Source organism: Haliotis rufescens, unplaced genomic scaffold, assembly GCF_023055435.1.
Source record: "Haliotis rufescens isolate VD_foot unplaced genomic scaffold, xgHalRufe1.0.p SCAF_45, whole genome shotgun sequence".
NCBI lineage: Eukaryota > Metazoa > Mollusca > Gastropoda > Lepetellida > Haliotidae > Haliotis > Haliotis rufescens.
The window spans coordinates 261,411-405,589 of NW_025964168.1; the positions used below are offsets into that span (position 1 = coordinate 261,411).

General features: G+C 41.5%; 3 protein-coding genes and 1 long non-coding RNA gene across 8 annotated transcripts; 1 reads left to right on the top strand and 3 right to left on the bottom strand.

The window, feature by feature from the left end:
* Positions 1 to 15,194: 15,194 nt before the first annotated feature.
* Positions 15,195 to 22,591, top strand: LOC124117051. Its single transcript, XM_046478746.2, has 2 exons — positions 15,195 to 15,427; positions 21,706 to 22,591. The coding sequence occupies exon 2, from the start codon at positions 21,707 to 21,709 to the stop codon at positions 22,445 to 22,447; it is 741 nt and encodes a 246-aa protein (XP_046334702.1). The 5' UTR covers positions 15,195 to 15,427; position 21,706; the 3' UTR covers positions 22,448 to 22,591.
* A 7,709-nt stretch (positions 22,592 to 30,300) lies between these two features.
* On the bottom strand, positions 30,301 to 63,786 carry LOC124117054. The gene is made up of 3 exons (XR_006858222.2): positions 62,486 to 63,786; positions 44,166 to 44,336; positions 30,301 to 33,240 (listed from the first exon to the last, which is right to left on the bottom strand). It is a non-coding gene; the product is annotated as an uncharacterized LOC124117054 (long non-coding RNA).
* A 21,110-nt stretch (positions 63,787 to 84,896) lies between these two features.
* On the bottom strand, positions 84,897 to 88,327 carry LOC124117053. Its single transcript, XM_048383135.1, has 3 exons — positions 88,069 to 88,327; positions 85,591 to 85,773; positions 84,897 to 85,009 (listed from the first exon to the last, which is right to left on the bottom strand). Exons 1-3 carry the CDS (start codon positions 88,304 to 88,306, stop codon positions 84,897 to 84,899), a joined length of 534 nt encoding a protein of 177 aa, XP_048239092.1. The 5' UTR covers positions 88,307 to 88,327.
* A 13,799-nt stretch (positions 88,328 to 102,126) lies between these two features.
* Positions 102,127 to 138,812, bottom strand: LOC124117038 (flocculation protein FLO11-like). 5 transcript variants are annotated; one of them, XM_046478720.2, is made up of 23 exons: positions 138,631 to 138,812; positions 136,318 to 136,377; positions 127,072 to 127,956; positions 125,562 to 125,745; positions 124,276 to 125,507; positions 122,890 to 122,983; positions 121,253 to 121,287; positions 120,117 to 120,286; positions 119,299 to 119,392; positions 118,366 to 118,439; positions 117,148 to 117,187; positions 116,000 to 116,097; positions 114,781 to 114,909; positions 113,581 to 113,726; positions 111,385 to 111,520; positions 109,932 to 110,057; positions 109,331 to 109,385; positions 108,399 to 108,430; positions 106,264 to 106,386; positions 105,977 to 106,114; positions 105,011 to 105,156; positions 103,744 to 103,879; positions 102,127 to 102,358 (listed from the first exon to the last, which is right to left on the bottom strand). In XM_046478720.2, the coding sequence occupies exons 1-23, from the start codon at positions 138,698 to 138,700 to the stop codon at positions 102,281 to 102,283; spliced, it is 4,281 nt and encodes a 1,426-aa protein (XP_046334676.2). In that variant the 5' UTR covers positions 138,701 to 138,812; the 3' UTR covers positions 102,127 to 102,280. The 5 variants fall into 5 exon arrangements, with proteins under 5 accessions (XP_046334676.2, XP_048239100.1, XP_046334674.2 ...); XM_048383143.1 differs by having other exon boundaries at positions 124,276 to 125,359; positions 125,441 to 125,745; XM_046478718.2 differs by having other exon boundaries at positions 124,276 to 125,745.
* Between the last annotated feature and the right edge of the window lie 5,367 nt (positions 138,813 to 144,179).

Consider the following 144,179-nt stretch of genomic DNA (forward strand, 5'->3'; position numbering starts at 1 on the left):
CAATGAATTTTGGGATCAAGGGGTATTGTGACAATGAACTTGGGGCGAAGGGGTATTGTGACAATGGACTTGGGGTGAAGGGGTATTGTGACAATGAACTTGGGGTGAAGGGGTAGTGTGACAATGGACTTGGGGTGAAGGGGTATTGTGACAATGGACTTGGGGTGAAGGGGTATTGTGACAATGGACTTGGGGTGAAGGGGTATTGTGACAATGGACTTGGGGTGAAGGGGTAGTGTGACAACGAACTTTGGGATCAAGGAGTATTGTAAAAATGGACTTGGGGTGAAGGGGTATAGTAACAATGGACTTGGGGTGAAGTGGTAGTGTGACAATGGACTTGGGGTGAAGGGGTATTGTGACAATGGACTTGGGGTGAAGGGGTACTTGTAGTCGGTCTTACAGACCCTGATACAAATATATCTATACATCCCATGGCAAGTCTAGATTACTGTACAAAATGAAGAGAGTCTCTGGGCTCCTTTTTATTAATTTTTTATTTAGATAATTTAACAACTGTTTTTTTTCTGTACGATATGTTCATTTCAGAGACTAGATGTTAGTCTAGGGTATTTGTGACAGAGGATCATGGGGTACTGTTAGAATAAATTTGATTAAATGTGATGAGATAACTTTTTGAATTTGTAACAGGGCATATTGTGACATTAGGCAGAGTACATGAGGGTATTTGATCAGAGAATAGTGCCATATTTGGTTATGAAACAGTGTCACATTTGGTTTGGAGATATTGCCACATTTGGTTATGAAACAGTGTCACATTTGGTTTGGAGATAGGAGATAGTGTCACATTTGGTTAGAAATAAATGTCACATTTGATCAGGGAATAATTTGGGTTTTTTTCAGGAAATAAACTTGTGGGCAAAAGAAAGTATACACCCATATTTGATAGTCAATACAATGAAAACAAACAAGTGAATGTTATTAAATATGGTGTAATCGCTCATAGGGTCACACACGATAGTCCGTGAACAATTTCAGTGGGAAACTCAAAACAGGTGACGTGTACATGACGTTCACATGAACGTGGGGGTAGGCAGTTCACAGTTCACAGGAATGATCAGAGTCAACCAGGCACTGTCTTGATAAGTTTGTGATCTTAAACATATACCTGGTACACTCAGTAACAAGTATGACCACCGTGAGCACAAATGCATGGCCAGACTCGCCGCCTCATTGATGTTGTCAGCCGCCTGATGTCGTAATCGGGAATCTGATTCCATTCATTTCTTAAAGCGTCAGCAAGCTGTTGCTGGTTTGCTGGTGGGTATGGACGTCTTCGGATCTGATGGTTCAGATGATCCATCAAGTGTTCAATCTGGGTCAAGTCAGGTGAGTGTGCGGGCCATGGAAGAACGTTGACGAGCCAGTAGGTGGTCAAGCGTTTTCATGCTGCAGGAGTGTTCCCTGTTGCTGTTGGCGAAGGCATGGAAGCATCATGGTTTGAAGAACGTCATCGCTGTATCGCTGGTCGTTGAGGTTGCCACGGATGATGTCAAGTCTCGTCCGTTGGTTGCCACAAATTCCATCCCAAACCATCACACAAAATCACCATAAGGATGAACTTCATGCATATGCAGCCTGGCACCAAACATTCCCCCTTGCGATGGTGAACTCGAGCTCGACCATCATTGTGAAACAGATGAAACCTGCTTTCGACAGAGATAAGGACTCTCTGCCAATCACGGACATGCCAAGGTCCTTCTGTCCTGGTCCATTCGACGTCAGTATGCCCGGGTCCATGCCATTCCTGCGTCACGTAGACGTCGTAGCACCGTGCATCGACTGATACGGTGTCCTAACGCCGTTGCTTCCGTTGCTGCCTTTTCGGTCGCCGTGACGAACCTGTTGCGTAGATGGTACGTGCGCAAGTAGCGATCTTCCTGTTGCGTTGTCACTCGTGGTCTGCCTGATCTTGGCCTGTCTTGTGTCCTACCAGTCTGTCTGAAGCGTTGAAGCAGTCTGGCGACTGTTGCCCCTGGACAAATTAGGTTTCTTGCAATCAGGGTGTGATTGGCTCCCATCTGCTCCATACCCATGTCTCTCTCTTTGTTCCGCAGTTAACCATGGCATATCTTGGTGTGTTTTTTATTACATGTGATGTCTTAGCAACGGTTCATCGCCTTTTTATGCAAAATCAACACGTGCAATTTTACGAATACTCGGAAAAGCTGTTGGGTGACTTTTGGCCACTGCACGTGCATCCTTACGGCGAACGCGTTGCGTTTTGGAGATTGATTAATCAGTTCTTGGGCAACTGTTTTAAGCCTTATACCATTTTGTTCACTTTGATACTTTTGGGGAAAAAATCATTTAAAAAGTGTATACTTTCTTTTGCCCATGAGTTTAGTGTCACATTTGGCCAGCAAAATAGTATGATATTTAGTCAGGGAAAGTGCTACATTTGGGCAAGGAATAATGTGATATTTGATCAGGCAGTAGTGAGATATATCGTCAGGCAATAGTGCAATTATTGGTCAGGGAAGAGTTTCACATTTTGTCAGGGAGTATGCTACCTCTGGACAGGCAATTGTGTGATAATTAGCCAGGGAGCACTGTCCCATTTGGTTAGAGTGCGATATCGAATCAGGGAATAGTGCCACATTTGGTCAGAGAATAGTTTGATATTTGGCCAGGCAATAGGGAGATATTGAGTCAGGGATTAGTGCCACGTATATTCAGGGAATAGTGCCACAAATGAAATAATGTGATATTTGGTACGGCAATAGTGCGATAGTTAGTTAGGGGAAAGTGCTTCCTTTGGTGAGGGAGTACTGTCACATTTGGTTAGTGATTAGTGCGATATCGAGTCAGGGAATATCGCTATTGTGCGTTATTTGGGTTCGGGAATAGTGCTACATTTATTCCGTGAATAGTATGATATTTGGGCAGGCAATAGTGTGTAATTTGGTCAGGTGATAGTGTCACATTTGGGAAAGGAAATAGTTGGATAGTTGATCAGGGAATAGTGTTATAGTTTGAAAAGGCAATAGTCTGACATTAGGACAGGAGCAATGTGTCACACTGAGTCAGGGAATAGTGTGATATGTTGTCAGGGACATTGTGTAACATTGAGTCAGGGAAAAGTGTGATATGTTGTCAGGGACATTGTGTCACATTGAGTCAGGGAATAGTGTGATATATTGTCAGGGATATTGTGTAACATTGAGTCAGGGAATAGTGTGATATGTTGTCAGGGACATTGTGTAACATTGAGTCAGGGAATAGTGTGATATGTTGTCAGGGATATTGTGTAACATTGAGTCAGGGAATAGTGTGATATATTGTCAGGGATATTGTGTAACATTGAGTCAGGGAAAAGTGTGATATATTGTCAGGGATATTGTGTAACATTGAGTCAGGGAATAGTGTGATATGTTGTCAGGGACATTGTGTAACATTGAGTCAGGGAAAAGTGTGATATATTGTCAGGGATATTGTGTAACATTGAGTCAGGGAAAAGTGTGATATATTGTCAGGGACATTGTGTAACATTGAGTCAGGGAATAGTGTGATATGTTGTCAGGGATATTGTGTAACATTGAGTCAGGGAAAAGTGTGATATATTGTCAGGGACATTGTGTAACATTGAGTCAGGGAATAGTGTGATATGTTGTCAGGGATATTGTGTAACATTGAGTCAGGGAATAGTGTGATATGTTGTCAGGGACATTGTGTAACATTGAGTCAGGGAAAAGTGTGATATATTGTCAGGGATATTGTGTAACATTGAGTCAGGGAAAAGTGTGATATATTGTCAGGGACATTGTGTAACATTAAGTCAGGGAATAGTGTGATATATTGTCAGGGATATTGTGTAACATTGAGTCAGGGAAAAGTGTTATATGTTGTCAGGGATATTGTGTAACATTGAGTCAGGGAATAGTGTGATATGTTGTCAGGGACATTGTGTAACATTGAGTCAGGGAAAAGTGTGATATATTGTCAGGGATATTGTGTAACATTGAGTCAGGGAAAAGTGTGATATGTTGTCAGGGATATTGTGTAACATTGAGTCAGGGAATAGTGTGATATATTGTCAGGGATATTGTGTAACATTGAGTCAGGGAATAGTGTGATATGTTGTCAGGGACATTGTGTAACATTGAGTCAGGGAAAAGTGTGATATATTGTCAGGGATATTGTGTAACATTGAGTCAGGGAAAAGTGTGATATATTGTCAGGGACATTGTGTAACATTAAGTCAGGGAATAGTGTGATATATTGTCAGGGACATTGTGTAACATTGAGTCAGGGAATAGTGTGATATATTGTCAGGGATATTGTGTAACATTGAGTCAGGGAATAGTGTGATACATTGTATGTTGTCGGGGACACAATTTTTACACTGAACTAGAGAATAGTGTTATATGTTGTCGGGGAAATTGTGTAACATAGAGTCAGGGAAAAGTGTGATATGTTATCAGGGATATTGTGTAACATTGAGTCAGGGAAAAGTGTGATATGTTGTCAGGGACATTGTGTAGCACTGAACTAGAGAATGGTGTGAGATTTGATGTGGAAACATTGTGATATTAGACCTGGGCCATTGTGACATTTGATCAGGAAATCTTTCAGCCATACATCCGAGAAGGTCAATCAGAAAGAAGAAAACTATTTTCTTTCATTGGAATATCTAATCTCATATAGTTTTCCTCGTGCCGTGAGTATGGACAGAGGAGATAGCTCGCTGTGCAAGGGCGACAGGACGGCGTGAGTTTTGAGATATTACTATTTGTCATCATTTTGCCCAGACTGGCGAAGATTGCAGCGAACGCTGAGACCTGGAGACTGAATCATATGACCATTTCTCAAAGATGTATGTGGAATCCGACAGCATGCACTGTCATCCGAGGGCGCCAGTAATAAGCAGCTCTATAGTCATGAATATCGTCAAGGCAAAAAATACCATATTATAGAAATCCGGCAGGTTTTTTTCCTTTCTGAATAAGCATGTGTCAAAGATACGTCCCCTTCTCATCAATCGACGTGAACAGATTAAATTACACGCCTGCCTTCCATCGGCTGTGAGTGACACAATGACAGGCAAATATATCTCGTTATAGTGATGGGGCGTCCTTCTCTCGAGATTTTACAAGACGTAATCAGTTAAAACCTGTCTGTATTTCTTCAAGGAAAGTTGAATATTTTACAGAGATGGACCCACCATCACTTCTTTCTCTCACGCTGATGCACCATCGCTCTTAATAACATGTACTACTTCCCTACGTGACTATTAACTGAAGTGAATTTTTTGTTTGATTGATAATCCTTTCAGCACCATTTTTGCTTTTGCGTTTAGGAGTGAGTGGGTGACTAAAAATAGGCTTGCATCTTAGGCACCGTTAATGTCACGCCAATGTAACTATGGCCTGTAGGTGTTCAGGTCTGGGCCCAAGGGTTACATCTGGTGTGTGGTCATGGACTATCTATTGCCTGTTTGTCGTTAGGCAACAAACACTTACTATAATTTCAAATTGCGTGAGTGGTGGGTGCTGCCGATGGGAAGGAGCGTGCTTGCCCTTTTCTCGAGCACCTGGTGTCGACACTGATTTTAGTGATCCATTCATATGGTTTCTGTTCTTGTTTGTCTTTTGCGCCAAATAGAATCTTTTTCGGCGGATGATCGATACTGGTTATTCTCTGGCGTTACCGTTGAATGTATAGTTTTAATTACTAATAGTTGTTTAACGCATCCGCCGACCCATATTCTCACAGATGAATCTGTTAACTAATTTCAGAAATGACACTACACAATACTGTTGATCAAAATCAGTTATTCCTCATATCACCTGGTTGACATTTGTGTTTAAAATATTCATTTGAGAAAGCAAGTTTTTATATCATATTTTTACTATTGTTCGACGAGCTGACACGATGGTTTTGGGAAGAAAATTGTTTTAAAAGGCAGGCATAATAATTTTCATCCAATGTGCTCACTTACAGCTTTTGACAGTCTCCCGTGCTTTTGCCTCAGTATCTTGGAGAAGATGGAGAATAAAGGGCTCAGGGAATATTTTCCGTGATATGGTCTAGCGGGTTATTGATAACTGTATCAGCTAAGTCTACTGACTAAAGGGTTGTTTAATTCCTTTAAATCCTTACATATTGCCCTCTGACCCAAGATGTTTGGCTAGCATTCTATTTTAATTAAAAAATACTGACCGATATCTTGATCATCTCTCGCTTTGATGTTGTGGGTGAAGGGTATCGAAGTGCCATAAAATATACTTAACCAGCACAGGGACTTCGGTAATAGTTATATTAGAGTTACTTCCCTTGCAGTAAAGCTTTGCCCATTCCATTTTATATCAAGCAAATCAAGCTTCATTTGTGTGGCTAAAGAAATGTTTGCGTTTAAAGATAGCTAAGTGTGTTTCACTAGAGACTTTCTCGGGTTCGCTTGGATTGGCTCTTTTCAATCCGATTGGACATCGGCCACCCCTGACTGGATTCCATATTGGAACAAGTTTCGTGCACGTGACTATTACATGCCATAACACAATCTGAGGGCAGTCGTAAACGCTAAATAACAGTTTAAATTGTTTCCTCTTCTTTATCTCCAAAACGAAAGTGCATACTGGCAACTTTCTCTAAATATTCAGAAATTTCCGTCCTGACAGGCAAAGACAGATTTTCTTTGGAACTTTCCAATGTATCTATTTTAATCGAAAACAATTTTCGGGTTTCCATTGCGCCTATCAAAATGGAAATATTTTTCATAAAGGAAGTTATCACCAGTATAAAATCCAGCTGTCTGATTGGCCAGTCACCTCTTGTAAATTCCTGTTCAAGTCGTTCGGTGGCTGCTCCTCGGTTCTCTGTGAGCGTCGTCGAAAAGATGGACCCAACTGTAAGTCAGTCGTCGGCATGTACGGACATATTGTTTTGTATGACGTCATGGTTGATCTTGTCGACATTTGAATTACCATAACGAACCAACTGGAGGTCGTTAGGCAGCTTGGAGACTGCCACCCACATATTTCACCGACAATACACCCATGTACTTGTGACCTGGCAATGATGTGTCAATAACTGGGTGTACCCCCACCGACCATCGATCTCGTGGTGCACAAGCCCATTCGGCTCGTAAAATCTCGTACACCCGGCGAGTGACATGGTGTTTAACTCACAGGTTAATGCTAGACAGATCTTTTGTATAGACGCATTACCAGTGTTCTAAAAAGAAAGTCTTTGTTGACATGCAGCGTAAAGAACCTGGGTAGAATAGGCCTTCAGCAACCAATGCGTGCCGTAAAAGGCGACAACACTTATCGGGTGGTCAGGCTCGCTGACTTGGTTGATGCATGTCATCGTATTCCAATTGCGTGGATCGTTGCTCATTTTGCCAATCACTGGTTTGACTTGTCGATACTCGATTATTTACAGACCGCCGTCATATAGCTGGAATATTGCTGAGTGCTGAGTTAAACAACAAACCAACATTTGAAACATAGATTATGCTTCAGGTATGACAAATGAAAATCTTGCCATGCACAAAAAATGTGGCTTAACGTGGCGTTGAAGATTCTTCCACTTATATAACGACGTGCTTGAATATATGCGTGTTACTGTCTGTACTAGTCCAGGCTTAGTAGTGCTCACTGTCCTAGCCCACCCAGATACCGATTCACGAATACCCGATTCAGACACAGTATACTGACTCCAACTTTTCATGTACTCAAACCAAAAGCGCAGAGACACATTTTGCTTCAGCCTAAACAGTTGTTGAGATTTTTTATAACCCCGGAACATGTTCACAATGTCCACACAAATAGGACGCCCTTCACCGTAATCCTACTTATACATGCTAAACGTGAGTAGGCGAGATATTCTCGTGACGGAAGCAGGAAGAGCGGTATATAATGTCTTAATATAATCAGGTCTATTTGTATATGCATCCAAGCACATATTTACTGTTCTGGAGTTTACATAATATTTAATCTCTCTGTAACCAGAGATACAAGCTCATTTCCTTTTACAAATATGTTGACATTCATGCAAAGCTTACCTGATCGCTTTGAAGCTCTCAACTGAAGTGAGTGAGTGAGTGAGTTGGGTTTAACGCCGCTTTTAACAGCATTCCAGTTATATCACGGCGTGTCAGCTTAGTCTCGGAGGAAAGCCCGAAGTGATGCAGGTGTCAGACGAGCATGGGTATGGTGCTGACAAACCTAGAAATATAATCGGCGCCAACCGGGATTCGAACAATCATGGGTTACTGGCGTGCCAAAGGGACGCAACTCTGCACAGCGAATCGCGGCGCCTTAGACGACGGGGCCACCCGTGCCCCCTCTCTACTGAAGTGATTTGAAATGGGGTTTACGTCTTGTACGCGTGTATTGCACTACATAGCGACGTGTGTGTGTGTGTGTGTGTGTGTGTGTGTGTGTGTGTGTGTGTGTGTGTGTGTATGTGTGTGTGTGTGTGTGTGCGCGTGCGTGCTTGTGTGTGCGTGCGTGGGGGTCGGGGTGACTACTTGTACTGGTCCGGACTTATGTATTACAGTGTTAGCGGTTTTTCCACTGAGATACCACAGACACAATATACTGACTGCGCCGACCAGCGCTAGGCAGGGTTAACAAGTACCACCCTTCAACGGCTTTTGGTGTGACGCGGCCAGGGAATTAAACCACCGACCTTCCGTTCTCCGGGCAGACGCTCTATCCACTACACCACGGAGTCGGTCTTCTCCGGAAGTAATTAAAATAAATACAATAGCACCACAATAAAAATTCTCTTCCAGTCATCCGAAGAAATGAAACTTTTAATCTACTTGCCAATTAGTGTGGACGGGATGGTCCCTTCCTAACCATAGACTGACACAACAAGAACCGCCCTGCAGAGTTTCTGGAGTTTCAGAATTTCTGATTCTTCATCTGGAGTGAGTGAGTGAGTATGGTTTTACGCCGCTTTTAGCAATTTTCCAGCAATGTCACGGCGGGGTACACCAGAAATGGACTTCACACACTGTACCCATGTCGGGAATCAAACCCAGGTTTTCGGCGTGACGAGCGAACGGTTTAATCAAAAGGCTACCCGACCGCCCCTTCTTCATCTGGACATTTGACAGTAAAATCATGATGCTAAGAATTCAGGGTTGCCCAGTTGAAGTTATTCGTTATCCAGAGCTCCGTCGTTTTGGTGAAACCCACGAGCACGGGTATGGTGCTGACAAACTTAGAAACATTATCGGGACGAACCGGGATTCGAAACCACAATCATAGGTTACGGGCGTGCCAAAGGGACGCAATTCTGCACAGTGAATTGCGGCGCTTCAAACGACTGGGCCCCCACCCGATACAGAGCGTATTGAAATGGGCACGGAGTTGGTGGAATTGCGCTATTTCCAAATAGCTCCTAAAGGGCCTTTCACACCTAGCCGATTTGGGTCGTCGGAGCTATACCGGAGCACAAATGTGGCGATTTTCGGGGATCGGTACTAGTACGGCAGCGCAACGGTATCACATCGCTAAGAATGGTAGTACATCGTCAGGACATCGTCAGAAGATCGGCGAAAATTTAACAACGGCAGGCGACGGTAGAAATTTTTGAACATGCTCAAAAATCTCCGCCGTTACGCTGCCGGAGCGAGCAACGGGACTACAACGGTAGTACTCCGGTATGGCTTCGTTAATATCGGTAGAGCACCGGTAGCGCCCCGTAATTGATCGGCGGCTCTCCGGTGGCCTCAAGGTGTACCGTACTGGTACCGATGTGATACCATAGTACTACCGAATTCCACCGTAGTAGTGCCGATGCGCCGCCGTTGTGATACCGGAGCTCCACCGTCGTCCTGCCGATGTACATCGGTAGCACATCGATAGTGCATCGGCAGCGCTCTGGTATCACTCCGCTATAGCTCCGGTCAACGGTGGTACATCGGTATAACATCGGCGGCGCATCGGTATCACTCCGCTATAGCTCCGGTCAGCGGTGGTACCTCGGTATAACATCGGCGGCGCATCGGTAACACTAAGGTGACAGAAACGTGTTATTCGGTAGCACATCGACTCTTACATCGGTAGGACACCGGTAGAAGAACGGGATCACAACGGGAACGCCGGTACTGCATAGGTATTGCTACGGTCATAATCAATTTTGATTTTTCAAGTGCTTTCTCGCCGGAGCTCCGCCAATTTTTTTGCTGTTGTTCTTTGTTTTTTCGCTCCGGTTTAGTCCCGGCGAGATACATCGGTAGTGTGTGACAGGCCTTTAAGGTTCTGCAGAATGCAGAAAAACTTGCAAATGGCGACCTTTAACCCCATAGTTATTCAAACAGCCTAGGAAACGAGGTCACTTTGCACCAAGTGGATAGGAAATCTGTCAAAGTTACAACCGATAGACTTGCGTCGGATAGACTGCAAATTAGCATTCCTCAACTAAGCACAGCACATTTCCGTAAAAAAACGTGGTCCCCCTGGAACAGAGACCAGGGTGGGACAACAGACAACATGGACAGATCATTCAGGGGAAAGAGGTTTGATTCTGAAGGCCTGGGACGTACTGCTTCCGGCAAAGCATAAGTATGGGGACATCATGGCCTTCATGAGGGTTTTCATATAATTGATGAGAGCAAGCCAATAACATCTTAAATATTTGTTCCAATTCAAAATGTTCAAGAACACTGGACAAACAGATAGACACAGCGTTACGAGGGCCAACACTGCAAGGAACTATGCTATGTTACAGCAAGGTAATTGCCATAAGCCATTCATATAGATAAAGACAGAGTAGGGTTGTTTTTATCGCTGCATATTAAAACATTGTTACATATGATTTTTACTTTAAAATATGTTATACAATCAAAAGCCTGATTGTATTAATTTCACTAGAACATTTGGATGTAATTGGAAAGGTACATTTATATGCATGTAAGGGGTTCTTGGTGTGCAATCTAGCACGGAACACGCCGAATGCCGAACGTTTCCCATGTACATGTGTATAGATATAATTATTTAAAGGTTTTAAAATACCTGGTACATTTATTAAATATGCCATCTACAAGTTACCCTAGAAAATGTTAAATATGATTATTCTCTTCTGCATCCATAGAAAACTAAAGTTGGCATCAAAGCTGAAAACATGTTACACGAATGTGGACATGGTTAGATTTGGTTACAGCGACATGTAGATATGCTACAGCATTTTTCAGCCGTTTGATACAGACCTTAAAATAAATGTAGTTCGCAAAATGGCTTGGTTCCTTGTCTAGTTCTAGAAATGCAAAGTACTACATTTAAGACTACTATTATACTAGAACATTATCTATTAGTTTTAAATCTACATAAGTTTAGAACGGCTTTTTCTCGATTTCGTTGTAGCTCACATGATCTAGTTATTGTAACGGGCAGATATGTAGATATTGCAAGAGAACATAGACTTTTGTAGGATTTATAAAACTGATTGCATTGAAGATAAATATCACTTTTAATGCGTATGTTCAGTGTTTAATGATTAAAGAGCAAAATATCAAACTTACTATTTCTACCACAAAGCAATTGTTAACAAATCTTGTAAATTATTGACACGTGATTGTACGATGAATTTATCTATGTTCATATATCATGCTATGAAACAGAAAATGTATTTGTAACACGCCCGTGACATACAAACTGAATGATCTACAGGCCTTTGGCCTCATCAGTGCCACGAATAAAGATTGATTGACAGGCATTTCTGTCTATGAATTAACCCACCAAGTGTACCCTAACATTGTAAGCTAAGGATTGCCAGACTAGAGAAAGCCCAGCTTGGTCAGCATCTACAAACGAGACCTATACAGTGCACATGCACAAATGCTTGGACTTTTGTGTCAATGAATGTGATACCCGTACCTTCACTAGCAAATATTCTCGAGCTCTACATTACTTATCTATCAACGGTACGTCCCATCAAATACAGCCCTATTGTGAGTTAATGTCGTTACACGTCTGTACGAGGGCATTGTTCGTGGACCCCAGTCAATAGTTCATGGGTTGTGAAGAAAGTGCTTACTGGTGTAAAAAGAGTGCTGGGTGCAGGTCATCAGTTTGTAAAACATTACTCCTTCAATCCTCATGACGATAAAAGCACTATGAGGAAAAGTACACTAGAAGACCGCGCTGTTTGGGCTGCATTTCATATTGCTTTCTTTGGCATACATAAGGAAGACAGGATTGTGCGCAGAATTCATGGTATGGGTGTTACAGATGGGCTTATTGTGAATCTCAGTCATAATAAAACAGTTAAGTTTTGAACACAAGTTGTGAAGTTCTTCTTCCGTATGTGGGGGCACGGGTAGCCCAGTCGTCTAAGGCGCCGCAATTCGCTGTGCAGAGTTGCGTCTCTTGGGCACGCCAGAAACCTATGATTGTGGGTTCGAATCCCGGTTCGCCCCGATTATGTTTCTAGGTTTGTCAGCACCATACCCGTGCTCGTGGGTTTCACCGAAGTGGTAAACGTCTGTGACCTGCATCACTTCGGGCTTTCCTCCCACATTAAGCTGACACGCCGTGATATAACTTGAATACTGTTAAAAGCGGCGTTAAACCCAACTCACTCACTCACTCTTCCGTATGTTGTAGTCCAGCAACTTCCCTTAAAGCTTACTTGGAGGTATGGAGTCATGCACAGGCCTTCCATCCTCTCTTTAAAAATCCATATTTCCAGGCAACGTTTGGTTAACCAAGCAGGTTTTCTTTTTAAATTCGGGGCCTCATAGTCTCAAGGATAACACACGATTTCATATGCAAGAATTTCTCCCTAGTCGGTTACTGTATGTTTCTGTTTTGAAGGTTTGAACTGTAAATACCCTTCCGAGTGTTGGAATTAACGGAACTAGATGGTTCATTCACGATAGAAAAATAGTTGTTGGAGTAATTCTAAATATTAGGAATAATGCAAAATGCGTGTGGATGGGAATGTTGATTTGAAATTAATTTTGCATTCTGTGTACAAAGTGTACATTCAAGTGTGTCTTTATTTCTTAAATATTATACAGTACACTCCTTTTAACATTTTCAGTTCGTGTTTTGTAGGACTTACAGAATAGATCGATTGCTAATTTATCCAAAACAAGTCAATGTACATCAGTCATACTCAGTGATCCAGTCATCTTCCCGAGGCAAGGGAGTTAACACCCTTGTCGAACTAGGCTGGAAATTCTCGGCTCAATCGTAGCGGTGGTTATGACGAGTTACGTCCCTTCTATGTCCCTTCTATAGGCCAATCAGATTCCACCTCTCATATCACTTGCATTTGCTTCAAGCAAAATGGCGGCGCCCAGTCAAGACGATCTGATCGATAATCAAAATCTAGATTTTGATAAAACGCATCTTACTTCGAGAAGTGCATCAAATCAGGTGAGCACCTTTATTAAAAACATGAAAGATCTGGAAAATATCTGTTGACGCCGACATGTTTTGCACATCCTGCAATCGACTGATATCTGCACGGCAGTTTACGAACCGGATAACGATTTCGATTTTGATTGGACTATGCATAGCTTTGTTAGTCCAGACAAAATATAACCCCCTTGCCTCGGGAATATGTGATCCATTAATCCTTCGGTATGCCTGGGGGCATGGGTAGCCCAGTTGTTTAAGGCGCCACAATTCACTGTGCAGAGTTGCGTCCCTTGGACACTCCAGAAACCTATGATTGCGTGTTTGAATCCCGGTTTGTCCCAACTATGATCCAGGTTTGACAGCACTATACCCGTGCTCGAGAGTGTCCCCAAAGTGGTAAACGTCCGAGACCTGCATCACTTCGAGATTTCTTGTCACATTAAGCTGACACGCCGTGATATAACTGGAATACTGTTTAAAGCCGCGTTAACCCAACTCACTCACTCTCTTCGATATACCTGATGATGATGATGATGATGATGATTGTTGGTGTTGTTGCTATTGTTGTGTATTTTATTGTTGTTATTGTATGTTGGACACTAATTTGCTCTGACCCTTAATCTCCGCACTCTTCACATCAAAATGTCAGCATGGCATTTACAAAAAATGTACCTGTTAAAAAAATAGGGACACAACAGTGAGAGTAACTTTAGACAGGGAAAGAGTTCACGCACACCAAATACCGACCTTGCTTGCTGAAAAGCCATGCTCGGTTGATCACGATTTCTCAGTCAACACAGAGAACCGAAACCGGTTTGGGTAGGCCACGCTGTATAATGTTTTAAGAGTCGGATTTTTCATGTTGCGTTTAAGTGAATGATTTGTCAAAGGAAAAACGTTGTTCTACCTCTTTGTGTTGCAGCTTTCTCACTGTAAAAAAAAGTAAACTTTGTAAATACTTTGATATCTTTGTAAAAAGTAATCAATTTTAACATGTCCTTATATGATTATGAAACTAAGCCAGAAAACTCACTTGGATAAACGCAATGCCAGTTCCTTCTTAACTGGGGTCATGGGTGGCCCTGTCGTCTAAGGCGCTGTAATTCGCTGTGCCGAGTTGCGTCCCTTAGGCAAGCCAGGAACCTTTGGTTGTGGGTTCGAATCCCGGTTCGCCCCGATTATGTTTCTAGGTTTGTCAGCACCATACCTGTGCTCGCGTGTTTCACCGAAATGGTAAACGTCTGAGAACTGCTTCACTTCGGGCTTTCCTTCCACATTAAGCTGACACCCCGTGATATAACGTTGTTAAAAGCGGCGTTAAACCCAACTCACTCACCTTGATAACATGTGAGTTAATGAGTGATGGTTTACGACGTTATAGCAATATTCCCGTACTATCACGACGGGGGACACCAAAAATGGATTTCACATTGTTTGATTTTGTCAGGATTCAAACCCAGAATTGCGGTTTGCCGATCAATCGATGAAAACGGTTTAACCACGAGGTTTCCCCTCCGCCATATATGATATCCGATCCTTGGTATGGTACTTTATTGGAGATTAACTGACCCATATGGCGTTCTATATATGTTTGAATGCATTTTAGGCTTAATTTGTTTTAAAGGTTTAAAAAAAGAAATTGTCTGCAATTAGAAATACCTGGTATTCTAGCTGCAGCTGAAAAGATTGCTCTGCACAACCCACCCCACCCTACCCCACCCCACTCTACCACACCACACCACACCACACCCCCGAGTATCCAATGGTCGATCCCTGAGCTTGATCAGACTTGGGAGAGTTGTCGTTTATGTTTTCGTACACATGTGAAGCAATCGCCCGCACGCAGCCTGAGTCGTTGAGCATGGCCGGCCAAGCGGGAATAAAGGCCAAGCGAGAGTCTCACTAACAACGTGTGTCACTGTCCAGGACAACCATGTCAGACTTACACACTCACATACTCAGGAAATAGACGTAACTTGTGGATTTCAATCATGTTTGACAGATTGTTTATTTCATCAACCCGCGTGGAATGTTCATCCGCCTAATCAAACACTTCAGAGTTGACGTCACCAAGCGGACAGGTAAGGAATACCATGTGACTGTTAACAATATTGCACAGTTTCTAGGTTCTTAGTTTAGGCTGTATTTACTGAGGCAGTATAGTACAGCGTGACCTGTATTAGCTGCTTTGGCGTGGATTATTGATCGCCGTGACACAGCAGCTACCTGTGATCACACAGGCGGGACCAGAGGGGGGAGCATGGACCCCCCCCCCCCCCCCCTTTTTTTATTTTTATTTTTAGGAAAACCAAATTTACTATGTTGTAGGCAGTGCAATTATCTGAGAAAGGATATCGGTATTTTTTACCCCTCCCTTTTAAACACCCTGCATCCGCCAACAGGGTATATGATACAGGTGTAAATACTACTCACCTGGTATATATTGAATATATATTAAATATCTGAAGGCGTATCCATCGACGCGGTGTTTTGAATGTCAACCTTGATCCAGTATGGCTACCTGTACACGTCAATAATATCGATTATTGATTACCAATTAGGTCAGTTGGGTATCATTGTCTGGGAAAGAGTTGATTGATTTATTGATGGTCGGTGTATTATTGGCCATGAGCGGTCGGCAGTACTGCGGTATGTCGGTCCCCACAGCTGTTGGCGCTATACCGGCGTACTCGGGACTCATAGGTATGCAAGGTGTATAATGAATTAGAGAGGTTTATGCTAATTGAGTCATTTAGATTCTTTCAGCATCGTTCGTATTCATGTTTGTTTGGCATACATGGAAACACGAGGTGAGAGAGTGAGTGCGTGAGTTATCATGGGAAAGTGAATGATCATAAGTGATAGAGAGCTAGGAGGCGCGTGTGTGTGAGCTTTGTTCTTTTGTTTGTTTGTTTGTTTGTTGTTGTTTAACGCCGCACTCGGCAATTCCATCTATATGACGTCTGTCTGTACATAATGTCTGGACCAGACAGTCAAGTGATTGACATCTGCGCAATTGGGATACGATGACATGCATCAACCAAGTCAGCGAGCCTGACCACCCGATCCCGTTAGTCGCTTCTTACAACAAGCGTAGTCGCCTTTTACGGCAAGCATGGGTTGCTGAAGACCTATTCTACCCCGGATCTTCACGGGGTACCACTTTCCTATCCAAATGCCCCCACGTTGCCCCGTTACTATTTCGTAGCATAGGTGATGGCCGTCACATCACACATGTCGACTGCAGTGGGAAACAGTGATTCTGTATGGCCAGGGTGAATGTGTCCCATCGCAAATCCACATGGCGTGGGTCGTTGAACGTCCTACCGATCACTGGTTTGTCTGGTCCAGATTTGATTTTTGTTCATGTAGATATAAATATATTGCAAGTGGTTCCAAGGCATTTCGTTGTCTTACTAAGAAACTGTTTTGGATTTCCAGAAACCGAAAAATATTAGGTCGCGCCCTTTAACTACTGTTTCCTTATTGGCTGATAAGAATGGGCGGGGCTAGTCTATATTACGCTGAATGATGTCACTAATTTCGTGCTGTTATATACAGTTGTATTTGTGTTGATGGGTATCTAAGCAGTCTGTGAAGATGTTATTGTTGACGTATTTATTTAAATGAATTGACTTCATAATGTTTTTTTGTGTTTATTGAGGTATAAACATTAAAACCGATGTGTATACTTGCCTTATGGGGCCTTTACACAGGATGGCGACCTTTGTGCCTCCCGTGTGCGACCATAGAATTTGCCAGGTCGTCGTTGGAAGCTCAAAGGAGGCAGAATGGTTGCCTAGGCCGTTCCAAGGTGGTACACAGGAGGTTGAGACATCGCCATGGACGCCATGGTCGCCGTGAAGTTTTGAACATGTTCAAAACAGTCGCACAAAGGTCGCCGAGGAGGTTGGTTGCTCAGAGGTGGCTCAAATGAGGCAGAAGCATTGCAGAATGAAGGCCCAGTGGTCGCCCAATGGTCGCCAGGTAATAGATGCGTTCTGCTGAAATCTTTTCCCGTCGATCTGTGCGATGCTTCTGCCTCCCTTCTGCCTTCTTTGGGCGACCAACAGCGTGAATTGAACGATGAGTATGGCGACCGCCGTGCCTCCATTCGGCGACCACGGGAACACTTGAGACACCATGGCAATGCTTCTGCCTCTTGTCTGCCTCCTTTGAGCTACATGTAGTGCCTCCTCAGTCTGCCTATAAATAGAGGGCTTGTACCTGCAGTGTTTCATTGTGGTTGCAGACGCTGAACAACTCGAGCAGTTACTGCTGAACAACTGCAGCATGGAGCAGTTACATAAAAACATGATTTTCTGGGTAAAGGCGACCATTGAGCGTCCTGGCCAGTTTTTGATCGCTCGAAGGTGGCACAAAGGTCGCAGCCCTGTGTAATGGGGCCTTAAAATCCGCTTACTCATTGTGCACGTTTATACCTGCATAAATGCAAACATATATTGAAGTAACTTCTAAAATGACATTTACCGAGTCTGGCGTTAACCAACATTCACTCTCTCTAGAATTCCATTACAAACATATTCCGACATGGTTGCTGGTCCTACATTTACTGTCTAGACACGTGAAGACATGTATATTCCGACAATACGAGCCGCCGTTCAATTGTAATCGGATCATCTGCCGCCACGCCTGGCTGGATTTGTGGCGATCACTGGAGCGTAGAGCCTACTGTCTCACTGTCCTATAAAATACATACACTCACGTCACTGGCGGATCCAGAGGGAGACCAGGGGTCCACCCCCACCCCCACCCCCACCCCCACCCCCTTTTGAAAAACAAATACACTCTTCTGTAGGCAGTAACATTTTCTGAGAGAGGATTTTGATATATTTGGACCCCTCCCTTTTAAAAATGTTGGATTCGTCCTTGTACGTTCACCGTTCATATGATTGTTCATATTAACACATGCATGCGACAATGAGATGAATATATCTATGAATTGAATTTCACAAGTTTATATATGATTGGATAAGATGATAGATAGTGTTGTTTAGGCCAAGGTGGTGTTAACATCACCTGGGGCCCCAGGGGTTTTGACATCTTCTGATGACCCTTGTGAATAAAACCCGAAAAACGGTTTACAAGTTCTCATTATCAGGTACAATAATTAATTGCATGTGATTGTGGACTATTATTGTGTGTTCGTTTTTGGGGGGTATGAATGCAGTTTTCATTCGGTAAAAAAATTAAGATAAAAACATGTCCCAATTCTAAATGTACCCAAGTCCATACATGTGGCAAATGCTTGCATTACACAAATCCCAACGACACATTTTGACCAAAAAATACAGTTTATACAAATTTGCAGCTTTTTAAAAAAAATTCTGGTTTGGAAATTTCAACTGGAAGATAAATAATAATATTCTGAAAAAATGGCAGGAACAAATTGAACCAAATATCAGACTAGATAACATTTCAATGAGTAATGCTTCAATTTTTCAATATGACCGTGAAGCAAACACAAGTTTTTTTTGTCATAATAAATAATCTCTTCCCCCAAATGCTGAACAAATAAGTAATCCTCAGGTTTAATCCCATGAATACTAGTACATTGTTGTGTATAAAGAAATCTTGTCTTTGTCATGTCACGGCGAAACATTGTATGTCTTGAAGTGTGACTCAACAGAATAATCTGTCTCAGACTAAAGACCCAGCCCCAGGTTATGGCCCAAATCTCCCTGTCAGCCCTGACTAAATCATCATGATGTGTAACCTTCCGAAACGTACAAGAACAACGGAACCACAATAAGAACAGAATCATCGCGTAACCACCCCGACTTGTAATCAGGATCAGCTACAGTTTAGCTAAATAACCTCATGTTTATGGTATTCTTGGATTTATCGATGCTCCATCAAGATTCGCTTGTGAGGAACTCCAGGAAAGCTCTTGAGGCATTGTAATGTTGCATAGCCTACTCACTTCCGTGCCTTATTATGCCTCAAGGTCAGATTGACCAATCAGAGGGCAGAACTACTAACCCCCATATGAGCCCGTATACCGTCAGTAAAAATCCAAGATGGTTGTTACTGACCTAATATGAAACCGTATGCCGTCAGTAACAGCCATTTTAGATTTTCCAACACCCACCTCACATATTTCACATGAAACTTCTGGTACCGACATTCGTTATTCGAAACTGTTTTGTGTTTTAATAGCATTAATTGTGATGTGCAAAGACATTATTTTTTAAAGGAACCACGTTCATGACTTTAAGAAACATAATAGGAAAAAAAGTCACAAGTAGAAACGTCATAGAACATAATGGTAAGGGTGAAATAGCGTTACCATTATTATAGCTAAAATGGATGGCATTTGTAATCAAATAAAAAGAAACAACAATATCGGTTTTGAAACATTTACTGCAAATTAACACGACCCACTTTTACAAATATGGAAACGTCATAGAACAAACCAGATGACGTCACTATTGAACGTGACGTTACCTATCCCCATCCTATGACGTCACATAACAACGGGTGGGATAATGGCCCTTCGTCAAGCAATATGAGGGCATTATCAAGTTACAGTGGCCCGCTCATTTTTATAACATGCGGGCGGTTTTATTCTATCCATTTTTAGCTATGATATGGGATGACGTCACAAACAAGAAACGTGACGCCAATGACGTCAAATAGGAATAGAATAGATAACAGCCCGTCGTTAGGGAAAAGCGGACTGCTATCAAGTTACAGTGGCCCGCAGATTTCTGATAACATGCGGTATTTTTATAATATATCCTTTGTATCATTGTTTAATCATGCACATGTAGTGCATTATATATTCCATTGTTAGCGTTTATGTTTACATTAAAGCGTTGTACCGGAAATATGTACTGGTCCTATCGTTTATACCGATTGAAAGTGTTATGGTGTCTTTAGTTGGCGTATACGGTGTCATATTAGGTTAGCAGAAACATATTGGGCGAGGCGACACCATAATTAACAATATACAGTTGGCTCTAAGTGCCTCATAGGCGACACTGTCTTTGTGAAGACGAAGCCCGACAGGCCACTCTAAACGAAGCCAATTCTGGTCCACCAGCACAGGACATTAACGTTATTGTGGCAAGCAGCAAAGAATGACATGCTTTTCACTTCCGTTTCTTATCTCTGTATGACGTGATGCATTTGCTTTTTCCTTTTGATCTGAATATTTGTTTTTTTAGAAGTTAGGATGGAACGTCACGTGTCAAGCAGTGAAGGGGAATGTTTAACGCAGTGTAGAAAACCGTCTTAATTTTGCAATTCTTTAACAAGAGCTCATCACTGGATTTTTTAAGTTATAAAAAAGTGTTGTATGTAGCTCCTCCAAGTTTGAAGATTTGTCAGCAAGGGTGATGCAAATGGCAAATAATCAATACAGTCTATCGGGTTTTTCTTAGTAAATACAATAGTTGGGCTTCGCCAGAACAGAAAACGTCTAAGACTTGCATCATTTCTGGTTTTACTCAAACGTCAAGCTGACATGCCGTGATACAACTGAAAAACTGTTCTAAGTAGCCCACACATTCACTCACTCGCGCTCGCACGGGGTTATTAAGCTCAGGTTCCGGGATATAGTTGAAATACCATACAACGCCACTCACTCACTCACTCATACCAGAATTGCATAATTAGACTTGTATACTGATATTTTTCATGAAACTGTATTTTTATGGTGTAATAGAGCTTCTGCCCAATGAGTTGAATGTCTGTGGTTCGATCCCCGGTCGCTACCCTAACCGGCGCTCGACATAAAAGGGACAAAAAGAACTCTTCAGTTCGGAGTCAGTATACTGTGTCTGAATCTGGTATTCGTGGCATGGTATCTGGGTGGGCTAGGACAGTGAGCACTAGTAAGCCTGGACTAGTACAGACAGTAACACACATATATTCACGCACGTCGCTATATAAGTGGAAGAATCTTCAACGCGACGTTAAGCCACATTTTTGTGCATGGCAACATTTTCATTTGTCATACCTGAAGCATAATCTAGGTTTCAAATGTTGTTTTGTTGTTTAACGCCGCACTCAGCAATATTCCAGCCATATGACGGCGGTCTGTAAATAATCAACCTGGACCAGAGAGTCCAGTGATTGGCAAAATGAGCAACGATCCACGCAATAGGAATACGATGACATGTATCAACCAAGTCAACGAGCATGACAACTCGATACCGTTGGTCGCCTCTTACGACAAGCAAAGTCGCCTTTTACGACAAGCATGGGCTGCTGAAGAGCTTCTCTACCCCGGATCTTCTCTGGTCATGTTTCAAATGAAGGATACCATATTCAGTTAGTAGGAATGTTTTTTTTATTCTGTGATGACTGTGTATTTAACATTTTTCTGTTTCAGAATGGCCGACCAACTGGTCTCTAGCCAGAGCGTCTGTGAGAGCGATATTCAGCCACACATCAACGGAGGTACGTTCAGACTCAACGTCGGATACGAGAATGAGGCTTTCGAAGAATCATCAACAGACCCTACACCAGAAGTTCAAAATGGACATGCGCCAAATGCCGAAAATGGGACTACTTCCGCCATACGACTTCCACCACCGCCGTCAAAAAAAGACATTTTAGCACAGAAAACTGCCTCTGCACAACCACCTACAGAGCCATCCACGACCCCAAACCAAGCCCCGACATCCGGGTACTCGTTACCAGTTGTTTACGACAACAGAAGTGGGAACAATGTTGTAATACAAGAACGGGTTGTGGTACCTCAGTCGGATGGAACACGTGAAATACAGACTCGCGCAATTCCAGAAAGATGGCGAGATTTAGATCGACCGCTACGCCAAAAACAGTTAAAATTCTTGAAGGTCTTTGGAACTATAGCAATTTTCTTCTTCTTTCCGACCGGCATCCCCGCCTGTTACTACGCCTTCAAGGCAAAGACTGAGTTTGACGAAGGAATCATGAGGGGCAACATCGACAGGGCGGCCAAGTACGCCAAAAGGGCCGAGCGGTTGATCATTATGTCGGGGATCCTCGCCCTTGTCTTCGGTATTTTGGTATTTGCAATGATTGAACGTTCAATGAATCCAGAGAGGTACACAACCTGGCACTCGGGTGGTATTGCTGGGCAGGGATGAAGGGATGACTAGGGTAGAGGATATGTACCGTATTCGACGTAATAAGCGCCCAGGGCGCTCTCAACATTAGAAATAGGGGGCACTTATTAGAATATTATTTTGGTGAAACAAACAGAGTTAAAGGATAAATTTCGTGGTTTATATGAAATGTTTATAAACGACAGTTATATTTTTCCAGAATTTAATTGCCCATAATTAAGGGTCATATAACACATGAGTGCGTATTATACGCGAATAAATAAGTCTTGTGCACATTGATCAATCGGAAGGGGTGCTACTTGGGATTGTTCACTAGCCAATATGTTAGCAAATATCGCCGTGAGCGCTTATTAGAGCTGGGCGCTTATTACGTCGAATACGGTATTTAGGCATTGTGATACGCATGAGATGAAAGGATTATGAACCGCGTGCTTGCTGTGAAATGCATCCCTATATACTGTAATTGATTTGAAATCTGAACATAATATACCTGATACGACATGTATTCTTTAAAGACATGTAATTAAACGGGGGGTTGCTGATATGCCGTCGGGCGTTGGGGTAGCCTAGTGGTTAAAGCGTTCGGTCGTCGCACTGAAGGCCATTGCCGCTGTGATACTGCTGGAATATTGTTAAAAGCGGCTTAAGACCCAACTCACTCACTCACTGTAATATGCCCTGCTAATATTCCACACCATAAAGATTAACAGGATGTGAAAATTGTATGTCATTATATACACTAGCTCATTAATTCCCTAGTCCATTATCTGTCTTTGCACATTTAAGGTTGAGCTTCTGGTTATGTTCAATCCCAATAAGCTGCAAAGGTATTTTCAGTTAATACTTTTCATTTCCCCCTAATAGTTCAAGGACGCAGGACGATCATTTTTTGTGTGCACACAAAGGGGGATTAGCTGAACTTTAAACCCCTTTTAGTCCATATAAAAATATCTGTTAATTATTCTGCACTGATCGTTAAACCGTCCATTTCGGTTGGAACGCTACCATACGGATGAACGGATTTTCACTGTGTTAAGGGTCGGGTGGGTAAATGGTAAAAGCCGTCGCTCATCACCTCGCACACCCGGGTTCGTTTCCCAAATCTATCCCAATACAGATATATTGGCATGATACTGTTAGTAACTCACTCACACTCACCCTGACCCCGGTATACTGTATGTGCTTATCATATAGCAGTTGCGTTGACGCCAGCTTCATCAGTTATTCTTGGACTCAATATATAGTGTTACTATATACTGTCTGTGGGCGTGTATAGTTGCCCCATTACTACAGCATGCATATGGCGCTGTTCACGTTTTACAAGTCTACTGATCTACTACCGAACAAGTCTGTAGTTTCCCAAATTTTAAATTTGATGATGTATGGAAATATTTCGTTGTGGTTTTTTAATCTATGCATTTATCTGACAACATAAGCTGTCACACGCCAAAATATTGTGTTTAGATGACACGGTGGTTTTAGTTTAACTGGATGTTTGTCACAGTGTATTGTTGATTTATATAATTGCATTCATTAGTCATAATGTGAATCCACCAGATGTTACCACTGCGTGTGGAGAATATAGACCATATCACTAACAACAGACATACATAGGAAATTCACTTCTAGCTTACCGAGTCTGGATGGATGGAACGGCGATCCTAAAATTTTTAGCCACGGACGCGCATGTACACTTTCTTTGCAATCAGCCACCAATTTCTCATCGTTCTCGTAGTAATGCTTTTCGAATTTTAAAGATATTGAAATGAGCTGCTCTAGCACTATGACCGTTTTTGACATCTGCCGTCACGTGCCTGATTCAGATTGGTTCCAATGTTTCTATACCATTTTTATGGGTCTCATTCTAATGTAGTATCATGTCAGAGCTCCAGATAAGCTGCGTATCTGCGTGTAATACGCATCAGAAATGCAGAAATACACAGTAAAATATAATCCAAGCGTATCAAATACGCAACGAACATTACAGATACGCTACAAAAATAAAACTTGTGCGTATCATCAAAATATTGTGAAGTAACCCTGCGTATTCGATTAGCAAATCAGCAACTTATTTTGAAATTATAAACGGGCATTCCGTCAACCTTGCCAAACTCCACGATGACATCATCGTGATCATTTGCCATCACAGTTTCTTGTGGAAGTATCGTGGTATTTTTGAGTCCCATAAAGCTCTCGAACCCACACGACACCAGTTTGCAGGGACTAGATGAATAGTGTTTTTAAATATTTAACTTAAATACCCACATGTGTAAAAACTAGTGGGTAACAGAAATTTGAATACGCAGATAGAATTACTGATACCCAATGATTTTAAAATGCATGGGTAAAATACCCACAACACCAAAAGCTTATCTGGAGCTCTGATCATGTGTAGTCCTGACCAGGACAGTCACATGAGAACGGTTGTCCAAGCGTTGGATGAGTTTAGTTTCAATTTTATCAGGGTGTGTCAGGAAAAGGGGAGAAAAGCTCAGAGAATCGCAGGTTGCAGACTTCACCCCCTTGTGAAGCACGGATATCGTTTTGCGGAACCATTTTTCATAATCAGGTCAAATATGAATTTTGATCCTACTATCAGCGGTTCCTTACACAGCTAAGGGATGCAACTCTGCACATCGGTCAATGGTGTATGAGAAGGGAAATAAGTGTCGGCTTATGGTAATGATCTCAGTTTTCAAACTGTTGTCGTCTAGATAACAATGATGTCAGCAATCGCTCTGGTTTCTTAGCTGTTCTCAAATATTTATTTTCATCCTACCCTAGCTAACTGTGAATATATAATACATTTACTAACTGAAGGTGTCAAAGTTAACGTTAGTGTCTGGATTGACGAGTGTTCGTGGTATATGTTATTGTATTCCATTGTTTTACGTTGCAAATACCCTTGTTAACAATAGAGGTATCCTAATAAGTTAGTGGGGACCTGCTGTGTCTGTGTACAATCAAGACGGCTGTTGCCGTCGACATCACGAAATTCCAGATCCCAAGTTCAGCAATTCGCTGTACAGAGTTGTGTCCCTTTGTCAGATTTTTTACAAATGTCTTCAATAGTTTATTCTACCCTGTTTTTGTTTTATTTTCCACTTCTGAATGAAGCTGAATTCGTAATATTGTTAATGTCATACTGCTGCGTCTAAAATGAAATATTACTGTATATATTTATACATTAGGAATATTTACACTATATTTGAATCTCTATGTGTTGTTATATGTTCCTAGTGGAGACTCCAATGTACAGTGTATGCTGGTGTATAACTGCAATAATGTGGGTATGATACCATTCACAGATGTCAGTATTTTAGATAAATTTATTAAACATATATATAAACAAAAACGTTTTGTGTGTGCAAATATGGATGCAGTTATGACGACCAGGGTTTCAGAACCGCCCGTAAAATACAATACGTTGTTTAGATGCATTCCACGTGAGATTGGGATGTGTTTTTGGTCTGCACTCGGCAATATTCCAGCTGTTCCAGACATCGTGGTCAGGCATTATAGAATACAGTCTGGACCAGACAAACCAACAGCCGGGGTATTTCAGCCTCTTCATCGGATTTCATTTACCCGGCTGTTACGGGCATCGGAGACTTTTGAGACCATTCCGATACGGAGTCCAAAGGGGAAACGGTGGAGGATGCGTGTTTCGTTCATGATCACATCATTGGAATTGGACGTATTAATATTTATCGAATAGCCAACACTGTGATGAGGACAATATTAATTCCGGTTTCACTTTTATTGGCACGGTTGTGTTAACCAGTTATAAGTACCAGGCTGCCGTTGTACACATCGATCTTAGCGCTAAGGTGATCGTAACTCCCATACTTTAACATAGACTTACGACAGGCGTAGCGCTAAGGTGATCGTAACTCCCATACTTTAACATAGACTTACGACAGGCGTAGCGCTAAGGTGATCGTAACTCCCATACTTTAACATAGACTTACGACAGGCGTAGCGCTAAGGTGATCGTAACTCCCATACCTTAACATAGACTTACGACAGGCGTAGCGCTAAGGTGATCGTAACTCCCATACTTTAACATAGACTTACGACAGGCGTAGCGCTAAGGTGATCGTAACTCCCATACCTTAACATAGACTTACGACAGGCGTAGCGCTAAGGTGATCGTAACTCCCATACTTTAACATAGACTTACGACAGGCGTAGCGCTAAGGTGATCGTAACTCCCATACCTTAACATAGACATACCACAGCCGTAGCGCTTAGGTTGTTTTGTACAACAGCATTCAGTTCTGCAGCTGCTTCACTACTGCTGTAGTCAATATCAGGTGTCACAGGGTTGTACGTGTAAATATCAGGTCTCGCAGGGTTGTACGTGTAAATGTCAGGTGTCACATTGAATGTACCTGTTTTACACATAATCCAGTTTGTTACACATAATGCGGACGTTTTGTTAATGATGTACATGTTGAACGGTGTTGTTGCTAGTTTGGCAGATGAATAACACATTTTGATGAAGCAAATATCATACCGACATTGTCTTATAGTTTTCGAGGTAACTATAATATCCCACTGCGCGACGTTGTGATCATATCTCACTACATGACGTTATTATAATATTCCAGTACACGACGTTTTTATAATATCCCACTACACGACGTTATTGTTATATTCCAGTACTAGACGTGATTATAATATATACTACGATTCGTTGTTATGATATCCCACGACATAAGGTTATTATGATATCCAACTACAATACGTTATTATAATATCCTTTTACGTGACGTAATTATAATATCCCACTACACGACGTTATTATAATATTCCTTTATATGACGTAATTATAATATCCCACTATACGACGTTATTGTAATATCCCACTACACGACGTTATTATAATATCCCACTACACGACGTTATTATAATATTCCTTTATATGACGTAATTATAATATCCCACTATACGACGTTATTGTAATATCCCACTACACGACGTTATTGTAATATCCCTCTACACGACGTTATTGTAATATCCCTCTACACGACGGTATAATATTCCAGTACACGACATTTTTATGATAGCCCACTACACTACGTTATTGTAATATCCCGCTACACGACAGTATTATAATATCCACTACAATACGTTAGTATAATATCCCACTGCATGAGGTCATTATAATACCCCACTTCACGACGTTATTGTAATATCCCGCTACACGACGTTATTGTAATATCCCGCTACACGACAGTATTATAATATCCACTACAATACGTTAGTATAATATCCCACTGCATGAGGTCATTATAATACCCCACTTCACGACGTTATTGTAATATCCCGCTACACGACGTTATTGTAATATCCCGCTACACGACAGTATTATAATATCCACTACAATACGTTAGTATAATATCCCACTGCATGAGGTCATTATAATACCCCACTTCACGACGTTATTGTAATATCCCGCTACACGACGTTATTGTAATATCCCGCTACACGACAGTATTATAATATCCACTACAATACGTTAGTATTATATCCCACTGCATGAGGTCATTATAATACCCCTGTACACGACGTTATTATAACATCTCAGTACACGACGTTATTATAATTAATATCCCACTACAATACGTTATCATAATATCCCACTACAGGACGGTATTATAATATCCCACCACACGACGTTATTATAATATCCATTATAACACGTTATTATAATATACGTTTCCATAATCGTCATCATATACTACGCTAAAAACGAAGTCAGTTAATTGTAGAGCCCATGATCAATATGAAGTACAATCGGGTATTACTTCGGGCTTTCTCCCCATCAAAATGATATGCCGTGATACAACATTCGCTGTTCAAAACTCACGCAAGGGCTGTGTACTCAACTGTGTATTCAACGTCACGCATGTCGAGTCGTTGGCGCCAACAATGACGTCAAAGGTTAAAAACAACAACGAATATTGAAATGTGTTGATATTTTATTCATAATAAGATTTCATGAAAATAATGGCATGATTAAATGGACTTTTGCTATTTTTTACAATAAGATATAATAATAATTTCATTTTTTGCAAATTCATTGGCATCGTTTGATTTAATATTCTCCGACGTTTAAACAGTAGAATGAACATTTGGAAAATATGATAATTGTGTGATAACCTATCACAGTGCTTAACGTTTTCACGTCAGTAACTCGACGACCTTAAGAGAGGACATCACGTGGCCAACAACAAACAATACAGAAATATATATAAGCTGCAAACGGTAAGATAACTCTCTTAAGACATATCACCTGACTTCCTATTATTTCGTTTAAAATAAAACATGACTTGTGAATACAGTTCTAATAATTAAAACATATTCTCAAACGTTTATACTTCCATAATCGCAAAAAATATATTGAAGGCAATTGTTATAAATAAATACATATAAATAATAATAACTTCACAACAACAGGCATCGTACAACGCAATAAGGCAACACAATTTCCGTCCACTCTATCAGCCAATCAGGAAACAGTTGTCTCAAAGTAAGCGAAAGAAAACTGCAAGACCAATTGTTTGGCTAGTTACATGGAATTACTTGCAATTTATTTATAACCAACTAGCTTAAATAAGGCGTAATTCTGGTCATCCAAATATATTGATAAACGATAGCTGACCATAATAATGATGGTATTTTGTTTTATTCCAACTAAGTGCCCTCAGCAGGAAAAAAATCGTTATTTTGTTGAAAATTAAGATAAGTTTTTATATAAAATTATGTAAATTAAGAATGTTCTTGGATAGCTAACCTATGTACAATGACATGTTCTGAAAGAATATAGTTTTAAAGGTTTCCTTGTCATTGTAGAATGGTTTAATCTGGAACCGAGCGCTTTATGAATATATTCATTAAGAGGTATCTAATCTGCAGGGAGACTACCTCAAATTACGGTCGGTTTTATTCTTTCCAAATTCTACCATGAATTTCGAAATTATTCGATTCCTGTTGGTCAATCAGAGTTTTCAAATTACAACCACCACCTCTGATTTACACGGCCGATGCGTATTTTACAGAAACATTTACTCGGGGATACAGTCATTGTCGGTAGGCATGTCAAATAGTTATTTGTACAACAATAAATTACTACAAAATACAAAGTATGTGTAGCAAGACATTTAGAGAAGAAAACACGATACAAATCTAAAGGAACCATGGAGAGCTTAACATTTGGCGTTTTTCTATGGCCGACTGTGACATCATAATGTCGGCGTCAGAATGATAAGTGTGACGTCATAATAGAGGCGTACTGTTTAGAAGTTAACCTTGCGGGGCTTGCTTTATTTTCTTTAGGGGTCGCGAAGTTTCTGCGCGGCAAGCTATCAACGTCGCTTCCTATTCGAATAAAATATAATGTTTGTGAAATCAATACAATGTTTGAGCATACACACCAAACTATGTTAATAAATATTAAAAAAACCTTCACATCAGAGAGTTGGCTTAGTTTTGTCATGGTAGAATGTAGATAACTAACTATGTGCTGTGTATACCTTGGTTTGAAAGCACGGCTGTTTTAAATGGGACTCCAGTCAGTTGTGAGCCCCATACGAATTAAACGGAAATTGAGCTACACTCTTGACAAGTTTGTTGTCAGCCCCCAATATCTTAGTCTCAGTCATCACAGTTACGTTTGACTTTGTTAACTATAAGGTGAAATATTTAGAAACTTTAATATTTAAGAATTGACTTTCACTTTGTGTGAGTGAGTGAGTGAGTGAGAGTGAGTGAGTATGGTTTTACGCCGCTTTTAGCAATATCACGGCGGGGGACACCAGAAATGGGCTTCACACATTGTACCCATGTCGGGAATCGAACCCGGGTCTTCGGCGTGACGAGCGAATCATTTTGTGTGAGTTCATTGGAGTATGCATCTTCATAGAGTGAGGGCCAAACTCTATGAACGTCGGAGCTTGCGATTCATATAATTTTTTATATCACTTGTTTTACCTCAAGGAGGTAGACCTTGATCTATACACAATTATATTTAGGATAGAACGTTTACACTGACAGTCATACAACAACCAGTTGTATCGCGGAATAAAATAGTTCCTCAAAACGAGAGGTGACATGAGCTTATGTATGCTCAACATGTTCAACAGGTACAGCTTTTGTAGTTTCTTTAGAACAGATGTACTCAAATAATATCCTCAAATTAAAAAAGTACATGAAAATGACTACAAGGCATGGTATACCAAACAAGAAATAAACTTACTACACTTTCTATTTGTTCCTTGCTTTCAGCCTTGAAATGAGAAAAGAAAAAAAATGTGCTGTTTTGGTCGGCAGCTTTGTCACCTAGTATAAATTTATTTTCATAAAATTATCTACCTGCGTCTTCTGCAATGATAGCAAGTATCAGAAACAAATTAAATTCAAAATTGCTTGATTCATTTTATACAAAAAACCATACATATACATTAGGAGATAGACCTGGACTGTTTTTTTTAGGTAGAGGTTCAAACGTAGAAATATTTGAAATATTTGCAGGTATCGAATCATAGTTCGAAACCTCTGAATTGAAAACGCACAAGGTTTATCTCCCCTGTACCATAACACAATGCCGAAACATACGTGTTCTTGGCTTTAACTGAAATCATTAGTCATGTGTCATTGGTTAAGCCTAGTATTTTCGGTAGGTTGAAAGGGTAAATTTTGAAGATCGGTTTTAATCTGCATAAAGTCTGCTTTGTGTACCAGAACAATAGTTTGCACCACAATAAGAGAACCACTTCAAAAAGAATGTAAAGCCACCGTTGTAAAGTACACACCACTATTATGACGTCATAAGTACTACGAGTGGGAAGTCTAAGCAGAGTAGCGCCAAAGGTCAAGCCAAGTTAATGCTACTCAATGTTACAATACAATTTCTTAGTATTTGCTCTTCAAGCTGTCCGCCTGAAATATTATTAACACGTACTGCAAATATTAACACGAACCACAACACATTATTTCGCAACGTTAAAGAAGTAAGAATTTGCCAAACAGGGAGGCTTGCAACAAGCCGTCATCAACGGGATCATGGTCTAATGTAGATTCTTTACCTCTGGCGGACCAATCAGAACGCAGGATTCCAAAGTGGCATGGTAGAATTGTACATGATGATAGTCCAGTGCACGTGATTGTCGTATATATGCCAGTGACATATTAATATTAAATCTCCACATTGATTCGATAAACAACACTGAACCAAACAACATTCGATGTAACGGTGTTATTTTATACACGGGGAAAGGGAGATGAGAGGTTGAACAGATTAGCTCTCGTTGTCACGATCCTTGCGTTATTCATCTAACGTCGACTTACCCATGTAACTTCAAGAAAACGAGAGTCGATTTCCCCTCCTACAGCGTCAAGGGAACAAGAGTGACTTCCCTCTATAACGTCAAGAGAACGAGAGTTGACCTCCCCCCTATAACGTCAAGAGAACGAGCCTCGAAATCCCTCTCAAACGTCAAGAGAACGAGACTCAAATTCCCTCTTTAACGACAAGAGAACGGGACTTGAATTCCCCCTATAACGTCAAGAGAATGAGATTCGAATTCCCCCTATAACGTCAAGGGAACGGGACTTGAATTCCCCCTATAACGTCAAGAGAACGAGCCTCGAAATCCCTCTCAAACGTCAAGAGAACGAGACTCAAATTCCCTCTTTAACGACAAGAGAATGAGACTCAAATTCTCCCTATTACGTCAAGGGTACAGGACTCGAATTCCCCCTATAACGTCAAGGGAACGAGAGTTGACGTCCCCCTATAACGTCAAGAGAACGAGTCTCGAATACCCCCTATAACGTCAAGGAAACTAGCCTCGAATACCCCCTATAACGTCAAGGGAACGAGCCTTGAATCCCCCCTCTAACGTGGAGTAAATGTGAGTCGATTTAACGTCGACTGTACCAGGCAACGGCTTACCCCGCCTGCGTAAACGCCGATGTCTTCACTCTAACGCTGAATAAACGTCGTCTTCCCCTCTAGGCCTAAGAGGGCCGCATTCTTCTCAAATGTCAAGAAACGTCAAGAAATATGAGTCGCCATCTGACGTCGAGATAATGAGATAAGATTTACATAAATGCATGTCTTCATAAGTCTAATGCAACCGTAACATGAAATAAAGAAGATATACACATGTGTACGCATCTGTATCTGACAGACGTTCACAGACCAGGTGATAATAATTGGATGCTAACATATCTCTGTAAGCATTTGTCTCGACAAGATTGAATCAACAGTCAAATGAGTGTCAGCTTCATACGACTTAAAAAAAGAAACACAATCTCCTTTGCTCTGTCCACACACTGTCTATTAAAGTTCTGTCTCTGAGACATGTGCTGTCTTATCCTCATTGTATGTACAATCTGCCTAATGTCTTCACGTCCATCGACACACCGGTACCCTGTCTGGGTCTATCGACACACCCTGTCTGGGCCTCTAATAGACAAGTGTTCAGTCTATGGCCAACTGTGTCTGGGACATCATATAGAGAGGGGTAGGGGTGACCAGGGGAACGGTGACGTCATTGATGATATGTCTTCTTGTGGGTCAAAAGGTCAAGGTCAACTGTTTGTGTACAGAACTAAAACTGATAAAATGAACACAAATATGCATGACGACACATGACGTAGTACACTAGCCTCGTTGCAAGCGTTTGCCTTACACGACATTAGGCAGCCGTGGTAGTCGTGTTCCTTGAACCGGAACATTCCACATGTGTTGAGCATCGACTCCATGCCACATGACCGGACTAACATCTCGGACTGGGTGTCAACTGTAGATAGAAGCAAATTAGTGTCAATAGCATGGCTACAGTGGTGTGTTTGTTTGTTTGTTGTTTAACGCCGCACTCAACATATTCCAGCTATATGACGGCGGTCTGTAAATAATCGAATCTGGACCATACAATCCAGTGATTGATATCACGAACATCGATCCATGTAATTGGGATACGATGACGTGCATCAACCAAGGTAGCGAGCCTGACCACCCGATCCCGTTAGTCACCTCTTACGACAAGCACGGGTTGCTGAAGACCAATTCCAACCCGCATCTTCACGGGTCGCAAGATACCATCATAAGTAGCCTATTCTATGGACATTATTATTACGTGATACAAACACTATTAATTTATCTATTTTGGCACAGTACCTGCTGCGACCAATGATTCTGCAACAGGTCGACGAGCGACACCAAACTCGTGGTTTGATATGAAATATTATTGCAGCAGGAAGTTTACTTTGAATTAAAGTTCGTAATTGATTGGTCAATCCAATGAAATTAGAGAACTGAATATTGTTAGGTTATACAAGAAATTCAGTTATTAACGTGTACCTCATGTCTATGTATTCAGCTGAAATACAACGTTTAAATAACAATGTTCATATTTCTTAAACAATGACTCCTTCTGAACAATTAAATTAAGGACAGTAAATCAACGGTGAAACAAATAAACTGCAAAATACAAAGAATAAACAAATACATTATTGGGCTCCGATCACTTTTACCGGAACTAATACGAGGGGTAGATCACCCACCCTACAGCCCAGACTTAGGCCCCAGTGACTATTTCCTGTTCCGGCAAATGAAATCTGCCCTTTGTGGAAGACGCTTCCAGGATGACGAGGACAGAAAGGCTGCCACAGAGGCGTGGTTAGAGGGCCAATCTGCGGATTTCTATAAAAGTGGTATTAAAAGCTTGAAGGACAAATGGAATAAGTGTATAGAGGTGAATGGAGATTATATTGAAAAATAAAAGTGCAAAAGATATTCTGCGACTTGGTCTTATATTGAAGTTGCAAAACTTATTGATCGCCCCTCGTACTTGCAACCTGCAATTACAAACACACGCCAGACTATGGTGATACTTCTTGATTGAACAGAGACTCCATCAAGATAACAAATATCATACTTGTGTAGCACCTTACTGTTACATGTACTTCAAACTCAGTAAAATCTCATTACGGGTCACGCCAGAATGACCTTGCATCCTACCAAATCAGAGCGTCGTTTACCAGGAAAGTGACATTAAACTATACCATGAATGCATGTTCTTAAAAGTAAAGCGCCTTAGCAAGTACACCCGGATCCCTTCTTGATCCCTTTCTTGCAAGAAAATGTCTGAATGTATTTTACGTACGCTTTGGAGACTATTGAAGACGGCAGGAGTATGTGTGGATTTACACCACTTTTAGTAACATTACAGCGACATCATGACAGGAGCACCACAAATGGGTTTCTAAACTTGTTCCCATGTGGGAATCGAAGCCGGAGCTTCAGCGTGACGGGCGAACGCTTTAGCCCTGCCGCTAGCCAACAGACTATTGAAGAAATAACAGGCAAACGAAATGGTTTTCAGTAAACTACGGTTATAACGAACTCATGGGGACTACTAATTTTAGTTCGTTATAACCGTAGTTCGTCATAAGCACATATACAGAATAACTACAGCAAATAGTCGGGACCAAATAAGTAAGTTCGTTATATCCGTCAGTTCGTTTTAAGCGTGTTCGCTATAACCGTAGTTAACTGTATAACCGCCCCAATAAACCATTTGTAGGAAGCAGTTGTACAAGATATATATATTCTTCTTTTTGTACTATTTATTTAATGTTGACATTAATTGTAAATATTTAATTGTATCCGTTTAAGCTGGACATCATTTTTCAACAGTAGGAATATATTATGTATTGTTGTCACATGTGCAACACTTTGATATATGTTTCGGTCGCTCACTCTCTTTTTACTGTAGGTTGACCCTCTATTGTCCTCCTGATGCCAATCACCGTACTTGTTTTATATATTGGCCAGTTATTTGACTCGGGTTTTATCAGAGTTAGATATTGTTTCGTAACAAATTTATTTCTAATATTTTTAAAAAAAATATGTATACACACCTGTAAAGTATTGAAGATGTCTTTTGCAATTCAATTGTTTTTTCGTTCCCATGGTAGCAATGTGAAGGCGGGTAGAAATGAAGGTTGGTTTCATTTCCGGCTTATAACGTAGACGCTGTTTTAATATTTATTGTGAAACTTTGTAAACACCCTTCGCAAGTGCTGAACTTGCGTCATTTGCTTACGTATGCGTTTCCAAGGCGACATTTTAGATGTATCTACAAATGAGAGCAGAATTTATTTCTGAAGCTGAGCTCATAAGCTGTTGAATATTATTGTGAATATTTGTATATAAATCTGTGTTGAACTGGTATCTATTTATGATATTTTATAAATTGGAATTTTGGGGTTTCCAGAACTAAAAATGGATTTTGTTACAATGTGAGATCTATTAATAACATCCAGAACCTGACGAAATTTTAAAGGTGAGTCGGTATTGTCCAAGAGTATTACTCTCAAAATTCTTAATATTTTTTTGTGTGTGAGTGAGTTGGGTTTAACGCCACTTTTAACAGTATTCCAGTTATACCACGGCGTGTCAGCTTAATGTGGGAGGAAAACCCGAAGTGATGCAGGTTTCAGACGTTTACCACTTCGGTGAAACCCACGAGCACGGGTATGGGATTCGAACCCACAACCATAGGTTTCTGGCGTGCCCAAGGAACGCAGCTCTCCACAGCGAATCGCGGCGACTTAGGCGACTGGGCCACTCGTACCCCCTCTTTATGTGAAGTGAGGTGAAATTGTGTTCAACGTCGCGTTCAAGATCCGCACTAAAAAGCGACGTGTGTGTATGGCTGCTTGCACTTGTCCGAACAGTTCTTGTTTTATCACCTTAATGCCGAGCACATGGCATGGTATCAACAAGTTCTATTTTATCACGTCTATTGGTACGACGTGGCCGGGGATCGAACCACCGACCCTCTGCTCTCAGGGCAGTCGCTCTATCCATAAGACTATGTAGGTGGTGTTTTACTTTAGGGTGATTTGCACAAACATCTCGTTTTGTGTTTTGTGTCTTTTACGTAGACATTAAACCGGCCAATGATATATTTTGCCAAATCACTTCACATTCCTTCTCCACCAGATGTGCTTGTCTGTGATTGTCCCATCTACTGCAGGACAGATGTACTTGTCTGTGATTGGCCCATTTACTACAGGACAGATGTACTTGTCTGTGATTGGCCCATCTACTACAGGACATATGTACTTGTCTGTGATTGGCCCATCTACTACAGGACAGATGTACTTGTCTGTGATTGGCCCATCTACTACAGGACAGATGTACTTGTCTGTGATTGGCCCATCTACTACAGGACAGATGTACTTGTCTGTGATTGGCCCATTTACTACAGGACAGATGTACTTGTCTGTGATTGGCCCATATACTACAGGACAGATGCACTTGTCTATGATGGCCCATCTGCTACAGAACAGATGTACTTGTCTGTAACTGACTCATCTGCTGCAGGACAGATGTACCTGTCTGTGATTGGCCCATCTACTACAGAACAGATGTACTTGTCTGTGATTGGCCCATCTACTACAGGACATATGTACTTGTCTGTGACTGGCCCATCTACTCCCGGACAGATGTACTTGTCTGTGATTGGCCCATCTACTACAGGACAGATGTACTTGTCTGTGATTGGCCCATCTACTACAGGACATATGTACTTGTCTGTGATTGGCCCATCTACTACAGGACAGATGTACTTGTCTGTGATTGGCCCATCTACTACAGGACAGATGCACTTGTCTATGATGGCCCATCTGCTACAGAACAGATGTACTTGTCTGTAACTGACTCATCTGCTGCAGGACAGATGTACTTGTCTGTGATTGGCCCATTTACTACAGGACAGATGTACTTGTCTGTGATGGCCCATCTGCTACAGAACAGATGTACTTGTCTGTAACTGACTCATCTGCTGCAGGACAGATTACTTGTCTGTGATTGGCCCATCTACTACAGGACAGATGTACTTGTATGTGACTGGCCCATCTACTACAGGACAGATTACTTGTCTGTGATTGGCCCATCTACTACAGGACAGATGTACTTGTCTGTGATTGGCCCATCTACTACAGGACATATGTACTTGTCTGAGACTGGCCCATCTACTCCCGGACAGATGTACTTGTCTGTGATTGGCCCATCTACTACAGGACATATGTACTTGTCTGTGATTGGCCCATCTACTACAGGACAGATGTACTTGTCTGTGATTGGCCCATCTACTACAGGACATATGTACTTGTATGTGACTGGCCCATCTACTACAGGACAGATTACTTGTCTGTGATTGGCCCATCTACTACAGGACAGATGTACTTGTCTGTGATTGGCCCATCTACTACAGGACATATGTACTTGTATGTGACTGGCCCATCTACTACAGGACAGATTACTTGTCTGTGATTGGCCCATCTACTACAGGACAGATGTACTTGTCTGTGATTGGCCCATCTACTACAGGACATATGTACTTGTCTGAGACTGGCCCATCTACTCCCGGACAGATGTACTTGTCTGTGATTGGCCCATCTACTACAGGACATATGTACTTGTCTGTGATTGGCCCATCTACTACAGGACAGATGTACTTGTCTGTGATTGGCCCATCTACTACAGGACATATGTACTTGTATGTGACTGGCCCATCTACTACAGGACATATGTACTTGTCTGTGATTGGCCCATCTACTACAGGACATATGTACTTGTCTGTGATTGGCCCATCTACTACAGGACAGATGTACTTGTCTGTGATTGGCCCATCTACTACAGGACATATGTACTTGTATGTGACTGGCCCATCTACTACTGGACAAATGTACTTGTCTATGATGGCCCATCTGCTACAGAACAGATGTACTTGTCTGTAACTGACTCATCTGCTGCAGGACAGATTACTTGTCTGTGATTGGCCCATCTACTACAGGACATATGTACTTGTATGTGACTGGCCCATCTACTACAGGACAGATTACTTGTCTGTGATTGGCCCATCTACTACAGGACAGATGTACTTGTCTGTGATTGGCCCATCTACTACAGGACATATGTACTTGTCTGAGACTGGCCCATCTACTCCCGGACAGATGTACTTGTCTGTGATTGGCCCATCTACTACAGGACATATGTACTTGTCTGTGATTGGCCCATCTACTACAGGACAGATGTACTTGTCTGTGATTGGCCCATCTACTACAGGACATATGTACTTGTATGTGACTGGCCCATCTACTACAGGACATATGTACTTGTCTGTGATTGGCCCATCTACTACAGGACATATGTACTTGTCTGTGATTGGCCCATCTACTACAGGACAGATGTACTTGTCTGTGATTGGCCCATCTACTACAGGACATATGTACTTGTATGTGACTGGCCCATCTACTACTGGACAAATGTACTTGTCTATGATGGCCCATCTGCTACAGAACAGATGTACTTGTCTGTAACTGACTCATCTGCTGCAGGACAGATTACTTGTCTGTGATTGGCCCATCTACTACAGGACAGATGTACTTGTCTGTGATTGGCCCATCTACTACTGGACAAATGTTCTTGTCTGTGACTGGCTCATCTACTACGGAACAGATTACTTGTCTGTGACTGGCCCATCTACTCCCGGACAGATGTACTTGTCTGTGACTGGCCCATCTACTCCCGGACAGATGTACTTGTCTGTGATTGGCCCATCTACTACTGGACAAATGTACTTGTCTGTGACTGGCCCATCTACTACTGGACAAATGTACTTGTCTGTGACTGGCCCATCTACTCCAGGACAGATGTACTTGTCTGTGACTGGCCCATCTACTACTGGACAAATGTACTTGTCTGTGATTGGCCCATCTACTACTGGACAAATGTACTTGTCTGTGACTGGCCCATCTACTACTGGACAAATGTACTTGTCTGTGATTGGCCCATCTACTACAGAACAGATGTACTTGTCTGTGATGGCCCATCTACTACAGAATAAGCCAGAACAGATGTACTTGTCTGTAACTGGCCCATCTACTACAGGACAGATTTTCTTGTCTATGATGGCCTATCTGCTACAGAACAGATGTACTTGTCTGTAACTGACCCATCTGCTGCAGGACAGATGTACTTGTCTGTGATTGGCCCATCTACTACAGGACAGATGTACTTGTCTGTGACTGGCCCATCTACTACAGGACAGATGTACTTGTCTGTAACTGGCCCATCTACTACAGGACAGATTACTTGTCTGTGATTGGCCCATATACTACAGGACAGATGTACTTGTCTATGATGGCCCATCTACTACAGAATAAGCCAGAACAGATGTACTTGTCTGTAACTGGCCCATCTACTACAGAATAAGGCAGAACAGATGTACTTGTCTGTGATTGGCCCATCCACTACAGAACAGATTACTTGTCTGTGATTGGCCCATCTACTACAGGACAGATGTACTTGTCTATGATGGCCCATCTACTACAGAATAAGGCAGAACAGATGTACTTGTCTGTGATTGGCCCATCCACTACAGAACAGATGTACTTGTCTGCGATTGGCCCATCCACTACAGAACAGATTACTTGACTGTGATTGGCCCATCCACTACAGAATAAGCCAGAACAGATGTACTTGTCTGTAACTGGCCCATCTACTACAGAATAAGGCAGAACAGATGTACTTGTCTGTGACTGGCCCATCTACTACTGGACAAATGTACTTGTCTGTGATGGCCCATCTACTACAGAACAGATGTACTTGTCTGTGATGGCCCATCTACTACAGAACAGATGTACTTGTCTGTGATGGCCCATCTACTACAGAAAAAGACAGAACAGATCGTGTACTTGTCTGTAACTGGCCCATCTACTACAGAACAGATGTACTTGTCTGTGATGGCCCATCTACTACAGAAAAAGACAGAACAGATCGTGTACTTGTCTGTAACTGGCCCATCTACTACAGAACAGATGTACTTGTCTGTAACTGGCCCATCTACTACAGAACAGATGTACTTGTCTGTGATGGCCCATCTACTACAGAAAAAGACAGAACAGATCGTGTACTTGTCTGTAACTGGCCCATCTACTACAGAACAGATGTACTTGTCTGTAACTGGCCCATCTACTACAGAACAGATGTACTTGTCTGTAACTGGCCCATCTACTACAGAACAGATGTACTTGTCTGTAACTGACTCATCTGCTGCAGGACAGATTACTTGTCTGTGATTGGCCCATCTACTACAGGACAGATGTACTTGTCTGTGATTGGCCCATCTAGTACAGAATAAGCAAGAACAGATCGTGTACTTGTCTGTAACTGGCCCATCTGCTACAGAACAGATGTACTTGTCTGTAACTGGCCCATCTGCTACTGGACAGATTACCTGTCTGTGATTGGCCCATCTACTACTGGACAGATGTACTTGTCTGTGATTGGCCCATCTACTACAGGACAGATGTACTTGTCTGTAACTGGCCCATCTACTACAGGACAGATTACTTGTCTGTGATTGGCCCATCTACTACAGGACAGATGTACTTGTCTATGATGGCCCATCTACTACAGAATAAGCCAGAACAGATGTACTTGTCTGTAACTGGCCCATCTACTACAGAATAAGGCAGAACAGATGTACTTGTCTGTGATTGGCCCATCCACTACAGAACAGATTACTTGTCTGTGATTGGCCCATCTACTACAGGACAGATGTACTTGTCTATGATGGCCCATCTACTACAGAATAAGCCAGAACAGATGTACTTGTCTGTAACTGGCCCATCTACTACAGAATAAGGCAGAACAGATGTACTTGTCTGTGATTGGCCCATCCACTACAGAACAGATGTACTTGTCTGCGATTGGCCCATCTACTACAGGACAGATGTACTTGTCTGTGACTGGCCCATCTACTACTGGACAAATGTACTTGTCTGTGATGGCCCATCTACTACAGAACAGATGTACTTGTCTGTAACTGACTCATCTGCTGCAGGACAGATTACTTGTCTGTGATTGGCCCATCTACTACAGGACAGATGTACTTGTCTGTGATTGGCCCATCTAGTACAGAATAAGCAAGAACAGATCGTGTACTTGTCTGTAACTGGCCCATCTGCTACAGAACAGATGTACTTGTCTGTAACTGGCCCATCTGCTACTGGACAGATTACCTGTCTGTGATTGGCCCATCTACTACTACACAGATGTACTTGTCTGTGATTGGCCCATCTACTACAGGACAGATGTACTTGTCTGTAACTGGCCCATCTACTACAGGACAGATTACTTGTCTGTGATTGGCCCATCTACTACAGGACAGATGTACTTGTCTATGATGGCCCATCTACTACAGAATAAGCCAGAACAGATGTACTTGTCTGTAACTGGCCCATCTACTACAGAATAAGGCAGAACAGATGTACTTGTCTGTGATTGGCCCATCCACTACAGAACAGATTACTTGTCTGTGATTGGCCCATCTACTACAGGACAGATGTACTTGTCTATGATGGCCCATCTACTACAGAATAAGCCAGAACAGATGTACTTGTCTGTAACTGGCCCATCTACTACAGAATAAGGCAGAACAGATGTACTTGTCTGTGATTGGCCCATCCACTACAGAACAGATGTACTTGTCTGCGATTGGCCCATCTACTACAGGACAGATGTACTTGTCTGTGACTGGCCCATCTACTACTGGACAAATGTACTTGTCTGTGATGGCCCATCTACTACAGAACAGATGTACTTGTCTGTGATGGCCCATCTACTACAGAACAGATGTACTTGTCTGTGATGGCCCATCTACTACAGAAAAAGACAGAACAGATCGTGTACTTGTCTGTAACTGGCCCATCTACTACAGAACAGATGTACTTGTCTGTGATGGCCCATCTACTACAGAAAAAGACAGAACAGATCGTGTACTTGTCTGTAACTGGCCCATCTACTACAGAACAGATGTACTTGTCTGTAACTGGCCCATCTACTACAGAACAGATGTACTTGTCTGTGATGGCCCATCTACTACAGAAAAAGACAGAACAGATCGTGTACTTGTCTGTAACTGGCCCATCTACTACAGAACAGATGTACTTGTCTGTAACTGGCCCATCTACTACAGAACAGATGTACTTGTCTGTGATTGGCCCATCTACTACAGGACAGATGTACTTGTCTGTGATTGGCCCATCTACTACTGGACAGATGTACTTATCTGTGATGGCCCATCTACTACTGGACAGATGTACTTATCTGTGATTGGCCCATCTACTACTGGACAGATTACTTGTCTGTGATTGGCCCATCTACTACAGGACAGATGTTCTTGTCTGTAACTGGCCCATCTACTACTGGACAGATGTACTTGTCTGTGATGGCCCATCTACTACAGGACAGATGTACTTGTCTGTGATGGCCCATCTACTACAGAACAGATGTACTTGTCTGTAACTGGCCCATCTACTACAGAACAGATGTACTTGTCTGTAACTGGCCCATCTACTACTGGACAGATGTATTTGTCTGTGATGGCCCATCTACTACAGGACAGATGTACTTGTCTGTGACTGAGATTGGCCCATCTACTACAGAAAAAGACAGAACAGATTTATTTGGCGAAGGCTGGCGCACCCACTGCATAACAACAAAAGAGATGGCTTCGATGATTGCCTATGGACATTCATAGGTCAAGTCTTATTTTCTAATTCCCTGCTAATGGTCAGGAAGAGACAAGCCAACCCGAACATACGAAAGTTCAGCTTATAGCATTGATCAAGGATGTATTGTTCTATTAAGTTTGGCACGCGAAATGACATATTGCTTGTTGATCTATAAGCCATGTCTTGTTGTGGCAAACATTGTCTTGCGGTTTCAATCTGAAAACAAAGCCTCAAATTCCAATCATTAGGGTTTTCTCGTAACATCTATCGCCGCTCATGTGCCAGACATTGCACGTCCCGCTGTTTTCATAGTAAGCAGTAATGACTGTTTGGAATCGGAGAAATCTATTACTGGTCATTGGTTATATCCGAACAGGCCAGACACAGGGCGACGGGCAGCGAACAGAGCCTCAACATTAGCCACAGTTACCCTGCGGCCTCTTAAAGGCCATATCACTGTATGAAAAAAATCCATATTCTCCTTTTGATATGATCGACCAGGCTATTACATTAGTGTCGTGCTGTATGTGTTTAATGCATGTCTTTCAACGCTGTGTCTACAGGGAAAGATAAGTATTTTTATTTGATATTTAATTTCTTTTATGAATATAAGTCGCAAAGCACATTTCTTCAGAACACTTTAGTAAGAGCCTAAGGTGTTTGAACTCTGTGGTACTTAAGGTTAAGAATAAAATCCATTGTTTTCTAAAACAAATTGCATATATAAGTGTTCGATGTGTAATTCCAACGATGGTGATGCGCCCTCATGATTTATTCTCCCTGCAATGTTTTTTGTGTGCGATAAACAACGACCACGTGTCGTTTATTTCTTAATTTAAATATGGTGATGGTGATGGTGATGGTGATGGTGATGATGATGATAATAATAATACATTTTTATTTTAATCTGTACATAATAGTCATAAAAACACTGCAGGGTGCATATATCACTCGGGGCTAAACCATAGTTAAGTTGGGTAGCCAAAAGCCAAAAGCGTCAGCTCGACCCGCGGTCGATTTCCATATATGTGACTGATATGTGAGACCTTTCAATGAAATTGCTTGAGTTATCACGTTAAAAGTGGCGTAAGCCTCACTCAACCACGCCCATCTTCCCCGAGAATCTACTTACCTCTCACTCCTTTAATCTTGGTGCAGTATTTTGCCGGAAATGTACCGACTCTACCGTCCATGCCTTGCTTGCATTTGGTCTCGTAGTTGACGTGGACGGGGTTGAAGGGGTCACGACAGTAGGGGTTACTTCCGTTCAAGGAAGTACATGTGAAACAACCGAGGCTATTCACTGAAAAAAATAAGAGTGAGTGAGTGAGTGAGTGAGTGAGCATGGTTTTACGTCGCTTTTCGCAATATTCCAGCAATCTTCACGGCGGGGACACCAGAAATGGGCTTCACACATTGTACCCATGCGGGGTGAAAAATGAGAACGACTGGGTGATGGCAAACAGGGACAACAGAAATGAGAAATGGTTCAAACAATGCATGTTGTTTTACGCCGCAATCGGCAATAGGTCAGCTCGGCGTCAAACAATAATAGAGTCTTGGCAGGATAACCAGTTGTTACAGCATGTTAAACAACCCGCGCTGTCAGGGTACGGTGACATACAAAAAACGAGGGCCCACTTGCACAAAGCGATCTTAGTGCTAAGATGATTGTAACTTCCATACTTTAACATAGGCTTACGGTAGTCTTAGCGCTAAGATCGCTTTGTGCAAGTCGGCCCTGGTGAGACAGTATAGCCATCCGATCTGTTCTTCTGGCAGGGACCCGTGAAGATAGAATATGTCTTCAGCAACCCATGCTTGTCGTAAAAAGCGACAATGTTTGTCGTAAGAGGTGACTAACGGAATCGGGTGGTCAGGCTCGCTGACCTGGTTGATGCATGTCATCGTATCCCAATTACGTTGATCGATGTTCGTGACATCAATCACTGGATTGTATTGTCCAGAATCGTTTATTTACGTACCGCCGTCATCTAGCTGGAATATTGCTAAGTGCGGCGTTAAATAACAAACAAACAAACAAACAAACAACCTTGCTGTAACGAGTCCCGACTGACGTATGAAGTCAGGAATCACGAAAATGTAACACTATTTCAAAACAGTTTATTCGATACTCATGCTATCAATCATGCGGCGTTGAACAACAAACAAACAAACAGAACTCTTCTGGCAGGTATAGGGTTCTTGGAATCTATATTGGCCCGGAATCCCCTCGGGGAACCATCCAGAGAACACACATCATGCATGATCCTGCCATAAGAGTTTTGTTTGTTTGTTTAAGACAACAATAGTCAGGGAGGAATAGTTGTAGTGAGTGAGTGAGTGAGTTGCATTTATTCCGCTTTTAGCGGTTAGACAAACATGAGGCAACAATAGTCAAGAGGTTGTAGTTACAGTTGATACATTAGCCTGTGATATCATCAGTGTTAACTTGCATGTGATATCAACAGTAAAAAGATTACCTGCCTGTGATATCAACAGTCAATGGTTTAACTGTCTTTCATCACACATCAACAGTCAGTGGTTTTCTGCCTGTAATATCAACAGTCAATGGGTTAACTGCCTGTGATATCAACAGTCAATGGGTTAACTGCCTGTGATCATATATCAACGGTCACTGGTTCTCTGCCTGTGATATCAACATTCAATGGATTAAGAGCCTGTGATATCAACAGTCAATGGGTTAAAAGCTTGTAGCATCAATGGTTAAAGTAGCTGCCTGTGATATCAACATTCAATGGGTTTAGAGCCTGTTAATTCAACAATCAATGGGTTAAGAGCCTGTGATATAAAGGTCAATGGATTAAGAGTCTGTGATATCAACATTCAATGGATTAAGAGCCTGTGATATCAACAGTCAATGGGTTAAAAGCCTGTGATATCAACAGTCAATGGGTTAACTGCCTGTGATATCAACAATCAATGGGTTAAGAGCCTGTGATATCAACAATCAATGGGTTAAGAGACTGTGATATCAAGGTCAATGGGTTAAGAGTCTGTGATATCAACATTCAATGGATTAAGAGCCTGTGATATCAACAGTCAATGGGTTAACTGCCTGTGATGTCAACAATCAATGGGTTAACTGCCTGTGATCATATATCAACGGTCACTGGTTCTCTGCCTGTGATATCAACAGTCAATGGGTTAATAGCCTGTGATATCAACAGTCAATGGGTAAAGAGCTTGTGATATCAAGGTCAATGGGTTAAGAGTCTGTGATATCAACATTCAATGGATTAAGAGCCTGTGATATCAACAGTCAATGGGTTAAAAGCTTGTAGCATCAATGGTTAAAGTAGCTGCCTGTGATATCAACATTCAATGGGTTAAGAGCCTGTGATATCAACATTCAATGGGTTAAGAGACTGGGATTTCAACAATCAATGGGTTAAGAGCCTGTGATATCAACATACAATGGATTAAGAGCCTGTGATATCAACAGTCAATGGGTTAAAAGCTTGTAGCATCAATGGTTAAAGTAGCTGCCTGTGATAGCAACATTCAAAGGGTTAAGAGCCTGTGATATCAACATTCAATGGGTTTAGAGACTGTGATTTCAACAATCAATGGGTTAAGAGCCTGTGATATCAAGGTCAATGGGTTGAGAGCCTGTGATTTCAACAATCGCTGGGTTAAGAGCCTGTGATATCAAGGTCAATGAGTATCTGCCTGTGATATCAAGGTCAATGAGTTAACTCCCTGTGATATCAACAGTCAATGGGTTAACTGCCTGTGACATCAGCAGTCAATGGGTTAAGAGCCTGTAGCATCAATGGTTCAAGTAGCTGCCAGGGACAGTGCTTATAAACATTAAGCGTTATTGCTGTGGTAGGACACGCTGTCCTAGATTTGAATTTATGTCGTTATTAGCTCTCAGCATGCACTAATGAGACAGTTTGCATTGCCCGCTACTTGAGTGAAGACTTCCACATCTTGTATGATCAGAACATATTGAAAACATGGCAGTCGCAAGATGTTAAGATCACACGAAAAAGTGTCCGTTAATCAATAGCAAGCTCCCTAGAACATGGGCGGAAACTATATTTTCGTGTTCCAAGTCAATTTATCACGCTCTGGAAACATGCTTGGGGACATATTCTATTTTGACTTCTCTACTGCTGATATGTGTGTGGAAAATTGCGAAAATGTCATCCTTTCAAAGCAACATTTAATTAGGTAAAATAAATATGTTGCAGTGAGCTTATAATGCCACAGTCCCCATCAACTTAAACACAGAATCCTCATATGGCCCTCATCACAATATAAACAAGATATATGTGAGCGTGTTCTCAACACAGTATGTTATAAACACATGCCCCTAATCACAATTTAAACAAGAAATATGTGAGACTTTTGCAGTCGCCTGCCGTGGCCAGTACTGCACACGTTACCACTGTAGTAGTCGCCTGCCGTGACAAGTACTGCACACGTTACCACTGTAGTAGTTGCTTGTCGTGACCAGTACTGCACACGTTATCATAGTTGTAGTTGCTTGTCGTGGCAAGTACTGCACACGTTACCACTATAGTAGTTGCCTGTCGTGGCAAGTACTGCACACGTTACCACTGTTGTAGTCGCCTGTCGTGACAAGTACTGCACACGTTACCACTGTAGTAGTTGCCTGTCGTGGCCAGTACTGCACACGTTACCACTGTAGTAGTCGCCTGTCGTGACCAGTACTACACACGTTACAACTGTTGTAGTCGCCTGCCGTGACAAGTACTGCACACGTTACCACTGTTGTAGTCGCCTGTCGTGACAAGTACTGCACACGTGACCACTGTTGTAGTTGCCTGCCGTGGCCAGTACTGCACACGTTACCACTGTTGTAGTCGCCTGTCGTGGCCAGTACTGCACACGTGACCACTGTTGTAGTGGCCTGTCGTGACAAGTACTGCACACGTTACCACTGTTGTAGTCGCCTGTCGTGACAAGTACTGCACACGTGACCACTGTTGTAGTTGCCTGTCGTGGCCAGTACTGCACACGTGACCACTGTTGTAGTTGCCTGTCGTGACAAGTACTGCACACGTTACCACTGTAGTAAATGCCTGCCGTGGCCAGTACTGCAATCGTTTAGTCGTTGCTTAGTAAATTCCAGACGTCTTAAACAGAGCCACCGGCTTGGCAAGCTGAATCTACCACAAGACAAGAAAAAAGTCCGCTCCTTCCCGACATGTGAAGCTTGAATCAATAACGCGGATGTAGAGTTGTTGTTCCAATCAACCGTGTTGGTCGTGCTTGCTCTCTTTCCTAAATTACTGTCGCAAATAACTATTTCCAGTGGAAGATGTTCTGACCTAACAACAAGTCGTGAGACAGATTGCTCCTTCACTTGTGGTCGAGTGGTTAGGGATTATCCGGCAGTACTACTAGGTTGAAACTCGGTCCATCTCAGATACATGCACAAATAGTCTGCAAATCATGAAATTAGTTACCAGTCACCAAAATAATAATTGATTCACCACATTGTGTAAACAGTGACCACTCTTAACTAATAATCAGAGACCATATATGGTCTCTGCTAATAATGAAGTGAGAAAGACTCATTGTTAGGCTCAATTATATTGCTTATTGTGAACATTGTAATGATTGGGGTCGGTCGCGTAGCCTAGTGGTTAAAGCGTTCGCTCGTCACGCCGAAGACCCGGGTTCGATTCCCGACATGTGTACAATGTGTGAAGCCCATTTCTGGTGTCCCCCGCCGTGATATTGCTGGAATATTGCTAAAAGCGGCGTAAAACCATACTGACTCACTCATTGTGTGATTGATGTCAGTGTTTTCGGTAACAGCAGTGAAGCAATATGTCCAGATGAATGATAGTCGCTTTATGAATGTGAGCAAACGACGCTTGAATTGTTTACATTTTAATTCCATTTTTGCATTAAATTCAGATGTACACTTTACGGCGCTTGCATGTACTGTCATGTTTCATATCTGGTATAAACTATACGGCACGTGCATGTAATGTCATGTTTCATATTTGTACACACTATACGGCACGTGCATGTAATGTCATGTTTCCTTTTTGTACACACTATACGGCACGTGCATGTAATGTCATGTTTCATATTTGTATACAACATACGGCACGTGCATGTAATATCATGCTTCATATCTATATAAACTTAACTGAACTTCCATGTAATGTCATGTTTCATATCTGATATGCACTAAACGGCACGTGCATGTAATATCATGGTTCATATCTGTATACATTATACGGCACGTGCATGTAATATCATGGTTCATATCTGTATACATTATACGGCACGTGCATGTAATATCATGGTTCATATCTATATACATTATACAGCACGTGCATGTAATATCATGGTTCATATCTGTATAAACTTAACGGAACTTCCATGTAATGTAATGTTTCATATCTGATATGCACTAAACGGCACATGCATGTATTGTCATGTTTTATATCTGTATACATTATATGGCATATAACGCCAATATGAGAAGTAACAACCTGATGTCATAATTTTAACACGAGTAAAAGCATTAGCCTCCTGATTTGTCACAGTCAGATCGTTTAGAGGTTCACGTCGCAATGTGATTAGTGATCGGTTGTCGTCAGATAATAACAGACGTTTTATAAAACTCCCGAACAACCTAAGAAGAATGGAAAGACAAGGGAAGGATACCATATCCGAGGTAACAACAAAACAGTTAGATACACAGATTATAAAAAAAGGTATTGCTATGCTCTCGCTAGACATCAAACATGGTAACGCCCCTGTATCATGAACGATAACATACAGTAAAGTACGTTTATAACGAACACGCTTATAACGAACTGACCGATATAACGAACTTATTTTTTAGTCCCAACCATTTGTTGTATACATGCTGTATATATGCCTATAACGAACTACGGTTATTACGAACTAAAATTAGTGGTCCCTTTGAGTTCGTTATAACCGTAGTTTACTGACAGGTAGTTATATGACTGTATGAGAAGTAGTATCAATACATGTACTATCTTTGCCTGACAACCTCCCCAGCCCGTGACATGTATAAAAATCACTTCCGTGTTGCCAGTATGTGCCGTTACAAAGATAAGATCGATTATACATATATCGGGAAAGAAGTCAGTGAGCGATCGTTCATGTCGGAAGTGACAACAGGGTTGAATTGCATTTGGGCTGTGGAAATCAATGAACAAATACTCGTACGATCGAGTAATGAGAGGATAAATGTCGCTTGTCGTTTTGTGCACGATGTGACCACCAATACATGTAAATCACCACAATGCAAAGATTGATTGCTTGGAATCATTAGACACATGGAACACGGACTGCGGGTGCATGCTCCATAGTGAAGGTTGTCTATAAGTTGTCTCGAACTGCGAACTGCGATTGTCTCAGGGACTTCATGTGGTGTGGTGTGGTGTGGTGTGGTGTGGTGTGGTGTGGTGTGGTGTAGTGTAGTGTTGTGTAGTGTTGCGTGGCGTGGCGTGGCGTGGCGTGGCGTGGTGTGGTGTGGTGTGGTGTGGTGTGGTGTGGTGTGGTGTAGTGTAGTGTTGTGTAGTGTTGCGTGGCGTGGCGTAGTGTAGTGTAGTGTAGTGTTGTGTAGTGTTGCGTGGCGTGGCGTGGCGTGGCGTGGCGTGGCGTGGCGTAGTGTAGTGTAGTGTTGTGTTGTGTTGTCGTGTGAAGTGTAGTGTATGTGTAGTGTAGTGTAGTGTAGTGTAGTGTAGTGTAGTGTAGTGTAGTGTAGTGTTGTCGTGTGAAGTGTAGTGTATGTGTAGTGTATGTGTAGTGTTGTGTTTTCTTGTGTAGTGTGTATGTGTTGTGTGTGGTGTATAGTGCCGTGTGTGTGTGTTGTGTAGTGTGTACTAACTTCAGGTGTATTTGTCATGTGGTAACTTTAAGTGTAGCCTTAATGTGTCGTAAAATGTACCTATAATGTGATGACTTCAAGTGTTTCTTTAATGTGGTAACTTTAAGTGTAGCCTTAATGTCGTGTCGTCAAGTGTACCTTTAATGTGATAACTTCAGGTGTATATCTAATGTGGTAACTTTAAGTGTAGCTCTAATGTCGTGTCGTAAAGTGTACCTATAATGTGATGACTTCAGGTGTATCTTTAATGTAAGGTCTTTAAGTGAAGCCTTAATGTCGTGTCGTAAAGTGTACCTTTAATGTGATGACTTCACGTGTATCTTTAATGTAAGGTCTTTAAGTGTCGCCTTAATGTCGTGTCGTCAAGTGTACCTTTAACGTGATGACTTCAGATGTATCGTTAATGTGGTAACTTTAAGTGTAGCCTTAATGTCGTGTCGTAAAGTGTACCTATAATGTGATGACTTCAGATATATCTTTAATGTAAGGTCTCTAAGTGAAGCCTTAATGTCGTGTCGTCAAGTGTACCTTTAATGTGATGACTTCAGGTGTATATTTAATGTGGTAACTTTAAGTGTAGCCTTAATGTCGTGTCGTCAAGTGTATCTTTAATGTGATGACTTCAGGTGTATTTTGAACGTGGTAACTTTAAGAGTAGCCTTAATGTCGTATCGTCAAGTGTACCATTAATGCGAAAACGCCAAGTGTATATTTAATGTGGTAACTTTAAGTGTAACCTTAATGTCGTGTCGTCAAGTGTACCTTTAATTTGAAAACGCCAAGAGTACCTGTAATTTGGAGACTTCATGTGTACCGCTTAGGTGGCGACATAAAGCCGTGCGTTTTGTTGTGTAGACTTTTTGTGGGTGCATTGTAATTACTACTAATGTTAAACATCCTGCTACAGTAGGGTGACTCAGTTCATTAACTCAACTCTCCTTGATTTACTTCCACCCGCCGAGTCATGACCTCCACTTCAACACAATTCCATCTACTCAACTGCTTGTATTTCCGTGGCCGCGCAATGAATTCACGATAAAAAACGAGTTCCGCAAGTTCTCTCTCGTGGCCTCAGGAAGTTGACGAATGAGCTTGAGCTCATAATTGTCTAAATGTTGTAGAGAAAACTCGCCCCGCGCGATCCGTCTTCCGCAGTTTCTTCAGAGGGAATCTCAGTTCTCCTCTGGACTCCTCGAATACATGTTTAATAAGTTTGACATTGATGTTACAGTTGCTAGGTAACCTTGTTCACCTAATGACGTCATAGCCCACGAAGCAGTTTGCCCCGGTATCGAGTTATGTCGTTGTGAGCAGCGCCGGTTGACATTCCGCACTTTGATGTGCATCGTAGGTTCTTGATATGCTGTCAATGACACTCATCTCGATACAAATCGAATGAACTTCAAGGGTAATATGCACGGCTGATGGAATACAAGCCTGTCGTAACATCATCTGATAGTTCTAACATCATTTGTGGATGAAATACATCGTTTTGATTACCGTAGTAATTTGTTTTCGTTTAATTGTATGTTCATAGAAGACGTGAGTGTACATATATCTGGTGTACAAATATAAAAACAATATCAAGACAGTTACGCGAATAATAAACTTAGAGGCAAAAGGAACCATACCTTTCAGTTGTTTTTTCATATGTTTGATTTTCAGTTGTAAACATCTTAAGTTAGAGATATTATACCCAAAACATGAACTTTACTGACGCTTAGACAGCACTCCAAGAATACTTTCAGACGGTGTTATTTGTGAATAATATCATTTGATTTAAAACTTTATAAAATTCAAAACATTTTTCTCGCATAATACACAACCGGTATTTGCTTTTTAAGGGACAAATTCACAACATTGTAGCTAACTTGGTGCAAATTTGGTGGCAAATACAGGTCAGTATGCAAGTCAGTGGCGGTGGCAAGCAGAGGACGAGGTGTATATCACATACCCTTTCCTATCTGGTCAGAGTATCTATTTCCTTAAGTAAGTATTTGGAGATTTAATGTGCACTTTCCGACATAAAAGCGTATTTCGCACACTTCTATAAGTCACACCAGGTGACAGTATAGTAAATATACCTCCTTATGTGGCCAGTGTATCACACATATAGCCCCGCTGATTGATAAGCATATAATGTATCTCTCCACATGTGTCCAGTAGACGACGGCTGTTTGGCATACTCCAGGCAGTACTGAGTTGGAGTACAAGAAGACAGGCGACAACCCACATCGGGCCATCTCCAGCATCAGCCTTCATCATTACACGTCTGTGGTGGTATGACTTAAACCCTGATGGACTGCCGCAGTACCACGTGGTATCAACTGGATGTGGGAGGACAAGCCCACAGTGATGCAGGTCGCAGGCATCTACCGCTTTGGTGAAACCCACCAGACCAGGCTGAAGCAAGGTGAGGTGAAATGGGGTTTAACGTCGCGTCCAAGATTATTGCACTTATATAGCAATGTGCATGCACGTGTATGTGTGTGTGTGTTTGTGTGTGTGGCTGCTTGTACTAGTCCGGACGGATGCCGATTTATAGTGCTAGCACACTGAGATACCATGCCGCAGTTTAACACGAATACCCCACTCGGCCACAGTATACTGACTCCGAGCCGACCTTGTTTTAGCCACTTAATGCCGAGCGCCAGACAGGGTAACAACAAGTACCATCTTTTAACGTCTTTTGGTATGACGCGGCTGGGGATCGAACCCCGGACCTTCCGCTCCCCGGGCGGACGCTCTACCATTAGACCACGGAGGCGGTCCAGGCTGAAGCAAGAACGACCAATTTGTTATCATGGTGTTCTGTAAAGGACCGTGACGGACCAAAACGGACTATGGTGGCCCAGGGACACCACATTGGACTATATTTGACCACCCGGTGGACGTTTTTCATTGTTCTACAATGACAACATGTATGAAGTGATATCCTTTTTCTATTAACTCAAATACTTATATCACAAACGGATTGAATACAACAAAGATGAGGCATTACGAATCTTCATTTGAGGAGTTTCACTTCTTTCCCTTGTCTTAGCTTGGGGTGAATACGGTAATAATGCTCCTTCGCCTTTTCACTAACCAGTTATATACTTAACGTCTTTAATATATAAACACTATAAGGATATCATCTCAACAAAAATGTTTGGGACATAGGCACATATGATTACTTTGTTATGACCTAAATCGAATATTTCTGCAGATAAACACTTTATCAAACGTCTTTCCAAGGAAGTGTGGATGAGCAACTCTCTTATTCCTATAGGACAGTTAACATTGGAAGTACAAATATGAGAACGCTACAAAACCAGTACTGTTAGCAGGTGGTCGTGAGATGGATGAACACATCTTGACTTGGCGGCAACAGCTGTCATGGGCCCACGTTTGGGTTGTCACATCAATATGAAATATAGGTCCAATATTTCTAGACGCGGAGGACGATATCCCTAATAAGTTGACGCTCTAAAGTCTGACTGACAATTGTGCCCTATGGCTGAAGTTGATAAAACTAGGTTTTTTAAATAGGTAACACAATTTGTGACATCTGAGGCAGTATTTGTTCTTGGAAGTATTGGAAGAAAATAATTTTGCCTCAGGTATATCATATAAATGCTTGCTCACATAAAGTACCGAAGAAAATGTATTCCTGATCCCACTTGTTTGCGCTTACTTGCAGAGTGAGTGAGTGAGTGTCAAGCGACAGTTCGAACAATTTTGAGTCTGACACGCACTAGACTCTGCATATATAAACATGTCGGATATAGCCACAATGGACCTGACAAACCTCAATCTGTTTCCACTATTAGTGGGATTGTTCGTCCAATTTTTACGTACATCGGATATATTGGTGTTTAGTTTGATATGGCTGGACCTCACTAGGCATGTTACACCTTGGTGGGTGCAGCTTGGCGTACATCGAATAGATGTGTTCCTAACAGTTTGATACAGCTGGTCTTCACTTTCAATTACCAGTTACTCTATCCCCTCGAAAACAGTAACGTATCACATGAACACACCCTAGTCTCATACAATGCATACATACAATGCATAACATGAACACAGCCTAGTCTCATACAATGCATACATACAATGCATCACATGAACACAGCCTAGTCTCATACAATGCATACATACGATGCATAACATGAACACACCCTAGTCTCATACAATGCATACATACAATGCATAACATGAACACAATCCATGCCTCCAACCTACACTGCATCACATGAACACACCCTAGTCTCATACAATGCATACATACAATGCATAACATGAACACAATCCATGCCTCCAACCTACACTGCATCACATGAACACACCCTAGTCTCATACAATGCATACATACAATGCATAACATGAACACAATCCATGCCTCCAACCTACACTGCATCACATGAACACACCCTAGTCTCATACAATGCATACATACAATGCATAACATGAACACAATCCATGCCTCCAACCTACACTGCATCACATGAACACACCCTAGTCTCATACAATGCATACATACAATGCATAACATGAACACAATCCATGCCTCCAACCTACACTGCATCACATGAACACACCCTAGTCTCATACATTGCATACATACAATGCATAACATGAACACAATCCATGCCTCCAACCTACACTGCATCACATGAACACACTCTGTCCCCAACATACAATGCATAATATGGACACACACTAGTCTCCAACATAAAGTGCATCATATGGACACACTTTAGTCTCTAACAAACGTTGCATCACGTGAACACAATCTAGTCTCCAACATACAATGCATCATATGAACACACTTTAGTCACCAACCTACATTGCATCATATGAACGCACTCTGTCTCCAACCAACATTGCATCATATGAACACACTTTAGTCTCTAACATACGTTGCATCACGTGAACGCAATCTAGTCTCCGACATACAATGCATCATATGAACACACTCTTGTCTCTAACATACGTTGCATCACGTGAACGCAATCAAGACTCCAACATACAATGCATCATATAAACACACTCTAGTCTCCAACATACAATGCATCATATGAACGCACTTTAGTCTCTAACATACGTTGCATCATATGAACACACTCTAGTCTCTAACATACGTTGCATCACGTGAACGCAATCTAGTCTCCAACATACAATGCATCATATAAACACACTCTAGTCTCCAACATACAATGCATCATATAAACACACTCTAGTCTCCAACATACAATGCATCATATGAACACACTTTAGTCTCTAACATACGTTGCATCACGTGAACGCAATCTAGTCTCCAACATACAATGCATCATATAAACACACTCTAGTCTCCAACATACAATGCATCATATAAACACACTCTAGTCTCCAACATACAATGCATCATATGAACGCACTCTGTCTCCAACCTACATTGCATCATATGAACGCACTCTGTCTCAAACCTACATTGCATCATATGAACACACTTTAGTCTCTAACATACGTTGCATCATATGAACGCACTCTGTCTCAAACCTACATTGCATCATATGAACACACTTTAGTCTCTAACATACGTTGCATCATATGAACGCACTCTGTCTCCAACCTATATTGCATCATATGAACGCACTCTGTCTCAAACCTACATTGCATCATATGAACACACTTTAGTCTCTAACATACGTTGCATCACGTGAACGCAATCAAGACTCCAACATACAATGCATCATATAAACACACTCTAGTCTCCAACATACAATGCATCATATAAACACACTCTAGTCTCCAACATACAATGCATCATATGAACGCACTCTGTCTCCAACCTACATTGCATCATATGAACGCACTCTGTCTCAAACCTACATTGCATCATATGAACACACTTTAGTCTCTAACATACGTTGCATCACATGAACACAATCTTGTCTCCGACATACAATGCATCATATGAACACACTTTAGTCTCTAACATACGTTGCATCACGTGAACGCAATCAAGACTCCAACATACAATGCATCATATGAACGCACTCTGTCTCAAACCTACATTGCATCATATGAACACACTTTAGTCTCTAACATACGTTGCATCACATGAACACAATCTTGTCTCCGACATACAATGCATCATATGAACGCACTTTAGTCTCTAACATACGTTGCATCATATGAACACACTCTAGTCTCTAACATACGTTGCATCACGTGAACGCAATCTAGTCTCCAACATACAATGCATCATATGAACACACTTTAGTCTCTAACATACGTTGCATCATATGAACGCACTCTGTCTCAAACCTACATTGCATCATATGAACACACTTTAGTCTCTAACATACGTTGCATCATATGAACGCACTCTGTCTCCAACCTATATTGCATCATATGAACGCACTCTGTCTCAAACCTACATTGCATCATATGAACACACTTTAGTCTCTAACATACGTTGCATCACGTGAACGCAATCTTGTCTCCGACATACAATTCATCATATGAACACACTTTAGTCTCTAACATACGTTGCATCACGTGAACGCAATCTTGTCTCCGACATACAATGCATCATATGAAGACACTCTAGTCTCTAACATACGTTGCATCACGTGAACGCAATCTAGTCTCCAACATACAATGCATCATATAAACACACTCTGTCTCCAACATACAATGCATCATATGAACACACTTTAGTCTCCAACATACAATGCATCATATGAACGCACTCTGTCTCCAACCTACATTGCATCATATGAACACACTTTAGTCTCCAACATACAATGCATCATATGAACGCACTCTGTCTCAAACCTACATTGCATCATATGAACACACTTTAGTCTCCAACATACAAATGCATGATATGAACACACTCTAGTCTCCAACCTACATTGCATCATATGAACACACTCTAGTCTCCAACGTACAATGCATGATATGAACACACTCTAGTCTCCAACGTACAATGCATGATATGAACACACTCTAGTCGCCATCACACAATGCATCATATGAACACAGTTTAACCTCCGACATACAATGCGACAAAATCGCTCCATATTCACATGAAATCTCTGCTAAAATCTATTGCTAACATACATTCAGTGAAGATCACATATGGCCACACTGTCTACGTACTGTTAATCCCACTGATCACGTGGTTCGTGGCAAGACCACACCTTCTAGGGACTAAAGCAGCCTCATATAAATCAATATTTCATTTTTCGTCAGACTGTCATGTACTACAGGAATGGCTGGACTGAACATATTGTGTACAAAGCTTCCTTTGATTGTAACTGTCCACATGTATACTGCAAGGGTTATTCATCGAAGTCTATCACTGTCTGTCTGACTCCCCTTTCTTCCTTGTTATATTCAATAATAACAGAATCATGATGAAGTGAGTGAGTGCCTCAGCCACATCACTGAAGGGGACACCACAAACTGGCTTCACCATGCAGAGAATCGAACCCGGGTCATCGGCGTGACGAGTCAAAGATGTAACCACTAAGCTACCCCATCTTTTAGTAACCCATGCAGATGAAGCGTCGTGAAGATCATATCACCCACTGTTAACTCGGAGTGAGTGTAGTGGGTCGATTTCAGCAATATTCCAGCAAAACCATGGTGGAGGGGTGCACCAGATATGGGCTCCAGTCTGGTCTACTACATTCGGATATAGCGAATATGTGGTTATAACGAAAGGGGTTATAAATGGCATCGATCCATGAATAACAACGTTCGAATAAAACGAACTATGTTGATGGTCGAACTGAGATCGTTATATCGTTGTATGTATTGTTGTAATCAATACTTACTCAGTTACACACGGGTAACCACAGTATATTGCGGTACTGCTATATGGAGGCAATGCATCGGACTGGGGGTATCCTCCCAAAACCCTTTCATCCCATAGCCCCTACAGCATATAGCAACACACTTTGCAGTTGAGTGCACAGCTAACCCCTTACTTTTTATCGAAAGGGTTAATCCATATAAATGAACCAAAATGTATGGAGATGATAATTATTACAAAATAAATAACACATTTTACTCTTAAAGCACGCAGATTCAACTAATTTCTGAGTATGCACATAAATATCCACAGGGTGACAAATATAATTACATAGCACATTTTAATCACCAAGCACATAGATTCGACTTCGTGAGTAAGCACATAAATATCCACAGTATCATCTTTCAAGTGATTTTTCAAGTTTGATAAGAAGGCCTACCGTATGCAAGAATTGGACGGGTGTTTTAAGTCTCTGGTCATTAGCAAATAATAAGAAAAATAGGTAGATGTGCTCATGGGAAAAATTTAAATTTGTATAAATTATAATAACCAGCTCAATACAGTTTCACAAAGTTTGTGGAACAACGATCAAATAAAACTTGGAGGTAAAACTGTTTGATTAACTTTTGTATTCTCAAGGAGTAAGAACTATTACTGATATACTGAAAGAGCAAGATGAATATTTATCGTTTATGGACATAAAGAAAACATATAGAATAAAGGTTAACTTTTTACAATGCAATGGCATGTTGAGATGTATACCTTATATACCTTATAACAGTACCCCCAGAAATTAACGGGTCCGCTGAAACCATTAATTTGATCTGTTGACTGAATATTAAAATGGCTGGAAATTCATTGAAAATATATATATCGAGTCAAATGGGAAGAAAAATAGGATGATGTATTAGAAACACATTTTACTGCTAATAAATGGAATGATAAAACACTTGTTACTACCTGAATGTAAACGTTTTTAGCAAATTCCGAATGGTTTCAGTTAAGATTACAACAAAGAATCACAGCTACAAATATATATTTGAAGATGATGAAACGAAAAACTGATGATTCGTGTGATTTTTTCATTCATCAACAATACTGCTTTTTAATCTGTGTGCGTAGTTGGAAATAAACATATAATTTTTAAAAAACCCAATCATTTCCTGAGAACAATGAATGGCTATTGTCACATGTTTGGCATAAATATCTTTGATCACATCCAACCGATAATAAGATTGTTAACCTAGGCTTATTTCTTCTCAGCTTATTGTCACTTTCAAGGATTAACTGGCGTTAATGGTCATCGGACTGTTCTGCTATGACAAAGCTAAATTCCCTATGCTAGTTTCACTAAGTGTAGGGGTATTGGGGTATTTGGGTGTAGGGGTATTGGCATATAGGGGTTTGGGGAGACAATCGGACTTGGCTTTGAAAGAAAGACATACTTTAAAGAACATTATGGCGGTTACCATAGGTTGACCTAATAAATATAAAACTTCAACGTCAGAGAATAACCAGTCTTGATTATCCGATGTCACAGATTCCATTGGGCGTAAAAGGCAAGATAGCGGCGAAAATTATACGAATGGGTCACTAAAAAAACAGAGATGACCCCAGGTGGCCGCGACAAGGATAGGCATGTCTTGCTGGAACACTTGGGTCTCGGGTGCCACCGGTGGCCAGATGCGCTCACCTTTTCGTGAACACCTGGCGTCACAACTATTTGACAGTGATTCATAAACCCATTCTTGTGAGGGTATAGCATACAATGAACGTTGCTTTTGGCAGATATTTCTTATGATTCTGGAAAGGGTTTTGTCGTTTTTATTTCAATACGTCACGCATTTCATCAGTGTAACGACAATACAGACTTTCGTGTAGAAAACCCTTCACGCTATTAAAGAGGCCTCCATGAAGCCTTGCTAACTACAATACTTCATGTTCTCGTTCATGACGAGTATATACATGATGTGCAGAGCCTAGACATAAACATATTCTCGTCTGGAGATTACCTGGCAATAGGACGATAAACAAATGCATCAACTTGTGGTAAATTATAAACATAGTGGTCATATAATTGCGTTGTAGTCATCAAGGTATTCAAACCATTATACTCTGAGGGATGCGCAACACATAGAACATTTGCTTTATGCTCGTCTTGAACTACGAATCGTTGCATTTTCTTCTAATGTCCACAGTCTTTACGAATTCGCTATGTCGTTGTGATAATAGTGTTGAATGATATTGACTGTAGATTTTCTCTAGGAGTGTTGTGGCAACGACAATGCTGACAATCCAATCAATTACAAACAAATTCGTACCAGTAAGCCAAGAGATTGTGATGCTTCCCACCGACGTTTGAGTTTGTCAGGGTTCGAATCCCGATTCGACTCGAATATATGTCTTGGTTTGTCAGCACTATACCAGTGCTCGTGGGTTTCACCAAAGTGGTAAACGTCTGAGACCTGCATCACTTCAGGCATTCCTTCCACATTAAGCTGACACTCCGTAATGTAACTGTAATACTGCTCAACTGGCGTTAAACCCAACTCACCCACTCAACTTCTGAACACTACTTCACTTATGGGGTGAGTGAGTATAGTTTTACGCCGCTTTTAGCAATATTCCAGCAATATCACGGCGGGGACACCAGAAATGGGCTTCACACGTTGTACCCATGTCGGGAATCGAACCCGGGTCTTCAGGGTGACAAGCGAACGCTTTAACCACTAGGCTACCCGACCCCCCCTTCACTTATGTGTGTTATCGGGCTACATATCGCTCTGGTAATCTAGACTATGTGACATGCTCTCACAGATGTGCGCAACAGCGGTCATTAATCACATGTCATAAATAGCCTGAATCGTGTTCCCCCTGGCCGTGTCGGTAATTACATCCATATGTCCAATATCCAGGATGATGGCAACGTCATTGTCTCCTCGTCCGTTCACTGTCGCCCAACACTATATATTTTAAATACATCAGACATCATCTGTAACGTACAACCGCGAGCAGGACACGTCTCGAGCTTGACTGGTAGTTGAATTGGAATCACAGTTCGATATATATCTGTGTTTTTTTATTTGTTCCTTTCATAATCATTACAAACCCATTTCATAATCATAAGAGACCATAGTATGATTCTCCTATATCATTAACAGGTATAACCCATTAAAGGTATTTGTGCGCATCTTTTCCTTCGTCTTCACTGTGAGCTAATCCTAAGGTTAACATCCACTTTGACATTTGCATTATTCGACATTGCATTGTGAACCTCTGACTCTGTGTTGAAGAGCTGTTGCTTGGCAACACATTCATATACATCAGTAACCTTTCCAGATGAAAACACCGGCATTATGTTGAAATACATACAACACCTCGATGATCGTGGGTTCATAAATTGAAGTAAAGAAATGACATGTGACATAAAATATGCTTGGCTGTGAGTGTATGACTCATTGCAAGATGAAAAACAAACAAACAATATTCAGTCATACACATATATCCATTCAAACGATACATTCATATTTGATCATTGCTACAACATACACACAGACCATCCAAATAACAATTAACAATTTTAAAAAAATGTCTTTTTTCCAATGCAACCATTTCCTACAGAAGAATCATCACAATTGTTAGAAGCACTCCATGACGTCATACCAAGGACCGTTCCCAGATGTACACAATTATCATGAAGCCATAAACCCAGTGACCAGACCCGTGAACAGACCCCGTGAACAGACCCCGCGAACAGACCCTGACAAGACCCGGTGGCACTTACCCCTGCACAGGTCCGAGAGTAGAACACACAGGAGGGCAATGAACGGCGATGTGAATGCAATCATTTGTTTTCTTCCACGTCCGTATTCCCTTTGTAAACATAACAAGTCATCCTATGTCTTGGATGTCGTCCTCCGAGCGTACACGATGGACAGTAAGCGTATGCTAGTCTAATCACATTGCCCCCAACCTTCCAGTTGACCCTGCCGAGCCGCCTCTGTCCTTATGCTAGCTGGTGACGCAATCAGCACACGGTTGAAGAAAGATAGTGCTGGCCTTTATCGGTTATTGGGAGAAGAATTCATGAATCATATGGGAATATGGTTGCTGGGTCATAGTCTCCGATGTAACAGTAGCTGGAGTGTTGACTGTTGTGCAAGGCTGGTTATGGCTGCTTACGACGCAGGCTTCAGTCGGAGATGGAGGAGTGACCGACGCTGCTGAAACGGTGGAAGCCTCCGCGACGACTAACACAATCGATGTCCAAGTATTGAAGTACGAGTTATGTAATTGTTGGCTGCTAAACGCCAAACAGGCTCAACAGAGACAAATGGCATAATTAATTTGTATTTCTTGCAATCTAATCTGATCGATTTGTGATTGAGTATCGTCTTTGCTAATAGCACATTAAGAAACACACAAAGGTAGTTATCTCAGACCCAGCTTCGTCGGTGTGTGATCTAGTATTGGTGAATCCCGGTTCTATTTACCCGAACAGTTAACTCTGCAAAAGTCCACACATGATTTTCAAAACAGTGGAGTATTTTCCTGATCTGAATATATTAGTCAACGTAATATATTTCGAAAATGGACACCAAGCGTCTTATTCCGATACTTTGCTCGCCATTCTCAAATTCATCATCTGTCATCCAACAGAAAATCAATAATTAGACAAGCTCTATTGTTTTCAACACGACACTAACAAGGGAGATAAGATCACCGTCAGTTGCAAACAATACGCGAGGATGTACCTCCCCGGTGATGAGACACGCCATAACTACAGTCAATGACCGTGTGTTCAGGAGGACCACTGTCGTGTACACATATTGTCGCCTGTATCAGTCCAACAGGTCGCGGAGACGGATCGATATTCTTCGCAACCAATAGTTCACACGTTACGAAACTCTTAATCAATGTATAAGCAAACGGTAAGATCGATATCTAGGTGGAAATTACCACAAGTCACGTGATGGCAGACTCTTCTTAAAATCTTATTCTGACAGACAGACACACGATGAAATTCTGTGGTAGACATGCCCAGAGATAGCCCGAAGCCGCACGGAGGGTCTGTCCGGTGATGTCGTCTGCCCGGCGATGTCGTCTGCTCGCGATGAGGTGTCGTCTGCTTGTGGTGTCGTCTGCGGATGTCTATATATAGGATCTGACCATACATGGCCATAGACGTCTAAAGCAGCATCCACAACATCGATGAAACCTTTTGGAGTGACCTTTGATTATTTTGCATTTGGGATCATTGACGTAAACGGTATATTCAATATACCATTTCTATTAACTCTTCTACTAATAGTCGGGATCCAGTAAAGAGTGGGCATAATGCAAGTTCTGGGCCAATGTGTTTTTCTAGCTACCTCTGTACTGCTATAATTGATTTTGACATTGACTACAGAGCCACGGGCTGTCCCATAGTGTTTTCCTCGTGGATTCTTAATTCGGAACATACCCTGCCCCTGTGTTCATAAATCGTAATCCCACGAAAACAGCAACACGATTCACTTCCCAAAACACTGGCCTTCAAATATATATACTTATATTTTCGATCATGCAACTTCCTATGTACATAGGGTTTGTCTTACCGTTCCGGTTTCCAACTCAGTAAGTAAATATGTTGTAGTACGATCTAACATATAAGGGGGCGGTCGGGTAGCCTAGTGGTGAAAGTGTAAGCTCGTCATGCCTAACACCCGGGTTCGATTCCCGACATGGGTACAATGTGTGAAGCCCATTTCTGGTGTCCCCCGCCGTGATATTGCTGGAATATTGCTAAAAGCGGCATCATACTCACTCACTCACTCTAACATATAAGTACCCGTATAGCAAGGCAAGTGTCTCAGGAAGAGAATCATGATGCATTTGTCGCTGAAGCATAAAAAGTGCGGTGCAGATTTGGATCGGGGATCTTTCGGAAAACACTGTGGAACAGCCCGTAGCTCTGTGTAGCGTCAATAAGTCAAAATCAAAACTGTTTGTTGGGAGCAGCACAGAGTTATGGTTACTGCAGATGTTTTGTTGTTAGTAGTACCTTGTTTGAATATGACACATGCCATTAGGCTATCATCAACTGCTATACAATAACAGTTGAGCTGTAGGCAAACAAATGATGTCCGAAGTACTTCCAAATTTGCCAGTACTGCCAATTGCAAGAGCCTAATTCCACAGAACCGGGTCTAGGGTGAGGCTTTGGCAACTAGAACTAATGATTTTTTCCCCACCACAACGTTCAGTCAACTAAGCCATCCCTTCACGTCACAGACAGGAAAGAAGTACCGACCTGGAATGTCTGGGCTACGGCCCCCTTCTACAAAGCGATCGGAGAGCTACAAACGACTTAAGTCTATGTTAAAGTATGGGAGTTACGACCTTGTGGGACGTGACCCACGTCTAAAAGAAAACTGAAGTTAAGAAGGGCCCGGTCTCTAGAGAAAATACGGTGTAAATGTGTCCTTATTATTATTTTACCTAGGTGTAATTAAGAGTGTAACATCTGTCAGCACTAGGGTGTAGGTTGAAAGTACCTAACGGCAAACATGTACCAAGGCGTAGGAAAGTGTCATGATGGGGGTGTAGTACTGGAGGTGCAATTCATGATCAACCAGATTGAGACGTCGGTCTTACTATGTTCTCAGACGGGTTCTCAGAGTGATGGCTATCCGATTATAATCCTTATAATACACATTGCAGTCATTATCTACCATTCATATTCCGATTTAACAATCCTACATAGCCTGGGCTGCGAGTCAATCAGATAGGTTATTCTTAGACAACACAAAATGAAGCAAAACACTGGCAAGGAGATTATATAAGATCGCATGGCTTTGCGATGTGCTCATGGCTTGGTCTATATATAGATTTAATCAATACTTAAACTTTAAGGAATTCTGCATCTGGGCATGTGGTACTTGACATCCCTGAGATGGGAGCCTTACTTCACTTGAGAATCAAGCTTTGTGTGTGTAGAGGCGGATATAGGAACAAACGGCAGTTACAGAGATTATATGGATTGATGACATGGATGGCCATAGCTACAGTTGCATATACAGTAGAGTACGGTTATAACGAACTCAAAGGGACTACTAATTTTAGTTCGTTAAAACCGTAGTTCGTTATAAGCATATATACAGCATAACTACAGCAAATAGTCGGGACCAAAAAAGTAAGTTCGTTATATCCGTTAGTTCGTTATAAGCGTGTTCGTTATAACCGTAGTTTACTGTAGTTGGGAGCAAACAATAATCAACCAAATTATTTCCTTGCACTGTACATGCAAATCCATGGTCATCAACAGCGCCCTTGCTGTTGTTTACCGAGCGTATTAAGTTTGTTTTTTTTATTTCCTTAAAATATATAGTTTAACATCACAGTATCATAATTATTTTAAAGTTCATTAACCGGATAATATAACACAGGATATAACAAGGGATATCTTGAATATATATCTTGATGATACAGCTTGATATAATTTGTGGGATAAATTATGACATGACGTAAGATATTGGTTTAGATCAAGTCGTACAATTGTTTTCCGCATCTCTGATCCAACTCTTTGCATCCCACTATCGAATCTTGGACTTGACCAACATCTTTGAATCGCAATCAGTGGGTGATATAGCGTTGTGGGATTTCTCAATGGAAGAGAGGCCGCAACCAGTGCATCCTACACCAAACTAATGACTGAAGGCATGAGCCCCGAGCCACTTCCTTTTGGGTGCGAGGATCAACCAAACCACAGAACATAACCACCTGATCCCATGTTTGTACCACAAACATTACATAGTAGGGGAAATTTGAACTGAAGACCTTGTGCACTTTATCAAACATTGCGCGGATATCCTTAATTTCTCTTACTATCAACCACTGGGTGCCTTGTCCAGATTCGATTATGTACGGGTTGCCTTGATACAAACCTCTTCAAATATTTTCAAACGTTCTAAATATTTGAAAAGGTTTGTAGATATGTTTAAATGTTTTAAACGTTTTTTATAAGTTTCTAAGGTTACATTGTATGTACGCTTTAATAACTATTTAAATTTTGGGCTCTAGAAAGTATTTTCATATTCATAAATTGCGTGAGTCTAATTACATGAGGGGAAAAGAAGGATATATGAGGAACGATTTTTCTTTTTTATTGTTTGTGTTAGAGCACATTTCTAGCAGATAGAATATCTTAGATATAATATACCCGTTCAGAGGTAACGGAAGTTTCAGATTTCTTTGTGCAAGTGGGACAACAATGTCACTTTCAGCAGTAAGTAAAACCTGAAGCTTAGGTTAAAAATAAAACGTTTCATCCCCGCTGGTAGCAGTAATGCAAGAAATGCTGTCATGTAAAAGTAACCCCGGTTCTGGGTGTAGATAATATTCTCTGTCAGATTAATGTGGGAGGAAAGTACCATGCAAAAAATTCTGAAAACTAATCGGACGGCCAAAAGGAACTTAACCACTGCAATTAAATTGCAAAAAAATAAAACACAAGTTAACTAAATCAATGTAAAAGACATCTTACAAACGATGACAATGCTCTGTGTAGAAAATGATTCACGTCAAGGGCACATTTGTTTTGAAGAAAATGCGAAAAACATGTGCCGCTTGGGCATCCAAAACTACACGTGCATGTCAGACTCAGACGCTGATTAAAAAACAAACAAGAAAATGCCACGACTGACACCAGAACAACGCGAGCGGGCTCTGGGTATGATACAGATGGGAGCCACCCATGCCCACGTTGCTATAAGTTTTGGTTGGTCAGTGTTGCTGTAACTAACCTGATGCAACGTTACAGACAGACTGGGCAGACATCAGACAGGCCAAGAACAGGCAGACCCAGGGTAACTACGCCCAATGAAGACAAGTACTTGCGAACTTTGCATCTCCGGAATCAATTCCTGACAGTGGCTTCATCAGCGCGATGAATGCCTAAAGGCACATGGTTACTCGACAGACAGTACTCAGACGACTCGGGGCTCAAAGAATTAGGGTTTACATTCATCAGACGACTGACTTTTCCTGTGCGTCGGAGAGATTTTGCATGTCTTGTAGCAGAGGGTGGTCGTACACGCTATTAATGTAACGTGTCATTGAGCTTGAGCGATTTTAGATATGTGTGCCCTTTGCCCATTACGTTAAAAGCTTGTTTTCGATACCTAACCTGAACTCGGGCAATTTTCATGCCAAGTTAGGATGCTGTATGACTGTCATTTTAAATGTTGAGATCTTTATCTTTTCAATACATTTTCTTTCATGCATCTATCTTTTGTGTTTTTTAAACTAGAGTGATTAACATAGCAAAATTATACTGACGGCCAAAAGAAATTTTACCATAGTTTTACTATGGTAAAATTTCTTTTGGCCGTCAGTATAATTTTGGCTCAGTTTTTTGTGAAATAAAATTATTCTTTGCTTGACATGCCGAAAACATTGGTGGTACGGCATGTGAACCAATTGAACACCTTGGCCGCCAACTCCCCAGTTAAAACCCTAAATGAACTTACCCAGACACTGCACCAGAGGATCCCAATGTTGAGATTAAGACGTCTGATCAGCTGCATGAGGAGATCGGGCTAGACGTCTCGCAAATGTCATCCGTGAGAGGAATGGATACCAGATACTGATTGCAGAGTCATGGTCACTGGTGATTCATAGGTTGACAATGATCGTTTTTCACTGCAAAATGTGTCAGGCTGATTCGTGGTGTGGACTGGGTGCTGATACTTTTCAGCGTTGTTGAAATGAACGTTTTTAGACGTCTTCGCATACCGCCAATAAAGCTTCATTATTTGTGTCGTGGTAGTGCTAGGAGTTCTGGTTGTCAGTTTTGTCACGTTACCAACAATAAATCCGTTTTTTATGTTGCACATTATAGTTGAGCTATGATAAAGCTTTATATTGTTGAAAGTCAAATTCACAACTGACTGACTAAATGGCAGTGCCAGCAAGTTTATTACGGTATTGAATACTCACTTTGTTAGTCTGCTCAATATGGCGTGTATACATAAAGAAATTAACGATCACCCTAATTACATAAGGCTGGACATGGGTAACAGATCATGGAGCAAAAACTTCACTTAACAGAAGGATAGAACGTTTTGCTTGAGCAATTGTGTCCGCAGTCATTGTGGGTCTGTTAACTTTTCTAGGGGTTCACAGTTCAAGCAGCTGTTGATGCCATAGTCGATGGAGCCTCCGCTGTTGTTGTTGGTCGCAGCCGTGTTAAGGCTTGACACGTGAACGCCATCCTGAGTTCTTGATGACCAACGACGATGAAGACCTACGCAGAGTCAATGGACACCTCCACAGAGTCGACGAAGACCTCCGAAAAGTCGAAAAAGTCCTACACAGAGACGATAGAAGGCCCTCATAGAGACGACAAAGACCTACAAAGAGACGATAGAAGGCCCTCATAGAGACGACGAAGACCTACACAGAGACGACGAAGACCTACACAGAGACGACAAAGACCTACACAGAGACGACGAGGTCCTACACAGAGACGACAAAGACCTACACAGAGACGACAAAGATCTACACAGAGACGATGAAGATCTACACAGAGACGATGAAGACCTACACAGAGACGACGAAGACCTACACAGAGACGACAAAGACCTACACAGAGACGACAAAGATCTACACAGAGACGATGAAGATCTACACAGAGACGACAAAGATCTACACAGAGACGACAAAGATCTACACAGAGACGATGAAGATCTACACAGAGACGACAAAGACCTACACAGAGACGACAAAGATCTACACAGAGACGATGAAGATCTACACAGAGACGACAAAGATCTACACAGAGACGATGAAGATCTACACAGAGACGACAAAGACCTACACAGAGACGACAAAGATCTACACAGAGACGATGAAGATCTACACAGAGACGACAAAGATCTACACAGAGACGATGAAGATCTACACAGAGACGACAAAGATCTACACAGAGACGACAAAGATCTACACAGAGACGACAAAGATCTACACAGAGACGATGAAGATCTACACAGAGACGATGAAGATCTACACAGAGACGATGAAGATCTACACAGAGACGATGAAGACCTACACAGAGACGACAAAGATCTACACAGAGACGACAAAGATCTACACAGAGACGATGAAGATCTACACAGAGACGACAAAGATCTACACAGAGACGATGAAGATCTACACAGAGACGACAAAGATCTACACAGAGACGACAAAGATCTACACAGAGACGATGAAGATCTACACAGAGACGATGAAGATCTACACAGAGACGATGAAGATCTACACAGAGACGATGAAGACCTACACAGAGACGACAAAGATCTACACAGAGACGATGAAGATCTACACAGAGACGACAAAGATCTACACAGAGACGATGAAGATCTACACAGAGACGACAAAGATCTACACAGAGACGATGAAGACCTACACAGAGACGACAAAGATCTACACAGAGACGATGAAGATCTACACAGAGACGACAAAGATCTACACAGAGACGATGAAGATCTACACAGAGACGACAAAGATCTACACAGAGACGATGAAGACCTACACAGAGACGACAAAGATCTACACAGAGACGATGAAGACCTACACAGAGACGACAAAGATCTACACAGAGACGATGAAGATCTACACAGAGACGATAGCTAGAAGACCCTCATAGAGACGACGAAGACCTACACAGAGACGACGAAGACCTACACAGAGACGATAGAAGACCCTCATAGAGACGACGAAGACCTACACAGAGACGATAGAAGGCCCTCATAGAGACGACGAAGACCTACACAGAGACGACGAAGACCTACACAGAGACGATAGAAGACCCTCATAGAGACGACGAAGACCTACACAGAGACGATAGAAGGCCCTCATAGAGACGACGAAGACCTACACAGAGACGATGAAGATCTACACAGAGACGACAAAGATCTACACAGAGACGATGAAGATCTACACAGAGACGACAAAGACCTACACAGAGACGACAAAGATCTACACAGAGACGACAAAGATCTACACAGAGACGATGAAGATCTACACAGAGACGACAAAGATCTACACAGAGACGATGAAGATCTACACAGAGACGACAAAGATCTACACAGAGACGACAAAGATCTACACAGAGACGATGAAGATCTACACAGAGACGATGAAGATCTACACAGAGACGACGAAGATCTACACAGAGACGACAAAGATCTACACAGAGACGACAAAGATCTACACAGAGACGATGAAGATCTACACAGAGACGACAAAGATCTACACAGAGACGATGAAGATCTACACAGAGACGATAGAAGACCCTCATAGAGACGACGAAGACCTACACAGAGACGACGAAGACCTACACAGAGACGATAGAAGACCCTCATAGAGACGACGAAGACCTACACAGAGACGATAGAAGGCCCTCATAGAGACGACGAAGACCTACACAGAGACGACGAAGACCTACACAGAGACGATAGAAGACCCTCATAGGGACGACGAAGACCTACACAGAGACGATAGAAGGCCCTCATAGAGACGACGAAGACCTACACAGAGACGATAGAAGGCCCTCACAGAGACGACGAAGACCTACACAGAGACGATGAAGATCTACACAGAGACGATAGAAGGCCCTCATAGAGACGACGAAGACCTACACAGAGACGATAGAAGGCCCTCATAGAGACGACGAAGACCTACACAGAGACGATAGAAGGCCCTCACAGAGACGACGAAGACCTACACAGAGACGATAGAAGGCCCTCATAGAGACGACTGGACCTACACAGAGACGATAGAAGGCCCTCATAGAGACGACGAAGCCCTACACAGAGACGATAGAAGGCCCTCATAGAGACGACTGGACCTACACAGAGACGATAGAAGGCCCTCATAGAGACGACTGGACCTACACAGAGGCGATAGAAGGACCCCACAGAGACGACGAAGACCTACACAGAGACGACGAAGACCTACACAGAGACGATAGAAGGCCCTCATAGAGACGACGAAGACCTACACAGAGACGATAGAAGGCCCTCACAGAGACGACGAAGACCTACACAGAGGCGATAGAAGGCTCCCACAGAGACGACGAAGACCTACACAGAGACGATAGAAGGCCCTCATAGAGACGACGAAGACCTACACAGAGACGATAGAAGGCCCTCACAGGGACGACGAAGACCTACACAGAGGCGATAGAAGGCCCCCACAGAGACGACGAAGACCTACACAGAGACGATAGAAGGCCCTCACAGAGACGACGAAGACCTACACAGAGACGATAGAAGGCCCTCATAGAGACGACTGGACCTACACAGAGGCGATAGAAGGCCCCCACAGAGACGACGAAGACCTACACAGAGACGACGAAGACCTACACAGAGACGATAGAAGGCCCTCATAGAGACGACAAAGACCTACACAAAGACGATGAAGATCTACACAGAGTCAACGCACATCTACACAGTCCATGTAGACCTACCTGTGCACAGAACCAATGGAACACCTACATATATGGTCGGTGGTCGAACTAAGAATAATTTCTTTTAAATCTTTAAAATTGTCGATCGGGTGAAAAGAAGACTTATGGTTGGTTTTTTTTAAATGAGTTCACAGACTGGTCGAAAGGAAACAAAAATCTAAAACTTGTAATGTAGTCAATTTATGTGAAGTTTTGGGAGGGAGGATCCGTAAAGCACTTAATTCAAAAACAACTTACTAGATTAGAATAGTATCATGCTTGGCGCCAAACACATACACACCCGCGGATTGAAGTATACAAACTCTCAGAAAAGACAAAAAGCTTTGTTCTATTAATTTAATCGTGGACATCTACTTGGTATTAAGACACTCTCTGGTGAGCCTCTCTAATCCCTTACTGCTTTTTCCATTTAATTACCCAGAATGGACTGTCCAATTCTCTCTATCGCTATCGATAAAAGAATGTATCAGAAGACATGCAGTATTTCACAACACACATTCAGCAGGGCAGCAGGTCTGGGCTGAGCTTCCAGTCGCTCGAGTATTGACGTGACTCCCAGTCTGCTTGGATGTCCTCTCTCCCTGGAATGTAAACTACCGTTAATGCCAGGTGATTTTAAAACAAAAGTCTCATAGCTCTTTGGTGATGTCTGAGATTTATCCCGTCCCATGTGGCTCTCATACATGTAGGTTACCGCACTCTGGCTGTCCATATGAACCAATTTAGATTTGTTGTTGCTGGTTCTGCAAAACGATAATAGAGCCCGTTGAATAGCTTTGAGCGCCAGGGCATGTATGTGCAACTTCTTCTCATCCAGAGATCAGAGGACATCTGCCCACATATTGCACTCCACCCTAGTCGTGACGCATCCATTTGCATGATCAGGTCTGAGTGAGCAGCCATAATTGGCTTGCCTTTGAAGTTCATCCACCACTTCAATTCATCTAAACAGCCGTGAGATAGAGAAATCTTCGTTTCGTAACTTGCTTGCATGCATTTGGATTATCTGTAGTGGAGCTGAGCTGGTGTAATGGCTCTCAACGATGCTGGCATTGGTCTTATGAAACTTTCCAGGTTTCCGATCTTGACATTCTTTAACTTCATCATATGGCGACAGGATGTCAGCATATTGTCCACCTTCTCCTCGGAGGATTCAGATCCTTTGAGTTGATCTGAAACTCTAGGAATGTTAAGGACTGAGATTTTGTTTTTGCATTTTATCACAAATCCTTGCGTTTGGAGGAAACACCGAGTGTCTCTGTGTTGGAACGGAAGTTGATTCTTCCAGACAAATAATGCCGTCTATAAAATAATAAGATGGATACCTCCTCGTCTTGCGATACTGACTAAAGGTCTTAGTGGCTTCATGAGCGCTCGAGGGCCAGGAGCCGTACCGAAGGGCATGCACCAAAATTGGTAAAGAGCACCCTCCCAGTGAAAGTGGAGGGCCTTCTTTAAGTGTGACACTACGAGAACACTGAAGCCCTGAATGCGTGTATCCTATATGGGCACTTCAAGATGAAAGGCTTGCACCTCCCCAAGAGATTTGATTCGTCTGGGAGATTACATGTGCTAACTCGACCTCAAGGGCGTGTGTATTTGAGGTAGTCGTGGATATAGAAAGAGGAAATATTGCAGGGGTATTACAGAAACAAAGCATCGCGCGTATCATATCAACGATAGCTGAAGCGGATAAAGTATTGTTAGAAAGGAAAAAACATGGTGTTGATAGAAGGTTGATTAGGATAAACACTGGTGAGAAACAACACCTTTACATCAGCGGCTTTGAAGGATTCAGACATGGAATCAAGACAAGAGGAGTTTCAGAGAAAGTGCAGCCAGGAACACAAGGTCCTCACAATACTGCCTGGAACAGGTGGACTTTGGTCCGATCAAAGGAGTACTGATCCCTTCCAGGCCTCTTTGGAGTCTATATCAGACTACCTTGCAATTGCACATCTGTGTAGAGTAAATAAAGTAAAAATAGTAAATGGAAAGTTATCTAAATGATTTAGAATATATCATAAAGAAGTAGGAGAAACAACATTGCCCTCTACGGCATACCAGATACTATCACCAACGAAACATACACAGAGAGCGAAGATAAAGTGTCAGCGATTCTTAATAGTGCCAGTGAAAACGGGAAGCTCCCACCCTTCGCTTTGTGTGATATTGAGAGAGCACATTGAATTCCAACTTAAAAGAGTAACGGAATTAGGCCCATCATTGTGAAAATGCGTCACTGGGAGGATAAGTGGGGTTCTTTTAAAATGAGGGATATTGTCGAGCAAAAGGAATCGGCATAGAAAATGATCTTACATCACTAAACTAATTAACGAGCATTAACAGAACAATAATGCAGATGGTGAGACCAGCACCCCACAAGACAGACACGGAGCTGGTGAGACTAGCACCCCACAGGACAGACATGGAGCTGGTGAGTCTAGCGCCCCACAAGACAGACACGGAGCTGGTGAGACCAGAACCCCACAAGGCAGGCACGGAGCTGGTGAGACCAGCACCCTACAGGACAGGCACGGAGCTGGTGAGACCAGCACCCCACAAGGCAGGCACGGAGCTGGTGAGACCAGCACCCAACAAGGCAGACACGGAGCTGGTGAGACCAGCACCCCACAAGACAGACACGGAGCTGGTGAGACCAGCACCCCACAAGAAAGACACGGAGCTGGTGAGACCAGCACCCCACAAGGCAGACACGGAGCTGGTGAGACCAGCACCCCACAAGACAGACACGGAGCTGGTGAGACCAGCACCCCACAAGGCAGGCACGTAGCTGGTGAGACCAGAACCCTACAGGACAGGCACGGAGCTGGTGAGACCAGCACCCCACAAGGCAGACACGGAGCTGGTGAGACCAGCACCCCACAAGACAGACACGGAACTGGTGAGACCAGCACCCCACAAGGCAGACACGGAGCTGGTGAGACCAGCACCCCACAAGACAGACACGGAGCTGGTGAGACCAGCACCCCACAAGACAGACACGGAGCTGGTGAGACTAGCACCCCACAAGGCAGGCACGGAGCTGGTGAGACCAGCACCCCACAAGACAGACACGGAGCTGGTGAGACCAGCACCCCACAAGAAAGACACGGAGCTGGTGAGACCAGCACCCCACAAGGCAGACACGGAGCTGGTGAGACCAGCACCCCACAAGACAGACACGGAGCTGGTGAGACCAGCACCCCACAAGGCAGGCACGTAGCTGGTGAGACCAGCACCCTACAGGACAGGCACGGAGCTGGTGAGACCAGCACCCCACAAGGCAGACACGGAGCTGGTGAGACCAGCACCCCACAAGGCAGGCACGTAGCTGGTGAGACCAGCACCCTACAGGACAGGCACGGAGCTGGTTAGACCAGCACCCCACAAGGCAGGCACGGAGCTGGCAATGACATCAGGGGCAACTGCTAACAGAAAGGACAGGAAAACCTACGCCTACTTAGATTCGCGTCAGGTTGCTATGGCAGAGGACATTTTAGTTAAGGGTGGGGCCAGGGTCAGGACGCAAACAAGAGATGCTTGATAAAGTAAATAGAATATCTCTGGTACCACTCTCAACTCATATTTTGAAAATTATCTGACAATCACATAAGAAACAGATAACGATTCATTTTTACATACAACCTTTTGATATTGTTTGGATAACTGAACCAATGTGTTTATGATATAGGTCTACTCCGTGTGTTCCCAAAATTTGAATCTACCACCAAACAAGCAGAAAAATATTCAAACTGCGGGAGATCGGGCGGGGTGGCTTGGGGCGGGGGGGGGGGGGGGGGGTGGGGGTTAATACTATTGATAATAAAACAGTTGTCCAAAATTACAGAAAACTCTTTAATGTATTCGAGAAAACATTGTTTGGTCTAGATTATGATCTACTACATGTCTGTGCCTAAATACATCCAGAAACATCTACCTGGTACATCAAACCATATTTGGGGGCACGGGTGGCCCAGTCGTCTAAGGTGCCGCGATTCGCTGTGCAGAGTTGCGTCCCTTGGGCACGCCAGAAACCTATGATTGTGGGTTCGAATCCCGGTTCGCCCCGATTATGTTTCTAGGTTTGTCAGCACCATACCCGTGCTCGTGGGTTTCACCGAAGTGGTAAACGTCTGAGACCTGCATCACTTCGGGCTTTCCTCCCACATTAAGCTGACACGCCGTGGTGTAACTTGAATACTGTTAAAAGCGGCGTTAAACCCAACTCACTCACTCACTCACTCAAACCATATTTATGCTGTAAATATGGAATAAATCAAGACAGTCTTTTGGAATACTCGTAGATTTACCAGATGTTTATATCTATGTAGTGGAGACGTCAATGCACGAATAGGAACTAATGCTTCAAATTTTGTTGAAGATAGGATACAGCACATTGAAAATGAAAACCCTTCACTGTCAGATTTTATCCTTGGGAATCGTAATCTGAAGCGCTTCTCTATCGATAAGATCGTAAAAACCTGTGGTAACTGTTTTCCAGACTTAAGTTCTGCACTACATATACATATCATAAACTGACGATAAATTATGTTTCTGACTCACAAATTGGAGATTTTACGTTTATAGGCACACACGTTGCTGGTGTAATAGATTACATAATTTCTTCTGCAACTCTATTTGCTTATGTAAATGCCTTTTCTATATCTTCTCGATCGAGTCAGCCCACCGTCCTCTCACAATGAAATTACGAGCGCTTCATGTCCGAAAATCAGATGATGAATAATAACAGTAAACATGCTTAAAAATTTATTTGGGATAATGATTAACTAGAACAGTTTAGACAAAATATTTTATCTGACAGTGTTCAAGAACTCCTTGATACATCAGTAGACTGTGCATTTGCATATATTGACACAAGTATTGAACATATTGCAGAGGTTTCTTTGTCTGGCTGCACCCGATACAGATAGAAAAATTGGCAAAATGAGAAAAGGCGAAAGAAATTGATTTGACGATGAATGTGAAAGGATAAATCGGAACGATGCAGATTATCAAATAAATTTAGAAAATGTAGAGATAAAGATTCATTAGAACAATACAAAATCACTACAAAAAAACATAATGCTACTTGTCAACAAAAGCGCATTGACTATTGTAAAAAAAAAAAAAAGACTATAAACAATAGCATTGTTGACTCCCAAAAATTGTGGTATGAGTTTAAACGCTTAAACACAAAACATGTAACGCGAAATAACACTCAAATTAATTAATGGTTAAACCATTTTCAGACTTTATTCTCTTTTGATGATGGTATTATGTGATCAAAATTCTACAAATAATATACATGATAATTCCAAATATGTCACCCCAAATCAGGAACTCCCGGACGAGATTCTGGGTTCAATTACCAGGGAGGAAATCTTAGACAGAATCCAGGACCTTAAATATAGTAATCACCTGGAATAGTTAATACCATACCTGAATGTTCCAAACATTCAGCTGATCTTATCTTATTAGTATTCAGTCTGATATTAGAAAATGAAACCTTTCCCCATTTCCACATTCCTGGGTAATTGAAATAATTGTTCCAACGCATAAACAAGGGGATTTAAGCACATTCCTTGGCTATTGGAATAATTGTTCCAATGCATAAACAAGGGAATTTAAGCACATTCCTTGGCTATTGGAATAATTGTTCCAATGCATAAATAAGGGGATTTAAGCACATTCCTGGGTAATTGAAATAATTGTTCCAACGCATAAATAAGGGGATTTAAGCACATTCCTTGGCTATTGGAATAATTGTTCCAATGCATAAACAAGGGAATTTAAGCACATTCCTTGGCTATTGGAATAATTGTTCCAATGCATAAATAAGGGGATTTAAGCACATTCCTTGGCTATTGAAATAATTGTTCCAACGCATAAACCAGGGGATTTAAGCATATTCCTTGGCTATTAGAATAATTGTTCCAATGCATAAACAAGGGGATTTAAGCACATTCCTTGGCTATTAGAATAATTGTTCCAATGCATAAACAAGGGGATTTAAGCACATTCCTTGGCTATTGGAATAATTGTTCCAATGCACGAACAAGAGGATTTAAACAATACTGATAACTATCACTCCAGTAAGCATTTTCCGTAAAATCTTTACCGTCGTTATTAACAAAAGACTTGTCTTCCGGGGTGAAACAATGAATAATATCAATTACTCATAGGCGGGGTTTAGACACGGCTACAAAACGGTTGATACCTTGTTCATATTGCAGAGTACTGTACAAGGATGCCTAAATGTGAAAGGGGGAACATCTATGCATTATTTGTAGACTTTGATGAAGTGTTTGACAGTGTACAAAGAAATAAGTTTTGGACTCTTTTAAACACAAATGGGCTAAGCTATATAATAAATAATCTATAAAGTAACATCTATGAAAATATTTAAGCCTGTGTAATGAATTATCATATTTTTTTGTACTTTTCAGATACCTTTGACTTACAACTCGGAGTTAGAAGGTGTTGTATACAGAGTCCCCCTTTTTATAATGAATTAGCAAATCAAATTGACAATAACTGCACAAATAGTGTACACTTACACCCGGATTTAGTTCATATTTTTCTGTTATTTGCAGAAGATACTATGTTAATTTCAAGTCCTATTGGTGGACAACAGAAACAAATGAAATTAACGGTAAATAAGGACAAAACAAATGTAATTGTGCTTAAGAACGGAGATAAATTATCAAGACATAAAATATATGTCTACACAGGCTGTATTTTAGAAACAACCTCTTCACACAAATATTTGCACATTCCTTGGCTGTTGGAGGTGGGTTTTTTACGAAACACCTATGTTGGACATCACATGCAAACTATGCAGCAATTCAAGCACAAAAGGTATTGACAGGAATACTAAGGCATATCAATATTCTTGGAGATATAAACAATTCTTTTTTAGAATATTTGATGTTAAGATAAATCCAATACTTCTATATATGGGGCAGAATTCTAGGGACTGAAACATTTTGAACAAATAGAAAGAGTACACTTATTTGCATGTAAGACATTCCTTGGTGTAGAAATAAATAACCTAACATCATGATATATGGTGAATTAGGCAGATATCCTTTGTTTATTTCACAATATATTTAAGTTATTAAATTCTGGTTCAGGTTAATAAATATGCCATCCCATCGGTTAACTAAGAAATGTTATAGTATGATGTTACTGTATGATACTAATGGCAAAGAAATTGGACAACAAGTGTAAATGACTTATTGTTTAAGGTTGGATATTATAAATATGCCAAAAACAGAATGTAGAATTCCATGTTGAATATATAAAAGCATTTACACAAAGATTAATATATATATATATATATATATATATATATACAAAGTTGGAATCTTGAAAACATCTAAATCAAGTAAATGTAATTACTATGCAATGTTTAAAAGTTACACATGTACAGAACTATATTTAGCTGAGGTGAATATAAAGAAATTTAGGATAAACTTAGCGATGTTCATCGCATGACTTTTTAATTGAAAAAGGAAGATATTAGAGATAATAAAGGAGAACTGAGAATTTGCCAACTTTGCAGGCGAAGACGAGTACCACTTTCTCCTTGTATGTCCAGATTTTTCAACGTTAAAAAATAGATACATTAAACAAAATGATTATGTCCCTCCAAACATTAATAATTGTTCATCTTTGCTAAACAGAACAAACCATGATACACTGCAGAATCTGTCCATGTTTATTCATATGCAATTTTAACTAGAAAATTACATATTACCTAGTGAATATTAAACTTTAGTTATTGTATAGCATTATGTTTGTACCGAAAAAAAGTGATAAAATTGAATTAAAATAAAATACACTGATAATGATAAACGTGGTAACCGTTCACAGTTTTATTAATATCAACACATACTGTCATCCTGTCACATATTAATACTTTATGTGTACATGGTTATTCTTTTGTACTCTTTTGTACCACCGCAGGTGGTTGTGAGAGAATAAACTGTTTCTGTTTGTGCTAAATGTAACTACAGAGAGGCAATCTGAAGGATGAAGACCCAAACTGACACTGACAGTGATCAATGATTAATAAACCATGAATATGATTAATATACAAGTTGATTAGCAAAGCAACTGTATAACAGCTATTACAAAAGATAGCTAAAACAGCACCCTGACAAGACAATTGTCAAGACGCACAGATAGCCAATTAAGCCGGCCACTAGACCTGAGAGTTAATTAACTCAACGCTATGATCAGTGAATAACCACGGCTTGGGTAAAATAGACCAATATGCCTTAAAAGATATAAAGCCTTATAATAGACTAAAGCCGCCTGGACTGAGCAAGGAAATGCTGACCTTCAAAGAAAATACAGGTACTTGGCCTTCAGAGTATCTAGACTCACAACAATATAAGGGTACTTGTCCAAGAGAGTAACTTGACTCGCAACTATAAAAGGTACTTGACCTAGGCAATTCCGGGAATATTGGTTATTCACGTATTACAAGAAAAGGAGTATAAAATCTAACACACTAGTCAATAGATTTAGTTCAGTAACACCAGACGTAATTCAGTACAAGATAGAAATCAACCATATTTACTTACTAGCGAAACTAAGTTCCGGCCTGACCGCAGAACGACCCCTGAACAATGCCTCAAGATGACGATGTTGGAGATCTAACCAGCGCTTCTGCAGCTGGAGGTGCCGATTTCGCACTCGGAAGATAGATACACTTTATAGCGCCAATGTATTTAAACGAGGCGAGCGGACGTCAGAGGAGACAACCTCCCCTTGCTAGCCGGGAGAACGGTACAGCCTGGTGAGCTAACAGAATTGTGGTTTCTAAAATAAGGCACACTAACTACTAATGCAGTATGGGAGTTGTAGGTATCACAATAAAGGGCTACAAAGGCTACCACATGGTGCCATTAACCATTTACAACCTGATATGTACAATTAGTAAGGTGGCAAAAATGACCATAAATATACCCAGAGGCAAAAGTTATTGTGACATGGAATTTTTTCATATTAGTAATCTTGTGAATGATTGTTTGGATTTAAACCAGAGAAAGGGTGTGTTATAATGATGGAAGAAACGCAACCAAGCAGTTTGATGTTTGAATTGCACCAAGTAGACATATTCGAGAAAAATGGCCAGCAATGTTCGCATTAGTAGGCCAGACAACAAGGCGCTTATCATTTCAACTCAACGCAGTCTTAAGAAGTGCAGAAAACACCTCTATTCTCCTCTTATTCACGCCTACGGTAGAATGACAGGTGGAGAGCTGTACGTTTGCTTCAGTATGGTACCTCGCGGCGTGACGTTGCTCGTCGATTCAACGTTCATACGCCTGACGTTTTCTGAAAGACAATCAAGTTACAGACCGTCATCGTAGAGGTCACCCACCAGTAACGATGCCACGTCAAGACCGATGGATTCGAACCACGCACCTCCGACATAGGTTCCAGCCAGCAACCCTTTCAGCCCATGCCACACCTGGCAACATAGGTGTATCTGCGAGAACAGTTCGAAGACGTCTACGGCATCCGTGTAAGACGCACAACCCGACGGTCAATTCTCACGCCAGAACAACGACGTCGATTTTCGCCAGTGGAGCAGACAACACTTGCGATAGGGAGCACGTGAGTGGAGAAGAAGTCTCACCGATGAGTCACGTTTCCTTCTTCACCGAGCTGACCGCAGGACAAATGTCTACAGGCACACAGGTGAACGTTACATCAGGTCATGTTTTCACGTATGGGATCGTTATGGAGGGGGGCCGTTATGATCTGGGATGGGATAACAGCTGCAGCAAGGACGCCAATGATTGTGATTGAGGGGAACTTGAATGCAATGCGGTACAGAGGCGAGATTTTGCAAATGGTCGCTTTACCGGTTTTTGCAACAGAACAGCACTGGAGTGACGTTTCAACACGATAACGCCAGACCAAACGTTGCTTGAGTTGTATAGCTCTATCTTAATCAGAACAATGTTAATGTGTTACCCTGGCCCGAAAGATCCCCTGATTTGTCACCCACTGAACACGTCTGTGATGATTGAGTGAGTTGGGTTTAACGCCGCTTTTAACAGTAGTCCAGTTATATCGCGGCGTGTCAGCTTAATGTGGGAGGAAGCCCGAAGTGATGCAGGTCTCAGACGTTTACCACTTCGGTGAAACCCACGAGCACGGGTATGGTGCTGACAAACCTAGAAACATAATCGGGGCGAACCGGGATTCGAACCCACAATCATAGGTTTCTGGCGTGCCCAAGGGACGCAACTCTGCACAGAGAATCGCGACTGGGCCACCCGTGCCCCCCGTCTAGGATGAAATTAATTGACGTTTACGACGTCATCCGAATCCTCCAACGACGCTGCAGGAACTCCTCCTCCAAATCCTTCCTCGGATATGAAATGATTTTCCCCAGGGACTTTCATCGACGTAATGGTCTCAATGCACAAGGTGGACACATTCGCTACTGACTCTGACCCTGCTTGTGACCCCCCTGGTGTGTTGTGGCTTATTTGTATATGCCTGCTGCTCTGTTCTTATTTACTGTTAGTCGCTATATAAGTGCAATAATCGTTGACGCGACGTTAAACCCCATTTCACCTCACCTCACCTTATTTACTGTTGATCGTTACAAAACCTTGAAATCTTTGTCTTTCCATGTAATAACATTTCATTTGCGGCAATAAACGTTTAGCACTGATTCTGTTTGTTGTTTGTGTGTCACAATAACTTTTGCCTTAGAGTGTACATGAGAAAAATCTACATAGTACTAGATTAACCCCACTACTGCGCAAAGATCAAAGTTACTAAAACACTTTCAATACATGAATAAGCTTACCTACACATATGAGAAAACGCATATCAAATCAATACATGATAAACGTATGCGATTAAACTGATAGAGAATAAAATCTACGGGAAACAAATTCTCCAGCAATACGCCAATGAACGTCAAGAAACCGAGGTTTGCCGACCGCCGGACAGCGATGAATGGCGGAGGCGCTACGGTCATTAGGCCGTGACAAAATCGGTTTTGCGACCTGGTGACAGCCGCAAATGAATTCATTTTGGTTTTAGAGGCTGCAATAGTTTGCAATCAGCACAACTTCACACAAGATGTGTTTTTTACCATTACAACCTGCCACTCTCCATATGAGTTCCGAACCCCCATGCTTTGCACATCTGCCTGTCGCAGTGTCAACCATCCAGTTGGTGTAGCCCACCTCTGAGCCCTTGTGCCAGTACCATCCGCTACCGTCCCGTAGCAGTCCGATCCAAAACGTTGTATCTAGAAGCAGATGTGTATATTATTTTGGGAAAATAAACACAGACCGCATTGATATGCTATTACAAGGGCTTCAATTTAATATTATGTTTATCGGCCCGTGTGAATTAAGTTTCAGTTTGTATATTTGTTTACCGAGGTTCTACGGGGGACATAGATTTGATATCAAATTGAAGCGACTACAATATTGTATTTATTAATAGGATTTAAACTGAAAAAGAACAACTAAAACAAACTGGAATACTGCAGTTGAACCAGACACCACGAACCTCGGGTTACACATTGTACCGATTAAATGAGTCGAACTCAGGTCTTTCTCGTAAAGAGCCAAAGTTTTAGCCAGGGCGTTGGTTTAGCCAAGTGGTTAAAGCGTTCGCGCGTTACGGCGAAAACCTCACATGGTCGATTCCCCACATGAGTACAATGTGTGAATCCCATTTCGTATGTTCGTGATATATATATTCGCTGGAATATTACTAAGAGCAGCGTATCACCTCACTCACTCACTCACTCACTCACTCACTCACTCACTAACTCACTCACTCACTTACTCACTCACTCACTCACTCACTCACCCACCCACCCATTTTCCTGCCAGCGTATTTCAGCATTTGATATAACAAATACAAAATCAGTATCGTTCTGTTTTGCATCCTTTTCGAAGATAACAAAAACGTATATACCTTGCAAAGGTTCTTTCAGGAGACGAGATATTAGGTGCGTAGGCGTATTTAAGATAAATATTGATTTTTCTGCCAGCGTATTTCAGCATTTGATATAACAAATACAAAATCAGTATCATTCTGTTTTGCATCCTTTTCGGAGATGAACAAATGGCATTTAGAAGTTGGTATGATGAAGGGATATATCTATGGATATACACCCAGATCTCGCTAGCTTGACTGAGGCCTACTCGCTAGGTTAATTTATCTTTCAGCTCAGGTATTTCTTCATTGTCAGTGTGAAGTGAAGATTTTATCACCAACAAACAGTTTGTCAAAGCAAAGGCTTACTCTCACATTCAAATAATTGTCACTGTTATTTGCCCATAAATAAAGAATAAATGTTGAAATGTCACAGTTTCTACTTGACAAGATGGTGGAAACCTATTTTAAAATTAGAGCTGGAATACGGGAACTTCAATATACAGGGAATGTTGAAAGTGTTCATTTTTACTTTTGTAGACAAATTTTGAGCGTTAAAAGCTCAGAGTTAGGAGAGTTTACGTTTACCACTAGTAGCGACTTATATGAAAAAGTGCATCTCATATTGGACATAGTTATTATTTATGCCAGATTCAAGATACCCTAAATGTACTTGTCATGTCCTTATTTCCCTTGACAATGCCGGTCGTAGGACCTGGGTTAGTAACAGACGTAATATATTTTCTTTTCTTTAGGATTTGGATACGCTTGGCTTGCTCAAGATGTTGGCTGTGTTAATACGTTTGTCTCTGCTTGTCATCAATGACTCAAAGATGTGGGCCTCCAGGAATGGAATTCTAAAAACTAGAAGTGTACGGTCAACTTAAACCATCTCAACATAATGAAAAGTGTCTCTTCTACATACAATGGTTCTAATTAAAAAATGCACTTATTCAGATGTGTAGGTCATAATTTACAGACGGGAGGATATGTAAATATCCTAAGAGAAGAGCGACTTTATCGTCACTGACATTCTACAGGAGATACTTCTGTTGTGGGGGCGATGGGGTAGCCTTGTGATTGAAGATTGGATAGATAAACGTTTTTGAATATATTTACTGAGGATAAATTCGTTTCATATTTATGAATGCTGTTTTAAACACATCATATCACTTTAAACCACTTGATTTTGTAAATGTAAACAATATGTAATTTAATCACTCGGGAGAGGCCTACATTATGAATAAAATTATATTGATTGGATCACTGAAAATAAGCGATGACACCAGGTTTTCGCGAATAGGGTAACATGAGCATGTCCTGCCCTACAGGTAGTACCCGCTATTCACAAAATGTGCACCAAAAAGTAAGTAATTATTTAACAAACACATGACATCGAAAAGGATCAGTTCTTTGTAAATTTATCAACGTATTGAAATACGTACCATGTCTTATGGCCAAAGTTATTGGAATCCTATCCTCTTCCGCGCTATAGATGTTGAAGAGCCTTCCTCCGGGGGATCCATATGACGTACAGAATGCAATGGCCTTGCTGCTGGTGGTATCATCGCCAGCAAAGAAACACTTGCCCGTGGGTTTGTGGTAAGTCCAGTTCCTCGGACAATCAGCTGGTGAAGACATTCTTGTATAAGATAGAGAATCTACGAATTTTTTAACATGTAGGAGGAACAATATTTAAGGGAACCCTGACATTTCAACTGTACGAATGAAATGACCGCCTTTGTTTCACAATACACAATTACTGAACGCGGATAGCAAAGTCGTTCAAACATTGCACATTGCACTTGCAAAACCTGCCGTCCACGGTGACACATCCTGGTAACAGGCATGTGCCAATAACCTTCCCCAAACCACATGGTTCATTGATCGGGTACAAGAAAGGAAAATGCCTCCAAACGTGTACATGTCAAAAAATGAAAGGCATGATGTAGCTGCCAGACACATTGGTATATTTAAAGGTTTTATATCCCGACTGGTAGAACGATAACGGCACACGGGTGGAATTAAGATGAGGGTGGGAAGAAGAGCGCTTAGAAAGTTTACTGCAAGGCAGGATTGACATTTACACAGCATCGCGTTGAGGAACTGTTTCCTATCTGCACCAGAACTGAGGACAGCTACAGGGTTGCCAAAAGAATCCGACTTTTGATATGAAACAGGTTGAACACTGCAGGTCTGAAATCAAAATGTGCTTCCAGAGGAATGCTTCTGACTGTGGTACACAGACGCTTCAGACAACAGTGGGCACAGCGTTTTGGAGGTTCTCAACTGCCGCATTGGAGAATAAACCATGAGTTCTGAAGAATCGAGGTTCTGTTTACGCTTTACAGATGGTAGACAACGTGTTTGGAGACTGTATGCAGATAGGTACTATCCGACAGCAGTCCAAGCTCATGATAAGTACTGTGTTGGCAGCATCAAGGATGGATCTAAGGATCGTGCAAGGGTACAGGACTGGTCAACGTTGTGTGGACCAAATGTTACGTCCAGGAGTCACCCCCTTTGCCCAGCGCGTAGGTCAGAACTTTGTGTTCCAGGATGACGACGCACGTCCTCACAGAGCTCGAGTTGCAGTCGACTGTCTTAGGCAGCAAAATGTCACAACATTGTCCCGGCCAACCAAAACTCCAGACATGTCACCGATTGAAATCCTTTGGAGTGTTCTGGGCTGAAAGGTTTGCAACCGACCTCAGCGTTCCCAGAATTTGCAATAACTTGGGCAGGCCTTACAAGTATGGTGAAGGATAAACGGGACACAACTGAGGCGTTTGTATCCAGTTTGCCCCGAATATGTCGTGCCTGGATCGCTGCTCACGGGGCATGGACCAGATATTGGATTTACTATGAAGACTGAATTTCACAACGTTGTTTCTTTATATATCATTTCTGAATAGATTTGGGGGAACAAATTGTTCCTAGTATATTTCATCACAAATTATTGATTTGTGTTGTTTGTCTTTATGTCACAGTATATATCCTAGATACATCACTGAAAATAATCGAGTTTGGACCAGATGTAACAGTGATTGATATTATAACGCATTCATCTTCGGAGTACAATGACAAGGAAACCAAGCATCTCACTAAGCCTGACTAGTAGGTTAGTGGGCTCTTAGGACAAGCAAAAGAGTGCTTGGAACATGCTCTTATACCCAGCTACCCAAGAAGTTGACATAGAATGCTGTTCCTTTGTTACCTTATTGTGAGTGATAACAACATGTTCTTTGTTATGGTTATATATTATAACAGAATATATACTAGTAGGCGTTAAATATCTTAAACGCAACTTCTATTCAGTCGACTAAGTGACCCCCATTTGGTTTCTAGGGGGAGGGGGGCATGTTTAGATGAATAGTTTGATCAGAAATATGTCCTAAATGAATAGTTTTTTGGCAGTGGTGAATCAAATGAATATTTTGCCTTTATATTATGTGGAAAGTACCCAAACGTCAACATTGTTGTGTTAATAGTGAAAATGAATACAGTGTTTGATGGTCCTGAGTAAATATATAGTTTGTTGGACATAGCTGGGAAAGACAGATTGTACCCAACCCCTCTTATCTCCCTTTCACCTCCCCACCACCATACAAACCAAACAGATGCTACCGATCTGTAAAATCTTCACCAACAAAACATTTCCACTCCTTATTGCTGAAGTAAGTAAGCTACTTTTAACAATATTCCAGCAATATCACGACAGGGTACATACAATATGAGTTTCACACATTGTACTCATGCGGGGAATCGACCATGTATGTCTTCGCCTTGGATCGTTTCATTTCATCGGTACTTTATGTAACCCCGGTTCTTGGTTTCTTGGTGGAATAATGCTTAAAGTCGTGTTAACTCACTCATTGTTTTTACAAGAATTTTATTCGTAATTTTACCACAGAACAACTTACATCTTATAAATGTAATGTAGGAGACACTTGGTTGGGAAATGAGGCCAGGTACTACTTCGTCGAACCAAAGATCACTCTGGTAGCACAGATGAAGACTACGGTCATAGAACACTGATGCGCATGTCCGGTTGTAGTAGCAGGTGTTAACACAGTGGGCAGCTGACAAAGAGGCTTCAGGGTGAAGGTCAGGAGGCAGAAGGTTGTGGAACAAGACAGTGACAGACAGCGAAGCTGCCATGGTTACCACGCAATCCCTTAATACTTTATCTGAAACAAAACTTATAATGTCAAGTCCTACATGTGTATTTTAGTCAACAACTCATTTTTGTATGTCAACATCTATTGTAGAGATGCCAGGTTGTAGACATAGTGAAAAAAAAGAATTTTCAAACAAACTTTATTTAATAACATGGTTTTAGCTATTTTGAAGTACTTCTGTAGCAGTTGGTTTGAAATAACTCGCTGACAGTGGACCTTTCGTTCTTTGGGCGGACGCTCTACCACTACACCATAAAGGCGGTCGAGTTCGGTTAAATACCAGTATAACAGTATTCTAGTTATATCACTTAACGATGGGGTTGGTTTCTAAACCATCATCTCGTTATATTGGCCCTATTGTGAACCAGATCTTGTCACCATACCAATCACCCTTACATCATTCTCTCGCTATAATGACCCCGTTACAACCACTTTCTTCATCTTAACCAGTCGCAAAACAAAACTCTCTCTAGTATGACATCACTGCACAACAGGGACTTGCTTTAAGTCAGCCCTTCCTAATTCCACCCACCACAACATAGTAAGGGAATGGCGGACGTTTCAGGCCGTGGCATCATATCGATAAAGTCGGAAGTTTGTATAAGAAAAAGGTATCGCATCCAAATTAAGCCTGAACCTGCAAGTGTTTGCCCTTAAGTATGCCCCTGGGGATACTCTGTCAACAAAATTGGCCAAAGCATATTTTGTATGTCAAAACAAAGCTCGGCTTGTTATGTTTTTTTAAATTTTTATGTTGTTCTCATTTGTGAACTTTTTCTGTAAGGTAAAATGACCATAAAAAATATATTTGATTTGAATAAAATATGTTTTCAACAGCTAGGTTGGCCAAAAAGCACTTCTACATCAAAACAAAGCTCACATTTGGGATCCTTGAGGTACAAAACCTACAAAAAGCGCCTTAATTCAGGATCCTATGCCTTTTGGTTATGAAGTTGGGACAAAATCAAATAGGGACTGGCGGCCATCTTGGATTTTGCCAATATGGCCGCCCCAATGAGCGTCGGCTTTGGCGCCCTCCAAAAATTGATTAATCATGTTCTGGCCTACACCTGTGCCAAATGCTTGTAGACGCATCTGCACAATACCTCATAATGGCTCCCTAAGGGCATGGACTAATACATTAATATTTCAACAGCATCTCACTTGCGTTCTTTACTTTTGCAACAGACACAATGTCCGTGAGCGTCACCTCTGTCAAGTAACGAGTGATATGGTACATTAATACTCCCGTGTCTCCCTAGGAGACATGTTTGAAAACGTAAACCAATTCTAAAAAATATTTTTCAAACTCGAGTTTCATTAATTCTATTGCTACCAGGTAGTTCACCTGGTAGACATTCACAATACTTTTATTTTAAAAAAGCCTCCTCTCACTGTGAACACGGAACACAGAACAAAATGATTTAAAAACCCTTAACTTTCAAACAATGGAAAACTAAATTAACAGCCAACTTCTCTAACGTTTGTTTGAAATAAAATGTAAAAACATCATCAGCCTCGCTGTATGGTAAAGTAAACATAAACAAAAAGCAGATTGGGGAATGGTTTAAGAATTATCTGTTTAATATAGGGTCCCTGGTTTCCTTCTGATTGGCTAATGTCGATTTCTTGACAGTCATTTCATTGGTCGGTCAAAATTCGCGAAAGGTCGTTCTGACGTGACCCGTAATGGGATGTCCTCAGATCTTTGTTTAGCGGTAGCGAAAACTAAGATCTGATTTTAATGAGATTGGGGTAGCATGGGTCTTCGGCAACCCATGCTTGCCGTAAAAGGTGACTATGCTTGTCGTAAAAGGCTAACGGGATCGGGATTCGAGAACTATTTGATAGTAATTCAAACACACATGCTCAAGACATAGCCGGATTCGTACAAGGGACAAACCTTTCTTATGATTATAGGAATACTTCAAGCGCTTTTCATTACATCCAGTTTGACGGTGAAGCTGACCCCCCAAAAGTTCTTTGGAAGTCTGTTGATTGTGCTGGCCAAGGCAAGACGTTGTATGGGGCACATGTTTTCTTGCTGAAGCAGTGTCCGGTGATTCTGTTGCAAGATCGGTAGTACAACATGATAGAAGGAATTGGTCCATGTAACGCTGTCCAGTGATGTTTATATCCAAATCACCAGATTTGTCTTGACTTGGTGAGGTGGTGAGGTGAAATGGTGTTTAATGTTTAACGTCGCGTCCAAGATTATTGCACGTATATAGCGACGTGCATGTACGTGTGTGTGTGTGTGTGTGGCTGCTTGTACTAGGCCGGACTGATGCCGATTTATAGTGCTAGCTCACTGAGATACCATGCCACAGTTTAACATGAATACCCCACTCAGACACAGTATACTGACTCCGAGCCGACCAGTCCTTGTTTTAGTCCCTTAATGCCGAGCGCCAGACAGGGTAACAACAAGTACCATCTTTTAACGTCTTTTGGTATGACTTGGCCGGGGATCGAACCCCGGACCTTCCGCTCTCCGGGCGGACGCTCTACCACTAGACCACGGAGGCAGTCTGTCTTGACTTGGCAACAGATGCCAGCATGTAAAAGGCACCCTTATAACAAGAATAATTTAGCATAGGCCGTCCGAGAAAAATGGGTCGAATCCTATTTCTTCTGATCAGGCGTCTCACATCTTCTGCCAGTCGTCGAGTTGAGGCGTTCGTTAATGTCCATGATGGACATACACGATATTGACTTATAAGTGTGGCACTCTGAAGGATTAAAGGGAGTTCATGTGCTGATTTCAGAATTGATGGTTGATCGGGTACTGTACAACTGGACCCATCCTCCAAACTGTGGACACACTACCTTCATTTTTGTTCTCATTAACGGTGTAACTTGCAATGATGTTCTTAATTCATGTCTTTTGACAATACAAGTTTCTTCCCAGACATGTTTATTATGTATTTTTTATGCTCATGTCTCTATGTATATATATAGAGAGAGAGAGAGTTTATTGCAGTAAAGGGGCCACCGGCCCATTATACAATACATATTTCATTGATTTTTTCAATTCAATTGAGCGCCATACAATATTATACATTGGTCAATCAAAGTGACAATTAATTAATATTGAGATGTTTACATCTTTTTTTCATTGACAGGAAAATATATTTTCGCTAAGACATTTACAGTGTAGGCATTTTGTGATGACAGTAGTTGTTGGAATTTAAAAAGAGTTGGGTTTTGTACATAGTATTTCGGTAATAGACTTCTTATATCATTATAGAATGGGCATATCATTCAAAAATGGTATTCAGTTTCGACACAAGGTACGATACACAATGGACAGAATCTTTCATTCGCACTTATACCAAGTGTACGTCCGTATTCAATCATAAGTTTATGGTTTGAACATCTAAATTTAATCAGAGCATTTCTATAAGGATGTACAATGACAAGTGATAGGTATTCTTCAAATTTAAAGACAGTCTTAACAGACTGGTACATTTTCAATTTAGAATATTTTGACAAATCCTCAAACCACATTTGGTAATCAATCTCTTTACAACGCTCTTCAAACTCTGACAAAAAGGAAGTGATACAATTAACATTTTGGTTTTTCCAAACAAATCCAAAACCGTACTTAAATAAAAGCATTTTAACATTATATGCCCAACAACTCTTGTCTAATTCAGCTAACCTATATTGAAAAGAATATGCCTGCTGTAGAATCACATTATCTTGTTGATAAATTAATCTCAGCCAATACTTAATTATTTTGATGTACATCTTAGCTTTTAATGAACAATATCCAACTTCACCTCTAGCAACAACATTTGGTGTGCTTCTACCAAGACAGAGTAATTGCTTAAAGTAAGTATCGTAAACACGGGTTGCGTCTGGCGATGGATGAAAACCCCAAATTTCAGATCCATAAGTCAACACTGGAAACAATTTAACATCAAAAATATACAGCAATACCGGCAATGATAAATTTCTAAAATTATTACATTGGGAGCGCATTGTATTCAAAACCTTGGACATTTGAAAAGACAGAGTTTTCTGTGTTTTATACCAGGAACCACTGCTAGAGAACTGAACACCTAAATATTTATAGGAAGGAACTATTTCTAATGGTCTATTGTCAAGATAAAACTTTTCATAGTTCCTAAGTCTACCACCTTTTCTAAAAACAACTACTTTTGTTTTCTCAACATTAACGCAGAGGCTCCATTTTTTACAATAAACAGATAATTTGTCAAGTCTTTTTTGTAGACCCTTTACTGTACTATCGAAGAGTGCCATGTCATCTGCAAACAGTAACATAAAAATATTACAAATACCCAGTTCTATACATCTGTCCTCATCTACATTAAAAAAATCTATAATATCATTAATATACAATGAAAAAAGTAGTGGAGATAGTTGGCATCCCTGTTTCACACCGTTTAAGCAGTTAAAAAAATCAGTAAAACCATCCTGCAGTGAAATACATGACTGAACATTGGAGTACATATTTCTAATAAGGCGAAAAACACTTCCTTTTATGTTGTACAACCAAATCTTATATAACATACTTTTTCTATTAATTGAATCAAATGCAGCTTTAAGGTCAATAAAACAACAATATAATCGACCTTTATACAAAGCAAACTATTTAGCGATCAATGTATCTAAAACAAAGATGTTGTCCAGTGTTTGAAATCCATGTCTAAAACCAGCTTGTTCAGGGATAAGAATATCATTAGTTTCAACAAATTTGGTCAGTCTTTCACATATAATTTTAGCAAATATTTTACCGGAAACTTCCAGTAAAGTTATGGGGCGATAATTTTTAGGATTGTTAACATTTCCTTTTTTATGAATTGGAAGTATTGCACCAAGTGACCACTGTTTTGGATAGATGCCAGTTCTCAATACTGCATTGTATAATGTCAGTAATAGGTTAACGCAAGCAAATGGAGCATTTTTGAAAAAGTCAATTGGTATACCACTATATCCTGGAGCTTTGCCCTTTTTCATACCTGAAATAGCAGCAGTAATTTCATCATAACTAATATCTCTATCTAAATCATTCGTATTTACAGTTGTATCTATCAAATCATCGGTGATTGAGTCAATAAAGTCCATTATGCTTTCAATAAAGGATTGTTCATCGGGTGAAGTGCTTATACTATTAAAGTGGCTTTCAAAATGTCTTATCCACTCAGCAGGTGTGATAACTGGATTTGTGAATTGTCGTTTTCCCTTTAGAATTGACCAGAATAGTTTGTTGTCCCTATTAAGAAGGCTCTCCTGAAGTTTTTCCTTTTTCATATTGAGAGCACGTGTACATTTCAGGTGACACAAATGTTTGTATGATTTCCATGCTTCGATATAGTTGAGGCGGTCGCGTCTACAGTTAGTTGCATGAAATGCACGAAGTTTACGGCGTGCGTCACACCTGGCTTGGTAGCATTCCGCATCCCACCAGTTATGTCCCTTGTTGACTGTGGATACTGACGATTTCTTGAAGTCCTTTGAACATGACAGTAGCAAGTCGTGGAATTTTTCAGCCACTTCCTCGACACGCCCACATGCTGCTTTTGTTGTTATTTCTAGGATAGAATGTTCCGATATTAAATTCCAATTTTCAGTGTATTTTACCATTTTGTTCTCGTTCCAGACATATCTTGACTTTTTAGATAATGTATCGTTGGTCAACTTAGGTGATCTATATCCCTTGAACAAGACAGAGTATGTGATAGGAAAGTGTGTGGATTCAACTTCGTTACAAATATCGAAACTGGTAAACTGGTGAAATATGTTATTTGAGCACAAAAAATAATCTACAACGCTTTGGCCCTCATTCACAACACAAGTTATTTTCCCAATGTCTTTATCTTGAAACAAACGACCATTGCAGATACGGAGTTCATTTTTCTTGCAAAAGTCTAACAATGACTTTCCCCTTTTGTTTACATTGTTGTCTTGAGATATTCTTGGGGCGGGTTCATCCATTATATAGTTTATATTTTCGTCAATTGGCAAATAGGTGGTATCATCGTTTTCTAAATAGTCTGCTAAATTCCCAGTTCTGGCGTTAAAGTCACCATGTAGAATGAATTCACAATTAGGAAAAGAACTTCGAAACGTATCAATATCCTCTTCTAGAATATCAAACAATTGTTCCTTTGAGTGTGAGCTGGTTGATCCTTCTGGAGAGTAATACACAGTGCCTATCACCACAGTAATGTTTAACTGAAGTTTTATCCACTGGACATTATCTGTTTTAGTACAGCCATGTAATTCAGAGACGTTAGTTGAAATGTCTTGATTCACGCATGTGAGTATCCCGCCTGAGTTTCTGATAGCACCACTTGCTTTAGTTCTGGTTTTGCTGTATGTATTATATCCATTAATGTCTACTTTATCTTCTTTATTCAACCAGGATTCCACGAAACATGCTATATGATGTTTATTGATAAAATCTAAAGAAAGACTCTTTTGTAGTAATCTCTTGAAACCTTCACAGTTCCACACTGACAGTTTTAGGCTGATATCTGTGCATAATGGACGTTGGCCACACCCCTAATCATCATCATTCGTATCTGTTGCTTCCGCTGATTCCGTCACTGCTGCTGCGTTGTTTATACCACTCCTAGTGACTGGTGAGAATGTCTTTATGTGTATTAGATTTTCATTTATGTGATCAAAGCTGTACAGTTTGTTATCAATTTGAATCTTATCATATCTCAGTACTGCATACTTCATTTCATCTCTTGCCTTATTTAGAAACGTTTTCAACTTACGTCGGGTTTGTCGTACTTTTTCTGGAAAATCCTGAGAGACACCAAACTTCGATCTTTTCAGTTTGCTTGATCCTTTCAATATCGATTTTCTGTCAAGCGAATTTCTAATAGTCACGAGTACAGGTCTGGGTCCCAGTGATTTGGTAGGAAGTCGTCTGATGTCATCATATACAAAGTCTGTGTGTCTCAGTTCCATTTTGGTGATAACTTCTTTAAGTTTATTTTCGATTTCGCTTGTGGTTTCGCCAGTAGATTCTTCAATATTATAGAATATCAGATTATCTCTCTTGCTAAGTCCCTCCAGATATTCCACTTTATTTGATAGATTATTCACAGTGTCTTTCAGTTCTTTGTTTTCCTCCATCATCAATTGCATATCCCTATCAACAGATTCAATTTTTCGATTAAGTTTATCAAAGTTCCCATTTATTTCCTGGCGCATTTCTTTCAGTTCTTTTAGGACTTCAGAAGCAGAAAACTCTCCCTCAATCGTCAATTGGCGGGTTTTTGGCGGGCCTGGGTTGGACTCAACATCGTTGCTAAGTGTCAACGTCAACACAGACACAAACAAACAGAGACGCAGAAGTAACCTGGTGTTCTTTGGCACGTTCAGCACGTGCGGCCTCATGGCTGCTCGTCTAGCTCTTTTGAACATGAAGTTGATAAAGATTGTGTGAAAACAGCCGATTCTGGCTGTATAATCTGCATTTTCACAGCTCATCTTCTAGACGTTGTTGATATGAGGAACTTCTCAAAATGTTACCTTCGGTGGTAGATTGGTTTTGACGTTATTTCATTTTTTTCTCAGAGCGAAATTTCTCTGCTGCTGCACTACACACCGCTAGGTGGCGCCCCCCACCTGGCGCTCATGTCTCTATGTCAAAGATTATGACTTATGATTATGAAATATTCTGTATTGATGATACTTTTTATTGAGGCTTTTTTCAAACAGATGGAGGCTGAGTTTTTTTATTCACACTAATTTATGAGCTGTGGGTTTGGATTTTTTAAATGGTATACCATCATTAAAGAACGTTAACTCATCAGGTTTAGGTATATTAGTAACAGAAATGTTTAAATCATCATGTACAATTATTTTGTCTTTCATGCATAGTTTATTTAACAGTATTTATTCAACAGGCCAATTTCCACATGCTTGGAGTGAAGGTATAATAATGCCAATTTATTAAAATGGCCCCAGAGATGATACTCATAACTACAGGGGTATAAGCTACAACTGTACAATTGAATATTTACAGCAATAATTATCTGCAGATTACAACATGAGCCGAAAATAATATGTGAAGAAGAAACATGTTTTAGGCCCACGTTTGCAACAACGGATAACATGTTCACATTACAAAAATATTTAATTAAACGTGGAGACAGATTCTATGCTGCCTTAGTGGAATTTAAAAGGGCATTTGATTCTGTAGATAAAAAAAACCTCATGTATGTTCTCACATGTCTACCTGTTACATGTTGTATAATTCTGTCTATGAATTTATCTGTTACAGCATGTGTACCCTGTAACGGTGTTTTTACTGAGTATTTGGATTGCCCTATTAGACTAAAACAGGTCTGTGTATTAAGCCTAATTGTATTAATTTTTTATTTTCACTTTTTATTAATGAGTTGGTTGGTTACTAGGCTGTTATATACTACACTAAAATATACGAGACTGTAATATACTACAATACAATACACTAGGTTGTAATATACTACACTGTATTACGCTAGGCTGTAATATACAACAATGTAATATATAGCATAGAAGAACCTACCTTTCACTCTGCAGCTGGATATCTGAATGTACCTGTTTGGTGCGGACTGCTTCTCATCTGAACCTGAACCTGAACCTGAACGTGATCCTGAACGTGATCCTGAAGGCAGTGCATCAGACTCCTGCCGAGTTGTGTCAGTATACAGCGCATGGTGTGCCCTTACGTGTATTGAAGTTTGCTAAAAAATCAAAAGTATTTAGGCTTTCTACTTTTAAATATTAGTATTTAATTTATATGTTGACCAAACATTTAGCAGATATGGAATAAAGTTAACATTTGTAGGTCGGGTGTTTGGTTAAAAAATATTGAATTCAAGTCTTAAAAAATCAAAGTGGGTCAATGTAGGAAGCGAAGTAACCTTTTCCTTTCATTTAAGTTCTTCTATATATTGAGGTCACTTGACCAACAATATTTTAAATGATACACTTTAGAAAGATATTCCTTTTTAATGCAATTCATATTTCGAACACCAAACCTATGGTTTTGAATGAAAGTCATACCTGGGTCAGATAAGGAATATACGTCGTCACATCTAGATGAGTATTGCGCAGTTTAATAATGTGTTGACTGTCAAACAAGTATTTAAGACAATATGCCTTAGTGCATACACTGTTGGGATGAAGTAGAACGATTATCTTGTTTCTTGTGTAATGCCGACATTAGTTATGTGTGAGTGAAGCCGGATCCTTTGTGTTTGAAGCAATCATCCATAGAACCTTCTGATGAATTCCCTTTGATCATGAGTCATTTGAGATGACTGTCTCTGACAGACTGACAACCTACGATAAATTACGGGTTTCGCAAGCATTTGCATCGTCTTGATGGTTTATTTCGATCATTATTGAATAATGTGATGTCAAGATCTGTGCTTAAAACATGTATGAATACCTGTTTATTATAAGATACAGTAAATATCGTTTAAACGAACACTTTTATAATGAACCGACGGATATAACGAAGAGTTTAGGTCCTGGTCATTTGCTGTATTTATGCTGTATATATGCTTATAACGAATTATGGTTATAACGAACTAATATTAGTGGTCCCTTTGAGCTCGTTATAACCGTAGTTTACTGTAGATGAGGAGCAGGTGCAGTGGAAGTGAAGTGCGATGCTTTATACTTTTGTATGTGATTGTGACGGGTGCCATCGGTGGGGCTTGAAAAGCTTTTTACGAACACCTTGTATCATCACTATTTCATTGTGATTCATTAACACATGCTCATGAAATAGTCGAATTCGAATAATCAATTCTGCCTTTGGCAGATATTTCCTTATGAATATACAAAGTGTTTTGTCGCTTTAATTACAACACTGTCCGATCTTTCTGTAGTTGGGCCATCATGTTAACACCAAACCTCATGTAATGATTTCATTGCCAGATCAGTATTGACCAACGAGGCAAGGTACAGGGTACGTCTGTTTCGTGTGACATGTGTTTTACTTCTTCTCTGAGTCAAATGAAGGTTTACCTATGTAGACACTGATGTTTTGTTTGTTTGTTTGTTGTTTAACGCGATATTCCAGCTATATGACGGCGGTCTGTAAATAAACGAGTCTGGACAAGACAATCCAGTGATTGATCTCATGGGCATCGATCCACGCAATTGAGATACGATAACATGTATCAACCAAGTCAGCGAGCCTGACCACCCGATCCCGTTAGTCGCCTCTTACGACAAGCTTATATAGTCACCTTTTACGGCAAGCATTGGTTGCTGGTGACCTATTCTACCCCGGATCTTCACGACTAGACACTGATGACTAGGCACACGTGGGTAAGTGAGTTGAACGTCGTAACATGCTGGAACTAGGGTGAAGTGGATGCCTACCACGGTGATATGAGATGTCACACTTCGAAGTACACCAAGAGAGTGATCAACAACCATTTCAGTTTTGTTAACACCGAGAGAGACTATTTCACTATGAATTCAATATATCTAAGAATAAACAATAAACACTTTGAAGTACACTAAGCGAGTGACTAACGATCATGTCAGTATTGTTAACACCCGGAGAGACTATTTCACCATGGATATAAACGGCTATACCTCCAAGGTACCTGTATGAACTTTCTGACGTATACACTGGAAGTTTGTGTGATCAAGTTTTCTCAAGGGCAATAAAATAATATTGTCTGCAAAGTTTTACTGAATCTGAATGTGGTACGGAGTATAGAATATAGTCCATTCACGTCCCAGATAACAGTTGCTTTGTCGGGAAGAAAGAACGAAAAAGCGGCTATTATTTTCACGAACATACTCTGTTGTGGTCATTCTTTGACATGAATAATTAACAACTGACGAGGAACAACGCGCAAACACAACCAACTACACATGTGTCGAAATGTAACAGGTGTCTGCAGGTGCCAGTTTGAGACATACAGATTCAACTGCACATGTTGGTATCGGAGAAGATAACTCTCTGGTCCACTCGATGAATTGTTTTGCATATGTGGTGAGGTTATACGATTGTGGCCTGTTAACATTTGTGTTGAACGGGCATCAGGTAGGCCTCCATTTTAGAGCATGAGTGTCTGCTTGCCTTTAAGAGTAGTACTATACGAGGGTAGCATCATCTTGCAATGGGGGCACGGGTGACCCTGTCGTCTAAGGCGCCGCGATTCGCTGTGCAGAGTTGCGTCCCTTGGACACGCCAGAAACCTATGATTGTGGGTTCGAATCCCGGTTCGCCCCGATTATGTTTCTAGGTTTGTCAGCACCATACGCGTGCTCGTGGGTTTCACCGAAGTGGTAAACGTCTGAGACCTGCATCACTTCGGGCTTTCCTCCCACATTATGCTGACACGCCTCGATATACTGGAATACTGTTAAAAGCGGCGTTAAACCCAACTCACTCACTCACTCACTCACTTATTGTGTTTGGCTTTGGTCCTGAGTATACCGCTGCATCCTCTCCACAAGACATTACAGATGTTGAAGTGTATCCACAAACTTATACTCTTGCAAATCAATTACGACCCTGTGACATGGTTCTATTTGGTGATAGTGTGGACTATATTCCGGTTAGTGAACTATAAAATAATTATGATACTATGATATTATACTATATATTTTAAGGAAATAAAAAACAAATACTTAATACGCTCGGCAGACAACAGCAAGGGCGCTGTTGATGACCATGGATTTGCATGTACGGTGCAAGGAAACAATTTGATTGATTATTGTTTGCTCCCAACTACAGTAAACTACGGTTATAACGAACACGCTTATAACGAACTAACGGATATTACGAACTAACTTTTTAGTCCCGACTATATGCTGTAGTTATGTTGTATATATGCTTATAACGAATTACGGTTATAACGAACTAAAATTAGTAGTCCCTTTGAGTTCGTTATAACCGTAGTTTACTGTAATCTGTAATCTATGTACATGTTCCAGCAGATTCAGAGTTGTAACGCGAACCACAGAAACATATGGAGAAGTATGTTTAGAAGAGATGTCTCCAATGTGTACCACTTAATGTCAAAACTAGCAATCAGTCAAATGTTACATTGTGGGGGTTTTCGTGTCGTAATGTGCTGCACGTGATTTCCAAACTTAACACGCTAATCCTGCACGAGACAAATTGTGATCCGGAGTCATGAATCTATGACATCACATGTGATGCGTTCATGAGCATCGGTTCATACAATATAACAGTATGTTCGTGTGTGCATCGAACCAATCCAATATCTCTTGAATATGAGTAATTCTTCGTAAATGAACCAACGTGTATGGTATTCGCGTTTCTTTTGTCGGTGAGTATATAACTCAATCCGATCATCTTCCAAGTGCTGTGGAGTTAACACAACCTTGCGTATCGAGTGAATCACGTGATCACATTTCACACACAGTCGCGCGTGCTGAGAATGAGAAACGTGTAACAGACACTAACGGACCCCAACGATTAGTGATGAGCTCACTCAATATATGACAAATTCAATAAATTCATTTGCAGACGAATTTTATAAAAACTTAACGTTCAATGTACAGAATGCAGCTGACAAACTGGGTTTTTAAGCTCTTATTTACCAGCTGTGTCGACACAGTCTGGTTCTGGGTTAGCTTTTTCCTCAAAATCTACACAATATAAAAAGGCAAGGCAAGAGAGGAACCAGTCTCGATTATCCGCCGAAACAGAATCAATTGGGAATGACAGGCCAAACAGTGGTGAACATGGTTTTAATTTATCACTGAAAACATTAATGAAGTGAGTTCAACAACACAAGTGGTTCCACAGAGAACGTGATCATTTGACCAAACAAATATCAGATCTTGATTACATTAAGGAAAAAACAAACAATAGAATTCACTGTGTAGAAGGTACATGTATCTTGAAGTAAAACAGTTCACTGTACAGGGTATCTTGAAGTAAAAAAGGAATTTAAAACACTATGTTGTGGAATGAATAGTAAATTTGTGCAAAAATCGTTCCAAATAGTGTCGGTGCAGAACGTGATATGGACTGTCAATGATTCTGGGAAACTGTTAAGAAACATTGCTTCACCAGAGAACCGAATTCTCCATTCTTCTCTGTGGACGAATTGCATGGCCATATATTTTTAATCTTAAATCCTGAAGTTATATACAGGGCATGGTTTAGTGAAATTGTTAAGGAACATATCTAAAATCAAATCAGCTCGGGATGTGTAGAGGTATGAAGTAGCGATATAACTGATGAAGAAATAATTAATGCAGTTTAACACTTGAAAAATAAAAAAGTCTCCTGGTGAAGACGGTGACACGGTAAACCCCACCCCGCCAGGTCTGGGGTCACGTCACACGTATTCTTTGAATGATTCATGCGTATCTTTATTCGGGCCATCATTGAGATTCTAAAAGACATTTTTATCATATTCCATTTTAATATTATATGAATCGATTGAATATTTTATCCATCAACATTGTAGGAATTAAGTAGTTTGTATTTGAATCATGTGTGTTTAGACACGAATACACGGTACTGTGGATTTGTGGTTTTGTTGTTGCTATTTACATTGCTTTACATAACTTAATATTCATCATAAATAAGCGGTAAGGATAAGGATGCATGCATTTAATGTGTGAATGAACCATATATTATATTCTCTCTGTCTCTCTCTCTCTCTCTCTCTCTCTCTCTCTCTCTCTCTCTCTCTCTCTCTCTCTCTCTCTCTCTCTCTCTCTCTCTCTCTCTATGATTGTGGGTTTAAATCCCGGTTCGCCCCGATTATGTTTCTAGGTTTGTCAGCACTAAGTATAACGTGCTCGTGGGTTTCACCGAAGTGGTAAACCTTTGAGACCTGCATGACTTCGGGCTTTCCTCCCACATTAAGCTGACACACCGTGATATAACTTGAATACTGTTAACAACGGCGTTAAAACCAACTCACTCACACACTCCTTCCACGTGTGTGTCCTAATACTCCGTCTATACATATGCGTTGGCATAGATGCTGGTGGAGGTGACGTATTCAGAGGCAAGTGTGTAGAGAAACCGATAGTCATCCTGGAACAGAAAAGAGTGCACACTGTTGTAACATATTTGTGACAGGATTCTTTATCCTGCTAATGTGTGTGATATCCACATACCAATACAGTAATCCCACACTGAATTGACATGAGCTAACGATACATACGTCTATCGGATATGACACAAACACTATCTAGAGTTAGTGAGTGAGTGAGTGAGTGCAGGAGTGAGTGAGTTGGATTTAACGCCAATTTTAACAGTATTCCAGTTATGTCACGGCGTGTCAGCTTAATGTGGGAGGAAAGCCCGAAGTGATGCAGGTCTCAGACGTTTACCTCTTCGGTGAAACCCACGAGCACGCGTATGGTGCTGACAAACCTAGAAACATAATCGGGGCGAACCTAGATTCGAACCCAAATCTTGACACTACATACGTCTACCGGAATGATACATGGCCGTTGGATATAACTCATACACTATCATCACACTACATACGTCTTTTGGATGGGAGGGGCGGTCGGGTAGCCTAGTGGTTAAAGCGTTCGCTTGTCCCGGAGAAGACCCGGGTTCGAATCCCGACATGGGTACAATGTGTGAAGCCCATTTCTGGTGTCCCCCGCCGTGATATTGCTGGAATATTGCTAAAAGCGGCATAATACCATACTCACTCACTCACTCACTTTTGGATGGGATACATACAATCGACCCGTGAAGATCAGCAACCCATGCTTGCGGTATTAGAACTGTACATGTTCGATATAGAAATATTATCTGATGTTACTGGCGACGATCTTATCGGCCTGGACGTCAACCCGGGCAGGTATCATGACGACGAACACTTAGCGAAGGTACACCGTTCCAATTAAATGATAACGTTTATAAAACAGATTCCCACCGAGGTGTAAATAATTTTCACAGCGGTGGAAATACTTTTCTATATTTTCATTTTAGTTTTTGACATTTAATTTTTTGTTTTTGACATTTTCGTTTTTGTTTTTGACATTTTCGTTTTTGTTTCGGACATTTTCATTTTAGTTTTTGACATTTTCGCTTCACTTTTCAGCGATTCAATATGTTCTTTATACATGATTTATCGCATATTTGTATGACAAATCGTGTTAATTTTCAAAAGGTTACGATAACAGTAAGTGAAATATCAAAATATTTAAAAAACCAGACTCCGTGTCCCTTATGTGTGAGTGAGTGAGTATGGTTTTATGCCGCTTTTAGCAATATTCCAGGAATATCACGGCGGGGGAACACCAATAATGGGCTTCACACATTGTACCTTTGTCGGGAATCGAACCCGGGTCTTCGGCGTGACGAGTGAACACTTTACCACTAGGCTACCCGACCGCCCCCAAGGTGTACTGGCTTGGCACTTTTACATATAAATATTTTATTGCTGGACTTCTTCGCACCTGTGAGATGTGATATGACGGCTTGATAGATTGCATCTCCCTCACGATGAGGAATATGTCCACGCCCGGGTGTCGCTGAAGTCGCTGGATGATGTTCCAGATGATGCACAACAACGTTGCGGGGTGGCTGTCGGGGCTGAGGAGAGAGATGAAAAACCGGCTTAAATCTTATTATAATCTCATCACCTACAGCTGTGGTTTACATTTCTCTTAACGCCCTACACACTTAGTGCAGTGCAAGCAGTAGAGGTAACATACCAGCTGTATACAACAATGTGAATGCAGGTAACGTACCAGCTGTATACAACAATGTGAATGCAGGTAACGTACTAGCTGTATACAACAATATGGATACAGGTAACATACCAGCTGTATACAACAATGTGAATGCAGGTAACGTACCAGCTGTATACAACAATGTGAATGCAGGTAACAGACCAGCTGTATACAACAATATGAATACAGGTAACAGACCAGCTGTATACAACAATGTGAATGCAGGTAACGTACTAGCTGTATACAACAATATGAATACAGGTAACAGACCAGCTGTATACAACAATGTGAATGCAGGTAACGTACCAGCTGTATACAACAATGTGAATGCAGGTAACGTACCAGCTGTATACAACAATATGAATACAGGTAACTTACCAGCTGTATACAACAATGTGAATACAGGTAACGTACCAGCTGTATACAACAATGTGAATGCAGGTAACGTACCAGCTGTATACAACAATGTGAATACAGGTAACGTACCAGCTGTATACATCAATGCGAGTACAGGTAACATACCAGCTGTATACAACAATATGAATACAGGTAACATACCAGCTGTATACAACAATGTGAATACAGGTAACGTACCAGCTGTATACAACAATGTGAATACAGGTAACGTACCAGCTGTATACACCAATGTGAATACAGGTAACATACCAGCTGTATACAACAATGTGAATACAGGTAACCTTACCGGCTGTATACAACAATGTGAATACAGGTTACCATCTAGCTGTATACAACAATGTGAATACAGGTAACATACCAGCTGTATACAACAATATGAATGCAGGTAACGTACCAGCTGTATACAACAATATGAATACAGGTAACATACCAGCTGTATACAACAATGTGAATACAGGTAACATACCAGCTGTATACAACAATGTGAATACAGGTAACATACCAGCTGTATACAACAATGGGAATACAGGTAACGTACCAGCTGTATACATCAATGTGAGTTCATTTAACGTACCAGCTGTATACAACAATACTCTCTGTAGCCAGGTGCCGGGTGTTCTCCAAATGCTCCACCAGGGTGATGACTTCGCTGACTGAGGCCGTCACTGACGGCGTAGAGAACAGCGTCACCTTCCACGGCTTTGCTGCGTCCTCGGAGTGCTGTGTACAAAAACACAAATATGTTATCATGTCTGCACATCGGTCACTGTGCGTGGGACAAACAGTGAGGTGAATAGGGACTTAATGTGCGCTACACTTGACTTAAATACACAAACTGGACAATCGACTGCATATTTACTTTTGCAATATTATGGAACATAGAGAATAAATGGACTAGGCACGCATATAGCGCTTGGCAGTAGAACAACGATCTATGCTGTTAGGGTACGATGGCATCTTTGGGCCAGTTCACGTGGTACTTAGGACAAATTGGGTACTCGGGACAAATGGGGTACACGGATCCCATTTTACCCAACTGTACTGGGAACCTGTTCTGCTGGGGACAATACCGGGGTAGTGGGAACCTATCCACACCTACATGTTCAGACAAAGAACGGGGGCACGGGTGGCCCAGTCGTCTAAGGCGCCGCGACTCGATGTGCAGATATACAACAATTACTACAATTATAAAATGTCATGTCGAATACCTGGTTCGAATCCTATATGGGTACCCTCGTTGAAATCCGGGGGCACGGGTGGCCAAGGCGCCAAGGCGCCGCGGTTCGCTGTGCAGAGTAACGTCCCTTGGGCACGCCAGAAACCTATGATTGTGGGTTTAAATCCCGGTTCGCCCCGATTATGTTTCTAGGTTTGTCAGCACCATACCCGTGCTCGTTGGTTTCACCGAAGTGGTAAACGTCTAAAACCTGCATCACTTCGGGCTTTCCTCCCACATTAAGCTGACACGCCGTGATATAACTGAAATACTGTTAAAAGCGGCGTTAAACCCAACTCACTCACTCAGGCAAATAACACTGACCGTGTCATCATCGGGCTCCGCAACTATCTCAGTCTCCCGCACGTGCTCTGAGATGAAGCTGGAGGACGTCAGCGTCAGCAGCAGGCTGTCATCCAACAGCGACTCACCGATAGGGCTTGGGATTATTCCAGTAGCGACCTGCAACATGTAGACCACGTGAAACGAAAAGGGGAGGTGGATGTTGTAGTATTGGTGGAAGTAGCGGTAGATGGTTTGTTTGTTTATTTGTTTGTGTTTTTGTTGTTGTTTTGATGTTTAACGCCGCACTCAGCAATATGTGCACTTACCTCATCACAAATTGCTAATATGATCGTTGCCTTGTAATCGTCCACCATTGACCATAGATGATTGGCTGCGTTGGCTGGCTGTGATGATGACGTCAAGAGGAACTCTACGTCACTTGTATAGGACTTAAACATGTAAATAATTGTTATCAATGAGAACACAAGAGATGGTGAGGTGAAATGGGGTTTACGTCACGTTCAAGATTATTAAATTAGCTGTACTTGCATGCACGTAATGTGTGTGTGTGGCTGATATTAATAGCCCGGACTGTTTCAGGTCTTATAGTGCTAGCCCACTAATCATGAGATACCATGCCGCAGTTACGGTGAATACCCCAGTCAGACACATCATACTGAATCCGAGCCAGTCAGTCCGTGCTTTATCTCCTCAAGCAGAACGTCAGGCAGGGTAACAACAAGTACCATATTATAATGTCTTTTGATAGGACGCTGCAAGAGGCTCGAACCACAGACCTTCCGTTCTCTATAGACTACGGAGGCGGTCTGAGATCTTAGGACACTGGATACATGCGAACAGTCTTAACTAAACCACCAGACAAGTTCAAAGGTTAATATAACGTGTTATTTTCGTTTGTTGTTTAGTAGCGCGGTCACCAGTATCCAAGCCATATGACGACCGCATCGTGTAGTGGTACAGTCATTAAGGAATAAGGAATTCTTCTCGAGATGCGCTTGTAAAATATAAACCTAGCCCAGAAAAAGATCCTGTGCACCAGAACAATTCACATTGAAATATAATCACTGTGGATGTTTCAGAATCACGCATAAGAATCATTTGCACAAACACTTTGTCATGATTACCCGTTATAACCATGTAATGGCTCGTGCATCTCTGTAACTGAATGTTACCCATGAAGATCCGGGGTAGAATAGGTCTTCAGCAACCCATGCTTGCCGTAAAAGGCGACTATGCTTGTCGTAAGAGGCGACTAACGGGATCGGGTGGTCAGGCTCGCTGACTTGGTTGATGCATGTCATTGTATCCTAATTGGGTGGATCGATGCTCATGACATCAATCGTTGGATTGTCTGGTCCAGACTCGATTATTTACAGACCGACGTCATATAGCTGGAATATTGAGTAGAAAGTCCAGCGATACGTTCAATTGCTTTGCCGTCTCATCAAACTGCACGCCACGCATGTTCAAAATAACAACGGTTCGGGTTATAGGACTAGGGGTTAGTTTTCTTTACAGATGAGTCCAGGTTTCATTCTGACACCAGAAATGATCGTCAGCGTGTTTATCAACGTCGAACGTTACGCTGACGCGTGTGTTGTTCAGCGTTCTGCATTCGATGGTGGGATGACAGTTTGATACGTGTACGTTACCGTGACGAAGTTATCCGTCCTCACGTCCCTTCAGAACCATGGACGTCACATTACAGAAGGACAATGCACGCCTTCACGTTACACGTGTGGTCAGAGACTATATTGGACGATAGAACATTCCTTCACTCATATGTGTGGAATGAAATGACACGTCATTAACGCCGACTTCCAAACCAACTGGTGACGTTGGTCTAGCTGCGACAGGCCTAGAACAACAACCAACAAGCCTTCCTCGACCTTTCTGTGTCGTCAATGAGGGAAGGTTGTCAAGTTTGTGTTACTGCCAATGGTGGTCGAACCCGATACTGACTTGTGAACTGACAATTGACCCCCCGCCACTTTCAGCCAGGGATGACGTTTACAGAGGACATTGTCATGATATTTCATGTTTCATGGACATCAATATATTTTTCTCTGGCAATATCGTTATTTGTTTGCGGTTAGTAATGATTACCCATAACCGTTATGCACACTAACGTTTTTCCACTCGTATATATTCATTGAGAACTCAAGTACATTATTGTCAAATCTTGGCGCGTTTTTGACTGTCAGAACCATACCCGAGGTCTTTTGTTTCGCCAAGTGGTAACGGTATACGATCTGCATCACTTCAGATTGCCTCCCTTACATGTCGTGATGAGGTTGAAATACTGTTTTATATACATTAAACCCAACGATACCGTTCATATGACCGACCGCAATGCTGAATTTGCGTATGCAACATTTACACACCAAACACTTCGTACACGCGTTTGTGATATCGATGGCGACACTTTAGGTTCACTTACCGGGATGTTGGAAACATCGTCACCTTCATCTTCTGAAACATTGACACAAGGCGATATGACCTTGGTGTGAAGACAGGCGATGCTTAACACCACACATATGCATAGAAAAGACTGACTAGGGGAGCAGTTCAGATGATCCATTTTGGATAAAAAAAAGTTTTGATATACCTCAAACCTAACTGTGAAACCGTGGATATCCTCAAAGAGATTTTGCTTTACAGGAACAAAAACAAAGAAATCATTGCATCATAGCATAAATGATTCGGGGCTGTCTTAGGTACTGTAAAAACTGTAAAAACCACGGAAGTTGATTTTGCCTTGGACATATTGCCAACCCTCCAACCCCTAAAGATATCGAACGTTTGAACTGTGCTCTGTGGTTGACAATAATTGCTGTTCCACATTGTTATTTGAAACCAGGGATATCTTGTCAATAACATGTTTATCTCATCAAGTGACCTGACAAATGAGATCCTTTCAGGAATATAAACTATTTGTGTTATTTGGCAAGAAAAATGTCAGATGTCCTCTTTTCGATATACCTGTCTGATGTTATGCGGTCTGGCGTCACACTGGATTCAGATAATATGGGGAGGTAACTCTATCAGATACAGTATACATTGATGTGTTATATCCTTTGGGAGAGGCGAATTGAGGTGTAGCGTCGCGTTCAAGAATACTGCACTGAGATACCAGGCCGCACTTTAAAATTGATACCCAGGTGGACTTCGATCCGAGGAGTCCTTTTTTTATGCCATTACTACTGAGCGCCAGGCCGAGTGAAAAACAGGTACCATCTTTTAACGTTTTTTGGTATGACGTGCATATTCACTATTCACTAGACCACAGAGGCTGTTATTTCCCATTGTGAAAATATAATCTTAATAAATCTATAATAAAAGGTATTAATTGAATTATGGAGAATGGTTTACCTGCATGATTTGGCGCAGCACGATTCCTGTTGAGATCTCTAAGTTCCTGGAGCATCTACAACAGTGTGATCACAGAGCAGTGGTATAGTGAGGGCGTTATACAGGAGAGGGTGAAGGGTATATCTGTGTTTTAATGATCTATCAGCTTGATGGGAGCAGGAAGCCCACGTGTTGCAGATGTTGGACATTTGCCACTTTGCTGAAACCTGTGAGTGAGTTAGTTTGGTTTTACGTCGCTTTTAGCACGTCCAAGAGACGCAGCTCTCAACAGCGAGTTGCGGCGTAAAAGAAGACTGGACCACCCGTGCCATGTGACATACAGGCGTTCCAAGTCATCCCTGACAACAAAGATTCCCAGATTTTATCACAAAAATGGATCTGGAAATTATTATAACAAATGCGTTCTGAGATGTCATGCCCCAGTGAATACGTGACGTCATCAAATTGTCACAATTTTGAGCAGCACAACCCGTGATGAGTCGAGTCCCGTTTTGTCCCGAGTATGACTATTATGCTTGTCCCCGGGAGTGTAATAATCAATAATTATATGCCTTCAAGTTTAATATCGGTCACATATATACGTACCAACCCAATATTATACCTGAAATTCCTTATAGATGCGATCCTCCTCACAGCGTGTCCCAGCAACAAGCTCCTCACATAGCCGATGTGTACCTTCGCTGTAGAGAGCTTCTAGCAGCACCAGATGGAGGAAGGTGTACTGACGCTATGGGCAACAGATAACAATCAGTGAGTGAGTAATATGCCTTTGCGACACTTTTAGCAATATGGATTTCAACGAGTGAGTGAGTGAGTTGGGTTTAACGCCGCTTTTAACACTATTACAGTTATATCACGGCGTGTCAGCTTAATGTGGGAGGAAAGCCCGGAGTGATGCAGGTCTCAGACGTTTACCACTTCGGTGAAACCCAAGAGCACGGGTATGGTGCTGACAAACCTAGAAACATAATCGGGGAGAACCGGGATTCGAACCCAAAATCAAAGGTTTCTGGCGTGCCCAAGGGGCGCAACTCTGCACAGCGAACCGCGGCGCCTTAGACGACTGGGCCACGCGTGCCCCCGGATTTCAACGAGGGTACCCATATGGGATTCGAACCAGGTATTCGACATGACATTTTATAATTGTAGTAATTGTTGTATATCCATGAAATACGAATAATAGCTACAAACACTGTTCTACTCAGTGAAATATTGGACAGAACACGTCTGACAGCACATTGTCCGAAAAAAGCCGCCATGGTACATTCGCCATAATAGTGCCAGGCTTAGCGATTAAATTCATTCCAGATTATGTACAGTCACAATTTCTCTGTTTTATTTAGATCACAGCAAAAGATCACACTTTACATGAAATGCACGTGCAGCACATACTATATGCAATATTATATATTTGGGATTTAATGTACGGCAAATGAACAATTTACGATCTCTCGGGTGTCGTCGGGTGTGTCAACGCCAACGCCACTTTTAACAGGGTAAGAAGCACTGTCAACACGATATGGGAGGAGCGAGGCCTATAGTGAAAGAGGTGTGACACTGGAGTGGAGGTGTTTCACAGTTCGGCATTTGGCGAAGCTCTTGAGAACGAGAATGATGGGTATATGACGGACGCGACAAGAAAAGACTTAGTGACCATTATATTCCATAAATTAAAGTTCAATTTTAAATTGATGAAATTCTCTTGACGCTGTATCTGTAGCATTAACGTTTATGCAACGAAATTTACTATACGAGAATTTCATTATTTCGTTGTCGTCCTTAACAAGGGGGGGGGGGGGGGGGGGGGGGCGGTCGGGTAGCCTAGTGGTTAAAGCGTTCGCTCGTCACGCCGAAGACCCGGGTTCGAATCCCGACATGGGTACAATGTGTGAAGCCCATTTCTGCTGTCCCCCGCCGTGATTTTGCTGGAATATTCCTAAAAGCGGCGTAAACCCAAACTCACTCACTCTTAACAAGGGAGTTTATGTGATCGTGTCGGCACTTTAGTCAACTTTAGTCAACTTTAGTCTATCGACTGAATGGGACATAGTTACCCGGGTCTGCACCGTGCTCATCCTCTCGCCTCTCACGGAACTGACGCGCCTGAAGACGTTGACGGTGCTCTCGACCTTGCATCTCTCCATCAGTGCGTCAAGGCCGATGAAGGTGCCTGTCCTGCCCACCCCGGCGCTGTAGCGAACACACATACAGTAAACTACGGTTATAACGAACACGCTTATAACGAACTAACGGATGTAACGAACTAACCTTTTAGTCCCGACTATATGCTGTAGTTATGCTGTATATATGCGTATAACGAATTACGGTTATAACGAACTAAAATTAGTAGTCCCTTTGAGCTCGTTATAACCGTAGTTTACTGTCTATACATTTACGTGATGTCATACAATGTGACGTCATGACACGCACCTGTCTGTGTCATATGCTTACGTGGCCTTTCCATTGCGCAATCTAACCTCTGCTGCTGTTAAGTTGTAGTTAAAATCTTACAGACCCCTGTTTCACTGAGAGTGTGAGTGAGTATGGTTTTGCGCCGCTTTTAGCAATATTCCAGCAATATCACGGCGGGGGACAGCAGAAATGGGCTTTACACATTGTACCCATGTCGGGAATCGAACCCGGGTCTTCGGCGTGACGAGCAAACGCTTTAACCACTAGGCTACCCGACCGCCCCGTTTCACTGAGAGATCACAGGGCACTGACTGTCTTCACTTCCATACTTAAACATAGAGTTCGGCAGTCGTACCGCCCTTTGTGAAAAAGAGTCCCACTTCTATGTAATCAAAAATGATCATGTGAAAATGTATCACGTGTCATATCCACACCCTGAAGCATGCTCAAGGCGCTGCGTTATTATCCCGGTCACGGTGCACTGGAATTTCATTCTCAACTCCCTGGAGAGTATACAACCCAAACTGCCTTATGAGCAGAAGAAGTTAACAGACACATTACCATCTCATTCTACCGGGTACCCATTTACTGCTGGTTGAACAGAGGCATATTTCGAACAAATTCGAGACACTACGTGTGTCATGTGTTTTAGTGTGGGGCAGGACCGACGCCCTACGAACTCCCAGCTTGCCGAATACGGTCCCCCATCCAACTCTCCGCAACAACGTTGCTTAACTTCGCCTGATTGGTACTTTGTACACGAATGCCACCACGTCATCAAAAGATTCGTTTACCATTGGGAAGAATATGAATGAGGCGCAAGGTTCAGGCTTTGCAGGGGTGAGAGTAGCGCCCCCTTTCCCTGGTTGCACCAGCAGTCACACATCTTGGGATCACCCCATGTATGTCCTCTTTACACAAATACGTTTCTTCAACAAATCTATGTCGATGACAGAATATGTCCAACGCCTACTGATATGCACCACCTAATTAAGCACCACCTGATTCAACATCCAGTTCTGACAAACCCTGATCTGAACCCAACTGAATACCTTTGGGATTATCTTGGCCGCCAAGCAAGAGCAAGATACCCTCCACTTCAAACCCTTAATGAACTGACCAAGGCACTGCACCAGGAATGGCAGAGGATCCCAATGTTGAAAATCAGACGTCTGATCAGCAACATTGGGAGACACCTCGAGAATGTCCTCCTTGAGAGGGGTGGATACAGCTCCAGATACAGATTGCAGAGTCAGTGTGAGTCCTGGGCTGACAATAATCGTTTGTCACTGCTCAATGTGACAGTCTGATTCGTGGTGTGGGCTGGGTGCTGATACTTACAGCGTTGTTGACATGAACGTTTTGAGACGTCTTTGCATAACGCCAATCAACGCCAATCAACGCCAATCAACCCATTGGGCTGCTAGTGTCCGCCTCAGGATTTGTCTAAAGGGGCGGTCGGGTAGCCTAGTGGTTAAAGCGTTCGCTCGTCACGCCGAAGACCCGGGTTCGATTCCCGACATGGGTACAATGTGTGAAACCCATTTCTGGTGTCCCCCGCCGTGATATTCCTGGAATATTGCTAAAAACGGCGTAAAACCATACTCACTCACTCACTCACTCAGGATTTGTGTAATGGTAGTGCCGGACATTCTGTTCGTTACTTTGCTATTCTTCTGTCACAGTTCTAACACTGAATTACAATAGTCATGTTTAATGTAGCACATATTCGAAAAAGTAGATGGTGCTTAATTAATGTTCATGTGAACATATTAACCCAGTAACCTATCTCCTAACACAGAAGTATCTCCACGTATAAGGTAAAGCGTTTTTCCTACCTGCAGTGCACTACTAGGGGTCTGATGGTGGACTTGTGTTCCTTCACCTGTTGCCAAAACTCGACGAGAGAGGGCGCTGACGGAACGCCATGGTCTGGCCATGTTGTAAAATGATACTGGACAATTCGACGAGTCTCTGTGGTCTTCTAGAGGTGTACATGTAAAATATAGGAAAAATGGAAAAATAACATGATAAACTGTTATAGGTTTACGCACGAACTAACCAATATTCAACCGGGTATTGTAGATCTGAACCCACTTGCACAAAGCGATCTTAGCGCTATGACTACCGTAAGCCTATGTTAAAGTATGGGAATTACGATCATCTTAGCGCTAAGATCGCTTTGTGTAAGTCGGCCCAGGTCTCCGACACCACATGTTTGTCGTAACAGCCGACTAAAGTACTCACGGAAATGAAAAAAAAATGTTTTTTCGACCTCAGATCTTAAATAAATGCAGTTAATATACAAAATATGTAAATATTCAAACAACTCAATGAGTACTAATTGGGCCTTGGCACAAATACAGCGTATCGAAGGTTTTTAATGCCTTTTTACAAGTAAAAGTGTGTAAAAATGTGAATAAAACAGATTATTGTGAAACAGAGCATAACCAGGTGTAAGTAGATCAAGGTGAATGTCCATGACCTATGACACCTTGACGACAGGTTAGAACAGGTGCATAATGCCTATAGTCTGTTTCTGCTATGTCAATTTGGACTTGGTTTTATTTTTGAATGTTGAAAGTGACGACAAATTACCTCCTGTAAAGTACATTTTGTATTGTTCACTGAGATCAAACTAGCAAATCCAGACTAGTACTTTTCGTATTTACAGCGACGTAACACTTTGAGTCGATTTTTAAATTGAGAAAAACAGGGGTTTTTCCATTTCCGTGAGTACTTTAATGAAAATCCGATGGTTACAATATGTCTGCTGGCCCCTCAAAGCGAGTTAAGTGGTATGTCCGACTATCGGTAGCCCATGAATGTACAGAGAACATGGGACTATTGTACAGTCGTTGCATAGAGATCGTTTGTTTTTAAAACGGGTACTTACTGATTGTCATGGTAACCTGATAACATGACCGCTGCTCGTTCCATCAACCACTGTTTTCCTTTGCCCAGACGCGATTATGACAACACGCAATGACACTCACTCACTCACTCACTCACATAAGCAAATGTCGTATGTGTTTTACCGTGTGATGACCGGCCTGAAGCACTCGGACCACGTACGTGGAGGTCACATCCTCACAGGTGCAGGACACATCGACGTCACCGTAACTGTCACGTGACCCCTCATCTGGCCAGTACTTTTCACACTTTCTCTGGAGAGAGAAAGTAACAAGATGTTTAGGACATCAACAACTGAACTGTGGTACATATTTACTCGTGTCCCATACTGATAGGGCACAAGTAGAACACATAGAACGAAGTCGCGTTGTTTCTTGCATACTTCATAAGCAAGGGAGTAGTCCTCTGGCTTCAAAGTCCCGTAATCCTTTAGAAGAGATGTTTATTAAAGTCAATAGAAACTTGGTATACAATTTAATTTCAAGCGTCAACTATATTAGGGTTATGAATGCAACCAGTTTCGGGTTATATAATGTGATAGTCACGTGAACTAGTAATACTATTTTATACGGTTCTAATATGGATTTCTCCAAATGCTGTTCTCGATACCAGTGAGCATGAGGTAGGCCCATTGGAAACGAGTGTCAAGGCACTTTGGCAAATAAAATGCGGGGAAAAGTAAGAAACTGTCAACTTGAAAATTGGATTTGACCAAAACATTACAAAGGTAACAGTCGCCGAAAAACTTCAGTCTTACGGTCCAAAACATAACTATATATGATGCATCACCTTCGAATAACCATTTCTTGTTTGTTTCATTTTATGCACCACTAAACACAGGTGTGTACCTTCTTTCACACTGAGGGACGCCTCTGTGGTCTAATGGTAGAGCGTCCGCCCGGAGAGCCCCGACCGCGTCATACCAAAAGACGTTAAACGATGGTACTTGTTGTTACCCTGTCTGGCGCTCGGCATTAAGGGGCTAAAACAAGGAGTGGTCGGCTCGGAGTCAGTATACTGTGTCTGAGTGGGGTATTCATGTTAAACTGCGGCATGGTATCTCAGTGAGCTAGCACTATAAATCGGCATCAGTCCGGACTAGTACAAGCAGCCACACAAATACACACACGTACATGCAAGTGCAATAATCTTGAACGCGACGTTAAACCTCACCTCACCACCTCTTTCACCCTGCACTTTAGAACAAAATGACGGGTAAATAGTGTTAGCTACACGAGTGGTGAACATGTGTTAAACATTGTAAGATAACACAATTCCTTCAAAGTCAGAAGGACATAATGTTGGACTATCACGGTACGTGTCTGGTGTAGGGCTTCAACTCACTCTGTTGTTTTCCCGAAGATTGGTCAACATGACAACACACCGGACATCTTCTTGCCAGATCATCAGCCAGAAGTCAGCCAGAGAGCGGGGGTTCGGACCTGAACACACCAAACCAAATTATTATTATTTTATTTTTTTTAAATTTATTGTCTAACGCAATATTTCAGCTATTTGACGGCGGTCTGTAAATAATCGAGTCTGGACCAGACAATCCAGTGACTGACATCAGGAGCATCGATCTCACGCCAATGGGATACGATGACATGCATTAACCAAGTCAGCGAGCCTGACCATCCGATCCTGTTAGTCGCCTCTTACGGCAATCATAGTCGTTTTTCACTGTTAGCATGGGTTGCTGAAGACCTGTTCTACCTCGGATCTTCACGGGTCACAGGGTATAGTCAGATCTACTAGGAAGCCAACTGGTTTGTCCTGGGGATGGGTGGAAACTGGGCGGGAGGGGCTCACTGAATGGGGGGAGGGTTTTTTTCTGTCAGCTAGTTTTCCGCATGAGACAGATGTTTTTTCTTTCAATTTTCGGTTTCTTAATAAAATATATCAAAATATTTCTTTTTCAAATTTGTCCAGAATCGGATTTTTTTCTATCGCAAAAATTTGCATCAAAGAAGCGAAATGCGTTTTTAAAAAAAACATTAATTTAATTAAACCTGATGCTGTAGATACGTGCATGTATGTTAATACTTATTAAGTGAAAACAAGCCATCAAGAAATATTACACAAAGCAGTGACAAACATTAATTTATTATTGCAAGTGCGTTTTTCAAGACGAATCCATTTTGCTAGCGGTAAACATCCTCATTGCGTTTTGTTTACGCAATTAACATCCGGGTAAGCTTCGGCAGTCAGGTGACTATGTTTTGGCTCTATTTACAGCGTGTGCAGCGTGCGTACATTACTAGCATGTAATTGCCGTATTTAAAGTGCTATTGACCAAGATCACTACCATATAACCACTCACAGTCAACTGACTGTCGAATCTAGTTTTGCCTTCTTTTCACTTTAAGTTCAGAAGACATACTTAAGTATATAAGTATTTGGACACATGCAGCTATCTTCGAAATCGTTAATTAATAATCGCCATGTTTCGTGATTCTATTTCAAGTGGCGAGGACTATGGGTTGTCCTACCTTGTGCGGCTATGTAAGCTCTCTGTTTGTCTCCGTAGCCCTGCACAGAAGAATACAGTAAACTACGGTTATAACGAACACGCTTATAACGAACTGACGGATATAACGAACTTACTTTTTTGGTCCCGACTATTTGCTGTAGTTTTGCTGTATATATACTTATAACGAACTACGGTAATAAGGAACTAAAATTAGTAGTCCCTTTGAGTTCGTTATAACCGTAGTTTACTGTAGTTCACACGCATTAAGTAGTCGTGAAACTTTAACAATACAACATGTTGACTGTGTTTGCTGAAACGTGAAGAAAACTAAGGAAAGAAGTCCGTAGACTTAACAAGGATGTCATATCACTTGTCACCATCAATCATCAGCCTGTGGATGTTGTCTTAGAATATTTTTCACACAAAACACGTTAAAGAACACTCACAATTGGAAGGCTGTGTTGCAACAGAGTAGTGAGTGAGTGAGTTGGGTTTAACGCCGCTTTTAACAGTATTCCAGTTATATCACGGCGTGTCAGCTTAATGTGGGAGGAAAGCCCGAAGTGATGCAGGTCTCAGACGTTTACCACTTCGGTGAAACCCACGAGCACGGGTATGATGCTGACAAACCTAGAAACATAATCGGGGTGAACCGGGATTCGAACCCACAATCATAGGTTTCTGGCGTGTCCAAGGGACGCAACTCTGCACAGCGAATCGCGGCACTATAGACAACTTGGCCACCCGTGACTCATTGTACTACAAACTGTAATCTAGAGTTGTAAGCCTAATCAAATCTGGACGTTCTTCAGGTTGAATGACTGAACGATGGTTTAACGCACTTAGAACATTATTTAAATTACATCACAGCTTGCTGAGGGGGAAAAGCTCGAAGCCTCACATTTACAAATGGATGTTTGGTGACAGTGTTATACATGCTGTTATTAAACTGTGGACAATGTTTACATGATTGTTATTAAATTGTTGGCCGTGTTAAACATGCTGTTATCAAACTGTGGGCAGTGTTAAACATATTTTCATTAAACTGTTGGCAGTGTTATAATGCTTTCATTAAACTGTTGGCAGTGTTATAATGCTTTCATTAAACTGTTGGCATTGGAATCTTTGAGTTCCTGGTAAATGAACCCTCAACGATGAAAGTAACATTGATATACTTACAGCTATGAACGTAACATTGATATACTTACAGCTACGAAACTAACATTAATATACTTACAGTTATGAAATTAGCATTGATATAGTCCGTGCCGGATGCATCTCCTCGTTGTAACACAACACGGGAACAGTCGTCTGAAATAGGTACGCTGTATATAGGGGTTTCAATTAAAGCCAATATACTCTGGTGGAAATATTGAGATCACTGACCGAAGGAGTGGGATAGCCATAAAAGTACCCACACAGAAATGATACATAATATGAGAGGTGTAAACAGAGGTGGTCTGAGCTGGATGATAGGTAAATGTATAAATGAATAGTATCTATTTCACATATTAATGAAGACAACCGAACGACTTTTCACGGACTGATATTTCCCTGTAGGGCGATGGGGGCACATGAAAATCATTAAAGGTGGTACTTGTTTTTACCATGCCTGGCGCTCGGCATCAAGGGGATGCAAGGACTGGTCGGCTCGGAGTCAGTATACTGTGTATGAGTGGGGTATTCATGTTAAACTGTGGCATATCTCTGTGGGCTAGCACTATGAACGCACACACACACAAACACAAACATCTGATTAGCGCTGTTCGTGATTGACAGTTTCATCAGGTGAGGTGAGATGAAATGAGGTTTAACGTCGCGTCCAAGATTATTGCACTTATATAGCAACGTGCATGTACGTGTGTGTGTTTGTGTGGCTGCTTGTGCTAGTCCGGACTGATGCCGATTTATAGTGCTAGCTCACTGAGATACCTTGCCGCAGTTTAACATGAATACCCAACTCAGACACAGTATACTGACTCCGAGCCGAACAGTCCTTGTTTTAGTCCCTTAATGCCGAGCGCTAGACAGGGACCCGACGCTCTCCAGGCGGATGCTCTACCACTAGGCCACGGGGGTGGTCAGTTTCATCAACAAAACTTGATACTCCAAGATGAAGCGGCAAAGAAGGCAGTGGTATTATGGTAACCAACTAGTGAAGATTACGTACATGCAAATATGTCTGCGAATCTGTTCTTTTCTTTGTTACAGGCGAGCTGGCCAACATGTTCATCTGTATCTTCAAAGGGGGTTGATGGTAAAGCCTGCAAATGTCACCACATACGTGACTGCATGATATGCAGAACACACACACTACACAATCACCACCTGGAGAAATACTCAGTGACAGCAGAACTTCACCATAGAGTAAGCGAGTGTTGTCTTCAACCCTGCTGACAGTATTGCAGCCAAATAACAGTGTCTCTGTGTTCTGTTAATAACATTGGAAGAAACACGCTTGGTGAAAGACACGCTCACAGGTGTCGACAGGATCATAATCGAAGCGATCAGAGATTCGAACCCACGACCAGCGGATCCTGGCCGCGAACATCCTCGTTTATCCAGTGTTTATATCTCCTTTTGTTTCAAATTCTCTTGACCCATTCGCAGTTATAATAAGTGACGTCACTGTTATTTCTCGTGTCAGTTGGTTCCCAAAAAGCCACCCGCATGGAAGTGGAACCTGAATGGACTTTTAGCGTCGTGTTTTTTGCATCGTACTCAAAACGAATCAATAGTCGGGAATGGGGCCAAGGATTTATCATAAAAGAAAGGAGATATACTACACTGGGTGGGTGGATGAGGATGGGTTGCTATGGTAATCGTGTTGCATCTGTTATATAGGTCCGGTGGGTCCCCAAATGGGTACAAAGTCTATTTCTGGTGTCCCCCGCAGTACTATTGCTGAAATATTGCTAAAAGCGGCGTAAAATCAAATGACTCACTAGCTAATTTTTACAGGTGCTATGAGTTTAGGGCAGATGTTACCTTGTACTCTTCATCCAGTTCGTTGTTCTGCATCTTTCTCGCGATGTACTCTGCTAATCCACTGATATCAATATCACCGGGCTGAAAGTTTTCATAGTTGTCGACCGCAGTGATGACCGAGGTCATCTCGATGGAAGTTTCGGAGGATTTTCGGATCTTCTTGCTGCCTACACACACAAACAGATTTTGCTTGACAATAGTGAGGTGAGGTGAAATGGGGTTTAACGTCGCGTCCAAGATTATTGCACTTATATAGCGACGTGCATGTACGTGTATGTGTGTGTGGCTGCTTGTACTAGTCCGGACTGATGCCGATTTATAGTGCTAGCTCACTGAGATTCCATGCAGCAGTTTAACATGAATACCCCCACTCAGACACAGTATACTGACTCCGAGCCGACCAGTCCTTCTTTTAGCCCCTTAATGCCGAGCGCCAGACAGGGTTACAACAAGTACCACCTTTTAACGTCTTTTGGGATGACGCGGCTGGGGATCGAACCCCGGACCTTCCGCTCTCCGGGCGGACGCTCTACCATTAGACCACGGAGGCGGTCTGCTTGACAATGGTGTTGACAATTGCAGTGTTACAAATACTAAAAAAACAACACAGTGGTGACTGCAGCTTTGGTCTACCAACTGATGCTATAACAACGACTTATTTTGATCGAGTTGATATGAAGTAAGTAATTTTAAATACTCAGAAACAACACTGTATAGGGGTGGTAATGGTCAAATTACGTCTCAAGGTTGAGGACAAACGGGGAGGTCACAGTATACATGACCAGAAGACGTCATACCGGTCAGAAGAAAGTATACAACATGTTTGATTGTGGCTAAAAAATAATCAAACAGGAAATGTATTTGTTGGAGATGTATTTGTTTCGGGTATCATATAATTATTCACAAAAGTATAAGACGCTTTTCACCAGATGTTAAGTCTACGTCACAAATCAGTATTGTTTACGCGTCTGAAGCATAATTGATAACAAAAATACACCGACTTATGTCAAGGTCAATATGAAAAGGTTGTGGAGGTCTTCTCAGTTCTGTGATGAGGTAACAAGCAATGTCCGAGTGCACCTGTACTTTACATACAGACCTGTATCACGTGAACAGTGTGCCAGAAACTCACTCACCCATCCGGCCGTATAATGGTCTCTTCTTCATCACCCTGCGGCAGAAACGAAGATGGTGCGTTCAAGTATTTATTCTTGTAATCTTACTAACATTACTGATAAATTGAATCTTAAGACTTTCTGATAGTATCGTACATGTTGCACCTATCCTACTGTATTAAACCTAACCCTAAATGTAACCTAATCTTGAACCCTGAGCCTAACTTAAACCTTTACCCTGACCCTTACTCAAACCCTAACCCTAACTCAAAAGCGTTACCCTAACCCTTACCCTAACCCTGAACCCTGAATTTCTGATGATAGTGTGATTGGACAGATCACAGCACGTGACCTCCTGTGTAGGGCTTGTTTGCAGGTTATTGACTGAGGGAAGTATCAAAGCGAGGAAAAGACCAGATTCAAGTATGATCAATATGGTTCGTCTTTTTATGTTTTTTAACTAAAGGCTTAGAAAAGTTCAATGTCGCTTGGTGGTGGGTTGTATGCTGTCTTATGGTACCCTAACAACCACTGATATAACCTGTGATGGAACCTCGGATGAGTGAGTGAGTGAGTATGGTTTTACGCCGCTTTTAGCAATATTCCAGCAATATCACGGCGGGGGACACCAGAAATGGGCTTCACACATTGTACCCATGTCGGGAATCGAACCCGGGTCTTCGGCGTGACGAGCGAACGCCTTAACCACTAGGCTACCCGACCGCCTCTGTGGTCCCCAGCCATGTATGTTGTGACACTCAGGTACAGTACAGGTGGATCGGGTGGTCTGTTGCTCATGCTTTCACCCTTTTCGCGAACACCTGGTGTCATCCCTGATTTTCAGTGGTCCATTCATATAATTTCCGCAGCTATTTGTCCTTTACGCCAAGTGGGATCTGTGTCAGCAGAAACTGGTCTGTCTGGTTCAGACCAGGTGTTTACTGGGTCGCCGTGAAAGCCGTAATGTTGCTATCAGCAGTAACAGCAACATCACTGACAAAAGTCCACGATATGTTTTGGAAACAAAACCCCTGCTTCAAATCCTGCCTGGTTTAGGGCACCCTAAGATAAATCCTAACCCTGACCCTAACTCGACATAAATGATTTTAGATACTTTCGAGGAATTTCGAGTCAGGGGTGGTGGGCTAGTTTTTGTAGTCTCTGTCGTCGGGTGAGGTGAGGTGAAATGGGGTTTAAAGTCGCGTCCAAGATTATTGCACTTATATAGCGACGTGTATGCACGTGTGTGTGTGTGTGTGTGTGTGTGTGTGTGTGTGTGTGGGTGGGTGTGGGTGTGTGTGTGTGTGGGTGTGTGGGTGTGTGGGTGTTGTGTGTGTGTGGCTGCTTGTACTAGTCCGGACTGATGCCGATTTATAGTGCTAGCCCACTAATATACCATGCCGCAGTTTAACATGAATAACCCACTCAGGACAGTATACTAACTCCGAACCGACCAGTCCTTGTTTTAGCCCCTTAATGCCGAGATCCAGACAGGTACCATCTTTTAACGTCTTTTGGTATGACGCGGCTGGGGATCGAACCTCGGACCTTCCGCTCTCCGGGCGGACGCTCTACCATTAGACCACGGAGGCGGTCCACTCTCGTAGGGAATTAGGATATTGGTAAAAGTTGTGTAAACTGCACACACTATTAATTACCTTAGTTTGACGACGACAAGGACACACACGACAACAGCAAGTAAAAGGACTACTCCGATGGATACACCGACGACGATGCCAGTATCTCCCGAGCCTGAAACATACAGCGTCATCATTGACGATCAATAATGTTGTTACTAGCCCGTAGACTAGCAAGGGTGAGTGAGGGAGTCGGGTATGAAGACACTTTGAACCCTTTGTACATTCTAGTACCAGTACATTCATTCATTGGTCGGGGGCACAGGGTGGCATTTTACCCAACTGTACTGGGAACCTGTTCTGCTGGGGACAATACCGGGGTAGTGGGAACCTGTCCACACCTATATGTTCAGACAAAGAACGGGGGCACGGGTGGCCCGGTCGTCTAAGGCGCCGCGACTCGCTGTGCAGAGTTGCGTCCCTTGGGCACGCCAGAAACCTATGATTGTGGGTTCGAATCCAGGTTCGCCCCAATTATGTTTCTAGGTTTGTCAGCACCATACCCGTGCTCGTGGGTTTCACCGAAGTAGTAAACGTCTAAGACCTGCATCACTTCGGGCTTTCCTCCCGCATTAAGCTGACACGCCGTGATATAACTGGAATAATGTTAAACGCGGCGTTAAACCCAACTCACTCACTCGTTGGTCATACTGATTTTATGGAACTCGTGTTTGAATTCAAAGGTATGAGACATCCGTTTCGTAAAATTTAAATGCGGAACATCTGTTCACATTCGTTGGTGTGGAAGTCACGGGTGAATATGCCAACTCTTCCTGTCAAAGGTGAAGAAAACTTGTCATTAACAAGAAAAGATAAAATTAACTTTAAGTTTTCTGACTGATCTTATTCAGATATGTATTCGGAATCGTACAATGGCCTTGGAAATGGTTTGTCTTTTTCATAATTTTATTTTCATAATCTTACTTGAAAACCTTTGTGATACTGAGTGATTAAATGAAGTGAATATCATTTTCATAATGTCAGAGACAGCCTCCGTGGCCTAGTGGTAGAGCGTCCGCCCGGAGAGCAGAAGGTCCGGGATTCGATTCCCGACCGCGTCATACCAAGAGACGTTAAAAGATGGCACTTGTTGTTACCCTGTCTGGCGCTCGGCATTAAGGGGCTAAAACATGGACTGGTCGACTCGGTGTCAGTATTCTGTGTCTGAGTGGGGTATTCATGTTAAACTGCGGCATGGTATCTCAGTGGGCTAGCACTATAAATCGACATTAGTCCGGACTAGTACAAGCAGCTACACACACACACACGCATGTACGTCGTGCAATAATCTTGGACACGACGTTAAGCCCCATTTCACCTCACCTCATAATGTCAGATAGATATAGAGGGTTTTTTCTACGAATAAGAATATATTTCACAATGTTAATTTAATGCATCTCGACTCACCTGTTTGATCTGATGGTGATGCTGGTGTTACAGATGTAGGTGAAGATGTTGCTGTTGATGACAGCACTGATGTGTGTGTTGATAATGGCGGAGTGATGGGGGAAGCGGGTAGTGATGTTGAGTCTGTTGTCACTGATGCTAAAATCGATCCTGTTGATGATGGTTGGGATGTTGATGATAGTAGGGATGTTGATTGTACTGAAGATGTTGATGTAGATGTTGGTGTTAATACCGGCGATGACAATGCAGATGCTGATGGAGTAAATACTGAAGTTGTAGTGTGTGCATCTGTTAAATGCGACGTTGCAGTTGACGTTGTCGGTGAAACTGAACTTGATATTGAATTGACTGTTGTCAGTGACGATGCTGTAGACGTAATGTGTGGCGTTGATGTTGTCGCAGGTGTTGAAGTTGTCACATATATTTCCGTTAACGATTCAGGTGGCACTGTATCTGTGAACGTTTGCTCTGACTGCCTGTCCGATGTTGGTGATGATGTCGATGTCGCTGATGACACGAGTGACGTTGATGTTGCTGATGACATCAGTGACGTCGATGTTGCTGATGACACCAATAATGTCGAGGTTGCTAACGGCTCCAGTGACGGCGAAGTTGTTGATGGCAACAATAAGGTTGACGTTGCTGATGGCACCAGTGACGTCGATGTTGCTGATGGCATCAGTGACGGCGAAGTTGCTGACGGCATCAGTGACCGCGAAGTTGCTGACGGCATCAGTGACGGCGAAGTTGCTGACGGCATCAGTGACGGCGAAGTTGCTGACGGCATCAGTGACGGCGAAGTTGCTGACGGCATCAGTGACGGCGAAGTTGCTGACGGCATCAGTGACGGCGAAGTTGCTGACGGCATCAGTGACGGCGAAGTTGCTGATGGCACAAATAAGATTGACGTTGCTGATGACACCAACAATGTTGATGTTGCTGGTGGCTCCTGTGATGCCGATGTTGCTGATGGCACCAACGATGTTGATATTGCTGATGGCTCCTGTGATGCCGATGTTGTAAATGGCACCTCTGAAGTCGATGTTGCTGACGGCTCCACTGACGGCAAAGTTGCTGATGGCACCAGTGATGACGTTGTTATTGATGACACTTCTGGTGCCGATGTTGCTGACGGCTCCACTGACGGCAAAGTTCCTGATGGCACCAGTGATGACGTTGTTATTGATGACACTTCTGGTGCCGATGTTGCTGACGGCTCCACTGAAGTCGATGTTGCTGATGGCACCAGTGATGACGATGTTGTTGATGACACTTCTGGTGCCGATGTTGCTGACGGCTCCACTGACGGCACCAGTGATGACGATGCTGGCATTTGTAAGCTGCCAAATGTACTTGCCAGAGAAACTGTTTGTTCTGGCTTGATGTCCGTGGCTGTTGAAGTTACCGCTGACGTTGACGACTCTGCCGACGTTGACATACGGGTATGGTCAATTGAGCCTACCGTAGAATCTGTTAAGAAATAATTAAGAATGTTGTGTCACGCGGAGAATTCAAGCACAAAAGTTGCTGTTCCATAAATCAGTTGTGTGTTTTTTAACAGGAAGCTTATCAGACCGAAACAACTATAATTCTAGTATCTGTTTTCCATTTGTATTTAAATAAATCAAATATATTGTTTTTAAGTTTAATAATGTCCAACTAATGTCAAACTTTGAATGTATTTCTAAGCCTAGCATTCGCAGATGATAACATAACAGTGAGTGAACATTATTTTACGCCACAGTCAGCAAAGAGATCCTTTACAGCGATCCAAGCCGTTGGGGTACGATGGCACACAATCATTCAGGTCTCACATTGTGAGTTGAGATGAAATGGTGTTTAACGTCGCGTTCAAAGTTATTGCACTTATACAGCAACGTACATGCAGATGCATGTGTGAATGCTTGTACTGTTCTTGTGTTATTGATTACAGAAACATAAAACCACCTTGATGTACTTGTGTCACTGATTACAGAAGCATCTACCCACCTGTGTGTTCTTGTGTTGCTGGTTACAGAAGCATCTACCCACCTTGGTGTTCTTGTGTTACTAGTCACAGAAGCATCTACCCAACCACATTGATGTAGTTATGTCACTGATTACAGAAGCATCTAACCACCCACCTGGATGTTCTTGTGTTACTGATTACAGAAGCATCTACCCACCTTGGTGTTCTTGTGTAACTGGTTACAGACGCATCCACCCACCTTGGTGTTCTTGTGTTACTGATTACAGAAGCATCAACCCACATTGGTGTTCTTGTGTTACTGATTACAGAAGCATAAAACCACGGTGTTCTTGTGTTACTGATTACAGAAGCATCTACCCACCTGGGTGTTCTTGTGTAACTGGTTACAGAAGCATCTACCCACCTGGGTGTTCTTGTGTTACTGATTACAGAAGCATCTACCCACCTGGGTGTTCTTGTGTTACTGATTACAGAAGCATCTACCCACCTGGGTGTTCTTGTGTTACTGATTACAGGAGCATCCAACCAGCTGGATGTTCTTGTGTTACTGATAACAGAAGCATCTACCCACCTTGGTGTTCTTGTGTTACTGATTACAGAAACATCTACCCACCTTGGTGTTCTTGTGTTACTACTTACAGAAACATAAAACCACCTGGGTGTTCTTGTGTTACTGATTACAGAAGCATCTAACCACCCACCTTGGTGTTCTTGTGTTACTGATTACAGAAGCATCTATCCACCTGGGTGTTCTTGTGTTACTGATTACAGAAGCATCTACCCACCTGGGTGTTCTTGTGTTACTGATTACTGAAGCATCTACCCACCTTGGTGTTCCTGTGTTACTTGTTGTGGTGTCATTAAAGTAGATATCGTGAAGGTGCTCGTGGATACTGATGTTATGTGCGTTGATGGTGTTGGTGCTGGTTGTGCAGTGATTGGTGATGATATTGCCCTTGGTTGAGCAAATTCTGTTGACTTCAATGTGGAACCAGATAGTAATGGTATTGATTCCGATGTTAACACCGCTGTGATAGTGAACGTTGCTAGTGAGGCTGACAACGGCGTTATTGCTGCCGATAATGAAGAATTTATTATTGCTATTGGAACTGGTGTTGACAATGTAGATGGAAGGAATGATATATGTGTCCTGGGTGCCTCTGTAAAATCTTCCGTAGAAACGGTTGCTGTTGGAACTGGTGTTGACAATGTAGATTCCGATGTAATGAATGTATTACTTGTGCTCAGTGCCGCCGTTAAATCACCTGTTGAAACGTTTGCTGTAAGAACTGGTGTTGACAATGTAGCTGCAGATGGAATGGAGTTTGGTGCCGGAGTTTCATCCTTTGTTGAAAATGCAGCCGGTGGAAGTGGTGTTGTTGATGTCATTATTTCTGGTGTTGGTTTTTGAGAATTTGACATAAAATCAGAAGATCGGGGCACTGAAGGCGAAGATTGTGACAAAGGATCTGTAAATGTTTGCTCTGACTGACTGTCTGGGACCGGTAACGTTCTCAGCGTTGATGACGCCAATGATGCTGATGTTGTTAATAGCACCATTGAAGCCGATGTTGGCATTTTGGTGTCGTCAGCTGATTCTGCTGTTACAGATGCTGCAGTTATTGATTCAGAAAGCGCCATATCTGCGAGTGTTTTCATTGACTGACCAGCGAGTGATGTTTCCTCTGTTGCTGACAGTGCAATTGATCCTTCTGTTGAAGAATTACGAATTAAGCATTTTCTTCACAAACATTTATTACATAAATTATACATTAACATAATTTACATAATAAACATTGGTGTTTGCGGAAAATGAAGTTCAGTACGCTGAGACAACTTTCCACTCCAGAACTTACTTGATCAAATTATTATTTGCAAATATTTCATAATTTAAAAAATTGTACATGAACGATTGAGTATCAAAGAAGATTTTTGTTCTGTGAATTCTTCTTAGTAAACTTCCGTGGTCAGCCATATTCCAGCTACATCATAGCAGAATGGACTCTGGGTCATGCAAACCAGTGATTGACTGCAAGATCAACAATTCACATATCGCCACAAGTCACAGTTCATGACAAATGGCGGCTGACCTGACCTGACTTCAGTACAAGAATCAATGCTCTCTTACCACCGTCATAGATCGTGATTTGTTAGAATTGATTTTGCGTTAAATATAAACCCTTCCTTATACATGTATGTTAGTGAGGAAAGCTAATACATTTATCTCCAAATGTAAAATCGTTTACACTCAAGTGAATTAACATTCTATGCCGGAACTACTTTTAGACGATACGGTCCTCTGAGTCAGATCGGGAATATTCTGCAAGAACATACATAATAATTGACGGGATGTCCTCAGATCTTTATTTAGCGGTAGCGAGAATTAAATCTGATTTTAATGAGATTGGGAGTCAGACAACTTAGTAATTGGGATGCAGGCGTGACATTTCGAAAGCGAGGTCCTGATGATGTTTTTTCACATTAGTGTCAAAAGTGACAGAAAATGGTACAGATGATGAAAAGATGATATGAATGATTTCATTGGATTGATCAAAAAGGACAAGATCGGATCTGTTAGCCTGGATAGGTCTGAGGCTGTATACGAGACAATCAATGACGCCCTATACATATTTCGGGCTCCTACCATGGATAACCCTCCGTGTCAAAGCCACAAGCTAAGACCGTAATAAAATGATCGAGCCACTCCATCATGTCGCTAAAGGTACTGTGTTTGTGCCAAAGCTGGGCATCCACTGACGATGTGCTGGACAGTTTCATTTAATTCATTGCATAATCTACATTTCATGTTTACATTTTGATGCAAAATCACACATTGACGGTTTCGAGTGGGAAGTAACTGGTCCTGAGCAGCAAATAGAAAGCCTTCACTGTTCAGGCCAGCCGACTTCATCCAAGCGTAGCACTCCGCAGGGTTGCTGATGCTCTCAACACACTGCACATAAACTCGATGCAGTGGTCGTTCAGATAGCCTCTCCTTGAAAAACTGACTCTGGTACAATATGGCACTTCGCTTGGTTGACACTCATTTCTTTAACGTCCAGCAGTACAGAACCGTCAACAAAATCCACATGAACATTTGAGATTATGTCTCACATCCTTGGCTCGTTTAAGAAAAATGTGGAATGCCTTGTTTTCATCATGAGTACACCATGCAAGTGTCATCAGACAAATAAGCGAGGGTTGTTTGGATCTATTGTCTGACATAATTATTCGTGTCAGGATGCCAATACCTTCAATTTCTTGTTTCGTCCAATCAACATCACCAAAAGAATACGAAGGACAGATACAGCATATTAAGGGCTTTGATTTTATTGCGAGCGTTCAGCACTGAACTCTACATTTTCTTAAGTCTACATTTGTACTCTGCCCGACGTCTTGAAATGGGCATTCTGCAGTTTGTACCTAACCAGCATCCCTAAGTACGTATAGGCCTGATCTTCCCCGAGAAGGTCAATAAGTTAAGTGACTGATCCTCTTCTACCTTGCCACGTTTCAGATGAAGAATGTTGCACTTGTCGAGTCCAAAGGACATGCCGATATCATTAGAAAAGGATTTGACAAGAGAAATGCAGGGTCATCTATGCAAAGGGGGTAAATAAGGGGTGTTGGGGATCTGTGCTAAGAAGGTCCAGGACGATAACCTTCCTCTTTGCTGAGCAAAAGGCTCAAAGGATTCAGTGATGAACAGAAAAGCAAAGGACTAAAGAATCGAACTGAAATATTCCTCTTCCAATGGAAATGGGTTCTGAAGTCATCACCTGCCCCAACGAATACATCTCAAGTTGAGTTGACCAGCAATTCATTAAAGACTTGAGTAAAACAAGTAGCCGCTCGGGGAAGTCAATACAATTCAGTGACTTCAAAAACCCTTCGTGAGGTACAGAACTCATAAGCTTCTCTGTAGTCTATCCTACACATTAAGAGGTCACGGCGGTACCTTTAGCCTCTGCAAGGATCATTTTCTGAACCAGCAATTGATCCTTACAACCCAAACATCCCTTTCTGGCTCCTTCCTGCTCCATGTAAATAATGTCTTTGGAAGTGCAGTATGATAACACAAGATCTGTAAGACACCCTGTAATAGTTTGTACTGTGTATTCAGAAAAGTTGTTAGTTAGTTGGTTGGTTGGTTGGTTAACGCCGCACTCAGCAATATTCAAGCTATATGACGGCGGTCTGTAAATAATCGAGTCTGGACCAGACAACCCAGTGGTTAATATCATGAGCATTGATCCACGCAATTGGGATCAATGACATGCATCAAACCAAGTCAGCGAGCCTGACCACCCTATCCTGTTAGTCACCTCTCACGACAAGCATGGGTTGCTGAAGACCTATTCCACCCCGGATCTTCACGGGTCTTCAGACAAGTTTTTAAGGGACACACTACCGGAAACCTGATCACGAAGCCTGCTGCGAGAGTCAGTACACAGTGTTACATACACACTTGCACTCATGTTTATGTGTACAGCTGACTACACTTAAAACAAGGAAAATACATAGCAGAAAGTTTGTAAAAGGAAATAAAATTCACAATAACAGTTTCCTCGTTCGGTGTGCTGGAGGAAGCATTCGGGTATAATTAATTTAGTAAACGTGTTATTCTTTGTTCCGTAACTTCGTGACTGACTGACATGAAATCGATGTTGAAAGTTGCTGTTTGATAATTGCAGGAAGCACTTGCGACCCGGAACTACTTTCCCAAAAACGATTCCTCTGTGACCTCGTGTCAGTGCGCCAAAAACACAATTTTTGAAACAAGGTCTAAAAATAGTATCGGGAACTCTCATGTGTCGATCTGCCAAAATATTGTGGGGGCCCCTGTTACGAACATTCAATCAAAAAATTAAACAAACTGTTCAAAGGAGAATATTTTATTCCGATAAAAGCTTTTTAGCACCATACAGTACATGTTTTCTTTGCAGTCATGACATCATCCGAAAGGCCTTGTCACAGAAAGCTCTCCACAGTGATCTGTGTACTGATACTAACGTCTCGCGAAGGTAGCATGCGTTGCCATTGAGTTTTGTAGCGTACAAGATAAGATCAGGTTTCTTCAGTTTGGGGGAGAGTCCACATTTTCAAATGTTTCTTTCATTGTTAAAATCCGTTTTTCAATTATTTTGAAGCATCACTAAAACAAGATCAATTAATTAATAACAAGAGCTTGATTTGATTTAGGTCTGTGACACCTCAGTATCTCTGAATGGGACGCGGAGAAACATGCACATGTTTGTGTGACAAGGCGTAGACCGACTGTGAACAGCATATATCCTTAAACAAGGGATATCGTTCTATGGATATACAACTTCTTTATCACAATCACTGCGACGTTTCGGAGTAGATACTAACACCGTTATAAAGCAAGTGTAAACAGAAATGTGAAGCAGGGGGCTTATATACACTGACGGCCAACACAATTTCACAACAGTTTCAAATCACTCCGGTTTAAAAACCACAAACTTCAGATGCATGAAGTAAAATTTATTGAAAACATCAAAATCTCAACGAAATAGACATTTTAAATCATACAGCATCCGATCTTCGCACGACAATTGCCGAATTTAGATGGGATAGCAAAAACAAGCTTTCTACGAAAAGGACAAAGGGCACACACACATCTAAATTCGCTCTAAAGTTCAATGACACGTCACATTGATAGCGTGTATGACCACCACCTGCTATATACAAGACACGCAAATGTTGTGTCAATAACTGTCCTCTGTAAGGTCTGTAAGCCATAATTCCTTAAGCCCTGAGTCTCTTGGCCACTGTCTGTCGACTAACCATATTCCCTAAGGCATTCGTCACTGATGACATCACTGTCAGGAATCGATTCCGGAGATGCAAGTACGCAATACCGGTCTTCATTGTGCGTAGTTACTCTGGGTCTGCCTGTTCTTGGCCTGCCTGATGTCTGTCCTGTCATCCAGCAGCAAGGGGTGTCAAGCCACACGGGAGCAACCAAAAGTTCTAGCATCGGGCATGGGTGGCTCCCATCTGCATCATACTAAGGGCCCGCTCGCGTTGTTCTGGTGTCAGTCGTGGCATTTCTGTGGTGGATTTTTATCAGTCTGACATGCCGTTCGTACCATTCATGTATCCTCATGGCACGTGTAGTTTCGGCTTCCCAAGCGGCACGTGTGTTTTTTTCAAATTCCCTTCATAAATACGTGACGTGGACGTGTATCGCTTTCTGAATAGAGCATTGTTGTGTTTGGGCGATGTGTTTTGCCTTGATTTAGTTTGAGTTTGTATTTTTACATTGTTGCAATTTCATATTTAAAGTGGTAAAGTTTCTTAGGCCGTCAGAATACACGTGGATAATTGATGTTTATACAAGATAATGTTTACACAACAGAAAAGATTAAAGTAAAAAGTCTGATTGTTTGTTTGTTTGTTGTTTAACGCCGACTTAGCAATATAAAGTCTGATTGATGTGCATTAATATACATGAATATAATTAATATGTCATGAAATAAATACAGCGATTGATATGGAAGTTGATTATAAGCCAGTATAAGAAGTGAAGGATATGTTGTATATCTGCTTATAACGAACTACAGTTATATCGAACTAAACTCCCTTGAGTTCGTTTTAACCGTAGTTTACTGTAAATAAAATGTATATAATGGACAATGGAAATGAGATATATTAATCCTTCTCTTCTCATCTTGGCTTGTTCATATCAGTCACTGTATTGTTTTACCCATCGTGCCTTGTTAATCCTATTTATGTACATCAATCAGGCTTTATACTTTAACCTTTTCTGTTGTGTAAACATTATCAATTATCCACGTGTATAAAACCGCACTACTTCATATATCTCTTCATCACTGGCTTCATCACGGCGTTAGTATCTACACCGAAGCGACAAAGCAGTCATTGTAACAAGGAAGATGTAAATGCATAGAACTATACTCACACGCAAAAGAAACGCAAGTCGAGTATGCAGTATACTTGTTATTTATTTTCAACAGTTAAGACAAGAAATACTAATTGGGCAAGATTGACAAAAATTTGACTGAAGACAGTTTAATGGATTAAAAGGCAGATGACATAATTGGGTTTTTTTTCAAATGTTTAGGGCTTACACAGTTTCGGGTCAATACCTAAAATGACAGTCAATACCTGGTTTGACCAACATTAGCATTGATCACTGCCACACATCTCCTGTACATTGAGTGGATCAGACGATTTGTGAAGGCCCTAGGGATCCTCCTGCACACACCCAGAGCAGCTGGGCGTGGTTCATCGGCAGTTGTAGGGACTGGGCGCACATTGTACAGACGCCTTTGAACCTCATCCCACAAGTGTTCGATGGGGTTCAGATCAGGGCTGAGGGCTGGCCACGGTAGAACACGGATGTTGTGTTGTTGCAGAAAGGCCATGGTAGCTCTGGCAACATGGGGACGAGCGTTGTCCTCCTGGAAAATGTGTTGTTGTTGTTGTTGTTGTTGTTGTTGTTTTTGTTGTTGTTGTTGTTGTTGTGAAAAAAATGGAACAACGAGGGGTACGATCACTTGGTCGATATACCGCTGAGCAGGACGCCGTGTCCCCGACCTTGACCAACATTCAGAAAGCACATGGGTCCAAGTCTCGCATTAAGACCAATCCCTGCCCATATCATGACGCTAGGTCCACCCCATGGATCCCTTTCCACAACGTTTCTGTCAGCGAAACGATCACCTCGACGCTGCCGCCAAATTCTGACTCTTCCATCTGCATGGGAGACAAAAAAGCGACTTTCATCAGAGAAGATGACACGCCTCCACTCACGATGACGCCAATTGCGATGACCCTGTGCCCACAGAGAGTCGTGCTTGTCGATGCCGTGGTTGGAGAATAGGACGACGTGCTGGTCGGCGACATCTGAGGTTGTTGGAACGGAGACGTCGGATCACAGTGTCCCGGCTAATCTGTCGATTATGTGTTCCTATGGTCTGTCGAGCACTTTCACTTGCAGTTAGGAACGGATGTCGCTGGTGTTGACGGGTAGTCTGCCGATCTTGTCGAGGTGTGGTGACCCTAGGACGACCGCTCCGAGGAAGGTCATCTGTGGTCTGTGTAGCATTGTATCGATGCAGGAGACGGTAAATTGTGGTTATGTTAACGTTGAAATGACGGGCAACATCTTGGACAGACTCTCTAGCTTCAAAACGTCCGATAGCCTGGATTCTCTGAATTTGAGTTAGGTGTGGCATTGTTGACCAAGGAGTGGTAGGTGCTAAGAATCGGCCACAGTCTTATACCCACTACATTTCGTGACAGTTAGTGCATTTTCGATTTCGCGAGAAATGGGTGCATGATACCCACATATTCATTGAAATGCTGCGTTTTGGCGATTCGTTTTTTATGTTGCGCTTTTACTCGGGGCTTCCAAAATGCAACCAAAAAAAATTATAACACCATCAGGCTTCACTACATGCTAAAACTCGTATCAATTTATGGTTCCGTGTTTGTTACCTATTTGCTTAAAACCACTTGCGTTTCTTTTGCGTGTGAGTATACATCATTTGTTCATCATGCATACATCTAAATGCCAGGATTGGTTTTCACTTTTTGTGTATTTATCGAAGGATAACCGTTCCGTCAAAATTCCATGAAGTTGGGTAATTTTAACTGAATCACCCGAAGATTAGGGGAAAATGTTTGTAAAGCTGATTGATATTTCCGGCTTTGTTTACGAGAAAATATACACGGTAATCTTTATCTCTCCATATAATACAAAGTGAGTGAGTGAGTATGGTTTTATGCCGCTTTTAGCAATAGTCCAGCAATATCACGGCGGGGGACACCAGAAATGGGCTTCACACATTGTACCCATGTGGGTATTCGAACCCGGGTCTTCGGCGTGACGAGCGAACGCTTTAACCACTAGGCTACCCGACCGCCCCTATAAAACGAAGACATGCACACCCAAACTATCGACTCGATCCGTGTCTAGAATGACAGTGACCGTCTCCAGCAACCTATGAATTTACCTCGGGATCTATTTGACACATCTAAACAATTACCTTTGAATGAGTTGCCAATTGATCAACGATGACTAACATTTGCAATTGCGACAGGTTCCTAAACAACTTAAGAAATCTCTGATGTAAATATATTACGACGCACTGTGTCATGGACATACTACTGATGTAAATGTATCACGACGCACTGTGTCACTGACACACTACTGATGTAAATGTATTACGACGCACTGTGTCACTGACACACTACTGATGTAAATGTATCACAACGCACTCTGTCACTGACACACTACTGACGTAAATGTATTACTACGCACCATGTCACAGACACACTACTGATGTAAATGTATCACGACGCACTCTGTCACTGACACACTACTGATGTAAATGTATTACGACGCACTGTGTCACTGACACACTACTGATGTAAATGTATTACGACGCACTGTGTCACTGACATACTACTGATGTAAATGTATTACGACGCACTGTGTCACTGACACACTACTGATGTAAATGTATTACGACGCACTGTGTCACTGACACACTACTGATGTAAATGTATTACGACGCACTGTGTCACTGATTACTGACGTAAATGTATTACGACGCACTGTTTCACAGACTTACTACTGATGTAAATGTATTACGACGCACTGTGTCACTGACTTGCGGATGTAGTTCTTAACATATGTTGATAACATTAAATCATTTGTAGTAACCAAACTACAGGAGATGTCACTGGACATAAATTTAAGTATATACGCTCGTCACCTCTCATTTTAAGTAACTATTTTATCCCGCGCCACAGTTAGCTGTTGGACATGGCTCATGGTAAACACACGTAGTTATTGAAATTTTGTCGACATCTTTCGAGGTACAAAATAAAGATATGATTATTTTCATAAGTTTTTACTTTCACTTTGTCTGAGTTTACACGTGCGTGTGTGTGCGTGCGTGCGCCTGTCGTGCCAGAGCATTCCCATAAAACAGTTGGACTTCACTTCATATCCATAGACGTCACAAAGCAGGTATCGTCATCTCATCATTGTGCACCAGTAGTAACTTGAGACTTACCCGATGATGTCATCGATGACGTTACTGATGACGTCATCTCGGCTGCACTGGAAGCAATACCTGAAACCCAAGTTAAAGCTCAGTCCTAAAGTGACGAACGAAACATGTGGACGCTGACAGTTACATTCATTTATGAACAGTGAAAACGTACATACCTTTGTAAAAATGAATGTAGCTTAGTGTAAAGTTTGGTAGCTTAGTATATAGTTATATAGCCTTGTATAAAGCTCAGTATATAGTTATACAGCCTGGTATATAGTGATGTAGCTTTGCGTGACAGCTAAGTATAAAGTGATGTAGCCCAGTGTAAAGTGATGTAGCCCACTATAAAGTGGTGTATCTTAGTAAAAAGTGATGTAGGCCAGTATTAAGTGATGTAGTCTGGTATAAAATGATGTAGCTTAGTATAAAGTGACGTATCTTAGTATAAAGTGATGTAGACTGGTATAAAGTGACGTAGCCCAGTATAAAGTGATGTAGCCCAGTATAAAGTGATTGGGCTTAGTATAAAAGGATGTAGGCGAGTATTAAGTGGTCTGGTATAAAATGATGTAGCTTGGTATAAAGCGATGTAGCTTAGTATAAGATTATGTAGCTTAGTATAAAGCGATGCAGACTGGTATAAAGTGATGTAGCCCACTATAAAGTGATGTAGCCGACTATAAAGTGATGTAGCTCAGTATAAAGTGATTGAGCTTAGTATAAAGTCAACTAACCTGGACAACCGATCGTTTTATCGCCTTTTACGACAAGCATGGTTTGTTGGGGGCTGTATTCACACCCGGATTCCCACGATAACGCGTTACCTGCATCATTTCATGCTAGTCTTTATTTTTGTATACCAGGCTACATCACTTTATACTAAACTACATCATTTTATACTAATCTACATCACTTTATACTAATCTTCATCACTTTATACTAAGCTACATCATTTTATACTAATCTACATCACTTTATACTAATCTTCATCACTTTATACTAAGCTGCATCACTTTATACTAATCTACATCACTTTATACTAAGCTGCATCACTTTATACTAATCTACATCACTTTATACTAATCTACATCACTTTATACTAAGCTGCATCACTTTATACTAAGCCACATCACTTTATACTTAACTACATCATTTTTATACTAATCTACATCACTTTATACTAATCTACATCACTTTATACTAAGCTGCATCACTTTATACTAAGCTGCATCACTTTATACTAATCTACATCACTTTATACTAATCTACATCACTTTATACTAAGCTACATCGCTTTATACTAAGCTAAATCACTTTATACTTAGCTGCCCAACGTTATACCAAGCTACTTCATTTTAAACTCAGTTACATCACTTTATACTAAGCTACATCACCTTATACTAAACTACATCACTTTATACTAAGCTACATCACTTTATACTAGGCTACATCACTTTATACTAAGCTTAATCACTTTATACTAAGCTGCACCACGTTATACCAAGCTACATCATTTTATACCAGACTTCACCACTTAATACTGGCCTACATAACTTTATACTAAGCTACACTACTTTATACAGGACTACATCCCTTTATGCTGGGCTACATCACTTTATAGTAAGCTACATCACTTAGGCCCCCAACAATCCATGCTTGTCGCAAAGGGCGACTAAAACGATCGGTTGTCCTGGTAAGGTGACTTAATTGATTGAGTGACGTCGTACCCCACGTGATCACTTATAGGTGTGTGTGTGTGCGTGCGCGTATATGTATATATATATATATATATATATATATATATGTGTGTGTGTGTGCGTGTGCGCGCGAGTGACAGCATGTGTATGTATGTGTGTGTGTGTGTATGTGCGTGTGTGTATGTACGTATATGTATATGTGTGTGAATAGGTGTGTGTGCTTGTGTGTATGTATATATATATATATATATATATATATATATATATATATGTGTGTGTGTGTGTGTGTGTGTGTGTGTGTAAACTCACACTCATGCACACACACACATACACAGACACACCCACACTCCCACATAAACTCACACTCATGCACACACACACACACAGACACACACACACACACTCCCACATAAACTCACACTCATGCACACACACACATACACAGACACACACACACTCCCACATAAACTCACATTCATGCACGCACACACACATACACAGACACACACACACAAACACACACACGCACGCACGCACACACACACACACACACTTGCTCATCCTACATATATCATAATACCCCGATAGATCGCTTACTTACAAAACACTTTAAACTATGATACATTATACTTACATAACAAGCTGATATGCAGTATGAATAAACGTGTCTTCGTCATTGCTGTTGGTGACTTGGCAGCTCGCATGATCAAGGTAGAACAACAGCTTAATCATTTGACCTCTGAACAACTGCTCTACGCAAGAGGAAAGTAGCGTACGGGAACATGTACGCCCATCTCTGATGATATGAACGAGATTTCATGTGTACTTTGACGTGAATGTTAACAATGTGACAAAGCCTTTACTTCCTTGTTTATTGTCATCAACACACTATACCTGTTGATCTATAACATTGCTGGGGATTATAACCATGGGCCCATCAACGACAGAACCTATGAACATTAAACTAATTCTTAGGTCAAAGATTTATATTACAAGCTACTTGTAAATTCCTTTTATACTTCGGAAACTGATATCCCATGTTGACCAATGTTAATGTATTTACACAACGTTAAATCTGCTTGCTCTCTGTTACATCCCTGTGACATTGACCATATACAAACAAGTTTTCATTTTCAATACTTTTCTGAACGATTAAATGACTGAATGTTGTTTAACGCCGCAGTTAATATCTCGCCAAATCAGTGCGGCTACGGATCTGGTGCAGACAAACCAGCTGCAGGATTGATGCCATGCTTAAAGTTCCAGGTTATCGGGGCCGCGATGGCGCTACACCAGTGACGCTTTCAGGGCTTGAAGCCGGTGTGGAAACTTCTGGACTTCTTCCAAACTATACTATCATTTCAATACACATTACTCTACATTTCTGTATTCTCATTTTGCCTCTTCCATGCTGTGTAATATTTGGGTGCGGTACTATTCACAGAAGCCGACTGACATGAGCATCCATGGCAGCAACGTGTTGCCTGTTATAAATAAATAAATAAATAAATAAATAAATAAATAAATAAATAAATAAATAAATAAATAAATAAATAAATAAATAAATAAATAAATAAATAAATAAATAAATAAATAAATAAATAAATAAATAAATAAATAAATATTGTCTCAAACAATCCATATATATATATATATGTTCACAAAGTGAACATTTACTTCATTTATATATATATATATATATATATATATATATATATATATATATATATATATATATATATATATATGGATTGTTTGAGTGAGGATGGTTTTACGCCGCATTTAGTAATATTCCTGCAATATTACTGCGAGAAACACCAAAAAATGGGCTTCACACTTGGTACCCATGTGGGGAATCGAACCCGGGCTTTTGACTTGACGAGCCTAGGTTTTAACCACTAGGCTACTCAAACCGCCCTTGTTTGTATTTGGCTGGCATTATACAGGTCGCCACGATAAGGTTTGAACATAGCTGGCCATGGCTTTTAACATCCTATTGACACACTCACGCACTCAAACACTCATTAACTGAAAAACAAAGGTCTCGTTGATTATACGATGTGTGTTTAATGTGTCCTATCACATGCCACTTAATCTGAAGTATTGACGACACACCTATTGGGGTTAAACTCTCACAGTATCAAAACAACCTTCCTGTTACAATCTCCTTCCTGAATAATGAGTTACAGTGATCTAAAATAGGGCACACTGTCACGATATGTATTTCTAAGTGAGTTAGTGAGTATGGTTTTACGCCGCTTTTAGCAATATTCCAGCAATATCACGGCAGGGGGACACCAGAAATAGGCTTCACACATAGTACCCATGTCTGGAATCGAGCCCGTGTCTTCGGCATCTCAAGCGAACGCTTTAACCACCAGGCTACCCGACCGCCCCCTCATTTTACACAAACAGTTATGATATTATAAGGATATAAGGTGCAAAACAAATTGAAATCCAAATAGTTCTTTCCTCTTAAAAAAGTTTCAGAAGAGTACGTCAAGAACAATATCATTTTTACGGTTAGCGCCGTATTGAATTAACACAAGCCAAGGTTCATTATCAAGGCGAGAAATCTAGAGAAATATAAGTGTTATGGGGTGATTGCCAATGTGTTTTGGAATCGGCAAAAATAAAAAAATAGAGAGAGAATTATGTTTATTGTAATGTCACATGTCTTATTCAAACAGTCAAATATAACATCCGACCAGGTGTGGGCCTAAATATAAATATAAAATATAAAATCATATAAATAAATAAATAAATAAATATATATATATATATAAATATATATATATATATATATATATATATATATATATATATATATATATTTACCCTTCAAAAAAAGAAACTTGACATAGATGTAAAACCACTTTTGCCAAATATCTAAAATAATTACATTAATGAGAACCAAATAAGTCAAACAGAAAGATGATGTGTCTATATTTCGCGAAAACACATGCAAAGCACATAAACGTAGCTTCATCCAAACGCAACTGCCTTTAAAAAAATGTGCAGCACAGGATCCTGCATTTAGGCATGCAGGCCCCCCTGCTGAATGGGTATAAAAATCCACATCAACGGCTGTTCATACAGTCCTTATAACGGCAGTAGAGGCGGTGACAGAATGCAAAGACTGAATGCAGCTCAACGGAACAACGCCATTGGGAGATTACAAGCTGGAGCAACTCAGCAAGAAGTGGCCAGGCACTTTGGCGTATCCAGACAGACAATCTCCGCACTGTGGACCCGATACAACAACACCAACAGAGTTGACGACAGACCAAGGTCAGAAAGACCAAGGGTGACAACCCAAGCACAAGATCGATACATCCGGCTGCGACACCACCAAGACCGCACCACCACAGCCACGTCTACAGCCACACAGATCCCTGGGGTACGCAGAATATCAGATCAAACGGTACGCAACAGACTGAGGGAGGCTGGACTTTTTGCACGAAGACCTGTTCGACGTCATGTATTGACCCCACGTCATCTGGCAGACCGTCTGCTTTGGTGCCAACAGAGGGTTAGATGGCCACGTGCAAGGTGGAGAAATGTACTGTTTACTGACGAGTCCCGTTTCTACTCACACGTGCTGATGGGCGCGCACGTGTCTACAGACGTCGGGGTGAACGTTACACCCCCAACTGTGTGCAGCAGGTTGACCCATTTGGCGGAGGGAGTGTCATGGTATGAGCCGGAATTCATCACGGCGGTAGGACGCCTCTCGTGCATGTGGCAGGTGCAGTGACAGGTGTGCGTTACAGAGACTTGATCCTACAGCCTTACGTTCTTCCTCACGTCAACGTTCATGGTGGACAGTTCCAGCAGGACAACGCTCGACCGCATATTGCACGTGTGTGTCAGGACTTCTCTCAGCACAACAACATCCAGACATTACCTTGGCCAGCCCGGTCACCAGATTTGTCCCCGATTGAGCATCTGTGGGACGAGTTGGATCGACGCGTTCGCAGAAGAAATCCACCGCCCCAAACACTTCCGGCGCTTCTTGATGCACTTCAGCATGAATGGCAGCACATCCAACAGCGTGTTATTGACAACTTGATTGCATCTATGGGTCGTCGGTGTCAAGCGGTGATTGCTGCACTTGGTGGGCACAACCGATACTGACATTTTCTGTACCCCTGTGACATTAACTGTATCGTGTACGTGTGTCTGTCTAGGTGACACGATTAATGTTTTGAACATTGTGTGCATTGATCTTCAAACAGTGTTTCAATTATGGTTTCTGTGTCCTATTTTGAAACAATCGCATTATATTACCTTTTGAAAGTCAGTGTCAAGTTTCTTTTTTTTAAGAGTATATAGATAGATAGATAGATAGATAGATAGATAGATAGATAGATAGATAGATAGATAGATAGATAGATAAGATACAAAAGTCCAAAGATGAGCTGTATAATTTACTCATCCGGTTTCACGCATGATCGTCATGATCAGGATAAGATAATTAAGACATATACCTACACAATGTTTAATGTTACGTTAAGTTAGGAAATACGTTGAACACACATACACACAGACACATGCAGACACATGCAGACACACACGCACACACACACACAAGCCAAATTGCACGCACGCAGTCATACACACACGTACACCCATACACAGGCACACTTACGAACATGCATACTGTTGCATTCATAATCACGTACACTATATTCACATGTGTACCCTTCCGGTTATACCATGTTTTAATATCTTAAATCATAAACCATCTCTGTTTGCATTTTCGAACGCCTATTTCATGTCAATAGAACAACAAAATGTGGACAAGTTTTATTATTTTCGATTTTTGATTATTGTACAAATGTTGTAGAGGTGATACAAACAGCTCCGTTTTTTCTGAAGCCATTTTGCTCCTCAGCTAAAATAATATTTCTTTTGCACCACTCACTCAATTTCGTGTTTAAAATGTCACAATTCTTTTTACAGGGTACAGAAATAAGAGAGATGACCCTGTGTGACAGAGGATTTGAACATCGGTGTCAGATTTAGCAATAGGATTAATGAGGTGAGGTGAAATGGGGTTTAACGTCGCGTCCAAGATTATTGCACTTATATATAGCGACGTGCATGCACTTGTGTGTTTGTGTGTGTGCCTGCTTGTACTAGTCCGGACTGATGCCGATTTTTAGTGCTAGCTCACTGAGATACCGTGCCGCAGTTTAACATGAATACCCCAATAACAACAAGTACCATCTTTTAACGTCTTTTGGTATGACGCGGCCGGGAATCGAACCCCGGACCTTCCGCTCTCCGGGCGGACGCTCTACCACTAGACCACGGAGGCGGTCCTCGGATTAATGATACCCAATAGGATAGGATATTAGTCAGAGAATATTGTGTGTAAAGTGTGTATCAAGTTATACATTGTTTAATTGTATATACATCTGTGGTGTAGGATGACACCGCAAGTCTATTACATCGAATGGTATATTACTCATGTAATCCATATCTTAAATCGGATTTAGAAGACTATGTTTAATGGCGATTGAGTTCAAGCCTGTTTACTTTTGTGTTTACAGTACAAGCGACCACGTTGCTCACGTGACCAAAACGAAATTTCTTTGTCTTCGTAGAAGGCGACGAACGACGACTGCAGTGAGTAAAATCATTCAATGTGGCGAGGTGACTTTCGTAAAAAAATCATATTTTAAGAACGTTTCAGCAAATGTGTGATTAACCATATTAGGTCAAACAATTAACTCAGTGCAACTATTTATTCTCTTCGATAAATCATCGATTCATTTCCGTATAACGATTCAGTATTTTCACAGGATTTATTCAGTTTATTCAGAATCAATATTTAGGAGTTATATTGTTATTGATTCAGAATGACTCCAGAGACTCACCTAAAGCTATACAATTTGATTTAAACATACAGTAAACTACGGTTATAACGAACACGCTTATAACGAACTTACGGATATAACGAACTTACTTTTTTGGTCCCGACTACTTGCTGTAGCTATGCTGTATATATGCTTGTAACGAACTACGGTTATAACGAACTAAAATTAGTAGTCCCTTTGAGTTCGGTATAACCGTACTTTACTGTATGTTTTGTGAAACATCAAATGGATTAGACACAAAGCACACACGTACGAGGCCTTACCATGACTACATGGCAATCATACTTTGGAATTAAAT

Coding starts and splice junctions, on each gene's coding strand:
- LOC124117051 (XM_046478746.2), top strand. CDS start 21,707: ATGGCCGACCAACTGGTCTCTAGCCAGAGCGTCTGTGAGAGCGATATT.
- LOC124117038 (XM_046478718.2), bottom strand. CDS start 138,700: ATGCGAGCTGCCAAGTCACCAACAGCAATGACGAAGACACGTTTATTC. Junction 119,393..120,116: donor AACTGGATGAAGAGTACAAG/GTAACATCTGCC, acceptor TGACATTTGCAG/GCTTTACCATCAACCCCCTT. Junction 108,431..109,330: donor TGCTGCGCCAAATCATGCAG/GTAAACCATTCT, acceptor TCAATGTTTCAG/AAGATGAAGGTGACGATGTT.
- LOC124117053 (XM_048383135.1), bottom strand. CDS start 88,306: ATGGCAGCTTCGCTGTCTGTCACTGTCTTGTTCCACAACCTTCTGCCT. Junction 85,774..88,068: donor CTACATTACATTTATAAGAT/GTAAGTTGTTCT, acceptor TGTCTTCACCAG/CTGATTGTCCGAGGAACTGG. Junction 85,010..85,590: donor AACTTTGGCCATAAGACATG/GTACGTATTTCA, acceptor GTACACTTCTAG/TTTTTAGAATTCCATTCCTG.